At 42.9% G+C, this 144,179-nt stretch overlaps 1 protein-coding gene across 2 annotated transcripts; it reads left to right on the top strand.

Moving 5' to 3' along the window:
• The first annotated feature begins 80,125 nt into the window (after nucleotides 1-80,125).
• On the top strand, nucleotides 80,126-143,156 carry FHL2 (four and a half LIM domains 2). Of its 2 annotated transcripts, none has more exons than XM_004471267.5 (6): nucleotides 80,126-80,245; nucleotides 121,219-121,398; nucleotides 133,224-133,398; nucleotides 138,048-138,217; nucleotides 138,689-138,875; nucleotides 142,523-143,156. In XM_004471267.5, exons 2-6 carry the CDS (start codon nucleotides 121,243-121,245, stop codon nucleotides 142,672-142,674), a joined length of 840 nt encoding a protein of 279 aa, XP_004471324.2. In that variant the 5' UTR covers nucleotides 80,126-80,245; nucleotides 121,219-121,242; the 3' UTR covers nucleotides 142,675-143,156. The 2 variants fall into 2 exon arrangements, with proteins under 2 accessions (XP_004471324.2, XP_023448283.2); XM_023592515.3 differs by lacking the exon at nucleotides 80,126-80,245 and adding an exon at nucleotides 112,113-112,186.
• The last annotated feature ends 1,023 nt before the right edge of the window (nucleotides 143,157-144,179 follow it).

Here is a 144,179-nt window from a genome sequence, read left to right as displayed (position 1 = left end):
TTTTCCTTCTGGAACTCCAGTATGACATATGCTTAAAAACTTTCACCATGTCCTATATATGTCTTAAGTTACTTTCCCTATTTTCATTCTTTTATCTCTCAGAGCTTCAATCTGGCTATTTTCAAATGATCTATGCTCCAGTTAACTAAACATCATTTCTGCTCTTAAGCTCTGCTACTTAGGTCTTGTAGCAGTTTGATATAGTTATGAATTCCAAAAATAGATATTGGATTAGGTTTGTAATCTGTTCTATTACAGGGCATGATTGAGTTATGATTAGGGTTTTAATTGGGACACGTCATTAGGGTGTTGAGTCCCCACCCACCAAGGGGACAGATAAAAAGCAAGGCAAAGAACAGAGTTGAGGGGTTTTGATGTTGGAGTTTTGATGCTGGAGTTTGACGCTGAGGCCTTAAGCTGGAGTCCTAGAAAGTAAGCTCACAGAGGAAAGAGAAGCCAGCCCCAGGAAGAGAGGACCCTGAGGCCAGGAAGAAGCAAGCCCTAGAAAGAAAGGAACCTTGACCCCAGAGAGAAGCAAGATCTTGGAAGGGAGGAACCAGGAAGCCTGAACCCTCGCAGACATCGACAACCATCTTGTTCCAGTCACTTATGCCTTATGGCCTGGTATCTGTAAGCTCCTACCCCAAATAAATAGCCTTTATAAAAACCAACCAATTTCTGGTATTTTGCATCAGCACTCCTTTGGCTGACTGATACAGGTCTTAATTTCATTTTATTGTTTTCAGTTCTAGAATTTCCATTTGAATCTTTTTTATAGTTTCCAGTTTTCTGATTTATTTCTCTAACTTGTCACTAAATTTATTGAACTTATCAATCACAGTTCTTTTAAAGTTCGTATCTCATAATGCCAGTATCTGGATTTAGAATGAATCTGTTTCAATTATCTGTATTTTTTTTCTTGATTTTAGGTCCACTGTTTTCTTTTTTGCATACCTGGTTGTTTTTATTTGAATGCTAGACATTGTATAAGAAAACTTGTGGAGCTAATTTGAAGATATAGATGATGTCATTTTCAACCGGAGAGAATTCACCTTTGCTTCTGGCAGGTGCTTTGGATAGGATGTTATTGCTTCAACCCTTGGTAATTGATTTGGTTCATCTGGGCTTCAAATCTGAAACTTAGATTTAGTTCAGGTTCATACTTTTTTCCAAGGGTGCATTTATTGGGTTCTCTCCTTGGACCATGAACTCTGGTTTTGGTCCACTAAACCTTCTGAGACTTTCATGAGTTCTGCATAACTTCTCAGCCTCCACATTGGGATGAGTGGATGTTTTGAAGGGAGAAAGTAGAGCCAAATATTAGTCTTATCTTTCTGGACTTCTCTTCTGCCTGAGATATTGCCTTTCTTGTTGCCTGAGTAGCTCCGTATTTTTTTTCTCTGCTCCCTCACCCTTCCCACACCATTGTTGTTTGCTGTCTGCATCCATTCACTGTGTGATCTCCGTGTCTGTTTCTTTTTGTCTTCCCTTACTGTTTTCTCCTCTAGGCTTCACCAGAATTTGATCCCAGGGACCTCTGATGTGGAAGAGAGGTACTCTGTCACTTGCACCACTTCAGTTCCTGGTTTCCATTGTGTCTCGCCTTGACTCTCCCCTGAGTCTCTCTTTTGTTGCAACATCATCGTGCTGTGTCACTCGCCTCATGGGCCTGGCTCGCCATGGGCTCGCCTTTACCTGGAGGCATGGGGGATCAAACCTGGGTCTTCCCATATGGTAGACGGGAACCCAATTGCTTGAGCCACATGTGCTTCCCTCCATATTGTTTTCAAACTTATTTTTGTTAAACCAGCTTGTCTAGTTTTCTAGAACTACAAGTTCTAGTAAGAGGATCATCTGTAAAAATTATCAAAAATGGGATTTTCCAAAAGTTTGCATATTAGAATATTATTTTCAAAATTATATGAAAAGAAATATATATTTCTTAAGAAAAACTGTACTTAATGTGTTCCATTCAAAAAAAGAGTTAACATTTTTCTGACAAGAGAGTGAAGGTTTCATTAAATCTGAAGAACTATTACTGTTTACCTGTAAGTTGATGCTATTTACTAATGCTGGGATAAATGTATAATTTGTCATTCAAATTGAGATAATTTTGAGAGTGAATGGAGCATTAAGTGTTCATGATGCCAGGATGACAGTTGTCAAGCAGGATTGCCCTGAAAAGACTGGAATGTGTGTTCACCCTACCTGTACTAATGGCAGGAAAATGTCCCTTAAAGAAAACATGAATGATAAAACAAACAAAATAAAACAAAACACCAAATGTAATGTGCTTGAAGAATTAATCCTGTTTAATGGTTCACAAGCAATTATTAAGAAGAAAAGAAGAACTGATTTCTCATTCTCTTTAAATGGAGTGTATATTTTTAATGGAAAATATTTGGGAAAAAACATTCTGCATTAAATTCAACACATTATCATTAGAAGGTTTCATACAATGATAAAAGAGATTTTAAAGAAACTTCAAAAAGTGTATAAAATGAAATTAACTTTAGAGGTTGGGTGGGTAAGATGAGCAAAAACATGTTTGTTTCACAGAAATTAGATACATTTGTAAGTGGGCACTGCAAAGTCTCCTCAACTGGGTATTTTTGTCATGCAGAAAAGCTCTTAATACCTGAATTTATTTCCTTGATTACTATCTTCTGATTTCACAAATTTATCCTTAATAGTAAAATTTAACTGTTATGTTTCTTTTGAGGGAGAAAATCCAAGTTTTTCTCAGTTTATTTAAAACAATATTTCCTAAACAGTGTTACCCACAACTCTAAATATTAATAAACTTCTTAAGAAATGGGTTCTATATGAATAAACCAAATGAGCGTAAAAAGTGCACATCATTTACTTGCTGCAGAGCCATTATTTGCTCAACAGAGTCCTTTAGTAAACAATGTTGGAATGTAAGAGTTTAGAAATTTAATCATGTGGGTTCCCCATGAGTGGAGTTCCTCCAACCAGGACCTTTGTACCAACCAAATCAAGATCATTGGTGGGTTTTTCCGAAAAAAGAAGATTTGGAGCCTCCATTCCAGACTTAAAAATCCATCATCCTGGGAAAGCCCGGCTGGGAGTCTGTATATTTAAACTGTTCCATAAAAGCAAACTGGAGCCATGGTCAAGAAAGCTGCAGAATTTCTTCTAGACTATCTGACTTAGTCTATGGTGCAGTTCTTTGTCTCACTTATTTATTCATTTGGTGACGCATGCGAGTTCCCTGCTGACTTGACCTGTTGGACTTTCTGTTCTATTTTCTCGGTTTTCCTCTAGACCTTGAGACAACCTGTTTCCAGGTAAGCCCAATTCTTCAGGTTTCTGCAAGCAGGCTTCTGGTCACCCCAGCTCTACCTGCCAGGCTAGTTTCTACAGCTGGGCCATGAAACTACACAGTGTAATTATTCCAATACTATGGGATACAAACTAAGAAGGTACAATCCAGGGGCCAGTTAGTGTAGGAGCAAATCTTATTTAACCCTAGGATTATCTGTGCATTACAGAGAAGGTGACATAATAAGTACTTATAATGACCATGCTGGGTCATCAAAGAAAGATGCCATTGGGTCCATCATACTGCATTTATAAGGTATAAAAAGTTAAAAATTTTTTAGAAATATTTTCATCAACAATTTTTAAAATATGTAACAAGTTTCAGTTACCTGGGGAAAAAAAACAGTCACCCAGAATATCACCATATCATGATGATCCTTGATAAAAGGAAGGAAAACCAGACGAGCTGTTTAAAGAAAAAAGATGTTGCAATGATCTGTTTTTACACCAGATGGCAGAGTTGGTTTTCCTTTGGCTTTTTTTTTTTTTTTAAGCAGACTTTCCAAAATAAGCCCCTGCCCAATTTATTTTTTATTTTTTAAATTTTTTTATTTTTTATTGACTTTGTAATAATATTACATTAAAAATATATATGTGAGGTCCCATTCAACCCCATCCCCCCACCCCCCCTCTCCCCCCCCCAACAACACTCGTTCCCATCATCATGACACATCCATTGGATTTTGTAAGTACATCTTTGGGCACCTCTGCACCTCATATACATTGGTTCACATCATAGCCCATACTCTCCTCCATTCCATCCAGTGGGCCCTGTGAGGATTTACAATGTCCGGTGATTGCCTCTGAAGTACCATCCAGGGCAGCTCCATGTCCCAAAGACGCCTCCACCTCTCATCTCTTCCTGCCTTTCCCCATACTCTTCGTCCACTATGTCCACTTTTCCCATTCCAATGCCACCTCTTCTATGTGGACATTGGATTGGTTGTGTCCATTGCACCTCTATGTCAAGAGGAGGGTCAGATTCCACCTGGATGCTGGATGCAATCCTCCCATTTTCAGTTGTAATCACTCTAGGCTCCATGGTGTGGTGGTTGTCCTTCTTCAACTCCATCTTAGCTGAGTGTGGTAAGTCCAATAAATCAGATTGTAGGTGCTGGAGTCTGTTGAGGCTCAGGATCTGGCTATCACATTGTCAGTCCAGAGATTCAAATCCCCTAAATATATCTTAAACCCCAACATTAACTGCACCTCCAGCACATTGGCATGAAAGTCTTATGAAGGGAGATCCCATCTGAGTCCAGATTCATCACACATAAACACCATTTCCAAAGAGGGGCCATCTGCCCTGGTAGTTAACCCCATCGGCCATGACCATAACTCCCGTGGGTCTCTTTAGCCCTCAAAGGAACCAATATCTGGGGGTTGTGTCTGCTTTATCTGTCTCTCTGACTCTGCTCAGTTGTGCATGGGGGCAAACCTTCTGCCAGCCTCCAGACTCTTTTTTAGAAACTCGTAGCCATATAAACTCATTTCTCCTTTCCATTTCCCCCTTACTTTAGGTCAAACAGCATTTTAAAGTCATGGTATTTTATGTAGACATGGATATTCTGCTGATCCGCATTGAACCTTCCGTATAAGGTCATTTTCCAGTTGCATCATCAGTTGGTAGTTGATAGTGGTCCCTCGTTGCCAGGGAGGCTCATCCCCGGGTGTCATGTCCCACGCTGGGGGGAAGGCATTGCATTTACATGCTGAGTTTGGCTTCGAGACTGGCCACATTTGAGTAACATGAAGGCTGACAGGAGGAAATTCCCAGGCACAAAGTTGTTCTAGGCCTTGTTCTTATTTTGGGTTTATCAGCTCACAAGCATAGTCATTAGCATCAGGGGCTCACTGTTGAACCCTCACTCCCTCCCGGTCCCCGCCACTGTACCTGGGAGACTGTCGCTGCTCCCCTAGGGACCACGACAGAGCACCACTGGCCAGGAACCCAGTACCCCCCCTACTGTGGTTTTTAATTGTTGCCACTATGAGTATATCCAAACATTACCATGCACCCTGGACATATGTTCTGTACAGCTCCCTGTCAGCCATATATCACCTGTCATTGGTACCCCATACCAGTATCCCTCCATTGCCATTGTTGAAACACTCTGTGATCCAGAACTCCCCGAAATTTGAAGCCCAATATAATTTCATGGTCCCTTACTAGGGAATGGCATATAGCGATGAGCTTAAAGGATAGATAAAGAACTTGGATAAAGTTAGATAAAGAACTTAGATAAAGAATGTTGACTTGAAAAAATTCCACATCCTATCTTTTTCTTTCCCCCCCCCCCCTAATTATTCAGCTTTTCTTCACAGGAGTCCTAGACCACAGCAATGTATATATATAATATACAGCACTCCCACACATCCACCAGAAAACCTTTTCCCTTCCACAGTGATACTCTTACGCCCTATTCATATCATATTTACTTAAAGTGATGTACAGAGTCTGAGACATTAGCTTTCTAACAAGGTGACATCTGTGCTTACATTGTGGTGCATACTTTAGGATACACAGTTCTTTACATTTTTAGTTATCCTATGTTTTACATTATGGTTTACATTATCAGTCTGTCATCTCCTATATGTTATAGTGTAATATTACATGTTTTATATCCATCCTTGTGTACTCTCAAGAAACTCCTCTCTTACCCCCCATTTACTTTGGTTCCACACATTTAACGTCCATTTTCCCTTCCACCTTGGTGTCCTCAGTGATAGCCAACCTCCGTTTCCTGAGGAGCCACTTCCAGAGATAGATGGAATAGTGTTCAGGTCCTAACTTACTCAACTGCCCCAATGCCCTGGGAGCCACCCTTTCTCTCGAGGGATACAGTTCCCTCTATTTGATGGCATTAGTCCTCCCCAGGATGTGGGTCCACCCCCACTCTCACTACTTGGGTTTCTACCCCATGGTGTCACCCACTCTGGCAGAATGAGCATTTAGACATTCCCCAGGAGTCCGTCCTGCATCAGACCCTCCCCTCCGAGCATTCTAAACAGGTAACCCTCTTTATTATATTTTGATATGATTTTCTCGGCATTTTACTTTCCACCAACACCTGACCCTCTCCTGGTTCGTATGCTACCCCTCCCTCCCCCCACTTTTGGGCAACGTTACCCATCCGTCCCTCCCCAGCCACCCTCAAACCCGCAAAGCCCCAAGCAAAGGCAACCCCTTGCCCCCCTTTTATCTCTTCTTTGTGTTCATACTTACCACCATCTCGTCTTAAATTCAACCCCTGCAGACATCGGCTCATATCCTTCCTCCACCCTCCGATTTCCTGTAAGCCTATCGTTCAGTCTCTTGCTATCTAGCCCCTGCCCATTTTAAATACAACATCTTACCAAAGGATTCACATTAGGTCAACATAATTTGCATAATAGCTTTTCAAAAAAGGACATTCACCAGACTAAAATCACTTTACCTTAAGCCTTTTCCTGGTTACATAAAATAACAGGGACTCTGAAAAGTGTGACTTGGCTAGTTACTACATGTTTTGTCAAAGGAATGAGCATGTTTAAATGACACCTGTGGTTGCTTCCAAATTAACACAATTTCTCCTATGGTTTTTAAAAATAATTTATAAACAATTATATAATCTATTGGTCTATCATTCCAATAATTTATAAAACTTCAACTATACCATTCCTCAAATGCATTTTTTCAAATAAATATCTTCTACTCCTAACAATTTGGCCTTCTTTTGTGTGTTATCTTGTGTTCACTTTATTTTCTTCTCTTTTAAATGTGAAAAGCAAAAATTAAAGAAATTCCTTTACAACAAGTAGTGTAATAAGCATTAAGTATGCCCACAATAATAAAACAGACCTTTCTAGTTTTAGCAGCAAAGTAGTATTTAGCAGACACAAATATCTATATATGTTATGCCACCACACAATTGCAGAACTAAATCCTACATTTCAAAAGTGTAATCATCACCAAAATTTTGGACTATGAAATGTCATATTTCATATATCGCATGTTGTCACCGATCGTATTTGTGAACTTGTCTTAGCACTATTCTCAGTGGATAAACTGCTTGGAACATAGAGGCAATCTCCCAACGTGCCCAGCTGTGTGTTATGACATAGGTTCCAACACCGCTTGTGGCATGAATGGATGCATGAACAGATGAGCAAGAGAATGGGGCCACAGGTTTGTTGCATTACAAATTCGTGAATTACTTACTTTTTCCCTCAGCCCAAATTTGCTGCTCACTAAGCTTTCTGCACTCTCATCTCTTCATCTACAATTCCTACATCCACTCTTCCAATCTTATTCCTTCTGGCATTTGCCAGGAGACTAACAGAATACTTCTGTCCACTATACAAATTGGAGAACACGGAAGGAGGCTGTCTTCACTCATTAGCTAAATAAGTGATTTATCAAACTTGCTCATGTTTTAGAACACCTGGAAATTTTAGTTCAATCTAGATCACCAAGTTCTCTCAGTGGACAAAGAATGATTTCACACGAGCACACACGTCCACAGTGGTGGTCGAAGCAGAGGAGCTATTGAACAATTGGCTGTCTGAGTTTTCCTGAACTATTTGCTAACTCTGTCTATGAAACTAATATCTGTTTGCTAAGTCTTCATTACTTTCTTTTCCTTATGCTAAAACTTTTTGTAGTATCAGCAGTGGCAGATGCCAAAGTTTGAATTCATTCAGTCATTTACTCTAGAGCATAAGTGTGTATAAGAATGAAAGGAGAGTCTAGGAGTTAACAGTCAAAGAGAGAGATGGATTTGTAAACAGAAAATTTCAATACAGTGTGGTGACACTGTGAAGCAGGAATTCTCAAGATGCTATGAAGTCAGCCTATAGGGACATATAACCATGTCTGAGGTACAGAGGGGCCATCAGTGAAGACATCTCAGGGAAAGCAATACATGAGCAGAGTTTTGAAGGATGTATAAAAGTTGGCCATTGGGGAAGAGAAAGGGTTGGCATGGGGAGTGATATGGAAAGATGCGAGCATTTCAAGCTAATTAACAGCAGTACAAAAGGAAGGAGTTGTGGGAGAGAATGTTCTGGGACTGTCTGACATTTAGCACAGCTGGATCATGGCAGGCATGCCAGGAAGCAGCAAGAGATGGGACGGAAGAAGCAGGCCATGTAATACAGAGTGTTGTGGGCCATGGTAGGTGGTTGGAATGTGAACCTGAAATTGGTGGAGAACTCTTGAAGACTTTTTTTTTTTTTTTTTTTTTTACATTAAACAGGAGAGCTATATTTTAAGTCAACAGGAAATACAAACTAACCACATAACACCAATGTGGCCTATCCAAATGAGTAAAAAATACAAAGTGAGAACTGTTTCAAAAAATTCAGCATATGTTCTAAGGAATATATATATATATATATATAATATATATACATATATATTTTTTTTAATTTTTTAATTGATTTTGTAAAAATATTACATTACAAAAAAATATATGAGGACCCCTTCAACCCCACCACCCCCACCCCACCACTCCCCTCCCCCAGCAACACTCATTCCCATCATCATGACACATCCATTGCATTTGGTAAGTACGTCTCTGGGCACCTCTGCACCTCATGGTCAATGGTCCACATCATGGCCCATACTCTCCCCCATTCCATCCAGTGGGCCCTGTGAGGATTTATAATGTCCGGTGATTGCCCCTGAAGCACCAACCAGGGCAGCTCCAAGTCCCTAAGACACCTCCACATACCGTCTCTTCCTGCCATTCCCCATACCCATTAGCCACCATGTCCACTTTTCCCACTCCAATGCCACCTTTTCTCTGTGGACATTGGATTGGTTGTGTCCATTGCACCTCTATGTCAAGAGGAGGCTCAGATTCCTCATGGATACTGGATGCAATCCTCTCGCTTTCAGTTGTAGGCACTCTAGGCTCCGTGGTGTGGTGGTTGTCCTTCTTCAACTCCATCTTAGCTGAGTGAGGTGAGTCCAATAAATCAGATTGTAGGTGCTGGAGTCTGTTGAGGCTCAGGGCCTGGCTGGTCTTGAAGACTTTTAAGCAGCGAAGTGACATGGCTGAGGTTAATGCTTAATTAGAAGAATTGCTGACCGTGCAATACTCAACTTTCATGGTACATATTTAGCAGTATCGTTCTCGTTTAGAAAAGACCCTTCATCATGGTTCTAACCTCAGCTCCTGGCTGAGATCACGGAAGCAAGTCCAGAGCACCGGGCCTGGAGCACAAGCGGAGCCCAACAAATGCTGATGCCCTCTAGCCTGCTATTTTCCTAGCCTATGAACAGAGAGCACTTGAGAGAGCTCAGGCCCAAGGATATAAAATAAATGATCTAGCAATGTTTTTCTACATTGCCGAAAAATGAATGAAAACACACCTCACCAAAACTGAAACTAAGTTGTTTAGATCAAACCCAAAATGTACTCAAGGGCCCACGCCCACTGACCCTGCACCAGCATCAAGCGTGCTGTTTGTTCCCATGCGAGTTTTTCATTATCAGTCAAGAAATAAAGAGTTGAGAAACTAAAATTGAGTGATGGCATATGGTTTGAGTGCTAAATAGCTTTCAGTAAGTAATGGCACCTGACTTAGCATCCGGTATTTTTCCTGCATGTTCTTGGCAGTCAGTAAATTTTGAATCACTTTGGGCAGAAAATTTTTAATAAATATGGAAGTAGGGTAACCAAAGGTCTGTGAAGGACAAAAGGTTAAATTTGGCTCCTCTTCATTCTATTTTCATTTATTCATTTAACATTTACTGAGAGTATAATATTAATAATAACCCATCTTTACTGAGCTCTTACTGAGAGCCAAGCATTAGTTTAACTATTTGACCTATATTAACTCACTTCATCTTTATTAAAACCCTATGAGGGAAACGGACTTGGCCCAGTGGTTAGGGCGTCCGTCTACCACATGGGAGGTTCGCGGTTCAAACCCCGGGCCTCCTTGACCCGTGTGCAGCTGGCCCATGCGCAGTGCTGATGCGCACAAGGAGTGCCCTGCCACGCAGGGGTGTCCCCCGCGTAGGGGAGCCCCTCGTGCAAGGAGTGCGCCCGCAAGGAGAGCTGCCCAGCGTGGAAGAAAGTGCAGCCTGCCCAGGAATGGCGCCGCACACACTTCCCGTGCCGCTGACGACAACAGAAGCGGACAAAGAAACAAGACGCAGCGAATAGACACAGAGAACAGACAACCGGGGGAGGGGAGGATTAAATAAATAAATCTTTAAAAAAAAAAACCCTATGAGCAGGAAGTGGATGTGGCTAAAGCGACTGAGCTCCCGCCTACCACATAGGAGGTCTGTGGTTTGGTTCCCAGTGCCCTGTAAAGAAGACAGCGAGCTGGTGCAATGGGCAGGCAATCTTGTAGAGCAAGTGGTGGTTTTAACAGGGAAGTTAACATGATGATACAACCAGAGACACAAGAAAAAAAAACATAATGAGAGACACAGCAAAGCTGGGAGCAGAGGTTCCCAGTGCCTCCTAAAGAAGACGAGCAAGACAGCAAGCTGACATGATGGGCAGGCATGGCAAGCTGATGCAACAAGGTGATGCAACAAGAGACAGAAGAAGAAAAACATAAAGAGAGACAACAAAGCAGGGAACAGAGGTGGCTTCAGCAATTAGGTGCTTCCCTCCCACATTGGAGGTCCTGGGTTCAGTTCCTGGAACAGACATAGCAAGTGCAAACAACGAGGAGGTGGAGGGAAAATGAATAAAATAAAAATAAATCTTTAAAACAACCCTATGAGCAAGATACAATTTTTGGTCCATTGTGCAAACGAGGAAACAGCACAGAGAGCATCACAGCGCTTCCCCAAGGTCACACAGCTAGCAGGTGGCTGCGGTGGCCCCCGCCTTGGTGGACACAGCACTGTTCGGTCCCTAGGCTTAATCCAGTGTGAGTGGCACACAGTAAGAGTCTAATAAATCTTGGCTGAGCTGAATTGTCTCTAATAGCTCACAGTGTACACAAGCAAACTGATCAAGTATAACAGATCAAGCGAGTGCTCTGAGAGAAGGAAGAAAACGCAACGGACCCGGGGCGAGGAGGCAGTGGATTCTGACCGGGGGAGTGAGGCGAGCTGCATCAGAGGTTAAAGTGACCCTGCGCATTTCAAGGAGGACAGAGCAGGGCAAAGGTGGAAAGACAGAGAGCTGGCTGGCTGGGAACCAGCGAGGGGTCAAGTGCGAGTTGTGGAGGGAGGTACTGTGCGCAGGAGCTGGAGAGAGGGGAGGAGCCAGAGGGCTTCCTCCTGGGCCAGGCCAAGGGCGCAGGATCAGGCTGGTGGAGCAAGAGGTGGTTTTAACAGGGCAGTGACTTAGCCGGACTTGGGCTCTGCGTGACAAAGCGCAGCTGCGTGGGAAATAAGCGAACGCTGGGGGAGCGTGGGCTCCTTGAGATGTCCTAGGGGAGCTGGGATGAGGAGAGGAGAGGCCTAGGCTTGAGTCGGTTATCCACTGGGATCTCTGAAGTTTGAACATTCCACGTTGCTGGGAGAATTGGAAGGGCATAACGCTTGCGCAGCGCCTTGCGTAAAGAGACGCTTGGCCCGTGTTGGGGCCCCAGCCTCCTCCACCTCCCACCCCCATGCCCTCTTCCCAGGACAATAGTAATCCTGACACGCCCAAGCTCTCCTCCCATTCCCCCAACACCCATGAGCTGTGACAGTTATTTTCTCCATCTTGCACACGAGGGCTCAGGCTTGGGGAGGCCCAGTCACATGCTCCCGACACACAGCTAGTCATGGGGGGAGGGGCTGGGATTCGAACCCGGGTCTAACTTGTGCGTGCTGCGCCAGCACGCGTGAGGCTTTCCGAGAGTCCGTCATTGCAGAAGGGTTCTGAATCCGCCTTCCCCACTTGCCTGTTGGGCATTGTGGGCACTGAAGGGCAAGAGGTCCCGCGTGGAGCAGGCACCCCCAGCTCTCGCGCCGCCCCTCCTGACGAATGGCGCGATGGGCGCGCCGACGGGCAGAGCCACTGCAGCCGGGTCTGTGCCGGCTGGTTGCAAGCAGAGTAGTAGCACGTCCCCTGGGACGGTCTTCCAGTCCGCACAGCATTCCGCAGGAGGCAGGGGTCAGTTTTAAGAGGCAGCACGGCAAGTGCCCAAAGCCTGGCTGCAAGCCCGGGCACACGACGCACGTGCTCCTGGTACTCGGGCCAGCCAAGCCCCTGGCGCCTGCCAGAGCTCTGCAGGAGAAGCAGGGAGCCCAGGCTCGCCGATCGAAGGGAACTTCAAGCTCTTAGAGCGGAAAAATATCTACATCAACTCGAAGATTCTGAAAACAGAAAACACCTCTGTTTGCAAATAGGACAATTATGGCATTGCTACATAACAATTTGGAAATCAAGCCAAGAGATATTTTCAGCATGGCCCTAGAGAATATATATGTGTATGTTTTATAAAAAAACAGAAATACGCATTCCAACCAGCATTAAGTTTGTGTCTGATTGCCACAAAAAGCTCCATCTGGACAGGGTCTGGTTAAACCACTCCTTCCTCCCCAGTAGCTCAGGGTAAATTGTCTCATATGAGACTTAAGTTTCTTTACAGAACCCCTTCTCCTTAATTTTGATTTGGGTACCCCAAATGCAGAGCAATTGACCCACCTCCTCATTCACAAAATGTACTTGTCCCATCCAAATGTGTCCACCTGTTCCCACTTGACCAGTGCCCCAGGATTTGCTGGCTTATTAGACAAACTGATTCATACTAAGGTGAAAACGAATTAGTTGTGGCATAATATCTCTCTCCAAGACATTCTGATGTATCTTACTTTATCTGATTTTAACTATTAGAGTCTTGAATACCTAAAGCCAGGGGATAGCCTGGTTTGTGGGAGTCTGGGCTACGTGACACCTTGATGTGGGAACGAGTGAGTCGTTACAACCTTCATGTTGTTACAACCCACAGAGGCAGGGCCACTGGCTTCACGCCCGCTGGGAGCTGCTCTCTCGGCCTCTTCCTGAGCCTGGCCCATCTCTGCCATTTAAGCATGATTAGTTACTGATGACCCCCACCCCCACTCCCATGAAATTCTGTTCCAAATTCCATTTTACCTCAAGGTCTGCTCCTCACACGGAGATAACAACGTCGAGCCCAGTGGGTAGGACTCTCACAGAAATCGGTTCAAAGTGTTTGCAGGATGCAGTACCCACCTCAGAGAGAATTCTCTTGAATTGAGTCTTGAAAAACAAATAGTAGCTTGTTCAGGTGGGAAAAGAATTTTCTGTGTGTGTGTGCACACACTGGGGGATATAATAAATAAGTAATTAATATTTAATTTGTAAAGGCTAACAAGAGATGACCCCGCAAGGCAGTGGCACATGAGAGAAGCATTCATTTTTCACTCCCAGGTCCCAAGTTCAGCTGGGGCTTTGAGGGCCTCAGCTGGGCTTGGCTCCAGACTGTAGACTAAATTCAGAACTGCTCCACATGTCTCCTGATTAGGGGGCCAGCAGATATTCAGAGCATGTTCTTATGGCAGAGGAGAGAAGCACAGAAGTGTGAGCAGAAATACACAATGACTCGGAAGGTCTCCGCCCTTGGCCAAAGCAAGTTGTCCAGCCAGGTCCAACATCAGTGGGCAGCACATATACCTCGTCCATGTACGGTGACCCTGGCAAGGGCAGGGAGGGAAGGAAGGATGGTGAACAAAGACACAAAGGAGCGTGGAGTGTGCTTGCGGTGGCATTTGGAGGTAGGGAAGGGTGATGAGGTGGTAAGTTTGGAGAAAAGGTCTGGGACTGTCAGTGAAGGGCCCGGCTTCCTTGCTAAGGAGGTTGGCTACAAGCCAGCTCAGAGTAGCGCTGGACTTGCCTGGCCTGCAGCTCCCTCCGCCCCAGCTGCTGTTCCCGCTGCCCGCCACCCAGGAACATGCGGGCGCTGAATGGAAACTGCTGCCTGCTGCCAGGGACACAGCAGTAGAGTTTGGGGACAGGTCCAGGGCTTGGTGCCCATGTCACCCTGAACACGGTGGGTCAACATGTACACTGAGCTCTGAGTGACCAGGTTTGCAAAGGGCAATTGAGTGCCACTCTGAAAGCCTTGGGGTGACTAAAGGGCAAGGCTTAAAGAACAGAACTCAGGCCATGAAAATGAATGGTCATTTAGAAAGGAATTGAGGAAAGAAATGTAAATGATTAGTTTCAAATCCAGTGCCGCTCATTACTAGTATATTGCTTACCCCAAGGCTCAATTACCTGATCTGTTAAATGGTTCTATTAATTTCCGTGCTTCTCAGAGTCTGTAAGATTCAAATGAAGCAACACATGAAAATCGCTAAAGCATTATACAAATAGAAACTACTATATCCCCACAGGAGCTGAAGCAAAGAGAGTAGCAACGCATTTTATGCCCTGGACAGGTTATTTCCTGAGAGGAACCCTGGTGCTCCCGGGACTTGGGTGGAGCACAAGCAAACATCTTGCTCCGACTGTTTGCTGGGGAGAAAGAGAAAAGCAGCAAGGCCAGTGTCCAACAGAGCAGATGCCGGGCAAATGGCGTCAGGATGGAAAGCATCCAAAGACATGGTAAAAAATGGACAAAATGCAGCTCCAGCCACTGCCACACCCTTCCAACAGGCAGGAAGCACTGCCGAGCACTTACGCCTGGATGCCTGCTTTGGAACCAACTGAAGCATCATATTTACTCTTCCAGGCACATGAGAAATTAGTGACATAGAAGACTTAAACTGATTTGGCAGATAATCCAGAAAAAGGAAAACGGAGATAAGTAGAAAGAAGTGACAAGTGATGAATTAGTGCCTTGGAAATGTAAAATAAATTAATTAATTAAAAAATAGGGGAGGTATTTATTTCAACTAAAAATAGCCCTTGGAAATAGGATGTCCTGAAGTGGGATTTGTTTGTATATTTCATATCTGACAACAGTCAAATCCCCAGGGGCAGAGGGAATGGACACGGCTGGGAGATTATTTGATTCTGGATCTGCTAGTGTGAGAATGGCTTCATTCTGATGCCAGACACAGGCTGGAGGCCAACTTTGTAAATGGAAACCAATAAAAGTCAGCTGGATTTTATTGCCAGGTTTTGTGCACTATTCATGAGGTCCGACTGATCACACAGGAGTGGCGGCACAAAGGGCTGACTTATAAAAGCTGCTCTGGAAGATCAACCCATCATCTAAAGGATGCCAGGCTTGAAGAAGTTCTGACTTATTCTTGGCCAGGAAAATATGTAAGACATGGATTGCTGGGATTATCTGAACAAAAGGGGGAAAATGGATTTCCAGCATTCGTATATTGATGGCTTAATGGGACTCATTAAGGGAGTAAATACACTCTAAACAAGGGCAATGACTAATTTTCCCTTACATAATCAGCAAATAGGAAGTATGCTAAATATGTGAGGTTCTTTATATTTAGCAGAGACTGGACAGTACACAATTACCATGCTACATTGGCTTGCTTTTTATAAGGCCCAAGGGAATATTTATCTGACAGATTTCCACAAAGACAAGGTGGCATGAGAAATTAATTTACGTATCCATGTTTGATAAAATGAGATATGTGTAAAAAGCAAGAAAATGGGGGAAAGTTGCGAAGGTTTACATTTAGTTGAGGTACAACCTCTACAGAGCAACATTCAGTAGCATTTGCTTCAAATTTTGCATGTCATAATGTATGTGTGAAATAAACAGCAAGACACAGTTATTCAGTAGAAGATGACTGACCCAGACAAGCCATGCTCTAGAGAAGACTATTACAAGACTGGGATTCTGGGAAACTGCAAGGAAACCACAGAATTTCTTTCCCTAGAGGGGACAGCTTCTTCGCATAAGCCATTGTACATAAATGTATCCCTCTTGGAAAATGCCCTAGAACCAGAGTTGTTAGAAGCAGAGGAGAGGAGTGTGTGCCACAGAATCTGGAAGAGGAAGGGATGCATCCAGAAGCAAGAATTTAAAGACAACAGAAAATAGATCACTTTGCAGGCTTGCATGGCCAAGAGAAGGTTCTTTGACTTGGGCAATGGGAAAACTTGAGAAAGCGACTCTTGGTGACCATCTGTTTCTTCTTTTTCATTTTTAAAATTTCTCTTCACTCTCCTTATGCTGCTCTCCCAATCAGTATTTTGTTTATTCTTGTACCAAATAAATTCCAATTATACAAAAAAAGTTGTTGATAGTATTGCTATCATCATATAAAAATGATTTATGGCAATATTACTAAAATAGCCCAGGGTATTTAGTTTTTTTCTTCTCTTACCTACACGATAAAGCTGGAAAAATTTCTTCCTTATCTCAAATGTCCTCTTCTAAGGGATCTTGATATGTCTATAAAATCCTATAATATGTGGAGATATCTCCCAAATGCAAACATGGGAGGAGTAACATTATTCTTAGCCTGTCCAGACATGTTCCCTTAGTTACTGAATAAGATAAATCTTATATGATAACCTCCATGGTCTCTCCCATCTTTGTGGCTCATCTTAAAGCTCTGACTGTAGGTAACAGGAAGAGGCTCATGAGGATCTACTACAGCAGGGCTAGGATGGCTGTAGTGGACAATGGCAGCGCCTGAAGATCAAGGAGCAACATATGGACACTGGGTAACTTAGAGGGGAGGTAGTGCTTTTAATAGAGGAAATCAGAGCATGGGTATAATGATGGAGACTAGGTACCTATTTCCATTTTTACCATTTCAAAGTTTTGGGTTAGCATAAAGAAATTTTAAAAATAATGATGGATGAAACTATTAACAACAGACTTAAAAATGCAAAAATAATGCAGAAAAGATGAGACAAAGAAACAGGGAGACACAGACCAGGAATGCTTTAAAATAAGTCTACAGGTGTTTATTGAGATGTAAGATGTCATGCCTTATCAACTTTCCAGAAACATTTTCAGTCTGGAATGTATGCTTCCCATAACGCCAGACCAAACAATTTGGACCAATCTTTTTTTCTGAGGACAGGCTAGAAAAATGGTGCAAAATATGAAAAAAACACATCTGTTTGAAGGCATTGAAGAACTAACAAGATATGAAAGAATTATAGGGCCAAGATCTGAGGAATGAAGGGAACTCAAGAGGGAAAGTCTGGCCCTGGGGGTTTCTTCTACCCTAGCATTATATGTCCTTCAGGGGAAAGCTAAGAGGTTGATTGGGGATTTTGACAACAATTCCAAGTTAGAGAGATAGATATTGGGGTATAGGGCTTGCCAGGATGTGTGAATTGGGGGAGGGGCATTGCTGCTGGTGAACTCCTCTCAATTTAGATTGCATAATTCTTATAGCTTCAAATTATCTCAGACCTGAAAATGGATAAATAATCCTAGATTTCTAAATGCCTGGCAGAAGGAAATATAAAATCCTTTCTGGAGAAAGATCACATCCTAACGGGCCTCAAGTTATTTGTACAAACAATTTTACAGAGAAAATTCTGGCACACAACCACAAATAGCCAGGTACATGAGAAACAAGACAACAGGAACCAATGGAAACTATAGAAATGTGTATTTCTATTATAAATCTGAAAGTTTTCTAGATTTGGGCTATTAGACACAGACTTTAAAATAATCATGTTTACAATGTTTGTGGATGACAACAAGATTTAGAATTTCAGAAGAGAACTAGAAGCTATACAAAAATGTAAATCCAACAACAGGAAAGTATAATAACCAAGCTCAATAATTAGAAATTAATGGCTGAATTTAACAGCCCAATGGATATAGCTGAGGAGAGAAAAGTGAAATGGAAGGTAGGTCAGAAGAAATACACATAATTAAGCATTGAAGGAAAAAAAAGATGGGAAATTCAGAAGAAAACATAATATAAAAGATATGGGATAAAGTCAGAAAGTATAACGTACATGGAATTGCAGTGCCAGAGGAGAGGATGAAGAATTATAAAGAAGTAATATTTAAAATGATAATGGCTAAGAATTTTCAAAAGGGACAAAAGACTAAGTCACAAATTCAAAAAATCCTATGAAGTTGATTTAATTTACTTTTCCCTTAATATCCAGCTAGGTTGTGTGTGTGACAGAAGAGGGAACAAGGTTATGGGTAAAAGATGTATTAATAGAATGGGCAAGACACTGTACAGGTTCAGGTTCCTGACAAGCAGGGCCTGAGATGGGGATTCTAATGCAAGTGACTTGTTGAGGGAAGCCTGAGAGGGCAGGTGAAAGCACTCAGGAAAGGTATAGGTTCTGTTGAGACTTACCAAAGCTTGATCCCATGGCGAGCTCTGGAGGATGAATGGCATCACAGAATGGTCACTTCTTATGGTGAAAGGTCCAGACTTTTGTACCCAGTATCAGTCAATCACCATCTGAATGTCCTCCCAGGTGTTTCAGGACTAAGCAGCTTCACTGCTTGTCAAGAGAAGGGGGAGCACCCCTAGCAGCTCCCCAGCTGGATGTAGCAGGCTGTAAAGGGGATGTGCAGCACACACGGCACCTACCTCAAATGACAAAAATATCTCAACCTTTCCCTATTTGCAAATGTCACTTAGGGTAAATCTTGGACAAAGAGAAGGAAACTATTTTCCCTCATCCCTTTTTCTGCCCTCTTTCTACCATGATTCAGTCCACAAACTAGCCCCATAATTCAGTGCTGTCAGGGGGTAAGTGTAGCAGTTTGATATAGTTATGAATTGCAAAACTAGATATTGGATTACATTTGTAAAATGGTGTGTACCTGAATGCGATTAAATTATGATTAGGGCTTTAACTGGGCCGCATCAGTAGGGCGTTGAGTCCCCACTCCTTGGTGGGTGGGAACTCACAGATAAAAGGCATGGCAAAGGACAGAGTTGAGCTTTTGATGCAAGCGTTTTTGATGTTGGAGTTTGATCCTGAAGCCTTAATCTGGAGCCCTGGGAAGTAAGCTCACAAGTAAAAGAAGCCAGACCCTGGGGTAAAAAACAAACAAACAAGAAAGCATGAACCCTCGCAGGCACTGGCACCCATCTTGCTCCAACACTTGAAAATAAACTTTGGTGAAGGAAGTGACTTATGCTTTATGGCCTGGTATCTGTAAGCTCCTACCCCAAATAAATAGCCTTTATAAAAACCAACCAATTTCTGGTATTTTGCATCAGCACTCCTTTGGCTGACTAATACAGTAAGGTAGGATTTTGTTGACTATTTCAACAACCTTTCCAGTTATAGGATGTCATCAAAGAGAAATTTTAATAATTTATTGAGACAACTGGGCTGAATTTTTGTAATTGGGTTATTGTCAGAATATCTAGAACATGTGGTCACCCTATATGGAGTTTACTAATGGAGTTAAAATTACAAAAACCTTAAGTCAATATGCATATAGTGCTACATAATTGTAACTCTGCCACATAAAATATAGACATAAGAAGTAAAGAGTTTATACAAATAAAATTGACATTATTTTCATGAAGCTAAATAAAAATTTTTGTTTGGTTCTTACTTTGTTCTTCAATATCTATAAGCAATGTCAAAGTTAATACATTTTCCTACTGTTCTGAACCACCTCAACATCATCACTACTTTCACATAGGAAAGTACCAACGATCCGAATTTACTTTTGCATTTCCCATGCCTCTCTTTGGTCCTTACCTCACCAGGATCACATTTACACCACTCCCATTACTTTGGAGTCATTGCTGAGCTGGTATTAAGATTCCAGATGAGAAGATAAACATAAACATTATAGAAATTTTCGGATATCATATGTAAAAGAAAAATAAGCATTCCTTTCTTTTGGGCAGTTCTTTAAAATTCTTCCTTTCTCCAGCTTATGAAAAGATAAAAAATATCTGGGAAGTGCAATTTCTTTTGGAAATTAAGGAATTAAGTTATTTTATATCAGAATTATTTTAAAGGACATCATTAAAGGCTAAATGCATATAAGGCACAATAGGATTGAGCATGAAAGTTTCTTGCAGAAGGGGAAGATCTCAAATGCACTGGAGCGAGATGGATTTGGATGGCTTTTGTTTTGTTAGGGCAGGTGCCATGTTCTCATCATCTAAATTTTAAAATTGGTTCAGTTTTTATGCTTTAAGATGGTGTTATTCAACACTCAGGCAAATAAAATTATTTATAATTTTACTTTTTCGTTTTCCAGACAAAGTATCTGTGTAATTATGGTTTTCCCTCATTGTTCTACTCTCCATCTCTGAGCTCTAATTCAGTATCAGGAAGTCTGGTAAGATGTTTTTGCCAGTAAACTCACCAACTTGCTCAAGCAGAATTGAAGTTTGACAGAAGAAGAAAATGCCTAAAGAAAATTCTAAAATATTATTCTATGGAGAACAGAAAGATGACAGACAAATACTCTACTGGTAGGAAGGACAATTCCCAGGAGCAACTACTGGGGAAGAGGAATAGGCATAATTTTTTTACTTTGCTTATGCATTTATCAATGCTAACAATGTGATTAATACATGTAGACATAAAATTTGTATTTGAAATAAATACAATGTCAAAGATACCATAACAACATTGAAACTATATAATCATTAGTGTCAATTAAGAGAGGAAAATGGAGGCATTTAAGAAAACTAATGTTAACAGCACAATGAAATCTCAAATAAGATTATATTTAAAATGTTATAAAATAAGTGAGTACAAATAGAAAATTATCATAGACCCACACGTGTAAATAGGCTAAAGCCCAGTCTTGTGGATTGAATCATGTTCCCCACAAAGACATGTTCAAGTCCTAATCCCTGTGGAAGGGAACTCATTCATAAATAGGATCTTCAAAGATGATATCAGTGAAGGTGAGGCCAAACTGAATCATAGTGTACCCTAATCTTATAGGATTGGAGTACTTAGAAACAGCAGAAATTTGGATGCAGACTCAGTAGGAGACAGGAGACACACCACCATGTCATGGAGGCAGAGATTGATTTATGGGTTGCTAAGAAATTGCTACACACTTCAGAGAAAGAACAACCTGCTGATATCTTGGTTTCAGACTTCTAGCCTGAAACAATAAATCCATGATTAAGCCAATAAATCCATGATTAAGCCAACCAGTCTGCAGGTATTTGTTATAGCAGGCCTGGCAAACTAAGACACATAATATTAAATGACCATGAAAAACTTTTGAGAGCAGTAGAAAATACTGCTTGATGTTGTTCTGTTTTTAGATTTGCATGGTAATCACTTACTTAACTTTTACTGTGCCTCAGGTTCCTCATTTAAAAATCACAATACTAATAGGACCCATCTCTTGTGGTTGCAAGGAGGAGAAAATGAATTACATATTCATGCACAACACTCAGAACGATGCCTGCTCAATCATGATGGGCTAACATTGGCACACTGCTAGTGATGTCCATACAGTTTGTTGCTGCTCTATTTTTCACTTACCTTCTATAATAAATAATTTTCTTCATTGGCTTGCAGATTGTTTCAGATGAACTTTAACAATTTTCTTCAACATTTAAGATTCTATAAATTGTTTCATTGAATCTGTCTCTGAATTCTGTCTCTCAGCCTAGTTTATTTGCTCAACAACACTATCAATCAATAGGTTCTAATTGGCGTTTTTTTCCCTCAAGACTTACTCTTTGGCCCACGGATTATGTCGAAATATGTTGTTTAGTTCCTAAGTTTTGGTGATTTTCCTATTACCTTTCGACAACTGATTTCTAGCTGGAGTCTACTGTGGTCAGAAAACATACTCTGTATGATTTTAATTCTTCTAAATGTGTTAGTTTTGTTTTGTGGCCAAGGAAATGCCCTATCTTGGCATGTATTCTGTGGGCCCTTAAAAAATGTGTTCACTGCTGCTGTTGGGTTGAGTGTTGTAGAAATGTCAATTAGAACCTGTTAGTTGATTGTCTTAATGAATTCTACTATGTCCTTACTGATTTTCTGTCTAATTTATCAATGAATTGTTGAGAGAGCAGTGCTGAAGCTTCCACTTATAATTGTACATTTGTCTATTTCTCCTTTCAGTTCCTTCACATATTTTACAGCACTATTGTTGGATGCATGCACAGTTAAGACTACTAGGTATTCTTGATGGCGTGATCTTTTTATCATGATGTAATGTTCCTTGTCTGTTAATTTTCTTTGCTCTGAGGTCTACATTATCTGATTTTAATATAGCCACTCCTGCCTTTTAATGCATTACACATCTTTTCCCATCCTTTTACTTTGTTAGGCTGGGACATTTTAGTCTGTACCCAGTGGTACCTCTGCCCAGGTTTGCCAGCATGTACTCTGGAATATGTGAAACAAAAAGAAAACCCAAGGAATGCACGACTGTGTCATTCCTCAAGACCTACGTCCCCAGGAGGAGTTGAGGTAAGTTTGAGACATCCAGGGACTTCATCAAGCTCTGCCATAGGAACAGACCATAAGTTATACCTTTACAAAAGAAACCATCGTGACCCACCTACAGAGCATGCAACAATCAGGTGGACAGGAACCGGAGGGCAGAGAGAGCACTGGAGACCCCAAACCCCTGGCTTCCCCTAATACCTTGAGGTGGATGCACAAACCATTTTCTATTCTTGCCCCTATCAAGAAGCAGAAGAGGAAGGGTGCACCCTGAGAGGACATAAATTTTATGAAGAGAGATTGAAGACTTTCGAAATGGAATGATTAAAATATTGACTCAGACTAAGCTTTTAGCTCAATCTGATGTTTAAATAACTGGGTCTCACTAAGTGTGAGTGGGAATGCAGAAGAAAGCCAGATTCTTTACAGGCAAATTAAAGATACTGATTTTTTGATGCATCCCAGATATTTCATGGGTCAAACATCACAACCCCAATGTATAAACACAGAACCATACTTTAAGGTGAGTGTGAGAACCTACATGGTGCTGTGACTTCTGTATTCTGTACTTTCTGTGATAAAATAAATAGTTTTCTATTTTAATTTTCAATTGACTTTTTCATGGGTTGTTCCCATTTTGTCATCATCCTTTTAAAAAAAATCCTAAACTCTCAGATTCTTCACAATCTTCCCTAATTCCCTATAACTCTGGGAGTATGGAGATGGCATCTTGTGATGTTTCAAATATTAACTCACAGGATCCCTTATATTATGAAAATGTCTCTCATTTCCTCACAAAGTGGACTCATAAAATTTCCAGTGTTTCTGCTGCTTCAAGGAGTAGAGGCAGCTGTTATTCAGATTGAATTTTGATTCAATAGGTCTAGAAGAATCTACTTACTATGTGGCAGGCACCAGACCAAATGCTTACAACATTAGCTCATCTCTGTATGGTGACAGCCTCATAACAGCTGCACTAAAAAGCCAACTTTCAGATGAAGAAACTGAGAGGTGAATGGACATGCTCAGGTCTCTCCAGCTAGTGTGTGGCAAAGCTGAACACCACATGAATCTAGGACTCTTCTAACCTCTAAACAATCTTCTTTGGTAACGCAGAAAAAGAGTTTCACTGTGTTCCCAGATACACATCCTCTCCTTCTGTTTCCATTATAGAACACTCAGGAGCACAGAATTGACAAGAAAAGTGCCTCTCCAGGATGGAAGCCAACAGCTATTCTCACTGTTGTTCTATGGAAAGGCCGACATTGGCAAGAGTGTTCACATGCTCCTATCTTCCTGTGCTGGAGAAATAATGAAGGACACTGCCTTTGGGATCCTCAATAACCCCTGAAATCAGTTTTTTCCTATGTGTTCTTCATGTGATACTTTTACACCTCTTTTTCTATATAAAAACCATTTTTCTATGCAAAAAAACCCTATTTTCTATTAAAAGCACATTCATAATTTAAGAGATCTTGAATTATTTCATTTTACCATCTCACCATAGATTTTACTTCAAATTATTACTAGCATGTCTGGGTTTTTTTTTCCTTCCTTTCTCATGTATCTTACATCTCAATAAAGAAATAGAATTACTCCACAATTGTGATCCCTGTGATTACAATGGGACATTAAACTACCCCAGCTGGATTTGAGGATATATATCACTTGGTTGGGGAGAGTGTGGGCAAAATCATTGAACCACAATTAGGATATAGAATTTCAAAATATGTTTGAATTTTTGAGATAAGAGTCTGGGGTGTGTGTGTGTGTGTGTATTATTGAAAACAGGGGATTAGAAGGGAGCCCTAGAGGATATTGCAACAACATTAAATTTCCAATGGTCTACCATTTTAGCTTTCAAAAATAGCAATTTTATATCATACAACAAAATGGCAATCATAGCAAAATGGGTGGGAAGGATGTAAAAGGAGATTTGGGTAGTAGAAGGAGGGAAAACCAAGGTTTAAGATGTTATATTTTGAACAATGGTACCAAGGTCACACAATAGAGACAGAATAGTTTCTTCAACAAATGGTGGTGCTGAGAAAACTAGGTATCCACATGTAAAAGAAGGATAATGGACCCCTACTTCACTCCAAATACAAAAATTAACTGAAAATGAATCAATCATCCAAATATTAGAGCTATAACTATGATACTCTTAGAAGAAAACATAGGGGAAAATATTCATGACCTTGTATTTGGCAATGGATTCTTAGGTATGACACCAAAAACATGAGCAGAAAAAAGAAAAAAGAAATTAAATGCACATCAAAGGTCATTATCAAGAAAGTGAAAAGACAACCTACACAATATGAGAAAATACTTACAAATCATATGTGTTTATATTGAAATATATAAGAATATATAAAGAACACTTAGAATGCAACAACAACAAGACAAACAACCCAATTACAACATGGGCAAAGGACTTGAATAGACATGTATCCAAAACAAAGAAGATATACAAATGGTCAATTAGCACAGGAAAAGATGTTCAACATCATTAGTCATTAGGGAAATGCAACACAAAACGGCAATGAGATACTACCTCATACCCACTAGAATGGCTATTACATTTTTTAAAAAATGGACAATAACAAGTGTTGATGAGGATGTGGAAAAATTGGAATCCTTTTACATTGTTAGTGGGAATATAAAATGATCCAGCACTGTGAAAACTGTCTGGTGGTTCCTCAAAAAGTTAAACAGAATTACCATATGGCTTGGCAATTCTAGTAAGCATATATTCCAAAGAATTGAAAACAGGGACCTATACAGATATTTTTACACCAATGTACATAGCATCATTACTCACACTAGCCAAAATGTGGAAACAACCCAAGTGTTCATCACAGATAAATGGATATATGTATAATGGAATATTATTCAACCATAAAATGGAATGAAGTTCATGCAACAACATGGATTGGACTTGAATATATCATGCTGTATGAAATAAGCCAGAAACAAAAGGGCAAATATTGTATGATTCTACTTAGATGAAATACCTAGAATAAGAAAATTCATAGGGACAGAATATAGATTAGAGGTTACCAGGGACTGGGAAAGGTAGAATGGGGAGTTATTGCTTAATGTGTACAGAGTTCCTGTTTTGGGTGATGAAAAAGTTTGGTAATGGATGATGGTAATGGTGGCACAACAATGTGGATGCAATTAATGCTACTGCATTACACACTTACTCATAGTTAAACTGACAAATTTCATGGTGCATATATGTTACCACAATAAAAAATTAATTTGAAAAAATGCATAAGTACTATGGTCACTTCCATAAATGGGCTGGCCAGGGGATTATGTACCCATAGTAGGGATGAAATCAGTTCAGAATTTTCTAGGGAAAAGTTCCAAAAAATTTCAAAGGAATGAAAATGCACATGAGTTCAGGAGATTCATTTATTCCTGAAGTTAAAGGGTAGAAAAGTTCTCTATATATTCCATGATTTTTGATGCTGAGAGAAATATCTCAACTTGACTTCAGAGGTAGAGATAGGATAATGGCAGAACGCCATCTCCAAGAACCTAAGGTAGACACTGAAGATAAACAGTACCTTCCAGTTCGAGACAAACAAAGCAAAACAAAATCAAATGGCTTAGTTATCATGTAACTGGGACCATGTAATTTACCCAATATATAAACTATCTCAAGATTCCCTGTCACTCCAGTGAAATAACTCACTGTGTGTGCTGGGTGTCAGTGAACAAGGTAGTCCGAAAACAAAAAGGCAAGTGAAATGTGACAGAGTCTCAATCCAGGAGTGTCCCTTTCTAATCACCCCGGTAGGCATGATGGCAGCAGAGAATGACATGCCTGAGCCATGTCCCCATGACCCCAAATTCAGCTCTACACCTGATTCGAAATCTGATGATGCTATAGTTATTGATCAAAACTGCCAGTTGGATCCTAACTTGTCACTCCTGAGAGTTAAACTCGAGAGTACTTCAAACTGAGGGCACAAAGAGTACAGACAGACTGCCTCAGACTTGCTTGAAATATCTTCCCCAGGGTCCCTCATTAGGTAGCAGAGTGCCTTTCCAAGAATGTGTTTATCAAAAAGGCAACTGGAAACTTTGCTTTCCCTAGAACTCTGTTAACATGCAACTTGAGATAGGCACACATGCCTCTGTTTGGAGAAGTGGAAAATGACTATTTATAATAATAACTGCTGGGGACAATGCCTCCCCCCCCCCCCCAAGCCTGCCCTGTCAGCAAGGTCAGGATGCATTTGTTTGCCCATCCATGCTAGCGTGAGGGTTCTTTGCTGCACAAGCTGCGGAGGAGAAGACTGCAGATTCTAACTGCAAACTACTTTCTGAAAGTGTGGAATTGGTTGTTGAGATTTTCATGAGCAGAAATTAAATTTCTAAGGAAAAACAGTCTAATGAGTCCCTGAGAGGCAACAATTGTATTCTACCAGGGAATCCAATCGTGCACGCCCAGGATGCTTTCAAGATCTTTCCACCCCTAGAGAAACAGTAGGGTTTTCCACTGGAAAATCAGTGGCCGATTTTCCACTGCAGATGCTGGCAGAGCTCAAGAAGACAATAAAGTTGATTCTGTATTGGAATTTAAGAAACTTCAAAATAAGATTTCAGTTGTGTATTTACATTTTCTAGAAAAGGAATATTGCAGTCATTGAAAACAAAAGGGATGAGATATCATCTCTCTGTTGATCACATGCCACTTAGGATTTAGAAATTTTGACCTCAGTTCAATGTGAGTTAATTGTCAAGCCTGAGTTTGTGAACAGGTACAAGAGAAAATAATAGAACATGATACTTCAAAAAATAGCAACTGAAACTGCTGAAGGTTTGTTTTTCTCCTTCTGGCATTGTTAAAAAGGCAACCACTGCACTTAAAGTGGGTTTTCATTTTCCTACTTCAATTCTTTAAGGAGAGATTGAAAGCCTTGAAAAGTTTTTAACCTCTGCACACATGTCCTTGTGCATATGCCCTCTTGGGACAATGGCCTGGAGGAGGCCTTCACCCACAGCTCATCACCTCTGAAGACCTGTCAGCAAATCAACCAACTGAGGATTCCCAGATTCCAGTTCCCTTTGAAAGTTCCGAAGAGTGTGGATTTGTGAAAGCAACAGCACAGATAGCAGGCAATAGAGAGCTGCTGCCTGACTTAGAAGAAAGTTTAAGCATAATTATAACTAAAACTGTGTCTTAAAATAGAAGAGCATGGTGTTTCAGTAGACTTCAGCAAAAGCTGGTATTGCCTGATTGGGGCCAAAATTCTAAAAGTAAGATGCATGAAAGCACAGTTTTCTGAGTAAGGAGGCATACTTAAAACTGTTGCTCTATTTACAGCTCTTCTTTCTGAAATCACCTGTATAGAAGTCCATTTTTATCATCCAGGAAGAGAGGCTAGAATCCAGTCTAGAGGCTCAGTCATGTTCAAGGGCATGAGCTTAGGAGTCAGGTAAAACTAGGCTTGAATTCCAATTCTTTCCCTTTCTATTCCCTATGTAAAATTGCAGTTTCCTTCACCTCCCTGAGCCTCAGTTTTCTCATGTGCAAAAACGGAAAACATGTCATAAAATTGTAAAGATTAAAGAAGGTAATCCAGTGCCAGCACATAGTGCTCCCTCATTACCCCCTCTTCTACATGGGCACAAGCCTTCCAATCCAAACATGCCATTTCACTCTCCCTCATTTCTAAAGCTAGTTTCTAGGCCTCTTCCTCACCCCAGTCTTACTCTCCTGTCCCCTATTTCCTACTTTACACTTCCTCTCCACCACAGCAGACAATATCAGGCTTTCTTGTAAGATGATCACTGGCAATAGAGACTAAAATATTACACAAAGTTCAACCGAGAGTATTTAGTTTTAAGAAGATTTTAGAGTCTTGTCCTAGAAATATGTACTTCAGAGTTCTTAGGAAAGGAAGTTATGATTCTTAAAATAATTTTTAAATGTAGTAATAGGAATTTAATACTCAACTAAAATAGGAATTTATAATGAATCAAAATGGAATTTGACTTTCTTTTCCAAAGGCAATTTTGGCTTACATAAAATGAGTAGCAGTTGTTTGTGCTATGAGAAATAAAGATTTTTTAAAAGTCTTTAACATGAAAGGCAGGACTTTAAAGGTCAGAATTTAAAAATCCTAGAAATATCCTAAAAAGCAGAATTAAAAAGACAAAAGTAAAGAAAATTCGTGTTAAAAAACACATTTTTTTTAAAATTAGAGGATCCACTGAGGATAATGGGAATTCAGAAAGTGCTAACAGAGAAAAACAGGAATGAGAAAATCATCAAAAAGTACAAGAACATTTCTCAAAGGTGAAAAGAGACACATATGAAGAACAAAAGAATCCCAAATGATCCAAAGCAATACTCATCATTGTAAATTTTCAGAACCCTAGAGACAAGGGAAATCCTAAAAGCTTCCAGAAAAAGAAAAGTAAAATCAACCAGCCATATTCTATGGATGCAAGTGAGAATGGCATTGAATATCTCAACAGAAAATGAACTTAGAGAGGACAATGGAAAAATACCTTCAAAATCCTGAGGCAAAGTTATTTCCATCTTAGAATTTTATACCCAGCAAAATAATAGTTACATGGGTAAGTGGAATAAAGTATTCAGGAAGTCAAAGACTCAAGATTTTAGTGTCCACATCCTCTTTCTCAAGAAAGTATGTGATATGCTCTGGCAAAATGTGTAATTAGTCCAAGAAAGAGGGAGGACATGGGATCCAAGGATCAAGGGATCCAGCCCAGGAGAGAGGGTAAGGAAATCTCAAGATGAAGGGGAAGGGAAATTCTTCTGCAAGCAGGCTTGAAAACATCATTTCAGATGGGAGCAGGGTGATTGTATAATAATTACACAGCAGTAGTGATTGTCACCAAACAATGGTGTAACAAATTTTGTGTAAATCTATAATGAGAGGATGGGAGGAGGAGAGTGTTGCAGAGATAGAGGTTTAAATGAATTGATCCCTTATCTTTCACAGGAACAAAACAATAGGTAATATGTAAAAACTGAAAAAGCAAAAGGCCAAGAAGTTGCAATGTCAATAGCTATTTAATAATGTGAACCCAGACGACAGAAGAACCAGATAAAAGAGTTAGAAGTTTTTGTCCCTGGAAAGTGGGACTGAGGAGGGGAGAAGCAATGGATTGCCCTTTTTCATTTAAGCCTTATAAAATTATTTAACTTCTAAGATTCATAGTACCTTCTTGAAAAGAAAAAAAACTGAATTGATTTAATTTAAAAATAAAGGGAATAAATAGCAAACTAAACAAATAACAGTTTTCTCCTTCCAACAGTTAGGACAGGGCTGTTACATGCACTGGATATATTACTTCCAGGGGACAATGAGCTTACAGCTCAGATGTGAAAGTCTCCATGATAAGAGATCCTGCCAGACCCTGAGAAGAAAGATGCAAAAGTAATGAAAAGAAGGGGCCAAGCTCTAAGGCCTACGGCACCTAGAGCCCTCCCTGGGAAGCACTGATGCTGGCAAGGCAGACGGAGGGCCTGTATGCAGTGGAAAGTGCCAAGCAGAGGGAGGGGAGGTAAACGGGTACTTCTAAAGTGGTTCTAATGTGAAAAGTAGGTAGAGTCATTGAGTTGGCAGCCATTCATCCACAAAAGATTTTGGCAGGAAGGGGTCGGGTTTTGACCAAACAATGCCCTCTAAAATACAAGAACGTCCTCTTTTGCCACGTTATCAGAACATCAGAGTCATAGGAAACAATGGTTCCCTGGGTGCTGCCCTAGTGGGATCTCATAGGAATACCGTGCTCAGTCTGGGGCATAACACTGAAGGAGGGAAACACTGGTGCCATGACTTTTTCAATCATGGACATGACTGAAAGTAGTAGGCATGTAAAACTCAGAGACAAGATGACTGAGTTGGGATACAATCGTCATATTTTAAAAATCATAGAGCTATCACATAGGTAAAGAGTAATTTTTAATGGGGTTGTCTAGAAAACAAAATGTTGAAAACCCAATTCAGGTACCTCCAGAACTCTAGACTGAGGCAGAGGCTTTGCTTCTGTGGACTGGGAGTACTTGGCCTCTCTGTGTTCTTGTGTTTATCCCTTTATATAATGGTCATCAGCAGTGACCATTTAGGAGTCAGAGTATGTGTCTCACTCATCATCGTGTCCCCAGCTCCCACATCTAGCCTTACACATGGTAGGTGCTTGATGTTGGGAGCACTATGATGTTCAAAGAAAATCAAACAACCAGCGATTCACTATTGACTGATCATGAAATGGACTATCTTGCGTGGTGATGAGTTTGCAGTGCCTAGAGTAATCAAGAGGAGCTGGAGTCCTTCGCTGAGTGAAGGTTTGTAATAGATGACCTCTAAGAGCCTTTCCAATTTGAAGAGCATTCAAATAATGTTCCTTTCAGCTCTGCTGTCACTGAAATCTCAGGCTGTCTCTCTTGACAGCAGTGCCTCCACTTTCCTATCTTTCTCTGATAGACACAAGGGGCCCTGATCAGGAAGAACATGTGGCTTAACTGAGAAGTCAGCTTTGCCAGAAGTCTCTAGTAAATTCAGATATCACAGAACAAGATCAATTATCTCTTAGATCAACTAGAGGGAAGGCAGGGAAATCATGTGAGCAACAAACACAACTTGAGATAGGGCGGGAGGAAGGAAAAAGAAAACTCCTGCCTGTATGGACTTCCCATATCTTGAAGTCCTTACCTTTCCTACCTAATAAATCACCATTTTAGGATCTCTGAAACCAGAAGTATTGGAGAGACGAGAACAATAAAATGGTGGGCAGTAGGGCTGCCCCAATGCACAACCACAGGGCGCGTCATTCATCCCATAGTCCAAGTGATTGGTGCCCTCTGGACTCAAGAAAGTGCACAATCTGCGTGGCGGGTGAGATGGGAAGGCCAGGTAAGAGTTCCTTTTATGCTTACTCAAAAAGGAGCTGGGAGAGATCCGTATCACTTTTCCAGAAAAATGACAGCAATAAAAAAGCAGCCAGCCACCTCAAAACTTGGTCAAATTGAAGGGCTCCCTACTTGCTAGACTCTTCTAAGTTATATTTTACTGTCCTAAACTTGGAGCTCAGCCTAAACACACCCATGTAATTTTTCTAAATAATAAATGTCTAACTTGCCATGCCATGCTCCCCCAATGCTGGACACTGGGAGAACCTGATGGTGGAGAGTGCCTCCCCAGGACTCATTTGGCGATTCTGCTACGAGGAGGGGAGCGAGTGGGAGCTGAGATGGAGGCAGATAAGAGGGTGTAGGTGGAAGAGCAGAGAACAGAGGTGCTGACAGCGGGGAGGAGGTGGTGAGCATCCGTCAGGGGCAAGTGCAGCCTACGCACACGAGGCTATTTTTGTGTGAGCTCTCTTAGCTGCTTGTGTCATTGAACTTTGAGATCACTGGTACCCAAGCCTTACTTTAAGAGACTTTAGTTCAATGACCGACACCAACAACAGGCAAATGCTGCCAGATGATTTCACAGCAGCTTTCCTTATTCGAACACCAAAAATACTGCAAGTGCGTAGACTTCACGGGGAACTAGTGAGAGGATCATCAAAGAGCAAGGGGAACCCCTCTCCACTTGCCCCAACACGGATTAGGCATCTGTTATTTTTATTTTCCTGTTACTCTGTAAGGCTTCCTTTACATGTGCTCTCCTTTTCCGACCACGGCTTTAGGTCGGTTTGCAAGAGAAAGTAAAGCTGGAGCAAAGAACTTTGCCTTTCAGCATAGCTGTTTTCCAGAAGGTTGTTGACAGGAGGGAGACGAGCTGATGAGTTCTGACGACTCCGATGGTTTGGGGGGATCTGCTCAGCATAATTAAGAGGATGCCGATGAACTCCCTGGAACAGGCCACACACCAAAGTGTCCTCTTGCTCATTAAGTTTCTAATGTCCCATGCACTTCTAATCACAAAATTGAGCTTTCCCAGGTCACTTTAGGCTCAGAAAGAGGATGCACTTTGTATCTTAGCATACACAAAGGGCTTGTCCAAGCAACTGCCCGCAGATGAGGATGTCTTCTGAGGCCCAGTAAACATGGAGGGCGTGAGGGGTGAGTCGTGACCAACACTGGAGAAAACCCAGCGGAGCCGGAACAGTGCTGGCTTCTTTCTTCTAGTCCTCCACATCCCCGGCAGGGCCTTGGGCTAAAGTGAGGGACACTGCTGAGCCCTGGACCTGGGATGGACCTCTTGGCATGTCTGTGGCCTTCAGATCAAAACAGAGGAAACGAGTCCTCACCCCAAACGGCTTTGCTGTCCCCCCAAAGCCCAAGTGTCTCAACGCGGATACTTGGAAAAGAAAGGGGAAAACGAAACAAGATTTGGATAATTGTGGTTAGAAAAATAATTTCAGGATCACTTGGCCTGACTATTTAGGAGACTCACAGGGCCTGAAGAATGTAGTGAATTACGGGAAGATGGAAATAAACACACATTCCTTTAGAAGGCCCAGTTATCAAATTTTCATTTGTTTTCTTGGATCCAGTAAAGTCTTAAGAGGTCATCCTCTCCAAGGCTGGAGAGCAGAGAAGCACCCTAAGGTCACAGTCAGATGAGACAAACAAGGCCACCGAGGAGCACGCAACGTTCATGAGGCTGTTGTTTCTCACAAACCCTAACTCTAATTCTAAACCAGCAAGAGGCAGGAAATAAAGGCACTCTTGCTAGGCACCCATTAGGAATGGCAGGTAGTAGAAATAAGTAGAGCTGACCAGGGGATGAACAGGGAGTGCTGGGGACCAGGGGAGGGTGGGGGGAGTGGCCAGTGGACCTACATTTTGATGTAAAATTGCATAGCGGTGGCAGTGTTTTTCAAGATTACAACTATTCCAGGGTTTAAGAAGAGCACACATCTACTGGCTGGGATTTTGTCCAGGGACATCCACTTTACTATTTCTGACCTATAAAAATAATCTAAATTATTACTTTATAAGAGAAGCTAGATAACCAAGAAATAAGATGCAAACCATATAATTACAGCCTTTGGGGAGTAGCAGAGAATTTAGAAATCAATTCAGTCTGTTTGAGGATACAAAACTGGCCCCAAGAGAGGGGCACATGTCTTGTGACCAGGCAGACTCAAAGGAAAGAAGACTAGCAGCTCTGCTCCGGGCCTGCAGGCCAGGGCTCCTGCCACCGCCCGCAGACACACACGCTGGGAAACCTCAGCGCCCCTTGCCCTTCGCCCAAATCAGCCTGAGACTGAATCACACTTTATCCTTCACGCTTTGATTGTCATTACCAGAGGAAATGGACAGGGATTGTACTAATTCATTAGAGAGTGAAAAAGTAGACCGAGGAGGAGGCTGGGAGCCTGGTCTCCAGCCTCTTACATCCCGCATTCAATTCACGGCCATGAATTCACTGCAGGGCACTGCCTCCTCGGCAAAAGCCTTCTGACCTCCCAGCTGACTTCCATCTTCTAAGACCTGCCAGAGGTTTTGTCAACTCATCCGGCACCACCTCTCCCACTAGATCAGTGGTTCTTGGCTGAGCACTAGAATCACCTGGGAGAATGAAAATCCACTGCCTCGGCTTCATACCCATCCAACTAACTCAGAACTATATCACTCAGACCCAGGTATCAACTTTTTTAAAAACTTCCCAGATTATTCTAATGTGCAGCCAAGGTTAAGAACCTCTGCACACATATCTAAACCATTTGAAAATGAAAATGCCTAAGATCAGGAGCAGTACACATTTGCAGGGTACAGTGCAAAGTGAAATTGCAAGACCCTGTTTTAAAAAATTATGAAGAATTTCAAGACGGTGATGTCAGAACATTTAACCCTTTTAAGCCTGGGGCCTGTAGGACTGCACAGGTCACACGCTTATGCCTGAGGGGTCTTGAAAACATGACAGATGGCTTGTGGATTGGTTGTGGGAAGGAGGAATGTGGTTGATCTAACACTTAACGGGAATAAAACCAAGCCAAAGAACATAGGAAAAAGCTTGAGAATCAGGGTCAAAAGGAAAATTTGGATAAAGGGTGAGGGTGATCATTTCAGGGATGAAGTCGATTTTAAAACACTTTTTTTAAATTGGGATGTAACATGGATGCAGTAAAGGCACAAATTTTAAGTGTACACGTTGACAAAATTTCACAGGTGTATCCACTTGTGTAACCTACCCAGATAAAGATATGGAATATCTCCAGCCTCTTAAAACAACAAAATCGAATTTATCCAAACATAACAACTATTCGGAATTCTCTCACCTTATAATTAAATTTACCTGTTCTTAACTTCATGTAAAAGTATATACAGTATATATTCTTGCACTCAGAGTATGTTCATGAGATTCATACATGTTTTTGCCTGTAGCTGTAATTTGTTCTTTTTCATGGCTCCACAGCATTTCATGCTACAGCGTATCCATTCTACTACTGACAAATTTGGGGTGGTTGATAATTTGGGGCTACTGTGCATAAAGCTGCAGTTTGGTGGATTGTTGTGGGAAAACAGTAAGGAACATGGTTTGAAGTCGAAACGTTTCCATAATGCTGACAAAAAGCACGGGCTTAGGAACACCGAGCCTTGACTAGATGGAACACCATCTGGTCATCATGAAAAAACGTTCGTGTGAGGAGGCATTTGAACTTCATATGACCTGTACCTTATTATTGTAAATGTTGCACCTGTCCCTTATTATCATAAATAACAAACAGCTGCTTGTTAGTTCTTAAATAAATATGATGTGGAAACTAGGGTTGAGGCTCTCAGTTTGAAAAGTTGTGAGTCGCCTGATCCCATCTTTATTTCTTCTCTTGTGTCTTTCTTTCTGTCTTTTTATTTCTTCAGTTCTGCATCGCCTTCACTTCATGCAAACCTATTGCAGAGCTGGTCTCGGCAGTGGATGTCTTTTAATGAAAACATGTACACATTTCTGTTAGTTTTTACCTCTGGTTGGAATTGCTGAACCATAGGATAGAGGTAAAATTTGTTTTAATATATAAGTAGTTATACTTCTTCTCAATGTAGCTCACTAACCTGCGACTATTTATTGGAAAGACTTTTCTTTCCCAGCATCATTTCGGTAGCATCTTTATCGTAAACCAGCTGGCTGTTTTGTGTGGATGTGCTTCTGAAGTCTTTTATTCCTTTGGTTTTGTCTATCCTTGTGCCAATAACATGCTATTGTAGCTTTATAAGAAATCTCGATAGCTGGGGGAGCCAGACTTCAGCTTCATTCTCCCTCAGCCCCCCAGATCACCACCAAATTTTCTTGACTCTTCTCAGGCCTTTGCAGTTCTGTATAAAATTTAAAATCACCTTGTCAGTTTACACAAAGAATCTGTTAACATTTTGTATTGGATTGCATTAAATTTATGGATAAATTTTGTGAGAACTGTCATCTAAATAAGATTGCATCCCCTAATCTAACAGCACTTTTTAGGTCTTCTCAGCAATGTTTTGTAAATTTCTGCATGGAGGAGCTGCACATTTTAAATTATAATTGTTAATAGGCTTTTGAAATTTGTAAATGGCATTGTGGTGGGGTTTTTTGGATTTTTTTTTTTTTTAAGGATGTCCAAGAGATTGAACCGGCACCTTGTACATGGGAAGTAGGAGCTTAACCACTGAGGTACATCTGCTTTCCATAAATGGCATTGTTTTATATTTCATTTTCTAATTATTTATTGCTTGTATAAAATAGATTTGTGTATATTGATCTCATACTCAGCACCTTGATAAACACATATACATTCTAATATTTTACCTCTGGATATTTTGGATTTCCTACATATACAATCATATCTAAGAGTAGTGACAGTTTCATTTCTTCTTCCCAGTATTTAAAACTAATTTCAAAGAAAAAAATTTTTTTAATTAATTAATTAAAAAACTGAAAAAAAAACTAATTTCACTGTCTTGTCTTATGGCTTCAGCTAGGCCTTCTAGTTCAATGCTGACTAGAAGCAAAGTTAGTGAACGTTCTTCTTTTATGCTGCAGTTCAGGAGTAGAGCATTCAATATTTCACCATTACGTACAATTTTTTCTGTATATAGATATAGATGTTTTTCATACCAGGGAAATCCCCTTCTTTTGCTGAATGTTTTTCTCATGATCAGGTGATGGGTTTTACAAATGCATTTCATGGAATCACTGGAGACGATCATATAGTTTTTATTTTTTATTCAGTTAATATGGTGAATTATACTGATTCACTTTTTAATACATTTTCGAAATTTTACATTCCTGGCATCCCAATTGGTCATGCTGGATCTTTTTTTAGTATATCAATGTGTTAAATTTGCTAATTTTTTTTCAGATTTTTGTGTCCACATTTATGAGCAATATTTGTCTATAATTTTCCTTTTTTGTAACATCCACATCAGGGTGTGTTATCAGGGTTGTGCTGATCTCATAAAATAAGTTGATAAGAGTTCCCTTCTCTTAGAGTTTCTGAAAAGTTTTGTGTAAGATTGGTATTAGTTCTTCCTTAAATGCTTGGAAGAATTTACCAGTAAAACCATTTGGGCTTCATTTTCTATTAATTGTAGATTCAGTTTCTCTATAGGGATTGTTCAGATTTCCTATTTATTCTTCTGTCAGTTTTTGTAAATTGTGTCATTTATGAAATTTGCCCATTTTATTAAATTGTAAAATTCAGTGGCATTAAGTTGTTCATAGCATTCTTCACCTTTTTTAACATCTGTAGACTCTATGATGATGTTCTCTGACATTGGCAATGTGTTTTTACTAATTTTTAAAATAAATCTTGTCAAGTGTTTACTAACTTTATAAGTCTTTCCAAGATATCAATTTTACTTTTGTTGATTTTCTTTATTGTGTGGTTTTTTTTTCATTTCATCGACTTATGCTCTTATTTTATAATTTCCTATCTTCTATTTAGAGCATTGATTTTTCAACATCTCTGCTTTTATAATATATGCACTTAAACCCAGACATTTTTGGTTTGTCTAATGTTTATTTACTATCTTCTTGAGACAGAAGCAAAAATTGTTAATTTTCAACCTTTCTGCTTTTCTAATACATGCAGTTAAAGCTATACATTTTCCTCTAAAAATTGATTTAGCTGCAACCCATAAGATTTGATATGTTGTGTTTTCATTATGAATTCAAAATATTTCTAATTTCTTTTCTAGTTTTTATGTCTCCTGGTTGCTTAGAAATGTGTTTATTTTCCAAACATGAATAAATCTTCATTTTAATTTTTAGTTTAATTTCAAGTTTAATTCCACTGAGGTCAGAGAACATACTAAGTATGACTGCAGTCTTTTGAAAATTTTTGAAACTTGCAGTATGGCCCCAAATATGGTGTATTTTGGTACATTTTCTTGTGGTCTTAAAAAAATTTGTATTCTTCAGCTGTTTTTTACAGTATTTTATATATGTCAAATAGATCAAGTTGATGTTTTGTGTTGTTAAAATATTTTACATCTTTTCTGATTTTTGTCTGTTCATAACAATTCCTAAAAGAGATATGTTAAAATATCCAACTCTAATTTTATTTCTCCTTTTAGTTGTGTCATCTTTTCTTGATGTACATTTTTTTTAAAAAATGTTTTTCCAGGTTTTTTAAAGATTTATTTTATTTATTTCTCCCCTCCTCGTTGTTCATGCTCACTGTCTGTTCTCTGTGTCTCTTGTCTGCTCTCAGTGTCTGCTCATCTTCCTTTTTTTAGGAGGCACTGGGAACCAAATCAGGGATCTCCCATGTGGGAGGGAGATGCACAATTGCTTGAGCCATATCTGCTTCCTGTTTGGTGTGTCTCTCATTGTGTCTCCTCGTTGTATCTCCTCATTGCATCACCTTGTTGCGTCAGGTCACCAAGCCAGTCCATTGCGTCAGCTCACTTCCTTGCTTGTCTTCTTTAGGAGGCACTGGGAACCAAACCTGGGACCTCCCTTGTGGTAGGCAGGGGCCAACTGCTTAAGCCACTGCTTCCCTTTACATTTGTAAGCAATGTTATTAGGTACACAAAAATTTAGGATTGGTATGTCTTTTTTACTGAAGTGATGTTTTTTATTATTATAAATTACCTCTTTTACTAAAAATTGTTTTTACCTGAAACTTCTTTTTTTTTCCCCTGTTGATAATTTACCTGATATTCTTCATAATTTTTGAACAGGGTTTGTTTTACTTTGCTAAAGGCTGCCAATGTAGTACACCAGAAATGGGTTGGCTCTTAAAATGGAGATTTATTGGGTTAAAAGCTTACAGCTCTGAGGTCTTGTAAGTGTCCAAATCAAGACATCATCAGGTGATAGTTTCTACATGAGTTGTAGCTGTGGGCACTCAGGCACTTGGGGCATCTACATGTCTCTCCCCGTTCCTCCAAGCCTCTTGCTTTCAGCTTTAGGCTATTTCATCTGTAGCTTTTCTCTCTCCTGGGTTCAGTGATTTCAGCTTCTGGAGGCTTCTCCCTGTCTCTGTGGCTTTTTTCTGTGCCTGTGACTTTTTATTCTTCTATCTGTAAAGAACTCCAGCAAGAGGATTAAGTCCCACCCTGGGTCACACAAGCTAATCCAAGGCCCTTCACTGAAGTAATGTAATCAAAAGTTCCCACCTACAAGAGACTTAAATGCATGTGGGCTAGCTTTAAGAACAGGATTGTTCTGTTGTCCACAAAGGCTTCTAACTGTGACAGGGATCCTGCCTTTTCATTTTGCACGGTACCCTGAAAATTACGTAGCTGCTCCTGATCTTAGGGATTTTCATTTTCAAATGGTTTGTAGATTAGGTCACAGGTTCTTAACCTTGGCTGCATGTTAAAATAACCTGGGAAGTTCTTTTTAAAAAATTGATACCTGAGTCCCAGAGATTCTGAGTTAGTTGAATGGGGGTAAAACGTAGGCAATGGATTTTTTTTTAAATTTCCCAGATGATTCTAATGCTCAGCCAACATTGGGAACCACTGATCTTATGGGAGAAGTGGTGCCAGATGAGTTGACAAAACATCTGGAAGGCTCAGAGGATGGAAGTCAGCTGGGGTCAGAAGGCTTTGCAGAGCCAAACCCATGAGGTGAGTTTATGGATGTGAATCACATGTGGCATGTAAGAGGCTAGAAATGAGGCTCCCAGCCTCCTCCTTCCTTGCCCTATGTTTTTATTCTATAATCGGTCAGTACAATCCCTCTTTTACAAGTCAATTTCCTCTTGTAAAAGAGTGTGGAGGCTAAAATAATATGAGTTAGCTACAGGCTGATTTGGAGAGAAGGGCAGGGTTTTCAAGTGTGGGTGCCTGTGGGTGTGGAAGGAGCACTGGAATAGAAACCCAAAGAGAGAGTTTCTAATCCTCATTTCTCCCTTACACATTTCTTATTATTATTCTAGTGGTTAACCATGTGATTAAAATTCACCTTTGACTTGGTACAGTCTACTTTAATTTTGTACTTTTACCACTTTGTGCACAGAAAGAAATTTAGGACAGCTTAACTTCCTTTGCACTCCTCCTGGGGTTTTGTGCTATTGTCATATACTCACCTATATTTTAAAGCTCATAAATTATTAATTTTTATTTATCCTTTCTGGTACTCTCCATTCTTTTTGCCTTTTACCTTTTTTTTTTTTTTTTTGAGATCATTTTCCTTCCATCTGAAAAATTCCCTTTTTTAGTGAAGATGTTCTGTTTGCCTGAAAAATTTTTCTCTTTATCTTCACTTTCAGCCATTTGACTATGATGTGACCAGAGGTGGTTGCCTGCATATGTATCCACTGACTTTCCTCCAAATTCTTCTATCTATGGGTTTATGTCTTTCATTAGTTCTGTAGTCATTATTTTTAAGGCAGTTGTTTGTTTGTTTTTTAAAGTATTTCTTCTGTCCCATTTTCTATCTCCTATTCTTTAGGGAATCTGATTATCCATATGTTAGACCTCTCCATCAAATCCCACTGTCTTTTGTGTTCTGTGTTATATTCATCATTTTTCTCTTCTATGCTTTAATCTGGGTTATTTTTCAATTGTCCTATCTATAGTTCATTAATACTTCTGCTGTGTCTAATCTTTTATTAAACCCATTCATTTAATTATTAATTTTACTTAGAATATTTTTTTCAGTTATAGATTAAGCATTTGACTTTCTCTTATATATCACAAATATCAGGTAGAATTCTCCATCTTTCACTGTTTCCTTGAGCATCTTAATCATGGCTATATTAAAAATATCTGAGAGTTCCAGGAAGATAGCATCAGAGCAGACAGGCAGGGCTCAACTCTGTCACAGAACCAACTGAGAAAGGGACAAAAGCTGTCCAAGAGACCTGTTTTGGGGACCAGCAGACCAGAAAAGTGCTGTGAAACCCCCAGGAGGACAAGGGACAGAGAGACAAAGACCCAAAACAACAAGTGTGAGTTATTAAACCCCCGCAGCAGCCAGGAAGGAACCCATCCCCCACCTTCAAGACAATAAGCCTGGATAAAACTCCCGACTCACTGCAACCGACTGAGAGGGGACAGGCATCTTCCGTCCTGTCAGCTGTTACTAAAGAAGAGGGAGGGGACATTGGAGGGCAGAGAATGGTTTCTCTTCAGCGAATTTGGCCAGCAGAGCCTGCTTTGAATCTCAGCTCTGGCCAGACCAGAAACACAGGAAAGCGGAGGTTGAGAGAAACAACTCCCTGGAAAGGTTTGCTGATTAGCACCATCTGCTGGCCAACCAGGAAACTGCAAGGAGGAAAACTACTTTTAGGTCTCTCTTCAGTCTCAATTCCTGGGAGAAAAAGTGTGCCCCATTGAATGAGTCCCTGGTCCAATTTTGATCACTTAAACTGGGCAATTTTAAAGACTCAGAATAGGGAAACGGACTTTGGCCCAGTGGTTAGGGCATCCGTCTACCACATGGGAGGTCTGCGGTTCAAACCCCGGGCCTCCTTGACCCGTGTGGAGCTGGCCCATGCAAAGTGCTGATGCATGCAAGGAGTGCCGTGCCACAGAGGGGTGTCCCCCACGTAGGGGAGCCCCACGTGCAAGGAGTGCACCAGTAAGGAGAGCCACCCAGCGCGAAAGAAAGTGCAGCCTGCCGAGGAATGCCGCCGCCCACACTTCCTGTGCCGCTGACAACAACAGAAGCGGACAAAGAAACAAGACGCAGCAAAAAGACACAGAAAACAGACAACCAGGGGAGGGGAGGGAATTAAATAAATAAATAATAAAAAAATCTTTTAAAAAATAAATAAATAAAGACTCAGAATAAGTTGAACTGAAAATCAAAGAAGAGCTGTGGGGGGGGGGGGGGGGGGAAACACTAGGCAAGAGAGAGAAATTGACCATCAGAGTAAATTCATCAATATATTCAGATGCCTAGACATCAGCAAAAACTTACAAGCCATACTAGGAAACAGGAAGAGATGGCCCAGAAAAAGGAACAAAAAAATATATCCTGACAAGATACAGTATTTAAGATAACTAATCAGTGATAATCACACAAATTTCATAAATCAATTCAAAGAATTGAAGGAAAATATGACTAAAGAGGTAAAGGATATTAAGAAGACACTGGGTAAGCATAAAGAACTATTTGAAAGCCTGCAAAGTAAAGTAACAGAGCTTATGGGAATGAAAGACATGATAGATGAAATTAAATATACATTAGAGACTCAGAACAGCAGATCTGAATTGCTTGAAGACAAAATTAGTGATTTCAAGGTCAGAACATCTGAACTGGAAAAAGGAGAACAGAAAGAGAAAAGAATGGGAAAAAATGGAACAGGGTCTCAGGAAATTGAATGTCAGCATGCATTTTGGTGTCCCAGAAGAAAAACAGAATGGAGAAGGGGCAGAAAGAATATTTGAGGAAATAATTACCAAAAACTTCCCAACCCTATGGAAGATATAAATATCATTATTTAAGAAAGATAACACAACCCAAACAAAATAAATCCAAATAGGCCTACCCTGGGATGCCTACTATTCAGAATGACATATTTCAGAGATAAAGAGAGGATTCTAGAAAGCAGCAAGAGAAAAGCAAGCACCACAAACAAGGGAACCTCAATTAGACTAAGTGCCAACCTCTCATCAGAAACCATGGAGGCAAGCAGAAAGTGGTATGAAGTATTTAAGGTACTGAAAGAGAAAAACTACCAACCAAGAATTCTGTATCTGGCAAAACTGTCCTTCAAAACCGAGGGTGAGTTTAAAGTCTTCACAGACGAACAAAACCTGAGATAGTGTGTTAACAAAACACGAGAATTACAAGAGATACTAAAGGGAGCTCTGTAGACTCAAAGGAAAAAACAAGAGTGAGAGACTTCGAGAAGAAGGTAAAAATGAAGATTATTAAGAAGGGTAAATTAAAGGGTAAAAAGACAGACAGTAGTAAGATATGACAATGAAAACAAAGTATAAAATGGACGAAGTAAGTAAAACCTTTTCAGTAATAACAATGAATGTTAATGGCTTGAACTCCCCAATCAAAAAACATAGAATGATAGAATGGATTAAAAAAAAAAGTCATCTGTATGCTATCTACAAGAGACTCACCTCAGACATAGAGATACAACAGGTTGAAAGTGAAAGGTTGGAAAATGATATTCCAATACTGACATTGGAAAGAATAGATTTTAAATGCAAAACTGTTATAAGGATGAAAAAAGTCATTGTATATTAACAAAAGGGGCAATTCACCAAGAAAAAATAACTTTAATAAATATTTATGCACCTAACCTGGGTACCCCAAGATACATGAGGCACACCTTGGGTAAACTAGAAATAGATACCTGTACTATAAGAGTTGGAGACTTTAATATACCACCGTCAGTATTGGATAGAACATCTGGAAAGAGGATAAAAAGAAACAGAGAACTTGAATAATATGATAAATGAACTAGACCTGACATTTATAGAGCATTACCCCCCAAAACAGCAGGATATACATTCTTCTCAAGCACTCATAGACCCTTATCCAGTATAGACCATACATTAGGTCACACAAAAGACAGGTCTCTATAAATTTTAAAAGATTGAAATTATACAAAACACTTTCTCTAATCATAATGGAATGAAGCTAGAAATCAACAATGGATGGAAAAGGGAAAATTCATAAATATATGGAGATTAAACAAAATACTCTTAAATAACCAGTGGGTCAAAGAAGAAATTGCAAGAGAATTCATAAATATCTTGAGATAAATGAAAATGAGAACACAATATTTCAAAACTTATAGTACCCCACAAAGGCAGTGCTGAGAGGGAAATTTATACCCCATTGCTTACATTAAAAAAGAATAAACAGCTAAAATTGAAGGTCTAACTACACACATGAAGGAACTAGAAAAAAGAACAACAAACTATCCCAAACCAAACCAAAGGAAAGAAATGGTAAAAATCAGAGAAGAAATAAAAGAAATCAAGAACAAAAAAAGCAATAGAGAAAATCAACAAACCCAAAAGTTGGCTCTTTGAAAAGAGCAACAAAATCAACAAACCCCTAACTAGACCGACAAGGAAAAGAAAGAGAAACGATGCAAATAAATAAAATCAGAAATGAGAGGTGGGGCATTACTACTGACCCTGCAGAAACAAGAGAGACCATAAGAGGATACTATGAACAACTGTATGCTAAATACTAGACAATGTAGAGGAGATGGACAATTCCTAGAAACACACAATCTACACTCACCCTAGAAGAAATAGAAGACCTCAACAAACCAATCACAAGAGATTGAAACAGTCATCAAAAAACCCCCAAAGAGGAAAAGCCCAGGGCCAGATGGCTTCACAGGGGATTTCTATCAATCATTCAAAGATGACCTAATACCCGTTTTGCTCAAGCTCTTCCAAAAAATTGAACAAGAAAGAGTGCTACCAAACACATTCAATGAAGCCAACATCACCCTAATACCAAAACCAGATTGAGATTTTTATGAAAGGGGAGTGGATATGGCCCAAGAGGTTGAGTGCCTGCTTCCCTCATGGGAGATCTCAGATTTGGTTCCTGGTGCCTCCTAGAAAAACAACAGCAACAACAACAACAAAGCAAATGAAAAAATCAACATGGGGGAGCCGATGTGGCTCAGGGTTTGAGTGCCATCTTCCCATATATGAGGTCCCAGCGCCTAGTACCTCAATAAATAAATAAATAAAGATACTATTTAAAAAGAAAATTACAGACCAATTACCTCTAATGAATACAGAAGCAAAAGTCCTCAACAAAATACTTGCAAACCAAATTCAAAAGCACGTTAAATGAATTACGTAGCAAGCATGATCAAATGGGTTTTATCCCAGGTATGTAAGGATGGTTCAACACAAGAAAGTCCATTAGTATATTGAAGAAGAAAAATCACATGATCCTTTGAATTGATGCAGAAAAATCACATGATCCTCTGAATTTATGCAGAAAAAGGCATTTGACAAAATATAGAATCCTTTCTTGATAAAAACGACTCCAAAAAATAAGAACAGAAAAGGAAGCTTTCTCAATATTGTAAAGTGCATATATGAAAAACCTACAGCTAGCATGGTGCTCAACAGTGAAGGATTGAAAGCGCTCCTGCTGAGATCAGGAACAAGACAATGATGCCCCTGTCACCACTGTTATTCAATATTGTGCTAGAAGTTCTAGCTAGAGTGATTAGGCTAGATAAAGATAAAGAAATAAAAGGAACCCAAATAGGAAAAGAAGAAATAAAACTTTCTCTATTCACTAACCATAAGATCCTATATATAGAATACACTGAAAAATCCACAACAAAGTTACTAGAACTAATAGATGAGTTCAGCAAAGTGGCAGGACACAAGATTAATTTTTAAAAATCTAAAGTGTTTCTATACATTAATGATGAGCAATCTGAGGAGGAAATTTTTTTTTAATTCCATTTATAAAAGCAACTAAAAGCATCAAATATTTAGGAATAAATTTAACCAAGGACATAAAGGACCTGTATTCATAGAACTACAAAACATTGCTAAAAGAAACTGAAGGAGATGTAAGTAAATGGACGGACATTCCATATTCATGGACTAGAAGGCTAAATATCGTTAAGATGTCAATTCTACACAAATCGATTTACAGATTCAACTAAATTCCAATACATATTCCAATAGTCTTTTTTTTCCTGCAGAAATGGAAAAGCCAATTGTCAAATTTATTTGGAAGGGTAAGGGGCCCCAAATAGCCAAAAATGTCTTTAAAAGAAGAACAAAGTAGAAGGACTCTAACTTCCTGACTTTAGCTACAGTGGTAAAAATAAATAAATAAAAATAAAAAACGGCATGGTACTGGCATGAAGCCAGACAGATTGGCCAATGGAAACAAATTGAGAACTCAGAGATAGACCCTCCCGTCTATGGTCTAGTGATTTTTGCCAAGCCCTCCCAGCTAGAACAGAACAGTCTATACAACAAATGGTGCTGGGAGAACTGGATAGCCATATCCAAAAGAAAGAGGGCCCCTATCTCACACCTTATATAAAAATTAACTGAAAAAAAAAAAAAAAACCTCGAAATGGAACAAGACCCTAAATATAAAATCAACAACCATAAAACTCCTAGAAGAAAATATAGGAAAACATCTTCAATATCTTGTGGTAGGCAATAGTTTCTTAAACTTTACACCAAAAGCACAGGCAACAAAAGAAAAAATAGATAAATGGAACCTCTACAAAATCAAACACTTTTGCACCTCAAAGGACTGTGTCAAAAGGATAAAAAGGCAGTTGATTCAATGGGAGAAAATACTTGGAAATCACATTTCTGAAGAGGGTTTAACATCCATGATATAAAAGGAGATACTAAACTCAACAATAAAAAGACCACCTGATTGAAAAACGGGCAAAAGGCCAGCGATGGGGCCAGGAGGCTATGGGGCACACCCGCTCGGGGAGCCTCTGTGTAGCCCCTCCTTGGAGAGTGAAGTCCGCAGCGGGCCTGGGCCTCGGCCTCTGCTGCTGGTCACAGGGTGACCTCCTACAGGGACAGCACTCTGCCTGCACGTTGGTTCCCCAATTGAGGAATGGGAGGACGGGGCACCGGCGAGGGTCAGCTAGAGCCAGCACAGAAGATAATACTAGTCCCAAGTTTGGCATCGATAGGCTGGTCTCATTTCTGAAACAAGAAAATGTAAAAGACATTTGTGTGATCAAGATTCCTCCAGAGGGAAGAAGACTTGGCCCAATGGATAGGGCGTCTGCCTACCACCTGGGAGGTCCACGGTCTACGGTTCAGATCCCGGGCCTCCTTGACCCATGTGCAGCTGGCCCATTCACAGTGCTGATGCGCCCAAGGAGTGCCGTGCCACGCAGGGGTGTCCCCCGTGTAGGGGAGCCCCCACGCGCAAGGAGTGTGCTCCGTAAGGAGAGCTGCCCAGCACGAAAGAAAGTGCAGCCTGCCCAGGAATGGTGCCGCACACACGGAAAGCTGACGCAACAAGATGACGCAACAAAAAGAGACACAGAGTCCCATGCTGCTGATAAGGATAGAAGCGGTCACAGAAGAACACACAGTGAATGGACACAAGAGAGCAGACAACTAGGGGGGGGGGAGGAGAGAAATAAATAAAAAATAAATCTTAAAAAAAAAGATTCCTCCAGAGATGAAATAACAGGTTACTTTGTGATTGGGAGTGGAACCTCCACCGACAGCTCCGTGCCGTGGCCCGCTGCATTGTGAAAATGTACAAGTACCCGAAATGTAAAAATGAGCCTCATGTCAAGATTGAAGGGCAGGACACCAATGACTGGCTTTGTGTGGACTTTGGTCAGTGTAATGTGAGGATGTGGTCATCTTGTGAATCAAACCACAGAAACAATTCCCACAGAGCTCATGGCCACGGAGACCACCCACCGCCAACCAACTGCCCACACCAGGCTTTGCCCTCAGATGAAGGCCTGGGCAAATAAGGTTCAGCAAGGCCACATGTTTCATCAGTCGTTCAAATGCATTCCAAAAGTTGTTTTCCTGTATTCCCTACCCTTTGACTTACTTTCAAACCACTGAGTGCAGAGTATACAGAAATGTAGTTTGATTTAATATAGTATATCTTAGGTGGCCTTTCGTTTTTCTTGACTTAGCATTGTGTAAAAATCTTCCCAATAGCTTAGTAAGGCCACAAGTGGATGGAAAACCTATTGTTGCCTCTAAAAACCTTGTCACGCCAGCTTTGACTGCCCCTGTGGTTTTCATAAAGGATTTACGTTGGGCCCTAATCATAAGGTATAGACTAGTTGGCTGAAGTGTACTGGCAAATGAAGCATCCTATAAGACAAGCTGAAGCTTTCTTTTTGCCAGTTGAAAATCCACAGGGGCTGCATCTCTTTCTCAAAGTTTTTTTTTTTAAGATTTATTTATTTCTCTCCCCTCCCCCCCCCACCCCATTGTCTGTTCTCTGTGTCTATTTGCTGTGTGTTCTTCTTTGTCCGCTTCTGTTGTCGTCAGCGGCATGAAAATCTGTGTCTCTTTTTGCTGTGTCATCTTGCTGCGTCAGCTCTTTGTGTGTGCGGCACCATTCCCGGGCAGGCTGCACTTTCTTTCGCACTGGGCGGTTCTCCTTACGGGGCGCACTCCTTGCGCGTAGGGCTCCCCTACGCGGGGGACACCCCTGCGTGGCACAGCACTCCCTGCGCTCATCAGCACTGCACATGGGCCAGCTCCACACGGGTCAGGGAGGCCCGGGGTTTGAACCGCAGACTTCCCATGTGGTAGATGGACACCCTAACACCTGGGCCAAGTCCGCCTCCCACAATGTTCTATCTTTAGGTAGTGATAGTCAAAAAGCACAAAGTATTAATGCATTCAGCCACATAGTCAAACAAAAATAATCAAGTGTCCTGAAGCCATTTGAACTAGCCATTCCAAAACCTCCTGCGTGACTCTAGTCTGTTAGTACCATCAAAAACCTACCATAGGGAAATGGGTGTGGCTCAAGTGGTTGAGTGCCTGCTTCCACATTGGGCAGTCCCAAGTTCAGTCCCTGGTGCCTCCTAAAAATGAAACAAAACAAACACAAGCAAACAAACGAGGGTGCCAACTCAGGAGCCAACACATTGGTGTGGCTCAGTGGTTGAGCTCCACCTTCCCTCACACAAGATCCTGGGTTCAATCCCAAGCCCCAGTGCCTCAAAAAAAAAAAAAAACCTACCATAAATGAAAAATAAGTGGTATTGCTGCTCTCCAAATAGAGGCACTGCTCCATATCTTTGAACATTTATTGGATTTTCCAACTAATAACTGTGTCAAAAGCCTCAAAAAAACCTGAAATTATTTTTCCATATTTATTGTCACTAGTCAGGAGTAAAATTCTTTCCTCATTTATTTGTCTGTTAGCTGGCAAGTGATTAATTTTTTAAAACAAAGATTGAACTTTTTTTCTTTATAAAGTACATAAAATTTTCCCAGGGGTGGGGGGCAAAAGAATTGAATAGAAATTTGTCCAAAGAAGAAATACAAATGGCAAAAAAAAAAAAAAAACACTTGAAAAATATTCAACATCATTAGCAATTAGGGAAATGCAAATCAAAACTACAGTGAGAATCATTTCACACCTATCAGAATGGCCACTATTAAAAAGTCAGAAAACTACAAGTGTTGGAGAGGATGTGGAGAGACAGGAATGCTTACTCACTGTTGGTAGGAACATAGAACGGTACAACCACTGTAGAGGACTGCTTGGCAGTTCCTAAGGAAGTTGAATGTAGATTTGCCACATGACCTGGCAATACCACTATTAGATATATATCCAGAAGAACTGAGAGTAGTGGCATAAACAGACATCTGCATACCAATGTTCATAGCAGTGTTTTTCACAATTGCATAAAAATAGAAACAACTTGTGTCCATCAACTGCTGAATGGATAAACAAATTGTAGTGTATATACACGATGGAATATTATGCAGCTATAAGAAGAAATGAAGTCTTGAAGCATATGACAACATGGATGAACCTGGAGGACATTAGGTTTAGTGAAGCAAGCCAGATGGAAAAGGAGAAATACTGTATGATTGTGCTATTATGAACTAAATATATTGTGTAAACTCATGGAGTTAGTAATTAGCATATAGGTCACCAGAAAATAGAATGAGGGTAGAGAATGGAAAGCTGAGGATTAATCTGTGCAGAACTGGTAAAAAGGCTATTTGTAAATCTTGGTAAATGAATAGAAATGGTGAGAACACATCCAAGTATTTGTAACTAGCAGAGCTATTATATGGGTATGACAGTGGTTGAAAGGGAAAGTCTAAGGACATGTACATTACTAGAAGGAAAGCTAAAAATTGTAACATGGGACTGTATAAATAGTGAAACTGCATATGAAATACAAATTTGGATAATACTGCATATAGAAGACTGTTTTTTACAAAATAGAAATACAAATAAACTAGAGAGAAGGAAACAGAATAGCAGCTCTCAGTGGAAGCAGAGAGACTGAGATGTGATGAGGGTTTTTTTGTTTTTTTGTTTATTATTGTCATAGGAATAATGAAAATGCACTAATAATGATTGAAATGATGAATGCGCAACTATGTCATTATATCAGATCATTGATTATACACTTTGGATGGATTTGTACTTTATTAATATGTATCAATAAAATCGATTTGTTAAAAAAAAAATCTCTGACCAATAGGTCTGTATGTAAATAACCTGAGAGTTTTTATTTCCATTTTTCCTCTTAGTTTTCAGTCACTTGCCCTCATTCTTAGTATGGTTTACAATTCATTTGGAATTCTGGACATTGCATATGAGAAATCATAGTGCCTCTGGAAGATGTTGGTGTCCTACAAGCTGAGTGAATTTTCCATCTGCCAGGCAGACAGCATGCCTCATGGTGAGCCGGTCATGGCTTAACTTCACGCTGCTGACGTTTGTCTCTTTCAGTTTTGCCCTTGCCCTCTGGGTGTAATTCTGGGAGCTCAACAGAGACCCACTCATTGACCAATGCCTCTCCTTTCTCGTGGACCTGATATCTTTCCTCTGTCTCCCAAGCATTCCTGTTCATCTCTGTAACCTCCAGCTGTAGCTTTCTGCTGGATTTCTTAGGGCTTGCCCGACATATGCCAGCTTAGGAGAAGGCAAACGTTACAAGGGTAAGTGTGTGTAGAAGGTCTGACTCATTTTTCTGGTGTTCTCTCCTTGATGTGATTTTGCCCCTCACACCCCACCACTTTGGCAGCCTTGAGCACCAACCTCTGCTCCACTGAGTGCGGTAACCCTGTTTACCCACGCAGAGAACTAGTAAAAGCTGCCAGTGATTAGCAAAATGACTGCAACTCACGCTGACTGCTTCCTTTCTCTCAAGCTTTGCACCACCTCAAGTCCTGTATGTATTTATTAACCAGGCTTTATTGTTTTTGGCAAGAAGGTTAGTCCAAAAATAGCTACTCTATCATGGTTGGAAAGGGTGTTCTCTCCTCCATCCCAAACCTCCCTAACACTTCTATTTTTGTAGATGTTTATCATCAGTTGTACTAATCATTCCCTTTCTTCTAGAGCACTTTAGCGGCAGGTTTACACAGAGAATAAAGGTAGTATTTTCTTACAGACGAGTTCTGACTTTTTAATTGATAATTATTTAATTTAAGGAAACCTTCAAAAATGCTTCGCCACAGTTTACATCCCAGGAAGCACTAATGCCTGTATATTAGTGTGTAATGCTATATTCTCCAGCCATCGTGGACCAGCGTATTTCAGACACAGTCTTCTTCCTCTGAAAACACCAGAAAAGCTGGACAAAATATAAGAAAGTATGTCTGAAGACTTCAGAGAGCTGCCGGGATGATGAGGACTCAAAGAGCCAAATTCTCAGGGGAGGGAAGCTCAGAGCAGTCAGTCTGACATTTGCCAATTTCTAAGGGGAGCAGAGAGGGTTCAGCGGTTGATCATGCATAATTATTATGGGGTAAAAAAAAAACCAAAAAACTTAAAGTACCAGACCCAGGGACCCAAACTCATGCCTTAAACATTCACCAGAAATCCAGAGCCCAAGGATTCATTCCAGCATGTTCTTAAGTTACTTGGAAATATTTGCATGAGCAAGCGCTTGTGGCGAGCCTGGGCCTCACCCAACAATCCTCATTAAGAAGTCCAGCCGGGGTGGGGGGAAGGAAACTTCAGCATTGCAACGTGATCTGACCACAGATTTCTGCTGGTGGCAATCAAAGCAGTGGTCCCAGCAGCTGTCATTTACCGAGTGCCTACCAGCAAAGCATCAGACCCCAACCTTTCAAAGTGAGGGTTCCCGGCCAGCCTCACCCAGTAGCTGGTTAGACAAGGAGAATCTCAGCCCCTACCCTACCCATTAGTCAGAATCTGCTTTTTAACAAGATCTCTATGTGATTTGTGTGCGAATTAGTTTGAGAAACAGTGGGGTGGCAGGATACTATAATGAGCTCCCTTTCATAGATGTGAAAACTACCTCTCGATTTCCGTCTCTTTGAAAACCTCTTCATCTCCATGCAGCTGTAGGTTATGGGGCCCAGCCTTGGACTCAGGCCTCTCTGACCCCGGTGCTGACACTCATAGACATGACCTTGCACGTCCCACTGGCTCCTTGGGCTCTCAGTGTCTGGCCGATGTACACCATGAAGGTCTGTTGTCATTCCCCAATTTTTACTAAAATTTCCTTGCAAAAATATTTTAATTGACATTTATTTCATGATGCAGGCCTACTGGTCTATTTTAATTTGCATAGGTGGTTTAGAGCTAATGATCCATTATAGACAAACTCCAAGTGAAGTTCTACGTCACGCTGCCCATAGTTCTGTATCCAGAAATGGATACACATTTACTAAAAAAATAGTTTAGTCAAATCTCAATACCTGCTGTAGCAAAGGGGAACATCCAAATTACCTGACAGTCAAAAGGTATCTTTTGATTGCGTTACATGCCAAGTCCAGTGCGTTTTTATCTGATTTAGCTTCCTGGTTTTGCTGTGTGTCATCTGGATTTAAACAGAAAGGGCAGACCCTGAACTCACATAAGGACAGGCAGGGAAAAAATGTGACTGTGATGAGTAGTGGCACAAAGATACTAAAGGCTTTAAACCCAGCCTGTGCCTGTTGACTCTTTTTTAAACACAGGAGTTTCTTTTATTTAGAGTCAAGCTGTAAGGCTCTAGGAACAGCCTGGCACATGCGTAGCCAAAAAAGAACAAGAAGAGAAGACAGGGGATTTCTCCCAAAATGCTAATTACTTGAAGGAAGAATTCAAGACTAAGAATTTCTCACCCTCCTATCTAGCCTTCCAAGGGAAAAGGGGCAGTGGTCAAGTTTTCTAAACAATTTTAATAATGCCTTTGCCAGTTCATCACTAAACTCATTCTTTCATCTTTTTAAAAATTTTTTATTGTGGTTATTTATATATATATATATATATATATATGATATAAAATATCCAATTTTAACCACTTTCGAGTCTACAATTCAGTGGTCTTATGTAACTTCATGATGTTGTGCCAACATCAGCCCCATCTAATACCAAAACCATTTCACCTTTTCATACAAGAACTCTGACCCAACAAAGCATTAACTCATTTCTCCCAGCCTCACCCCTGATAACCTGTAATCTATTTTCTGTCTGTCTGAATTTTCCTATTCTAGCTGTTTCATGCAAGTATAATCATACAATATATTCCTATATATTCCTTTTGTGTCTGGCTTATTTCATTCAACTTGATATTTTCAAGGTTCCTCCATGTTTTAGCGTGTTTCAGAACTTCATTCCTTTTTATAGCTGAATACTCCATTGTATAGCTGCACCACATTTTGTTTATTTATTCATTTGTGGTTGCTTCCACCTTTTGGCTACTGTGAATAATGATGCTATGAACATGAGTGTACCAGTATCTGTTTGACTCCATGGCTTCAATTAATTGCGTATATACCTAAAAGAGGAATTGCCAGGCCATATGGTAAGTTTATACTTAACTTTCTGAGGACTCACCAAACTGTTTTCTACAGTAGCTGTACTATTTTACTTTCCCACCAGCAATGCACCACCTATGTCTCCACATCCCCTCCAACACTTGTGTTTTTGTCTTTCTGTTTTTCAATAATAGCCATTTTAATGAGTGTGAGGTAGTATCCCATTGTGGTTTTGACTTGCATTTTCCTAATGGCCAGTGATGCTGAACATCTTATCACATACTTTCGGACCATTTTAAAATCTTCTGGGAAGCAGATATGGCTCGAGAAGTTGGGTGCCTGCCTACCCCACAAGAGGTCCTGGGTTCAGTTCCCAGTGCCTCCTAAAGAAGATGAGCAAGACAGTGAGCTGACATGACAGTCTGGCATGGCAAACTGATGCAACAAGATGACGCAACAAGGAGATACAATGAGGAAACACATTGAAAGAAATGAAAAGCAGGGAGTGGATGTGGGTCAAGTGATTGGGCACCCCCCTCCCATATGAGAAGTCCTGGGTTCAGTTCCTGGTGCCTCCTAAAAAGAAGAAACAGAAAGCACACAATGAACAGACATAGCAGACAGTGAGAGCAAAACAAGGGGAGGGAGGAGAAATAAATAAAATAAATCTTTAAAAATAACTTCTTTGGAGCAATGTCTATTCAAGTCTTTCCTCATTTTTTAATTGGGCTGTCTTTTTTGTTTTTGAGTTGTAGGAGTTCTTTATATATTATAGATATAAACCCTTACCATATCGATTATTTCCAACTGTTTTTTTCCCACTTTGTAGGTTGCCTTTTCACTTTTTTGATGATGTCTTTGGACACACAAAGTTTTTAATTTTAATGAAGACCAATTTATTTATTTTTTCTTACTCATACTCTTGGTATAAAGTCTAAGAATCCATTGTCTAACACAAGGTCCTACAGATAATTCCCTAAGTTTTCTTCTAAGAGTTTTATAAGTGTAGCTCTTATATTTAGGTTGTTATCCATTTTGAGTCAATTTTAGATATGGTGTGAGGGAGGGATCCACTTCCCTTCTCTGGTCTGTGACTCATTCCCTCATCTTTGTAAGGAGGTATGGTGTGGTCCCTGCTCTGTGGGCACCTCCTCTGAATTATACTCACCACCCACAGTATCTGGGTTTCAGAAGGTCTACTTGACCCAACTGCTGGGAATAGACCAAATCTTGATCCAAGACCCACAGCACACAGGCCACAGGGAGAGAGTCCAGAATCACAACAGTCTGGATCACAGAGAACAGGGCAAAGAGGACTGGAGTCAAGCTTGCTCTTCCTGAATCCCCAGAGTGCCTGTGTGATTGGATGGCACAGTGAGTTTCTCCCCTCCAGCAGAAGACAAGGTGACCTTCTTTCTCACCCTCCTTTGTAGACAGGCATCAGGGAGGCAGAACTGTCATCAGAACCTTTCTGATTATCCCACCCACAAGCAGTTCTCCACCAGCAGTGTGCTAAAAAAAAGAAAGTATGTTCCATTATCTCAGGAAGCTTACAACAGCTGAAGAAGCTGAAAGTTAAATACCTTAATTAAATTTTTTTAAAGAAAAGAAAAAAAGAAAAAGAAAAAAATAAAAATGGCCACCATGGATTCCTAGAGGAGTCTTGTAGGTAGAGGCAAAAGGGTTGCTGGATTTCTCAACAGGTACATGGCATGGATTTGATGAAGTAAGAATTGGCTTTGCATATTTATTTGAAACTAGCTGAACAGTGCTAGTTCTTTAAACTTCGGGGGATCATGTTGAATAGTCTTGATACATTCAAACAAGGAAGTGCCCTGTGTTATTTTCTGATTTAGAGATATTGTGTTTCCAGACCTAGTGAGGTAAGGAGTTGAGTTGGCTCCAGGGGTTGTGTGCTTCCCCGGTAGTGCCACCAGGACAAAACTCAGCCCCCTTATGCTGTTCTGGTTCACCTCAAGCTTCCTTACCTCTCTGAGCCTCAGTTCCCTCATCTTAAAATGAGACGGATGTACCACTTCTCATGATTGGTAGTGCTGGGGAGAGGAGGGTGGATGCTCACTGGTGCACAGTCTCTTTGTTTTTAGGAAGCCGGGAGGAACCAGCTCTAGAAAGAAAGGCTGTGGGTTCAGAAACTATGCCAGGGTTCTGTAAATTCCTGGTCCTTTTGTAATTGGTATACTGCAATTCCTACAGTGCAATAAAAGAGTTGTTGGTCCTCTAATTGACAGGCCAGGTGCAATATTGCTAATGGGTCTCTCGGGAGTGGATCCCATTTCCAAGGCCATTCCTGCAAGAAAGAGCACCCATTAAATCTTCTTGGGAAGTGGCAACCAATAAACCAAACTCTATCCCAAAACTGCCTGATGTCTGGGCTACCTGCAACATCCCTCTTAAAGCAGTACTGATGCAGGTGCATAAATTGCAGTTAAGCCACTTCTGGGTCAAAGTATGTGTTTTTAAAATTTCTCTTCCTATTGTTTTTATGTCTTCTATTTTTTTGTCTATTCATTGAAATTTAGCTTCCATTTTTGTTTTTATTATAAAATATGTTCATAAAGTTCCATGATGAGGTAGAAAATCCTTCAAAGTCCAGGTAAAACTGCCACCCTGTCTGAGCACATCTGGAATTGTGCTTCCTTTAAAAGGCACGGGGAAGCAGATGTGGTTAAGGCGCCTGAGCTCCTGCCTACCACATGAGAGGTCCAAGTTTGGTTCCGGGTGCTTCCAAAAAAAAGGCAAGCAAGACAGCTAGCTGACATGATGGGCTGACGCAGGGAACTGATGCAACAAGATGACACAGCGAGATGACACAACCAAAAGACACAGCGTGCAAACACAATGAGAGATGCAACAAAGTAGGGAGCAGAGGTGGCTCAGGTGATTAGGCCCCTGTCTCCTACGTGGGAGGTCCAAGATTTGGTTCCTGGTGCCTCCTAAAAAAAAGAGAAGACCAGCACACAACAAACAGACACAGCAAATGCAAACAATGAGGGGATGGGAAGAAATAAGTAAATAAGATAAGTCTTTTTAAAAAGTTCATAAAAGACATGAATGGAAAATGGGCTAGGGAGCTTTGCCCACACTGCAGCAACTGTTTGATTGATTCAAACTCCAGGTGCAATTGGAGCATATGGGGCATTTTTCTGGACCTTACAGGTGATTCATGAGTGCAGACAGACACTGCAAATGTATCTATTTTTTTTTAATTTAATTTTATTTATTCATTTTTTTAAAAATATTACATTCAAAAAATATGAGGTCCCCATTCACCCCCACCGTCCCCACCCCACTACTCCCCCCACAGTAACACTCTCCCCCATCATCATGACACATCCATTGCATCTGGTGAGTACATCTCTGGGCATCGCTGCACCCCATGGCCTGTGGTCCACACCATAGCCCACACTCTCCCACGTTCCAACCAGTGGGCCATGGGAGGACATACCATGTTCAGAAATTGTCCCTGCAGCACCACTCAGGACAACTCCAAGTCCCAAAAATGTCTCCACATCTCATCTCTTCCTCCCATTCCCCGTACCCAGCAGCCACCATGGACACTTTTTCCACACCAATGCCACATTTTCTCGATTATTAGCCACAATAGTTCATGAATAGAATATCATTAAGTCCACTCTAATCCTTACTGTATTCCTCCTTCCTGTGGACCTTGGCTTGGTTGTGTCCATTCCACATCTATGTCAAGAGGGGGCTTAGATTCCACATGGATACTGGATGCAATCCTCCTGCTTTCAGCTGTAGGCACTCTAGGCTCCATGGTGTGGTGGTTGACATTCTTCAACTCCATGTTAGCTGAGTGGGGTAAGTCCAATAAACCAGAGTGTAGGAGCTGAAGTCTGTTGAGGCTCAGGGCCTGGTTATCATATTGTCAGTCCAGAGATTCAAATCCCCTAGACATATCTTAAACCCCAGCACCAACTACAATTCCAGTAAAGTAGCATGAAAGGCTTGTGAAAAGAGATCACATTTGAGTCCAACTCCATCACACAGAAACACCAGCTCCAAAGAAGGGCCAACTGATGCAAATGTATCTAATGGATACATTTGGATGTATCCAATGGATACATATATCTAATGGATACATAATAAGTATTTGTCTAAACGTGAAGAAAACTGGGACATTTTTTTTTCTTCCGGTTATTAAAAATAGTGTCCTGAGCCCAGACTTAGGTTCTGATAGCTCTGTTTACTTTCCTTACTTTCTGGGGGAAACGAATGAAGAGTTTTGCTTACATTTCCATGTTTTCTGAGTTTGAGGAATGTGATTGATGATGGCCAGAATTTAAATTGCCAACAAGTTCTTAGAAAAGACATGTTTTGATATGACACACCACCATCCAAAGCGCTTTTCCTCAGACCCTCTCTGTTTTCCAAATTTAACAATCTTTTCAGAGGTCTTCTAGGGCATCACATGTTAGCTTTGCAGAGACCTTCGGCCCAAGGTCAAGATCTCTAACCTTCCACTTTTTAATGTCAAAGAAAAATGAGAATGAGTGGACCAAAGCATGCTCTTTTCATAAAACTTAAAACCTCGGGAACACCTCGATGAACTGGCAGTCAGCCTTTCCATCCCCAGGCTTTGGAAAAAGTATTTAGCGACCAAATATTTTATGCGGTTTTGTGGTCCAAATCTTGCCCACACATCCTAAGAGCTATTTCAACCTCATTTCATTGATCCAAGCCTCAGTGCTGAAAGGCAATCACGTGAGTGTACGCTGTCAGGGTAGCTCCTCTAAGCACGGAAATGTCCTCTGGCTGCCTGGCCAAAATGCATGGTTAGCAGAATTTTTCAGGCACTCTCTTCTCTGTTCAGTTCTAAACTTGGGAGTTCACAAAGCTCCTATCCGAACTAAAGCAGGGGGCCAAGCCTGAAGAAGAGGGCCTGGCTCCAGGCAGGAGGTGTTAACGGGCTCTCAGGTTTCAGACGGGCTCTTCCGAGCGCAGCGGGCTGGACGAGGGGCACGCGGCCACCAGCTCCCTGGGAGGAAGCTGGCGTGTGCCCAGGACTGATCCATGAGACGCCTCATTCCCCTCACAAGTGTAGGCATTAATTCAGAGTTTCTTGATTTCATTAAAATAGCCTGAGAATGCATCGAGCCACCCTCCACACAGAACGGCCAAGACGCCGAGAACGCTGGCTTTGGAGGCCACAGCCTTGGGTTCCAACCTCAGCCCTTTGTCACTGTGTGACTATTAGCAAGTCACTTGGTTTTTCCAGTTTCATGATGGATAAATGGCAATCAGGATACCCCCCCGGCTCATGGGATGTTTGGAAGGATTAAACGAGGCTGTGCATGGAAACACTCAGTGCACGGCTGGAGCGCGGGTCCCATTTGGGCCGTGCACAGATGCCCTGTTTGAGCATCAGCTGGGGGCTTCCGAGCAGCATCTATGACACCCCCAGCACTCTGTGAGGTGCTGAGACACCAACACGTAGACGGGTTAGCTAGGGGGCTCCAGGCTAACTAATGGAGGAAAGAATAATATATTGAAAAATGGGACCCGAGTTGTATCAGTGTTGGGAGCAGAGGCCGACGAAGGATTTGAGCTGCACCTTGGAGAGCGTGTATTACGCAGGGTCGTTTTTCTAAACCAGGCTGGTCCTACCTGTCCTCACAGCCCCCATCCAGGCATCTCAGGGCAGCTTTGACAGCAGGACAGAGAGGGTCATTTCTCGGGTGAAATGCCAGATTAGGAAGTGAGGCCCGTGAGGGCCTGAGGAACACATGCTCTTGGCCTGAAATGGGGCTACCCGGATGGGCATGGACGTGGGGAGGGAGATGGTTTGGTAGTTGGTCCGTTTCTGTTTGTTTGTTTGTTTGTTTATTCCATTCCCCCCTTTGCATCTCGCTTGCTGTCTGCTCTCTGTGTCCATTCGCTGTGCATTCTTTTGTGTCTGTATTTTATTTTATTACTTTATTTTTTATTTTGCGCCCTCCCCCCTTGCAGCTTGCTTGTTATCTGTTCTCTATGAGTTAGTCCGTTTTTGACTCTTTAATTTGCTGCCAAAGAAACGATTCTCAAAAAAGAAATTATACTCCAAAAAAGTGCTCGTATTTCTTTCTAGTCCATTGTTGCCTGGTTGTTCAGAACGAAATTGAACTCAGGTTGAATCACAATCTTCACTCACTGAGTAAGACTCTTTTCTTTTTTTTTTCTATCTCCCTTCTGGTGTGATTTTTTTTTCATTTACACCATTCAGTTTTACCTGTGTGGAATGGCTTTGCCCCTCTGCAGAACCTGTGTGTCGATCTGCTTGAATCGGCCTGCAGAGAACCAGATGGGGAGGTTTGGGGGATGGGTACAAAATTCCCTGCACCTTCAGGGTCTAGACAGGAAGCAGGTGGTACTCTTAAAGAGGGTAACTGGTGGCAAGTTTAATAAAGGGACTATTTTAAAAGGGATATCAACAGGAGATGGGGAAGTGCCAGTGGGCCAGGAGCAAGGGAAAAACTTTAGCGCCCCAAGACTTGAAGGGACAGGGGGAGGAAATGATTACCAACCCCGGAAAGAGAGGGCCACCTGGCAAAGAGATAGAGGCCGAATACGAGCCGCCTGGCAGGCAGGGAGCGGGGGCACCGAGCACGCTGGAGAACGGGGCAGAGGAGACGGGAAAGGCAACTGGAAAATGCTCAGCACAGAAAGCGTTGACAGTTTCTTCATTCCACTAACACGACAGGCTTTCCTTTTTTTGCTCACACTAAAAACTTGCTTCAAGCGGTATTTACTATGGAATAGAATTCAGTGCATCATGGGCCCGTGTTTTACTCACAGTAAAGAACAAATGCTCTTGGAATTTTTTAATTATTCCCATTGATCGACTTTCTTGAAAATGTATATAATAAAAATAAATATACATACTTTAAAACAAAGCTCTATTATATAAATAATAGATATTTGTTGTCCAAAAAAAACAGGAAACTAGAGAAAAGTGTACAATCCAGTGGCATTTGTACATTCACCAACCTGTGCAACCGCCACCTCTGTCTAGTTCCAAGACATTTTCATCACCCCAAAAGGAACACTGAGCCTACCAAGCAGTCCACTCCCCATTGTTTATCCATTTTCATATCAGCTTTTTTTCCACTTAATATGACTAGTTAGTATTTTCTTGAATTGTTGGCTTCATGGACACCAAACTTACCGATGATTCCTCACTTATTTTGATATCTCCTATTATTGGACATTCAAGTTGTTTCCAACTTTGTTTTACTATTATAATTACACCCCAGTGAGAGCATGTACACACTTGAAAAAGATTTCTGATTTCTTGCACTCGGTGCCTAAACTCTCTCAAGTAGAGAAAGGTGTAGGTTTTTAACTCCATCTTCAGGGAAGTGGACTTGGCCCAGTGGTTAGGGCATCCGTCTACCACATGGGAGGTCCGCGGTTCAAACCCCGGGCCTCCTTGACCCATGTGGAGCTGGCCCATGCGCAGTGCTGATGCGCGCAAGGAGTGCAGCCCCACGCAGGGGTGTCCCCCACGTAGGGGAGCCCCGTAAGGAGCACAGGAAGTGTTGACCTCGTAAGGAGAGCCGCCCAGCGTGAAAGAAAGTGCAGCCTGCCCAGGAATGACGCCGCACACACAGAGAGCTGACACAACAAGATGATGCAATAGAAAGAAACACAGATTCCCGTGCCACTGACAACAGAAGTGGACAAAGAAGAAGACGCAGCAAATAGACACAGAGAACAGACAACCAGGGCGGGAGGGGGGAAGGGGAGAGAAATAAACAAACAAATAAATAAATAAATAAATAAATAAAATCCATCTTCAAGGAGAACCAATAAACAAGTACAAACATTTGCCGCTTATTCATGGATTATGGGCACACTATTCTCATATGCAGATTTAAATGGGTGTTAGCACAAAACTGTTATAAAAATCTTGTAAAGCCCAGTGGTTGGCTGGCATTCAGCAGAAGATCCCTGGAGACCCTTGGGGGAAGGATGGCCTGGTTTGTCCTGTTTCGTCCCTCACTGCAGGAGCAAGTTCCCACCGAGTGGAGAGGGCCCTGGGGCAGAGCAGGGTTCATGGTGGACCAAGGACTCTTGGGGCCGTGAAGGTTTTGGAGGCATCAAGCCCTACACGTCCATTCCCCTTGGGGGTTAAGCCATCACACTGCTTTTAAAAGTAGGGCTGCTGGAACAGGGCCCTTTGAGCCATTTGACTTTCTCCTTCCCCATGCTGTGGCTCCCCCACTCCAGCCATGGTTCATCAGTCTCTCTGCTTGTTTAATGGAGGTTGACCTCTTGGCAAAGATTTAAACAAAAATGTATGTCACGGGAGGAGAGGAGTGGACTCAAAAACAAAATAAAATTAGCACACAAATGGGATTTCTTTGCTGAATTTTTTCTGGCATAGGGTTATCTGGAATCCATCTACTCCCAGAGGAATTGTAGAAATACTCATTTTTTAAGAAAGAGGTAGGCTGAGGAGTCTAGCAGGTCCAGTAGAAGGAAGAGAGTCTATAGTGCTATTAAAAGACCATAAGAGAAGAGCAATTTAAAAAATTAATTGGTCCACTGACAGAGAAAAGGAGAACCACATGTGCCCTATCCGTACAGTGGAATGTCCTTCAGCCTTGAACGGGGTTCTCACACACGTGACAATGCAGATGAGCCTTGGCAGCCTCGTGTTGAGTGAAATAAGCAGATATAAGAGGACAAATGTTGTATGATTCCACTTGTATGAAATACCTAGAATGATGCAAATTCATAGGACAGAAAGTGGATTATAGGTTACCGGGGGTTGGGGATCGAGGGAATGGGGAGTAAATACTTAATGGGTAGAGAGCTTCTGTTTAGGGTGGTGGAAACGTTTTGGGAAAAGATGGTGGTGATGTGAGCACAACATTGGGAATATAATAATATCACGCAATTGTACACTTGAAAATGGCTATAATGGGAAATTTTATATTGTATACATGTTAGGACAATTAAAAACTTTAAAAAAAGAAATAGAATTTTAAGTATATTGTTGGAAGTTATAAAAGTAGAATAAAATAACTAAAATTATTCTCACCTACACAATGGAAAGTTAATAGACTTCAGTTAATTATCTAAATGTGATAAATTACAAAATTCAGATATAAATATGCAATTTAAAATGGCTTTAGAACAATAACAAATAGAAACGGTTTAAAATGGCTCTTTCTGGGAAGTGCTGCTGGGTGTATGGGAGGTTCAAGTTGAAGCAAAATATCTTTCCTTTTTTTTGATAGCATTCTGTGCTATTTAATTTATTTTCTATTAATCAACTTTATTGCTTTCAAAATAAGTTTTCTAAGAAGAAAATGCTCACCAAATTTTAAATGTAAAGAATAATATCCAAAGCAAAATATACAGTAAGATTCCAATTTAATTTAAAAGTCCAGTTCTAATATATGTTAGCTAAAAAAGGATGGATGGAAGTAAACCAAATTAACAACGGCTAACTCTGGATGGTGAGAAAATGGGCCTTTTTATTTCTGAAATGCATAGGCGGAACTTTTACAAGCAGAAAAATATGTATGTCTTAAGATCTGGTGCCAGAATTTTCCTTAGGAAAAGAATTAAATTTTCAGTAGATGAAGTTTCAGAAAATACCTTCCCGTCCTTGAGGGATAGGCGATAGCCACAGGCATGGACCAAGCTCAGAGAGAGGAAAGTGCTCCAGAAACCCTGTCTAAGCCACAGAGACAAGCCTAATTCCAAAGCTTTTCATTGCTTTTCTGTAAACTGTTTCTACCAAATTTTCAGTATGGCTTCTACTCTGATCTTCAAATCTCTGTAAAAGTCCAGAGTAGCCCCAAGGCCCAAAGGATGGATTTCTTCTTGTTCTTGTGTTCAAATACACCTGGGATAGAAGTCCTCCCTCAGCCACAATGGGAGACTCCTAACAGGCCTAGCAGTTGCCTGAGTAGCTGGGGCAGGTAGGACTGGAGGTGCTGGTTCTAGTTCAGTGCCCTGATGATCTGTGTGGCCACTTACTTCAAGTGGCCTCACAGAGCAGATACGTTCTCTCGTACCTGGAGATGAGTGGGCTAGGCATGGTCCACTGGAGTCAACCTGTGTGGTTGTCCAACCTAGAAACGCCATGACTGCAAAACTAAGGCTGTGTGCACAAGAAAGCCTGCCCAGGAGGTGTCAAGGAAATGACAGGGTGTTTTTGGAGGCTGGAAGCTTCCCTTCCCTGTTTTTGTGTCCCTTTGGAACTTGCCCAAGATGAGTCCACGACTAAGTCTACACACCTTTAAAGAGGATACAGGGGTTTCAAACCCACGTGCCTACAGCAGCCAGGCCAGCGGCATGAGTGTGCAATGCGCACTGCTTGAGGCAATGGGCATGAATGTACAATGCACACTGAGGCAATAGAGCATGTTGGGGAAACACTGAACCAGACAAACAAAAACCAAATGAAACTGATATGCAGCTGAAGTTGGCCCTCCAGCTGCCAGGTGGGTGGCCCTGGAGAAGAACCCAAGGCCAGTGAGATCCATTCAGATCCTAGTGCCCCTGGAAACTCATGCCAAGATCGGGAGGCCTTGGCCCCAGCAGTGCCGGCCTTGGTTTCCAGGCGAAACCTTAAGGGGAAGACTACCTCCACCGAATCACATTGTTCTTAAAGTTTTTTTGCTAAATTGTTTTCTCCACTTTTTCCCCCTTTCCCCCCTCTCTCCTACATTTTTCTTCTCAATTTAAGCTAAACAGACCTTGAGTTTCTTGCTTCTGGAATGTTACTGAAAACAGCTTACTCAGAACAGCTTGCTTTCCATAAATATACTGATTTATAAATGAGAAACCATGATAACTGGGAAGCTGAAGACATTCCTAATTGGTTTTGGTTCATTTGTGTAACTCTCTCAGGTACTCAGTCGCCAATGCACACATTCTTTTCAGATCTGCACAGTAGATCTGGAGCCTTGACCAAAATTCCCTAAGCCCAAGGAGTTTAGAGTCAATGATGCTTCAAGAGTCATTAAAAGAGGAAGAGGTGCAATTATTATCCATATAGAGAAATGGAGTTAGTGACATTCAGGGGTGAAAACCTCCCAAAACAATAGATTAAAGCAGGAAAAATTCTTTCACTAGATACCCTCACCCAACCACCCGTGACAGGCCAGCCAAGGCCAGGCACAGAGAGATACTGAACGCTTCTAGAATAAAGAAATAATTGAAAACCATGCTCTTCAATTTAAAGACTGTAATTTGGTACCAAATACCTAAAGTATTGTGTTGCTTCTGAATTAGCTGGCTTTTCCATACTGGATTTCAGAGTACTTGGTAGTGATCCTTGAATCTTTGGGGCTCAAATGCCCACCTACCCTTTTTTGGGGAAAAGGTTGATTTTTGAAAGAAAGAAATAGGGTTTTTGTTTTGTTGCTTTTTTGTTTTTAACATCTGACCTTTTTCTCCTTTCTGCCTACCTTAGGGTCTGCCTACCTTAAAGTCAGTGAATAACTTCACAATAAAATATGAATTTTGACACCTTCCTTAAAAACTTTCTCTGATTCCTGCTCAAAAACAAAACAGAATAATAACTGGGGGGGGGAGGGGGGGCTTTTTCTTTTTTTTTTTTTAAATGACAAAAATATATGTTTATGGAACAACAAGGCAAATGTGCATTTTAATAATGTATGTATCCTAGCAGATAGCTCTTGCCCATCAAATCGCTGCCATTTTTTGAGACAGTACAAAACCTGTATGAAAGGAAATAAGTACTCATGGAGAAAAGGCCTTTAGTTAGATCCTCACCATCTGCTTACAAAGGTTAACTTGATCCTTATGACTTACTCTTTGAAGAACAGCCCAATCTTCTTGCCAAGGTAATGGCTGGGTCTAGGAGCATTTCCAAAATGATTTAATTTCCTGGATATCTTCTAAACCAGAAAGAGATAGCGCTGGTCCTGCTTCCTTTAGTTGCTCATCTTCTGTTTTTCTTATCACCTCCAGCTCTCTCTCTCCTCTCCCACTCCCCCTTCCTGCCTTCTCCTTCTTCCTTTCTGTGCGCTCTAATCCAGAGCCCTCCCTCAGGCTGAACCAAGCCTGCTGATGGAAGCTAAGGCTGAAATCACTGACTCCCTTCACCACCCTTCTACCTCCGGGGACTCAGTGTCAGTTCTTGGTGCCTCTGTTAAAATGTGCTCACGGGGTAACACTGAAACGTCAAAGAATCAGTGAATGCCAAGGTCACTTCCCAGGTGTCTGGAGAGTTTTACTGGTGAGTCTGCACTGTCTTAAAAACCTCCCAGGTAGAAATGAGTTAGAGGATAAGGTCTCTTGTTTCAGGCAGGTTAGAGTTCATTCCAAGGGGAAGTTGCAAATATGGTAACATCTTGGTTCTGTCAAGTGTCACCAGTTATTTTTCAACTATTTTGGGTTCAGCAAAAATAAATCTCTCCCTTCCTGGACTTTTCTAACTTCACTGTGACTGTTGAGTTTCATGTGTACTTTCGGTGAAATATAATCCCTGTTTCTACTAGCACTTAATTCAGCCAACTATTGTTTTCTTAAAATCCAAGAACACTTATAGAGATTTTATTAAACCCCCTTTAAAAGGTTTTCTTCCTGTCTGGTCCCCAAACAGGAAATTGTGTTTCACTAAGGATAAATGAGGTTTACCATTTCCTAAGTTCAAGTGTGGCTTCTCGCCAAGCACCCAGCCTGGTTGAAGAGGCTCCTTTCAACAAAATGCATCCTTCTCCCTCCGGTTTAGAAATGTGCACACGTGAAAGTCTCAAATAAGTTGATAACCACCTAGATATGCAAACATATATGCACAAATACATAATAAATACACAAATATAAACTATACAAATGCATTATATATCTCCATCTGTCTCCAACTTAATGTTTTCATTCCCATTCTGACACTAAGGCCTGTGAGGGGTCATCTGATCTGCATTCAAAATCATAATCAATAAAGAGGGGAAAAAATCTAAATCAAATTTAAAAATTTAATGAAACCTTCAGGGTTTGGGTGTTTGGTTCTTGGCAGAGTTCCACATTTCAGTCAGAACATGCCTAACTCGGGTTGTCCCAAGGCCTCTAGAACCTATGGCCATCCAGCCTCTGAGGTTCTCTGTCCTGCACACTTCCATCCAAATACCCTCCTGGGATTTTTTTTAGATATAGCTAATTGCTTTCTATGATTAACTAAATGGGTTTCATTCCCTGAATGCTTTGCAGTTGAAATATGCCAGCCACCCTCTTGAAAATGGTAAATACTATTACTTTTCCTCCAAGCCAGCTGCACTCCTAGCAGAATGTGAGCCCCCATGTGTGCCTGTTTCGTGGGGACTACTCCCTTAGGTCCAAAATCTGTGAAACATGTTAAAAGCCAGACCCAGGGACTTAACGAAAATCAGATTAACTATTTATCATGTGCAGATACATGGATTTTTGGTAAAAAAGAATTTTAACCCTCCCCATTTTCCCATTTCATGGTGTCTCTGAAGACTATAAAGGCATACTAGAAAGAAGTTCTATAATCAGATACAGGGACCTTTAGAACATCCCTAAAGCATTCCAGAGTCTAAAGCTATCTCTGGAAGTTTCTCTGTACCTTAAAAGTGTGTTTAAATTGGAACTTCTCTGTGCCTTGACTCCAAGTTGAGATGGTGTTACCAGGTGCTTGAAAGCTGACTCCAGCCTGCCCCCTTTTTAATGAGCCACAGCTTGCCTCTGAACAGACAGGATAAGGTGTCTTGATAAGCACAGCCTGAAGATTCAGAGAACGCGCCAGCAATATACTTTCCTGCCAGGAGCATTTAGCTGCCAGGTGTGTGGAGAGTGCTTCTGGTCAAAATGTTCCATTTTACATGTGCCCAAAAGACACTTAGCAAAGGGTTCACAGTTCATTCCTGAGCATGCTTTGGTACTCAGCAAGCTTGTACGCTTAGACACACACACAGTAACACACACACGTAGGGGAGCACAAGGAACTTTCTCTCTTCCTTCCCATATACCCCTGAACCCAACAGGTCGTTCACTCCATCCCAAGAAAGGACTCAAAGCTGACTTTAAAGTAATCAACTTTCAGCACAATTACTGGAATCTTAAGAAAGAGGAATTCCTCCATGGGACCTGGGGCCCAGGAGTACACCTGGGTGGTTTGGGGATAGGAGAAAGAAAATGAAGTTTAAAAGGAAGTGAGGGAAGCGGACGTGGCTCAACTGATAGAGCGTCCGTCTACCATATGGAGGGTCCAGAGTTCGATCCCCAGGGCCTTCTGACCCATGTGGTGAGCTGGCCCACACACAGTGCTGCCGTGCACAAGGAGTACTGTGCGCCACACAGGGGCACCCCCATGTAGGAGTGCCCCACACACAAGGAGTGTGCCCCGTAAGGAGAGCTGCCCCATGTTAAAAAAGTGCAGCCTGCCCAGGAGTGGTACTGCACACACGGAGAGCTGACACAGCAAGATGACGCAACAAAAAAAGAGACGCAACTTCCCAGTACCGCCGGATAATGCAAGCGGACGCAGAACACACAACGAATGGACACAGAGAGCAGACAACGGAGAGGAAGGGGAGAGAAATAAATAAAAAATAAATCTTAAAAAATAATAATAATAAGTAAAAGGAAATGAATGGAGCGCATGTAGTTTAGTGGTTGAGTGCCAGCTTCCCATGTACGAGGTCCTGAGTTCAATTCCCAGTACCTCCTAAAAAGAAAAAAAGGAAGTGAATGAAGCAGGAAACTATGATGTGGGATATGGGGTTAGCAAATTAAGCAAGATATTTTTTAATAGAAATTGCTTTTATGTAATCCATGATGCTGGGGGTTGTTGGAGGTCAGATGACACATCATTCCAGGGTTGTGGGATCATGGATTCATTTTCTTTAAAAGATTTGCCTCTTTCGGCCATCTTTCTGTGCCGCCACAGTGGTGTGCATTAATGTCCTGGCTGATGCTCTCAAGAGCATCAACAATGCTGAGAAGAGAGGCCAATGCCAGGTTCTTACCAGGCCATGCTCCAAAGTCAGTGTCAGGTTTCTCGCTGTGATGATGAAGCATGGTTACATTGGTGAATTTGAAATCAATGACAATCACAGAGCTGAGGAAATTGTTGTGAACCTCAAAGGAGGTTAAACAAGTGTGGAGTGATTAGTCCTAGATTTGATGTGCAACTCAAAGATCTAGAAAAATGGCAGAATCATCAGCTCCCATCCCATTGGTTTGGTTTCATATACTGACAACTCGGCTGTCATCATGGACCATGAGAAAACAAGGTGAAAACACACAGGAGAAGTCCTGGGATTCTTTTACTAGGGGTATAAAACATTCATGAAAATAAAATGCCTCCATGGGAAAAAAAAAAAAAAAAGACTTACCTGCTCATGGTCTGACTTCTTTCAGTCCCAGCCTAATTTCTTTCAGCTTATAGGTCATTGTGCTGATGCTTGAAGATTTTGTGTTTTATATTTAGATCGGTGACTAAAATTAGAGGAAGAGGTTTGAGTCTAGAATTAATGATTCATGGGAAGCGGATTTGGCCCAATGGATAGGGCATCCACCTACCACATGGGAGGTCCGCGGTTTAAACCCTGGGCCTCCTTGACCCATGTGGAGCTGGCCCAGGCACAGTGCTGATGCGCGCAAGGAGTGCCGTGCCATGCAGGGGTGTCCCCGCGTAGGGGAGCCCCACACACAAGGAGTGCACCCCATAAGGAGAGCCGCCCAGAGTGGAAGAAAGTGCAGCCTGCCCAGGAATGGCACTGCACACACGGAGAGCTGACGCAGCAAGATGACGCAACAACAACAACAACAACAAAAAAGAAACACAGATTCCCATGCCACTGACAACAACAGAAGAGGACAAAAAAGAAGAACACGCAGCAAACAGACACAGAAAACAAACAACTGAGGCGGGGGTGGGGGGAAGGGGAGAGAAATAACAAAAATAAATCTTAAAAAAAAAATAGAATTAATGATTCAAGTTGCTGGAGCCATTTGAACCAGACTCTCCAAAGTGGCCCAAACACTGGTTCTACTTTTCCAGTGTATCAATCAGGGGTCTCCAAAGAAACGGAAACAAATGTATATGCATATATGAAAAGATATTTATGGTAAGGAGTTGTCTCATATGCCCATGGGGGCTGGCAAGTCTGAACTCCACCGGGCAGGCTGTATGCTGGAAACTCTGATTAAGGTGACGTCAAAGTCCTTGGTCCAAATTCCCCAGGGGGAGCTGGCTGGCTGGAAATTCCTACAAGAGCAAATGTTGAAAATGAGGCAGAAATTCTTCTGACCTCTGAAACCCTCACTTTTGCTTTTAAGCCTTCCAACTGATTGGATGAGGAAACTACCTACACGCTGAGGGCAATCGCCTTTGTTGGTTGTAGATGCAATCAAATGGTTGTATACACAAATCAACTAATTACAGATGCAATTCCCATCTATGAAATACCCTCCTAGTGACAAGCAGACCAATGTTAGACCAAACAACTGAACAGGAATTTCCTAACTTTTGGATAGTATCTCCTGGATGGCAGCTCCCCAAAAGATGCCCGACTGAAGCTAACCAAGTAGGAGAAGAAACCTCACCAAGCTTATTAAAGTTAAAAACGATATAGACATGTGTCCGGAATGTGGTCTCCTGAAACTGAAGCATGTCCTTTGTGGCTACTGCTGTGAGAAGGTGTGCGAGGAGACTGCAGAAATCAGAAGACCGTCAGGGCAGCAGGACGGGCCTTCAAGGCTCCTGAAGGGGAGACAGTGTGCTGTGAGGGGGTCACCAGCAGACCAGGGAGAGGGCAAGGGGACACCGGCAAGACAGGTTGAGACTGTCCTGGCCCACCCAGAATGAACACCTCAATGTTTAAAGAAGATGACATCCCAGTAACAGTTCCTCCAGGGAGAGGGCGAATACTCTTTGTTTTATGTTATTATTGTACTTAATTGTTTTAAAATCAGCAATATAGTTGAAACCATTCTGTCTAAGCAGTAAGTTTTGGGTGGGATAATTTGAAGAATATTCCATGAATAAACTCTGAAAATTTGTTCAGAGGCCAAATGAACTTAATGGTTTGTTTGTATTACACAGTGAGGTTTGAAGTAAATGAACTTCCAGAACAAACACTTTAAAATTCATAGGAGAGAGAGAGAGAGAATGGAGAAATTCTCCATGAAGTGATGGAGGTGACTCAGGTACCTTCTTATTATATTTTCCACCGTGAAAGTCCCAGGAGTTTCTAATGGAGTGTCCTCTATCTCCCACAGACAGAACCTAAGATTTTTGATTGCTGATGGGAGCTAAAGCAATGGCACGACAAGGTGGGGAAAAGAGTGGACAGAAAACCCAGGAAGCCAAGTTCTAGTTCTACCTTGGATGTTGAACTTCTGTGAAAATCTATTATTTTATTGTAAATAACTTTCCTTTTTTCTCATTAAAAATTACAGATATTTATTGTGAAAACAATAATCCAGGAAAGTGTAAAGCACAAAATAAAAACTACCCTAAGTTCCACCACCCCCAGATGATCCACTGGGTAAAATGTTAACATTCCACTGAACATATTTATGTACAATTCTCTCTACAGAAAATATGAGACTTTATATAAATGGAATCACACTATGCATGCTGTTTTCTAACATCTGTTTTTATCCAATATATATTGTAGCTATTTTACTTCATTGCTAAATATAGATGCATCTCAATGATTGAAAGGTGTTAGATGATTTTGACATACAGTGATATATTTAAGTAAAACTTTATATAGATGAACGTTTAAATTGTTTCCATTTTACTACCAGAAATAAGTCTGTGTGAAAATTACATCTTTTCACACTTAACAAACATCTCCTTAGAACAGTGTACTAGAAATAGAGTTTCTGGCTCAAATTGGACGTTCATTTTAAATTTTAACGAACACTGTCAAACTCGCCTCCAGAAACTTGAATTGCTTTGTACCCCATAAGCAGTCCATGCATTGCTGGTTGCCACCAGTCACCAAAATTGTATACTGCCAACTTTTTAATCTCTACCAATATGAAAATATTGTTTTTATTTGCTTTTCTTTTATTATTAGTGAGGTAGGACACATCTAATACGGTTATCCATACTTTTGTTGTTGCTTGAAAAATTGCCTGCTTTTTTGTACTTAATCTTCTTTTTTATCAGAGTGTTTACCTTTGTCATATTCACTTATAAAAATTCTTTCTACATTGGGGATATTAATGCCTTGTCATGAATATTATAAATATTTTCTCCACATGTGTTTGCCTTTTAACCCTGCTTATAGTAATTTCTGTCACTTAATTTTTATGTGGTCCGCTTCAATGTCAGGTTTCCAACAATGATATCATAAGGCATGCAAAGAAACAGGAAAAGATGGCCCCTTCAAAAAACAAATGACTGACAGAAACCATCCCTGAAGAAGCCCAGATGTTGGACTTACTTGGCAAAGGCTTTAAAACAACTATATGAGACCCCACCCAATAAAATGGTGGAGCAAGGTGCTTCGGGGGGGAAATTTGAATTACCAGCAAGAACTGTCAGAAGCATTTTTCTCTAAGCTCCAGAAAAACAATGAAAGGACTGCAGTAACAGGATGAGCAAGAAATAAGTAAAAAAGAAAGGCCCCTCCTCTGCCCCTGAGGCTCAGGGCAGAATGAATGAATGAGCGAAACTCTCAAAACATATTATTGGCTAAAGTAAAGCTTAAATACTCTTCTCGTGGTTGTGATAAAGGAATACAAGAGAAATTTGGATCTCTGGTTTCTCTATCTCCCATTGAGAAAGGATCATGCGAAATGCCATTTAGAGTCTTTCTCTGATGGGGAGATGGGAATTAGAGGCAGGAATTCAGGAAAATCAGCTGAGTAACTTTCAGAACTAAATATGCCTCTCCCTTCCTCTAGATTTATGGTCTGAGTGGTCTCCACCTCCCTGTTCTCCAGCTCACTTGGCATATCTACCCTTTGGAGAAATCTCTTTATAACCTATTTACAACCCAGGACATTTTCAAGAGCGCTCCCCCTCTGTCCATTATGCAAATCCCTCCCAATTTCCCCACAGACCTTCTCCAGGGCTGGAACTAGCCACAGCATCTGTGCTTCACCTCCTATTAACATCAACCCCATCTGCACAGGGATCATCTTGTGAAATAACAGGGCGGAGCAACAGAAAACGCCCAGAGCCTGTGAGCTGCGGGTGGGGAGGTGGGACGGCGGAGCAGTGGAGGCAGGGGTGGGGGAGGCACGGATCCCAGGACTGGCCCAGGCCCAGGGCACAGACACTAGTCACTAGTCACGGGGAGCTGCTGTGCTGCAAGAGCTCCCTGAGGGTTGGAGGGGGCGTCCCCCGGTCTCCCACTGCACTCATAAAGTAATTGTCTCAACTCCTCCTTACATTTTGCCTGCTTAGGCCTTGTGTTAGAGATAATGCCCTCACCTTGCATCTTTACACAACGGTTTAGTTCCCCAAATCGTGTTGGAGGCTTAAAGGTAGGAAAGCCTCATGAGACACCCACACTTCTGACCTTTCTCCTATCTGAGCCACAGGGGCCAAATTTTTCTGATTCTGAAATTATACTTACAGGTATAGATTCTAAAGAGTATGAGATGACTTAATGAAGAAAGAGAATATTTACCTTGTGGCTTTCTTTTTGAACTTGGATCCCTAAGTCTTGGCATTTAGAACATTTTAAAATAAATTTTGCAATTGTAATATGAGTCAATGTGCTTTGGTGACTCATAAAACCTCTTTGCTTCACAATCAGTTGGATACTTCGGTCTTTGGAAATAAGGTGACTGTTAAACTGAAGACCTGTTTGGGTTAGTCCAAGATTGGGATGGCTGCTTGAGTTTCAGTTCAGACAGGTTCGGTTCAGTTCTGTCTCTTTCGCTGATGACAATCAGATCAGCCTTCTGTAAGCACTTTAATCACCTGGGAAAGGAATGAGGAACCCATCTTATCTGTCTAGATAATGCAGAAGAGAGAAGACTGGTGATAATGTTATTTTCTTACTTTGTCCTCTTTGGTTTAATTCTTATGCATATGGAAGAAAGGAGACCTGATATCTAGACTTGCGGAGCCACGGGGAAAGAGGTTGACTACTGAAAAGCAAGACGGCTGCTGTGTGCTTGTCTCTCCCATCCAGTTCTCTGTCTTTTGACTGTGGAATGGCACCTCCTTGAAGACAGTAATTGACACTCAAAGTGCTTGCCGACTGGCTAACCTTCTGCTCTTGGAAAGCCTCATTGTCTCTGAGGGATAAACTGGATTTGCTTTCACTCTGACTCTTGGAGTTTAGTGTCTCAAATCTGTTCTCCTTACCTCCACTTCTGAAGGACGAGTAAACATATGAAGGGTAGAGTAAAAATATAACACCATCAAACATTAACAAGGCACTATTATTCAAAGGGGTGGGCAAGATTTAGGGAAACCATCCAGGGAGAATGCAGAAGCCAAGGACTAGCAACAGCAGGGAGACATTACCTGCCCCCCAAGGCCTCAAGGTCAAGGGGAGAGGGGACACCGATCCGAGCTGGAGCCTTCCCTAGAGGGGTGCAGCCAACCTGCCACAACCCTGCAGGGGGTCCGGAAAATAAACCTCCTGACCTCGTTCTCCTCCTGCATTCTCATTTCCACCTGGTTCCCCCGTTGGCTAAACCCAACCCAAAGCCAGAGAGCAGAGGAGCTCTTTGATAAGGGCCATTCCTGTCAAGCCTCAGAGTGGGAGCAGACCTGGGGGAAGGGGAGAGAAGCCAGTGGGTCCTTCCCCTCCAGGAATCCCAGCATAACCTCTAGTGGGTTAGTGCTTCTTTAAGCCACCTTCTGCCTGCCAATGAGCCTACCATAGGACGACTGTAAATGACTCTACAATTTTAGTCTTTTTTTTTTTTAAGATTTATGTATTTTATTTCTTTCCCCTTCCCCTCCCACCCCAGTTGTCTGTTCTCTGTGTCTATTTGTTGTGTCTTCTTTGTCCACTTCTGTTGTTGTCAGCCGCACGGGAATCTGTGTTTCTTTTTGTTGCGTCATCTTCATCTTGTTGTGTCAGCTCTCTGTGTGTGCAGCACCATTCCAGGGCAGGCTGCACTTTCTCTCCCGCTGGGCGGCTCTCCTTGCGGGACACACTCCTTGAGCATGGGGCTCCCCTACATGGGGGACACCCCTACGTGCCATGGCACTCCTTGAGTGCATCAGCACTGTGTGTGGGCCAGCTCCACACGGGTCAAGGAGGCCCGGGGTTTGAACCGCAGACCTCCCATGTGGTAGACGGACGCCCTAACCACTGGGCCAAGTCCACCGCCTACAATTTTAGTCTTCAAAGACCTGATTACAATGCATTATGTGCAGCAATGAGCTGGGCACAGCAAGGAGTGGCTTTGTGTATAATTCAAAGGGCAGAAGTCACTCAGTCACTTCTGAAGCTTGATGTGACGCTGCTTAAAGTTTCATACCTTTGAAAACTCTGGTCCTTACCAGAATACCAACAATTTAAGCTGAGAATTACCAAGCTGTTCTCAACAATGTGAAATGGTGTGAATGGAAACTCTAACGGTGGATGAGATAGGGAATGGGGGGAGAGGAAAGCAGGGCCCACAGTATTTGGAGGGCAGGGGAGGACTGGGACACTAGGGCCCATTGGGTTGCATCTGGTTTTGTTGGGTTTGGGCTTGTGATATGAAGCAGAATGATGTCCTGAGTCCCTGACTCTTCGAAAAGCTTAGCACGGTCCTCTGCCCACAGCACTCAAGGGCTTTTTCCTGAAAGTGTGGTAACTTCCCGCTCTCGTGAGGCTCCAGTCACGACTGGGTTAGTTCCCTAACTTGGTAACTTGTTTCCTTTCCACACCCAAATTAGTTCAACATGAACCACGTTCAAGGAGCTGGGTACCTGGGTTCTGTCACAGCGGCGCTCCGTGGTCCAGTTTTTCAGGGTGAAACGTTCCAGAGCTGTCCGTAGATATATTTAAACCGGTGGACGTCCACGCGGCCGTTCCCGCCTGTTTACTCTTCTGGGAAGTGCGGAAGGAATGTTTATGTAGCGATTTCAGTAAAAGCAAATGGAGAGGCTAGGCCATGAAAGGTATTTATTGGAGAGCGAGTTAACGGCGGCAAGCGCCAGGCCTACCTTCCAGGCTCTGGGGACGATGACGGATGATCAGCGGGCCACTCGCCGCACAGGCCATTGGCCCTCTGCTCGCCGCACACGCACCCGCGGGCTGCGTGGCTGAGGGTGTCTCAGAATAAAAGAAAGGGCTTTCCCTAGTCCCCACCCTCCTTAGCCAACAGCAGACAATATGAAACGCCTCCCTTTCCCGGAACTCTGTTCTCCGCGGGTTCTGGCCCCCCGCTCGTAGCCTCTTCCCCCAGTTCTCTGCTCGTCCTCCTCTGGTTCTTTGCCTCAGAATCTCCTAATCCAGCCAGGGAAAATCTGCCTTGGGTAGAAAGACCCAGCTCCCTCCCCCCAGGCTTCCCCAGCGCAGGCAGGGAGAGGAGGAGAAGGCAGCGGCAGTCAGGCCAGGGGGGCGAGCGATGGGGAGCACCCAGTCCCTGGCCAGCCCAGCCGTGGGGTGCCCGGCGCCATGGGGCCCCTGCCCGCTTGCCCAGCTCAGCTCAGGTCGCAGGCTGCTGGGCAGAACCAGGCTCACAGCAGGAGTCCAGAGGGCCCCCCCGGCCAGGAAGAATGGTGATCCCACAGAGAGGCGACCCTGGCGGCAGTAACCAGTGGCACCTACCTTGACCAGGAGAGGAGGCTGCCTCAGGCTCCAGCGGAGAGGGTCCGCACGACCACCGCAGGCCGCAGATCCCAGGCTCCGGGCGTGAGGGAGCGTCTCTCTCTTCAGCGCGGAGGCTGTGCCTGGAGAAGGTGCAAAAATATTCATGGAAACAAGCGAATGAACAGGACTGAGGAATAGACCAGATTCCTGACCCCTCCGGGACACGCCACGTGCGCGGGCCTGCGGGATCTGGCAGGGGGTGGGCGCTGCCTGCCCGGCCGCAGCTCCTGGGCCAGCCGGGGTCTCGGCACCTCCCCATCCCCGGGCACCAGAGTTTCTGGCTCCCAGCAGGGGCTCGCTCTGTATTTGCTGAATCAAATCAAAATGTTTGTTCTTCGGTTTTGGTCTCATCATTTTGGAAACAAGGCCACGGAGGACAGGACACCTCACCCCCGCCGCGCGGTGGACGGGAAGCGCGTGGCCGGGCCTGGTCCTCTCCGCGCCTGCGCCGTAGCCCAGCCGGCGGCCTGCGCCCCAGAAGCCTCCAGAAGCCGCGCCGCCCCCCCAGGGCCTGGGGGACTCGGCGTCACGCGGGCCCAGGCCCCTGAGGTTCACAGCGCAGCCCCTGCCCCTCTGGACTGCGGAAGCCGCACCGACCCTGGAGGGACGGGAGAATCCACGGCGCCCGGAGGAGGGGAGAAAGGAAAATGGGGAGCGTCACGGCCCCAGGCCGCCTCGTGCTTCCCAGTCAGGTGGCCCCAGGCCCCAGGGGGTCGCCCAGCACCCAGCTCCCGCCAGCGGCCCTTCCTCCAGCCCTGGGCTCCTCCTTGCAGACTCCCCTCCCACCACAGCCAGTGACCGTGACGGGAGGCTCGAAGTCCGCCCTCCTCGCCACCAGGACGCTGGCTGTTACCTGAGGGCGGCAGGTTGGGGACGCCAGGGGGGCTTTCCAGGTCGACAAGGGCTTGCGTGTTCAAGAGCACAGTCCAGGGCGCCCCTCAGCCTGGACCCCCCGGGTCTGCCCCGGGCCCCCGCCTGCGACAGAGCTGCCCCCTGTAGCAGCTTGTCAGCTGCTCAGGGCAAAACTTTGAAACAGTCCCTGTCTATGCGGGAAACCCAGACCAGTCTCCAAGCAGAAGGTGGGCGGGAAGAGGATTCATCACTCTGTACTGCGATTCCCTGGAGCCAGGTGTGGGGAGAGAGGGCTCCCCTTCCAGTTACACACGATATACCAATTAAAAGGGAAGCGGACTTGGCTCAATGGTTAGGGCGTCCATCTACCACATGGGAGGTCCGCGGTTCAAACCCCGGGCCTCCTTGACCCGTGTGGAGCTGGCCCATGCGCAGTGCTGATGCGCGCAAGGGGTGCTGAGCCTCGCAGGGATGTCCCCCATGCGGGGGTGTCCCTCGTGTAGGGGACCCCCACGTGCAAGGACTGTGCCCCGTAAGGAGAGCCGCCCAGCGCGAAAAAAGCGCAGCCTGCCCAGGAGTGGCACCGCACACACAGAGAGCTGACACAGCAAGATGATGCAACAAGAGACAGTTTCCCAGTGCCGCTGACAGGACACAGAAGAACACACAGTGAATAGACACAGAGAGCAGACAACGAGGGGGGGTGGAGAGGGGAAAGAAATAAATGAAAAATAAATCTTAAAAAAAAAAAGGCATTCTAAGTAAACAGTCCAATTTGGAGGTCATTATTCAAGTGAGAACAATAAAAAAGGAAATCATTATCAAAACATGCATATCCTTACAATAAAAGGCACATAAATACCTGTGTAATCTCCAAGTGAGAGAATTACCTGGGATGTGTTAGAGCAGGTGAAAGTAACATGCGGGTAATAAAGATAACCAGATTTTTTCTATAACCCCAATGGCATAACTTTATTTTTTCCTTCCTATTTCTCCTACTCTCCCCAGACCCCCTGCTTAATTTACTTTTGTCTTAGGTTAAGGACATCCTGATGGGCATCGGGAGAGTCTAAAGGCAGGGCTACATCATATCCGTGGTCCCATCACTCAAAAAAAGATGCTGACCCCACAAAAGTCTTTTCAAAGACTGGAAGGCCCCAAGAAATTCTGAAATCCTAAAACAAATTTGGGCTCCTTAGTGCCAAAACACAGAACAATCTCTGATTCACAGAAACTTAGACTTGAAATGAAACTCTTTTCTGATTATAAAAGTAATACAAGATCATTGTAAACAATTCAGAGATTTCATATAAGCCAAAGAAGAAAATAAAATGAGCCATAATACTTTTACCCAGCCATATTTTCATGTTGGCCCATATCCTTTCCGGGTATATGTATGGGTATCGTGGGTAGGAACTGAATATCCATATACTATCTTACCCTCAAAGTGACCCTGCTTTTTGATTACTAATATATCATTTCTATGTAATTAAATATTCTTCTACATTTTAAAAGGTTGCATAGTGTTTCACAATTACTTATCTCACCAATACCTTGTTGTTAGCCATTTTAGGTTGTTTCCCAATTATAAAAAGAGATGCAAGTAATATTCTTGTAACTGTATCTTTCTTTCCCTTTTTTTTTTTTGGAATGTTGCTCTGTGCGGTGACTTGGAGTTGTACACCCTGGTAAAACATGTCCTTAAACTTCACCCTCCCTGTGGGTACAACCCATTTCAGATAGGACCTTTGAGGGAGGTGCGGCCCAGCTCTGTCGGGATGGGTCTTTATCTTACCTCTGGAGGCTTACAGAGAAGGCCACAGAAGGAGGAGTCCCGGGAGCATCCAAAAGCCTGAAGTTAACAGAACCCAGGGAGATGCCCAACACGCGCCCGGTGAGGGAGAAGCCAGGGAACGCAAAGATTGCCCGCAGATACCACCCCAAGGAAGCAGACCTCGAGGCCTCTGAATCCACCAACCAGCAGCCCCTGTCGTTGAGCCAGCCTATTGGACGGTATTTGTGTTAGCAGCTGGGAAAATGAAACACTCCATTTCTTTCATCAGCTGGTTTCTGAGGGCACACAAGTTCAGCATTAGGCCTCTGGTTTCACATAGCAAAAAAAAAACAACACTGACACAGACATGTCATTTGCCTTCCAGGAATTGAAGGCAAAATTGAAGCTCATTTTTACATAAATCTCATCTGTTTAAAAGTATCCTTTGTAACCATGTCTGTGCCCACATCCATGCATCTTCCCTTAGGATAAATTCCCAGACATGGAATTGCTGTGTCAATGCATGTGGCTGTTACCAAATCATCCTCCAGAGAGGCTGGTCTCATTGGCAGTTGCCCACCCTACTGCCAGCGGTGGATGGAACGATTTTTCAGCATGCTGATAAATAGGAATTGAAGGCTGAATCAGGAACCACCAATTCCCGCCCCCCTCCGCCCCAATTAGTCTTCTCTGTCTTCTTCCAGCATCTGGTTAAAACAAGGCTCTATCAAGAGCTCTCTGTTCTAGTTCATGGAGAAAATGATTCGTGGCTCAAGAAACCCTTATAATCATGCATGGGCGGGGGCCAGGGGAAGGAGAGAACTTTCCTTCAATGTAGTCCACTCTGTAGCTTCACATGTGCCCAGCAGGGCTTATCCGGATCCCTTGGCCTTCACTACAATCTTTTTCTCCAGAGCCAGGGAGAGGTGGCCAGGCTGCTCTTTTAACGAGCAGTGCTGAAAAATCCTCCCGGTGAGATCATCCAAGGCACATCCAGAGATGCCACACGGCCCAAGGGAGGGTATGTCCACTCCTGGGCCGTCAAATGCCAGGCAGCTCCAGCCTTTTCATTTTAGACGTGGCCTTTGCCCTTCAAACCAGCTAATCTGACGGACACGCGCAGCAATCGCGCCCGCCTGCCAGCCTGCTGCCCGCTCTGCCACCCGTCTGATAACACGAGAGCCCTTCCTGGTAAAGGCTGCTTCCCCCTTCCAGCGCTGCTCTGGGGATTGCCGGAATCCGTGTGGGGGCTGGGACGTCCTTGAGCTGGCAGACCAAACGGGGAACGCGCAGCCCCTTTCCATCTGGGGACCGAGGCTCCTTTAACTGGATACCTTAAAAGGGCTGAGTTCTTATCTCCTGGGCACGGCTGGCTCTCTGGAGATACCTTATTTATAGCCCCGCTGGCAGGAGCAGGCCCAGCTGGCCAGCAGACCTAGGGGGCTGGGGTAATCCAACCAGGCGCTTGGCCCTGCGCGGTCTGGACAGAAGGGCAGAAGACGGGGCCTCGCGGCAGCAGGTAAGAACCACAGATTCCATCCTCGCCCTTTTCTTTCTCGTGCCCTTCTTCCCGGCCTGAGTGGGCAGCAAGGCTCAGACCCCAGCCAGGTGACCTGCGGGGCTTCCCCGCTGGGAGGAGGGTGGGCCCCGCGCCCGGGGGTGGCTCGCTGACTTGGGGGCTTTCCAGCCCAGAGCAGGGACCCAGGCAGGCATCCCTGGCAGCCGGGCTCCTGGGCCGTGCCCGCCCTGCCTTTGCAGGCCCTGGGCAAAGAGCAGGACCTGCCCCTCCCAGGCTGGCGGGCCCCGGCTTGACACAAAGCCCTCGGAGGGCCCCGGCCCTCTCACCTCACTCCGTCAGGCTCCGAGCCTCACTCTGAGCTTTGAACACTGGCAGACTTTGTAAAAGGGGAAAGCAAAAAAAGAATATAATAAGCATTAGAAAGGAAGGAAAGGAAGAAAAGAAAAGAACGCCACACGGCCACTGCACTTGAACTTTTTCTCCCAGACAGAATTTCCGGATGGCCTGGGTGAAAAGGCAAATTACCAATGAGTGGGATTACCTCCGGGAAAGTATGTTTACACAAAATGACTTGTTATGTCTTCTGGTTCCAAAGGAGAAATAGCAGTTGTGTGAATTTGAAAAGGAAAGGCATTAATATTTTACTAAATTCTAGAGCACGATGGACACTAATCTGCACAATCCTGAGTAATGCTTTGACCAGTTGCATTATAATGCCAATAGTGACAGAATGACAAGATATAATAATAGGTCTCATATATATAAACATCCTCCAGCCAGACTCCACACAAGGATTTTGTCAAGTCCACTGTATAAAGGAAGGAAAAATCATCAACCCAGTTTTTTTTGTTTTGTTTTCATCTTCAATAATTCTGAGGTCAAAAGATAACATTAACACCTGTGTTATAGGTGAATGCCATTTTAGCAGGTGTTTGCTGTAAGGTTTGTTGTTTTATTTGTTTCTTGAGGAGTATTATTGAAATTTTCTTTTATTACTAGGCTCATAACAATAAGATGTGCTGTAATAAATTCCACTATGTTTTTGAGATCCATCCTATCTTATAAACGTTTTGCTTTTAATTGAATAGTGAACTAATGAACTCATTTGATTACATTTTTACATTTGGAGGCTTTTCCTGATATTTAGGAAGTATTTTCATGTGTAACTCCATGAGAAGTTGTATCTTTTCCCATAAAGCATTCCCTGACTGCTCACCTGCTGCACTGCCTGTCTTGGAGGACATTTTGCACGTTCAGGTGTCATCATCCTGTTTAATGTTCCCAGAGTTCTCCATCGACTTCGGATCCCCAAGGCCAGGCCACCTTAGACCTTTCTCAACACTCCCAGAGTGCTGAGCGTGGGCACCTACAGACTTTTACTGGTCCCTAAAATCTTTGATATTTATGATACATGACCCAGAGGCACTGACGTTAAGTCATTACCTTCCCACCAAAGAAAGAGATTAAGTTATATTCACACTGTTTATATTTTATTTAGTTTTTTCTTACTCTACAAATAATATATGTTCACTCTAGAAAATGTAGTCCAGTGGAGAGAAGAAAATGGAAAATTACATATAGCCCTACCACACAGGATAACTACTCTTAGCACATTGTTGCATCTTAACTATTTGACTCTGACTTTCCCTTAATCGTAAAGCCACACATGAATTTAATAATAGTTTCTAAACAGAAAAAAAAAAAAATCTCACTACATTGTACTATAGATGTATTTTTAAGACAAATCCAAAAGCATTAAATTATGGGGGAAATGTAAAGATTATAATTAAGGAACTATTATACATAGTGTATATGAGTACATGTGTATGTGTGTATGTATATATGTGCGCATTTATATGTTATGTATATTTGTGTATCAGATTATTTGGTATTCTACTTTCTGTCCAGGCACTGTATTTTTACTGTCTGTTGAAAATTTGTTTTAAAATTGGTTATCTCTGTATGACATTATGACTTCTTTGGTTATCCAGAATATTAAAATAGTCATAATAGTTTGATAACTGGGAGTTTAAAAAAGCAGAAAGAAGATTTAGACAAGTCATTTTTATCAGAATATAATAACTTGTTTCAAAATATGAGCTGATGATTTCTACCCTATTAATGCTATGTGCTGAGGAGTGAAAAACTCTACCAACCTTGGGTCTTGATCTGTATGTACCCCTAACACTTGTTTTATGATCATTTTCATTACCATAATTTCTTAGCATTTCATCACTTAGTCTCCAATATACTAAAATACATATGAAAAAAATAAAGGAGCTAACCTAAGTCCTGAGTAATTGGATATTTACTAGACATTTTGATAAATGTCATCATATATTTTTAAAGCACAAACTTGTAAAGATAAAATGAATTTTAACTGCGAGGGGATTTTTACAATCTGGGCTTCATTTCAATTTAAAATATAAATTTTAGATGGGGAGAAGAACAAAAATTCATTTTAACAGAAGACCTTTGCTAGAGTTAAAAAATATTAAATGGAAGTAAAACCGTATCTAGCCAGCAACACCTAAAATATGCTCATGTGTGTTTTATTAAAAAGGAGTGTATTTTTGGGTATTAAGAAACCAGTACAAGAATTTATTTTTGGTGTGTAAGAGGTGAGCCTTCTTCAGTTGTCTGGGACCCCTGACTCAGCCTAAAGAAGGATGGTGGTCTCTAAAGGAGCTGTGGATCACCAGCTGTTCTCACGTCAAGTGAACGTCACCCTAGCCGCTTTTTCCTGAGCCCAGTTTTGTGCTGATACGTATCTAGAATAATGTCAAAATATCAGTCCAAGATTAAGTATGAACACAAAATAGAAAAATATGTGATGTTCATGATCTACTCCTCTCCAAGTCATAGCCTCTATAAAAGGATAATATTGATAGTAAGGAGGCACAAAGGGTTACTTAACAATATTACATGTAATAATTAAAACAGAAACAATGCAATTGTTCAAAATAGCGAATGGTTAAATAAATTGTAATGTAGTGCTAGCGTGGACTATTGTGCAATGATCAAAAGTAGTCTGTTAGAATTTTTATTTTTTAAAAATCAGGATACAGAACTATGTTCACAATATGGTCATATCTGTGCACAACACAAGTATAGCTATAGAAATCTACTGGAACACATAAGCCAAAATAAAATAAACTTATTGTTCCTGAGGGATAAGATTAGTATTGTTTCTCCTACCTTTTTCTACCTTTTAAATAGTTTATTAAATTTTCTACACTGAAACTAATCATGAACGTTTTTTTTCTTGTGAAATTCCATGCAAATAGCAAGCATACTAATTATTACTGCCAACTATAAAAACTATAAGTAACCAACCAGAATGGCCAGCCTCTTAATAAAAATAAGAGCTAAAGTGTGTTCATTGACGTCTAGGTGCAGGGACTAGGCATTAGCTCATTCAACACTCACAGCTGCCCACAGGTAGGCGCTACTAGTGTTGTTCCTGCTCCTGTTTGCAGATAAGGAACGCGAGGCTTGTCTTGTAGAAGGTAAACCAAAGTTAAAGATAAGGTTTCTCTTCCTTAAAGGCTTTATCATCTAGTTGGTGTTAGATTAGAGTTGCAAAAAAAAAAAAAAAAAAAAAAGCAGCTGTAAGGCCAGATGCAGTGGACTGTGTGGTGGGAATGGCATATATAAGTGCTATAGGAATTGGGGGTAAAGGAAGGAAATCTTTGGGAGAAAGTTTATGTAAAAGAGCTATTGAGCCCCTAAGGAACTTGGAATGAGAAAAGAGGACATTGCACTCTCTGGAAAACGTGAACAATACGGAGATGGGGATAGACTTGATTCAGTCTGCTGGGTCAAGGGTGTGTCCTAGGAGCCTAAGAAGATATGGGGGGCGGGGAGAGAATGACTTAGGGACCAGGCTACTTCCCTGCTGTTTGTTCTCTTTGGGACATTCCTAAAAGCCAGCACTCTGTAAGAGGCAATAAAGGGGTCTCTTGGATACCCTATCAAATTTTTTATCCACTCAGGACAAGTGAAGGGGAAAAAGTAAACAGCAAACAAAACAAATCGACTTCTCTGTAAAGAATCTGAACTGGGACTAATCAGAATTTCAAATGTAAAATACAGTGAAGCTCCGGTGAGAGAGGAGAGGAGAGCCATAGCTGGAGTCTGGGGCCTTGCCCCCCGCCGGTTCCTCTCTCACTTGGTCCCCATGGCAGCTCGGAGTTCCAGTGAGGACCCCGGGAGCACTGAGAAGCCAGGGAGCATGGAGCTGGCAGGTGGGGAGGCCGGGACTTGGGCCCAGCAGAACAGAGCCAGCACTGAAAGGGAACACCAGAAACCGCTGGGAAGGTCTCCAATATGGAGAAAGCACCTCACTTTAAAAATTAGGGCGGACTTCCCGGTTATCATCTTTTTTTTTTTTTTTTTTAATCTCCCTTTAGTTCCAGTATCTTCTCAAGAGTTTGGGGAGGATGCTAATCTTCTTAGTCACACCCCTGATAGCAAGCAGCTGCCTGATAAATATTTGCCGAACTAAACTGTTGGATAGAGGCATTTAATTCCGGCAGGAGAGGTTTAGAGGTGCTCAAATCCAAGGCAAGGAGGCAGAAGTTTTCCTGGTTAACTAGTACTTTTCCTTTTTGCAATATTGTCTTGGAAAAAACCTTGATGTTTGCCCCCTCCCCCTTGATACACAGCACAAGAAATAGTCAATAATGACTAATCATGACCATGTTTTTCAAACAGAATTTTTATTGGGCAATAAATACTAATATTTGTTGATAAGGAATCCCTAGAGAATAGATTCTCTAACTTGGAAGTTTACAAGCACCACAGCCTGTGTGTGTGTGTGTGTGTGTGTGTGTGTGTGGTGGGGGTGAGAGAAGAAGATGCTGATACCGAGCAAAGTCCAAAAGAAAGGACCTTCTGAACACTGTAAACTTCTTTTTTTTGAAAAGTTCTTTATTTTTTTCCAATTCTTTTCGTTAGTTTATTAGAAAACATTTTCCTTTTTAAACCATGTTTTTAAAAACATAATTTAGGAAACAAAAAAAAGCAAGTGAGAGACATTAGTCTCCTTAGTTCAAACACCAACTTTAAGTAGATTGAAATGCAGACCAATGGCCAAAGTTTCGATCTTTCCAATCCCTAAATCGAAAGACAAAGGTCAACAAAACTTTCAGGTCATTTAAGTTCAGTGAAAAGAAAAAAAAAAGTATCATGTATTACATAAACAAAGCTAATATTTTTGCAAGTGCATGAGACAAACTTTTTCAGCACTTTGTTTCCTTCAAATAGAAAATGCGAAAATCCTTTGAGCAGGTGCAAATTTGATGGCACTCAAATTAGCCAGTATCGGCAGTCATCTAGTGAGGGAAGATATATTCCCAACGACAATTCCATGTCTACATATAATTCAGATGAAGGAGCTCTGCAAGTAGCAAGAGAGGATGGGGTGAGAATCTTCTCATTAAAACTTGGTTCTCAAGAAGTCCGAATGTTTGGAAATACACAGCGGCAAGTTCGACATCGTTTAAATAATGAAGTCTGAACAGAAGAATTGATAAACCCTGCAGCTACTATTATTAAGCAGCCGCACATTCTCTAGGCTGGCTGCTGATCAGCTCTGGCAGGATCCTGGCAGTGGGCCCTGGGCTGTTTCTACTTTTGAACGCAACACTTCCTTCTTCCTGAGAAGTGCCAGCACACCTCTGCCAGCCTCGGGCAGGAGCAGCCAGGGAGCTCCAGAGGCCAATGTGAGCTCAACTCAATCAAACGTCTCTTTTTAGAATTTATCATATTTGTAATGTAAATTAGACATTTCCCTACTCAAAACTCCAATGCCTTCCCCAATCAAATTAGAATGGTCTCACCATACCCTGCAGAGCCCTACAGGACCTGGACCCCAGGTATGGGACCCCAAGGCCTCCTTTTCTCTCCCTCCATCTATGGGCCCTAGTAGAATGGACTCTGCCATTCCCCAACAGAGCCAAGCCTTGCCCCATGGTCTTGCACTTGCCAGTGTCTTCCTTCATCCTACAGGCTGCCCCAGGCCTCACTCCCTCCTTCACTTTTCACATTTGAAAGCCACCCTGACCACCGCATCTCTCTCTAGGTCCTTGCCATGATTTTCTTTTCTTCAAACACTTTTTTCTCTCACATTTGCATGCACACGTGCAAATTTACAGAGATCTCTGTTTTTGTTTCTCTAAAATGTCTAGAGAAATGTCAGCTCCAATTAGAGCACAGATTTTCTCTTTTGTTCACTGAGATATCCCCAGTAATTACAACAGTGAGCGACACGTAGTAGGTGCTTCACCGATAGTTGAATGAGGGAGGCACGACTCATCCATTTCCATATATCCAGTTTGAATTCTTAGGGACTTTTTCACTGTAATCCATACATCATCCCAAAGTGTTCATATTAAGGTCCAAGTCGATGCTCCCCTGTCCATAACTGAACTCTCACTTCAAATGCTTCCACTACAATTGCATCTCATCCAGCAAGGAAGGTGGAAGGTGGTGGAGCCAAGCTGCCCGAGCTCAGATCCTAGCTCTGCCATATTCAACGTGCCCAGGAAAACTTTTGTTTTCACTTCTCAGAGCTTCATTTTCGACATAGGGCTTAGGCCTCTTGGGAGAAATCCACAAGGCAGTGAGAGTTAATATTTATTAAGTGTGTACATGCTTGAAAGCATACTGTGCATATCACTTGAATCACACTGAACAGGTTTCACAAGGACTTTAGGACGTAAGTGCTATGTTTATTCCTAGATTACAGATGAGGATACTGAAATCCAGAAAAGCATCTTAACTTAGAAGATAGACTTACTGTACTAGTTTCCTACTGCTGCAAACTTAGTGTCTTAAAACCATGCAAATTTATTACCTTATAGTTGGGGAAAACAGAGGCCTGGAATTATTCTCATTGTCTTAAAACCAAGGTGTCAGCAGGGCTTCATTCCTTCTGGCCTTTTCCATTTTTGGGAGGCCACCTGCATTCCTCAGCTTGTGGGCTCTTCCACTACCTACAAAGCCAGCAGAGTAGCATCTTCCAATCTCTCTTTGACTCTGATCTGCTGCCTCCTCTTTTAAAGACCCCGTGATCATATTAAGCCCCCACCCCAGGAAATCCTGGCCAATCTCCCCATCTCAAAGTACATCACTTGGTCATATCCACAAAGTCCTTTTTGCCCACAGGTTCCAGGGCTGGGATGCAGACATCTTTGGGGAGCTCTTATTTTGCCCATCACAGTTTCCAACAGGCTTGAGCCCCACTGCTGTCTTGGTCACTATACTACTGTACTATGCAGTAAAGCACGTGGTGTTCAGTAAATCCTTTTTTTTCCACCTTTATTGTAAAGAAGAGAGGATGGAAAGATCTGGATCTCCAATTTAGGTGTAGTATGTGACCTCCGACAGGACAGTTCATTCCCTTCTGCCTGTTCATGTGCATTATAGGATGCAAGAATTCACACGTAACTTTAAAAGTAGTTTTATTCTATCAAGGTACATTTTAAAATAATGGGTCTCACCCCCATCACAAAACATATTTACTTGCAAGAAACTGCAACATTCTGTAGAATAGGCTGCAAAATGGAAATGAAAGCCCTGCTTGGAGACAGGCCATGCCATGCCTCTCATCTGGAGAGAGGTTCACAGACAGAGAGTACAGGGCAGGGCAGATTTGCAAAAGGCCATTAACACCTGAGAGGTGCCAGGGCCAGCAAGGGTGACCTGGGTCAGGGGAGCTCCAATGGGCACAGGGGACCAGCATCCCAGGTGACAGGAAGGGGCAGAAGCCCAGGTCAGGGCAGAGGCTGGGGAGGTGACCAAGCTCTAAGAGCCAGCCCAGCCACGTGGCAGAGCGGCCTGATGCACCAGGCGCAGAGGGACAGGTCAGGCTAGTTCTTGTGTCAACCCTTGGTGGCCTGACGGCAGGAGGTGGCAACGGGTGGGCTCAAAGTCAGGCTGGAGGCCTATGATGATTCCAATTTCCCAGGGGCTGGAAAGAGCCTACCGCCAATTCCAAGAAATGTCCAGCAAATGCGACACTGCAGAAGTGTGTCCTAAGCATGAGGGAGGCAAGGAAACAAGACCGAAGCCTTACGTGGCATACAGAAGAAGCTGGGTTGGGGGGAGAGCAGAGGTAGGGACGGGCTGGTGCTCTGGAAGATGGGATGCCCATAGCTCAGCAAGGTCCCTGGCTCCCAGAGCTGTGGCAGGTGAACTGTGTCCAGAGGTCTCATTCGAGAGGCAGGGGACTACTCGGGCACACACACATATGCACACACGCACACACCCCTCTGCCCACTCTGGGATGGCTCAGGAGCTTCCAGGGCTGAAATGATCTGAAAGGGCCTCATTTTCTCCAGATGGGAGGTATGGGGAGAAAGCCCTAAGCAAGCCCCCAGACAAGAGGGAGTCCTGAGCAGGGGCTTTAAGACAGGAGGCCTTACCTGGCACCTCGTTGGTAACTTGGCCCTTTCCTTGGTGTGTGCATCACAGTGTTAGAAATCAGAGGTGACCAAACACACGAGCTCTATGTTTGTATGTATCACAAAGCTGTAATACTGAAGTAGTTGTGTGCTATAGACATGCTTTCCTCCATGACCCATACTTAGAGTGAACAGAGAATTTATGTTCCAGGCTGGGGCACTACTGAGAGTGAAAGAGAGAGATTTATAAGTGCACTGGGTCAGGAGATGTAAACTCTGACGCCATGGCACCCCTGCTGGAGGGACATCCAATCTCTTGGCCCAAAACCCCATGAGCCAAGACCCCTGGGGGGAGGTACTGTAGCTGTAAACATGGCGGCTTAGAAGGAATTCTTCAATCCCCATAAGCTTGCCTGCAACCCCAAGCATTTGTATTCCTTTTCCTGGAAGAGAAGAAACACTGAAGGAAAAGTCCTTATAAGGCAGATGTGTAAGGTGATTCCCTTACACAGGCTCCATTTTACAGTTGGAGGCGTGTTTCTCCAATAGACTAGTAATACTAGTAACTTGCTCTTCTTATGTGACATTTTCCTAAATTTAGGATTCTCTTCTTTGCCACACTCCCTCGTGGTTCACAAGAAATTCTCCCCTGCCTAAATGTCCCCTAAGCCACAGTTTTTCAACTGTGGGCCAAGATCTATTAGTGAGTTTCAAAATCAGTTTAGTGGGTTGAGACCAGAATAGTTTAATAATAAAAATGAAATAGGCCACAACATTGTGTGCATAATTAACAGCATTGGCATATATATATATGAATGTGATTAAAAGGGGAAATGTTAGATTGTATCTATGGTAACAATTTTTTTTTAATCCATGAAACTACACTATCAAATAGTGAGCCCTAAGTTAAATCATAAACTATAGCTAATAGGACAATTATAAAAATATATTATCAATTTTAACAAATATTCCACACCAATGCTAGGTGCTAACAGGATGGTTTAAGGAATCCTGTGTTTTATGCATGATTGCTCTGTAAACCCATAACTTCTCTAATAAAGTAAAATTTTTAAAAAGAAATAGAACAAGAATAAAAAAAGTAGAATAAAAAGTAACAGAATGTATCACACATAGTAAGGATAAGAATTAGTTCACGAAAATATTTTTCCAGCTTTACAAGTAGGCATGTATAAAAGGGCTCTGAAGTAAAAATGTGTTTCCTAATGCAGGCTGCTGTCAGAAAAAACTTGAGATTCACTGCTGTAAACCATATTTTCAGGCTTCCTTTTTCCTTTTGCCTGGTTCCTTGCAAGGGGGCTCCCTAACTCCTGCACCCCCTTCTCTGATCTCTTTTGCTGCCCTCTTGATGCCTTAGCTTGATCTTTAGGCTATAGCCCGTAAAAATGGCTTCCTGATTGATCAATTCTACAAACTTACTCAAAAAAGTCTTCCTGAATGAAGCAGAGAGTGAAAGGGTCGCTCGAGTCAAGGCTACTGAGACGCTTAAAAGCAGCTTTGCTAGCTCTCCAGAGCACCACGTCTTCTCTGCGGGTCTGCGAGCCCAGCACTGCTGTGCCTGAGTGTGGAAGTACAGAGCGCCTGCCTGCCGGGTTCTAGTGCACCTGCCTTCTGGGCCCCCCTCCAGTGACAAGCTGGGCTGCCCAGGGCCTGGCCACGCTCCACTGTCTCAGGGCCTCTGCAGCTCCTCAGTGGTTTCCAGCTTCTTCCTGGCATTTGACAGAAGGTAGTCCCTGGAAGGGGGCGGGAAACTGGCCTCCCCCACATCCACGGCCATCTCGACTGCTGGGGAGGGGGGCGACCCTCGGCAGGATATCCGGAGGGAGAGAGAGAGCAAATTGCAAAGGGATTTTCCCTGAGACATGCTGTTTCCGTTCTTCACCGTGTGGTTTTCACATGTTTTTTGGTTACTTTGGGCTTAAATTGTGGAGCTCTGTCTCTTGATTAGGGTAACTTAGATGCAGATACTTTTATACAGCAAAAATGAACACTGCCTTGTCTCAGATGGGGCCGAGATGAAGATGGGAGGCGTCCAGGACAGAAAGCACATTGCTTGCAGAAAGCTGAACGTTTGCTCTCTTCCCTCTTCCTTACTTAAGCAGAGAACCTATTTTTCCAAGAGCCCAGAGTACTTTGACAAATGCAGATGGTAAAACATGGCATCAGCTCTGATGATGTAAAATGGTGTGGCCATTAGACTGCAGAAGAGGAAGCAAACACCTTTTAACCAAAAGGGCAAGACTGAAAGAGAAAGATTCTTCCTACCACGGAAATGTGGGGGATTCATCAGTGACGGTGGCCTATAAAAACAGCAAATGCTTTCTCTTTAGTAGCTAAAAATACTGTTAGGTAACAGTAAGCTTCTGACATTGGCAGAAGTTTCATTGAGGTCCAAAGCAAGAAACTCCTCTCTTTGCACCTCAGTCTCCTCTCTAAAATGCAGATGATCATACTTGTAAAGGCATGTGAGAGTCTGTGAAATATGCTTTTGAAATCAAGTCACTTCCAAAGAACTGCAAGGTGAACGGCAGTTTCCAGTCGTGCCCAAGACTGCTCTTTGACTTTATTGGAGACTTCGCTCTGCTGGAAGTTCCTAATGTCTGAGTATCAGCGACTGCCTCTGCCCTGGGGTAAAATGCAAAAGAATCTTCATTCCTCCGGGGCAAAGCTCCCAGAGTAGAAGGGAGAAGCTGGACCAGGGCCCTGGCGCTCGATACCCCTCCTGAGTCAGACCCCATAAAACACCCTCAACTTGTTCTGGACTTTAATCTTCCCACCAGTGAGCCTACGGTGTCCCATGGCATCTGGGCTGCCGGGAAAGGCAACAAGCAGGAGAGAAAATTAGTGTCGCCATTGACTGAAGCCTGCCCTCAGGCTTCCTATCTACCCAAGGGACCCAATGTTACATGAAAAATAGTCGTTCTGAAATGATTTTGGAACCGTAGTATAACTGATCTGGATCTTTCTCCGTCAACCAATCAATAAAATAAAGACACAACCTGAAGATGGGATTTTGCGGCAGCTAGCATTTAATTCCATTGAGATTTCTTTCATCTGGGGCACTTTTGCTTTCAAAGATAAGTCACATCTGTCAGGCCAAAAGATTAGCAGAACACTTGTTTTAATTGTTGTTGTAGATCGAATCGTGGCTCCCACGAGGACGTGTTCAAGTCCTGCGGTCATGAACACAGGACTTAATTGGATCGTCTAAGATCCAATTAAGATGAGGCCAAACTGAACGGGAAGGGGGGCCTTAATCTTACATGACTTCAGTCCTTATAAGTGAAGAAAATGTGGGCACAGAAGTCGAAGCCACAGGAGGAGACCAAAGGAGACAGGGGCACGTGACGGAGGCAGAGTCCCCACCAGAACCCTACGGGATGCAGAAAGGGCACGGCCCGTCACTACCTTGACTCTGAAAAACTAAGACAATCCCTTCTCGTTGTTTAAGCCAGCCAGCCTGGGGCAGTTGTTAGAGCAGGCCTGGCAAACTGAGACAATAGTCCTGATATTTCTAAGTGGCCCATGGTTGGTTTGTAGATATTATCTTATGAAGTGCTTTAATCCTGAACCGAAAAAGTAGATAAAAACATAAGGAAAACAGACCTCAAAAAAAGAAAATGCTCGCTCCTGCATGTGACCCCATTACGCCCCTGACAATTTTGCTTCCTTGGTGGTTTTATCTTCGCTGGGGCGCACCAAATTGTCTGGGCTTCTGGGCCCCTGTCATCCTGCGCCTGGGCCTGAGCCTGGCGGGCGTCTCCATGCCCATCTTCTGGTCCACTTGGGGGTTGTGTATAGTTCACATGATCAGGGCTCCTTGCCCGTCTCACCAAGGACACCAGCATCTTAAAAACCCAAAGCAAACGAGTTACAGATATGAACAGATACTTTTCACGATCCGTCTTCCTTTCTGATCTGCAACACAGCCAGATCGTGGCTAGGCAAACCTGTATGTTGGAGGACTTGGAACCGTGCAGAGAGGAGCTACCCTCCACCATCATTCTTCACCAAGGCGATTTCTCTGGGCTGACACTGCTCTCAGCTGCTGCTGCAGACAACTACAGGAACCCACGAAAGACAAAATGTTGATGAAACAAAATCAACGGAATGAAGACAATATTAAACTCTGGTATAAATACAAAAATTGCCTGGTGAGAAAAGAGAAATATCTTTTCTGTGGAACTGAAGAAACAAGTCTAGAGAACTAAATCCTAGAATGTAAACCTGGTAGCTATGCCTCAACTTGACAGCCCAGTACCCCCTGGAAAACTGGCAATACTGTAATGAGTTGGGGATACACGTGTCTTGCCACTCACAAGAACTGAGTTTATTTTCTTCACCTCAGGCCTTGGGTTTTCTATATGGTCTCCTTACCCTCACCCTTCCATTTCCTCCTTAGCCATCCCTTTCTCTCTGCCCCAAATCTGTCAGATTCTTCCTCTTGTGAGTATTTGCATCGTTCTGAATAACTTCCCCCTCACCATTAGTAGCAAGGGTATCCTGTGGCTTCTCTCTCAGAGAACAGGGAATTGAGACCATTCAGTCAACTCTTGTCTTGAAGCCTTGGCAAGTGAATGCCCTGCCACATGCTAGTGGCATTTCCCCCTCCTCCTTGTGTGTGTCCAGGAAGGCTGGACTGTGTGGGCTTCTACAGAGCTGTGGGTCTGCCTTTCTGAATATAGGAGAACATACTTTATAGAGAGGTATATACTAAACAAAAGAAATGAAATACCCATATACATCTATACCAAGTAACTACATACAAAATATAATTTATAAGATAAGGCTTTAAAGAAGAAACAACATTATCTGTCTACACAAACTTCATCTGTAATTAAATCCATAAAAATGTCAAATGCAGAAGTGAAACTGCTCATTGGATAGTCTTGACTCAAATATTTAGGTAATGGTACCTGGCTTTATAGACCCAATTCTTTTGATACCTGCAACTATGACCTACTCGTGAGATTAAATTGTTCTTTTGGTTTGTTGTTGTTTAACCCCATGGGTCTCTAAAGCTAATTTAAAACTAGAAGCCGGAAGTGGTTTCTACTGAGAGGAGTGTACTCCTGGGGTCCAGGTGGCTTATTCGGGCGCGCACTGGTCTGGCAAACACACTTGCGAACCTTCAAGGCCAAGGAATCAGCTTGAGCAGTCCAACGACATCTCCACGCTGAGCTGTTAGCAGCCTTCCATAGCCACTGTGGAATATAAGACACTAGCTGCGCATACTGCAGAAATCTGAGTCATGCACCACTATGATGTGGTGCATAATTCAACCTACCACACCTCCACTACAACAAAATATACTCCCCCCCAATTTATGTATGGTTCGATTTGGTGATTCTCAAAATGGGGTCCATGTGTCCCTGGAATCCCTAAATCCCATTCTAGGGGTTCATGAGGTCAAAACTATTTTCTTAATAACAGTGCAGTGTTGTTTGCCTTTTTCACTGTGTTCATGTTTATTCTAGGCACAAAGCAGTGATGGGAAAAAACAGAAACAACAGAAAAAGAAAAAAAAGCAGTGGTGGGAAAAACTGCTTGTGCCATAGCCTGAATCAAAGCATGGCACCAGCTGTGCTGGTAGTCATCACATTCTCCACCAGCAAACACCAGCAAGAAAAGCAAAAAACCCAGTTTCACTAAGAATGACCTTGGCGAAGCAGTAAAAATCATTAATTGTATAAATCTGGACCCTTAAATACACAGCTTTTTAATATTTTGAGTAACCAAAGAGCAGACGCATAAAGCAATTCTGCTCATTTGAAAGTACCAAGGTTGACTTGAGGAAAAGTACACGTGTGAACCACAGACCATGCTGTCAACTATTGAACTAAACGCTTTCTCCATTTTAGCTGAAAGGACAATCAAAAAATATGGTTATCCAGATTTGGATGGCAGATATTTTCTCAGAAATGAACCGAGTGAGACTGTCATTTCAAGGAAAAGAGTTGCCAAAAATAAAATTTGAGCTTTCAGGTGAAATCTAGCATTTTGGAAAATTTACATCTGCCCCAGGGAACTTCCCAATATTTACAGGCTTTTCTGATAAGATGGGTGGAGATAGTAATGAACGCAATTTTTTTTTATTAGAGAAGTTGTAAGTTTACAGAAAAGCCATGCAGAAAATATGGCCTCCCTACAGGCCCCTCCCATGATTAACAATTTGCATTAGTATGATGAAAGGATGTTATTATTGTGCTAACTCTAGTCCATAGTTTATAGAGGCTTCACCGTTTGGGCTTACGGTCCTGTGATGATTTTAAAATAAAATGTATTCTAGTAACTTACATATAACCTAAAATTTCCCTTTTTCACCATATTTAAATATCTAATCCTGTGGTCTAATTACATTCACAATGTTCTGCTACCATCACCACCATCCATTACTACCACTTTTCCATCACCCCAAACAGAAATTCTGTATTATTATCTCCCTATTCCCTACCTTCCCCCCACCAATCCAGCCCATGATAACCTATTTTTTAGTTTCTGAATCTATGAATTTGCCTATTCTAATTATTTCATACCAGTGAGGTCATACTATATTTGTCCTTTTGTGTCTGGCTTATTTCACTCAACACAATATCTTCAAAGTTCATCCATATTGTCACATGATCAGAACTTCATTCCTTGTCATGGCTGAATAATATTCCATTATATGAATATAGTACATCTTGTTTATCCACTCATCTGTTGAGGGACACTTGGGTTGCCTTCCATCTTTTGATGACTGTGAATGACGTGCTATGAAGATCTGTGTGCAAACAAATTTTTTTAGTATATACCTAGAAATGGGATAGCCAGGTCACATGCTAATTCTATGCATAAGTTTCTGAGGAACCACCAGACTGTTTTCCACAGCAGCTATCTCATTTTATATTTCCACCAACATTAACAAGTGTTCCCATTTCTCCGCATCCCTTCCAACACCAGTATTTTCTGTTGTTGTTGTTGTTGTTTTTTAATAGTAGCCATTCTAGTAGGCATTAAATGGTATCTCATTGTGGTCTTGATTTGCATTTTCCTAATGGCCAATTATGTGGAACATCTTTTCCTATGCTTTTCGGCCATTTGTTTACCTTCCTGGGGGAAATATCTATTCAAAGTCTTATGCCCATTATTTAATTGGGTTGTTTGAATATTAGTTGTTGAGTTGGGTGATTTTTTTGACATTTTATAATTAAATGTGTCCACATTTAGAAGTACTTCACAATGAATATTTTCTAAATATTACAAAATAATATACAGATAAAAGATCAATTTACAGTTTAAGGTAGATCAAATATATTTTAATGTAATTGAATACAAAAAATATATTGATGTGGTTTCAGATTCCAAATTGCAACTGACCTTTAAAAAACTACTTGTCAAGTTTTGTTATAGCATTTTTTAAAAATCCACAGTTGTCTGAAGGAACCATGAAATACTCCTCTCTTTTCCAACTACATATTTGTGTAAGGCTGCGTTTCTTCACATGCTCCAACCAAAACTACATACCTGGACAGATTGAATGCAGAAGCAGAAATGAGAGCCCAGCTGCTTTCAATTGTGTCAGACCTTAAAGAGAGTTGCAAAAATGTTAAACAGTGCCACTCTTCTCTCAGTTGGTTTTGTTTTGGAAAATATGACTTTTCATGAAAATCTTTTATGTTAACATGTAATGGGTTTATTATTGTTATTTTAAATGAATTAAAACTTTTTCAGTTTCAGTTTCAGTTTAATACAGTAAACGTCAATAGATATAACCCACATAACCTAGAACTCTTTAACATTATTCCAGATAATGTTAAAAGGGTAAAGAGGTCCTCCTGATAACAGAAAGGTCGAGGTGAGCTGGTTCAGTTAAACTCAATATTGAATGAATGTTGTTCCACATGCAGTTTCACTTCTCCTTAGTGTTTCCCATCTATCCCCTTTGTATAAAATACTGAGTCAAAGATGAATTTTTTGGCTTATCTTGATAAACTGTATGTTCTCCAGTCAGAGCTTATCTGATTCTGATAACCCTGTTATTTAACTTGGGGTTAAGGCAACAGAAAAATATTTTAGAGAGAAATGAATCTCTTGTGCTTTTAGGGAATTTGCTTTGGCGTCCTATTCTGTTTTGGGTCCTGTTTCACAAACAGCTTTTCACTGGGCTCACTTTTTTCAACACAACGTAATGGTGGCTTTTTCAGGCACAGTTTTGTTCTTGCAAATTGTGTCTTAAATTATTCCACTGCCTTTTGTGAAATTGCTTTCAATCTCTGTTTTAAAGCATTATTAAATTTTATCATTTAAAGACATTTAAACTATCTTTACTGAGATAAAGGATACCAATTTTTTAAATTTAATTTTATTTATTATCTAAATAACACATGCATATAGCACAAAACTCAAAAGGTACAAAAGGAGAAATAGTGAAAAGTAGTTCTTCCCCCTGCTTTCATTCTCCAGTCTCCTCCCCAGAAATGTTCCTCATGCATACTTCTAGAACTTTTCCAGACTTACAGAATAAGCACACATTCTTTTCTTAGACATGAACAGTAACATACTCTCCAGAATGATTTGCACCTTGCTCCTTCATTTAACACTGTATCTTGGAAATTGTTCCGTGTGTGTGTGTGTGTGTGTGTGTGTGTGTGTGTGTGTGTCTAGAGAGCAAGAGAGAGCGAGATGCTTCCTCATAGTTTAAGAACTGTGTATTATTCCATTATACGAATGAGTGCTGTATTTAACCATTCCCCTACCTATGAGCATTTAGATTGTTTTCCATCTTTTGCTACCATAAACAATACTTTAATATCTTTACACATTTGTCTTTTTTTTTTTACATAATATACCAGTTACACATTTGTCTTTGTGTGTAATAAATATTTACAAATATAAGATGTTAAGAATATGGTGATACATGGGAAAAATACAACTGATGTAATTTATAGACTATAGTTAACAGCAATATTGTATTATTTTTGTAGCAAAGGCAAAGAAGATAGTATATCAATGCTTCAGGTGAAAAAAATAATATGGGGTTTAGTTTTATGAGATATGAATATGAGTAAGCAATTTTTTTCATTTTCTTCATTAACAAGGAGACCTTGGTCATGTCATTTAACTAATCTGTGCTCATCTGTATATCTTTCCGAACAGTGGAGAAAAAATTGAGTTTGTTTTTAGGATTAGATGAGATAAATGTGCCTGGACAGAATTTTTTTGAAGTGATGCTTCCGTAATTTGTTAAACTGCCTTTTTCTGTTATTTTATTTTTTGAATTTGAAATAAAGTTTTCTCATTTTAAATATATATATATACAAGTATAAATTTCTATATCTAAGGATATACAAATACAACATCCCTTAGACTACAGTTGTATGAGAGAAAATTCTAAGTCATAAGCCACTGAGGAGTCGTTAAGAAGCAGTGTAGGATGCAGCACTTAGCTTAGTTGCTAACTGCTAGAACAACTCTAGGGAGAGGTGGAGTTCCTCTTTTCTTTAAAAGACAGGGCGAAGTTTCCGTCTGATTAGAGAAAATCAGATTTTGTGGTTCTTGCTCTTGGAAAATGTTCTGCCCATTTTTGTAGAGAGCGTGTAAGCAAGGAAGAACCCAGAGAGGAGCTGGACGTGGAGAGATTTTGTTTTTCACCTTTGACAGTTTATTTGTTGTGCTGGTCAAATGAAACTGTAAAGGTAGATGGTGGGTGTTCAGAAAATGATGACAGTCAAAAGACTTGCTGGGGAGGCAGCAGGTAGAAGGGCGAAAACCAGGAACCCAAGCAGGCTTAGGAGTCAGACTTTCTCCTGGATTTGAATCTTTCTACACCATTAACTGTGACTTCCAGCACGTTGATCAGCCTCACCAAGCCCCAGTGTCCTTCTCCCTGAAATTCACCTGTCTTGCTTCCTTCTTATACTTCTTACATTACCCTCTCCACATCCTCAATTGCCATTTACCTTTAACCTACTGCGGTTTGGCTTCTGTATCCATCATGCCACTGAAACATGTTGCAGACGTCCCCAATAACCTCCATATTGTCACATCCAATGGACTCCTAATGTGGCAGCCCCCACCTTCACTCAACACTGTGGGCCACTGCTCCCAGAGGGGCTGGCCATTGGCTTCACCACCCTCCCTCCTGCACCTCCTCACGCCTCCCTGAAAGTTCTTCCTCAGTCAGCTTTGTGGCACTTCCTTTTCTACTTGCCTTTTATTTTTTTATTATTTTTTGGTTTATTTTTTGTTGTTCATTTGTTTTAGGAGGTATCCAGCACTGAGCCCAAGTCCTCGTATATGTGAAGCAGGTGTTCAACCACTGAGCTACACCCGCTCTGGCTCTACTTGTCTTTGAAATGTCAGCGCCTCCTAGAATTTGATTTTGACCAACTCTTCACAGCCCACTTACTCTCTTTGGGTGAACTTACTCTTGTGGTTTTTAATTACCATTTGGTTAATGACCCGTAGGTCTGTATCACCAGCTCTAACCTTCCCCTAGAATCACACATTCATATAAATTCTGGGGAAATTTTCTATTTGGGTGGCTCCTCCCAAAGCCCTTCAGTTTCAACCTGCCAAAGCTGAACTTACACTCCACCACAGACAACTTGTTTCTATTTTCCTCACCTCAGTCATGCTACTGCCTGGTTTTCCAAGACAGAAGGCTGGAACCAACTCAAAAACTCTTCCTGGGTACCCAATCATCTATCAAAGATTCCTACAGATTTTACCTCTTTAAAGTCTTGAGCGAGACATCCCCTCTCCGCGCCTCCTTCTGCCTTCAGCCATCTCTCAGCTTTTAACAGAACCAGTGCAGTCGCCTCCTGTCCAAGGCTAGAGCACCAGAGGCCGAGTTTAAGAAAGCACCCCTAGTAGGGAAATGGAGGACACGGGACTGGGAAGGGGAGGAAGCTACGGGTGTGTGTCAGGTGAAGTCCCAGCCTCAGCCTGCTTCCACAGGGGAACTCGAGTGCGGACCGTGCCTCAGGCCTGCCCTGACTTGAAGAAGCTACGGACATCCCAGGAGAAGCGGCGGAGCAGCTCCCATCTCCCACGGGCAGTCCACACAGAAACCATAAAAGGGAACTCAGGAGGACTCAAGTGATTCGAGGCAGCTCACCGACAGCATCTCCTGCATGTCCTAAGGAAGAACCCATCTTTCTTGCCTCCCCCTTATTTTGTAATTTTTATACTTTGGCCAGCTTCATCTACCAAAATTAAGAATGGGTGACGTCAGTTTCCTACTTAAACACTTTCAATGACACACCAGGTCCCAAAATGCTCTGTGGAAACTGGCTTCCTTCCCAGCCTTAATAGGGGTTCAAATTATAGAGGGTGAGAGAGTCTGTATTCAAATGGGATATCCTCTCCTGAAGGTTCATGGTACATATTGGCATATTAAAGGTGCTGCAAAGTCCTTCGGAAAGAAATCTGCTAACTTTGTTTAACCAAGGATTTACCAGACCTATTCAATCTTAACCTAGAGGGAGGGTGTGTCTTGTGTGAGGCACCTCTTACAAGCTGACATCTCCAGACCTGATTGGAAACTGGTGACCTGAAGTATAAAAGTCAAACTCTTCAGTGTGGTACATAACGATCTGCTTGACTGGTGCCCGCCTCCCACTCTAGCCTCAGCTCTTGAACTGTGCGCCCAGCCCTTTCACAGACCTTAGCATCTGTCAGGGCTCAGGTCAGATGACTTTTCCTTCCTAGGGGAGCCTTTCTAGGACTGCCAGGCTGTGCTAAGTGCTTTTCTCGAAGTTCCCATCACTTTCTACACTTGCACTGTCCATACCTTAACCCTTACCAGATCTTACTGGACTCTCATCTTTACCCAGCTAGCTCCCAGCCTTCCCATGGCCCTGGACTTAAAGCTTTGGAAGGGATGGACTGAGCTTTATTCACCTTGGTGGCATTTGGAGGTGTTAGTAAAATACAAATTACTGGCAAATATCAAATTCCTGCTCAATAGATATTAGTTTCCTCCTCCCCACTCCACTGAATCCAATCACTAGGAGAAGGATGTCACAAGAGCTTTTGGTGGCAAAAGAGCTGTATGTTCCTGATCATTCACAAATTCTTAGCTCAAAGCTTAGAATTCTGGATGAATTGGACAAAAGTTTGTATTAAAACCAGAAACAAGAGGCAAGATTTATTAAGCTGTGCTTGAAAAGAATGAATGAGAAAGAAATGTTGTCTGTACTTTTTTTCTTTAAAAGTTTGTTCCAAATGGGATATCCTTGCTCTTTCTAAAGTTTTCATGTGTTTTTATTTTTTAGCTACATTTTAAAAACTTAAAGATAATGAATAGAAAATTATGCTAATTTCTTTTCATTTACAGTTCAGGATAGAGTGGGAGTCAGGCTGCCTTAATTTTTCTGTTTTTAAAATTTCTCTCCCCTCCCCCTCCCAGTTGTCTGCTCTCTGTGTCCATTCACTGTGAGTACTTCTGTGTCCGCTTGCATTCCTGTCAGCGGCACCGGGAATCTGTGCCTCTTTCTGTGCATCATCTTGCTGCATCAGCTCTCCGTGTTTGCAGTGCCACTCCTGGGCAGGCTGCACGTTTTTCACACAGGCTTTCTATACAGGGCACACTCCTTGTCCATGGGGTTCCCCTATGTGGGGGACACCCCTGCATGGCACAGCACTCCGTGCACACCATCAGCACTGCACGTGGGCCAGCGCATCACACGGGTCAGGAGGCCCTGGGTTTGAACCCTGGACCTCCCGTGTGGTAGGCGGATGCTGTATCCATTGAGCCAAATCTACTTCCCTAGGCTGCCTTAATTTTGGATTCCATTTTTGGGTTTGTTTTTTTCTTCACTGAAATGAGAATGAATGAGTCTAAGTATCAAAAGCGATGATGGTTATGTGCGCACTGGGCCCCAGAGTCTCACTCGGAATCCTTTTATGTTGTTTCCCAGTCAATTTCAGAAGGGTTCAATAAGCAATCCCAAAAGGGCCTAAATGTTGGACGTGAGAAGTAAACAATGAAATGAAACTTGAGAATCTTAAAGAACTTCTACGTACTGGTCCCATTACCTCTTACCTTTTTTGCCCACACAAAAAAATTTTATGAAGAGGTCTTAAAATGTCCCCGAAGACCAAGGTGGAAGGCACAGTGACACCTGAGTTCCATTGGCCGCGCAGCTCCTAAAATAACGAAGCCTGCTTCAGCGGGTCCTTCTCAGACGTGCACCGCCGTACCTGCCGCCTCCTGGGCTTGGCTTTGCAGCCCTAATTTCCTTCCCAAAGGCTTACTCACTTCACAGCTTGGCCCTTCAGTCTTCCAGCAGTTTCTCCCACCTGGGTGGACCGGGTCCCCTTGCCGGCACAATAGAAACACAAGCCGATGCAGGAAGGCGAGCATACACCGGCTTCCCTCGGGTCGCCCGAGCCAAGAAAGCCTTGTGTGAGGAAGATGGTTCTGCCGTGTTGACCTGGGACCCCACCGTCGGCGAGGAGCCTAATATATGACATGTTTCCCAGAGATTACCGGTCAAAATAAACTTCAGAAGGTGTGACCCTAATCAATCTGCTAGCAGGTAGCCGACCCTCTCTCAGGGCTCAATGGGAATGGCTGTGGCTCCTGACCCAGATGCACGTGGACAAACCCTCCCCGCTCTGTCTGCCAGGAGCCCTGCTGGACTCCCCAAAAACAGAGAAGAAAAAGCAACCCACTCAGGAGCTATTTGTCATCGTGTGCACGGTGCCCTGTTATTGTCGGGACCATGAAAGGGGACAGGCAGGCAAGGCTTCTCGAAGGTGTAGGAGGTGCTGGTAAAACCATCTGGGCCTTCAGACTTCCCAGGTGTTAGGGTCCTAAGACTTCCCAGGCCAGCTGCCTCTCTGGCCTCACCCCAATTCTGGTCAGGAGACAAGCTCTCAAGCTGTCCCTGCTCCTGCTCTGAATCGGGCTCTGGCTTTAGCAAACTGCCCTCCTGCGTCCTGACCTTGGGGCGACCACAGAAGCCTGAAGTCCTGTCTCCCAGGCCTCAGGCTCTGCTGCCAGCTCTGCCTTAGGGCAGATGGTCACCGCCGGCCCCACCCCCGCCCCCCTGGCCCGGTACTTGGCTGAGACTCTTGGGATTCCTGCTCCCCTGGAATGTCCCTTCATTCTGATGAACTTGGCCACAGGCCCGGGTGGTAGGAACCCGCACGCTCCGGCTTGTTCTTCTGGGCAGCTCCACTGGGGAAAGCTCCCAGGCACAGCCTGTAGCTTTGTTACTGGTGTTCATGGAAAAGTCCAGCCATGTGCTCTTCTGATGATTCACGGAGGGCAGTTGTGAGACGGGGAGCAGTGGGTTGGGGATGGGGAGTTATCAGGAAGGGAGGAATGGGCCTTAGGCGGCCCCAGGGTGACTTTATCTAACTACTCTGCCTCTGCTTTCTGGTACAAAGAGCCTAGATAGGTATGTGGATAATATCCCTTTATTTCTGACACATCATAAACAGGACTCATAAGAATAAACAAAGTGGTCGCTTTTATTGGCCCTAAGCACACACGGATATTTAAACTGGCCCCAAATGACACCAACAACTCTATTGAGCAAAACTTTTAAATTGAACATCCAGTCGGGAGCTGATGTAAGGAGCTGGTAAACCCCTCTGACCTTCTGTATTTTGCTGTCTTGCTGGGATTATAAATGTCGTGGCCTCACTAGGAGTGGCTGAGGGTGAATGGGGTTCGTGTGAGAGCTCCAGGGAAACTTAAGCCTTCCTCAGAAACTGGTTGCAACTTCCAGTAACTGACAGAGGAGGTGGACCCAGCTGCCTGGTTTGTGTTGGGAAATTTTTTTTTTTTTTGTATTCACAAATTTATTCTCCACGATCCTGGTAAGAGTTTGTCCTTTGGACATTCCCGTGTGGGACAGGAGTGTTTTCATTATAAACCCACTGAAACACTATCCACTCTTAAAGATTTTGGATGCCCCCATCTACTTTGGATCAGGGCACTTCTGCCATTGAACTTCAGGTCGTCTAGGCCATCTTTTGGTCCAGGCTGCAGCCATATCTTAGAGCCACAGCTAACCCTCAAGCCACAGCATTGCGTCCAAATTTGCATAGTGGGCCCATATCAATAACTTTAGCCTGACCCAACTTTATAACCCTTCCACCTTTATCTCCAACCCTTAGCAGTCATACCCACAATTATTCCCTTGATTTCTGTCTATAGAAATTTATTTTTTTACACTTCTTAAAATTAAAGTTAATAGATCACAAAGAATGTTACATTAAAAAACATCAGCAGTTCCCATATAACCCACTCCCCACTCCCCCACCCCCATCATTTTTGTAAATTGTATTTTTTTTTTGAAGATACAAACATCTCAAAAAAATGTTACATTAAAAAGCACAGGAGGTTCCCTTTACCCCCACCTTCCCACCCCACTCCTCCCACACCAACAACCTCCTCTCAGTTTGAGAAATTTGCTAACCACATGCAGATGCCTCACGTTTCCCAGATGAAATGGCCTTTTCCTTGCTCTCATCATATTCCCCCGCTTCTTGCCCTCGCTTTCCCATTTTCCCCCAGAATAGTCTCCTCTTCTCCTCTTTGGAGCCATTGTTTCCGACAGGCCTCCCAGCCCCTTTCCCGTCTCAAGCCTTTTCACCTGGGGATGTTCTCCTCCTCGGGGTCCAAGGCCCTTCCCAGCCCTCCCTGCGCCCAGCTGCTCGCTTGCATCATCGGGTGGCACTCCTGGTGGCTGCCCCCTGCGCCTCTGGCCAGTCAGCCCCTCAGCCACCGATCTGCCACCCCTGCACCATGCTGACCACAGGGCTTCTCCAAAACTGCTTCTCCTCCTACGGTTTAACCGCGAGTGGGGGAGAATTTTATCTCCCTGGACTCTAAATCTAAATCCACTCCCATCTCACCTTCCTATACTAAAATGCTGCCATATCAGCAGCCAAAAAAAAAAAAAAAAAAAAGATGAAACCAATGGCGATAATAGTGATCACCAATGACTGTTCCTCAAAACTCAGGGTTGAGAATCAGGGGCATTGGGTTTACCTTTACTGATTATCAGCTTGATGAGTTCTGCTCCAGCAAGAGCCTGTTTCCTCTCTACTGAGGCATGCCACTTGCAAATAAGCAAGAGGCCTGTCCAAAATAAACCCATTTCCACTGCAGACCCAAGTGGCTGTGTAAAGGTGTAAGTGCTTATAAATGAAGGCTGTGATTGTGCAAGTGCAGGGGCTGCTGGTTCGAATCTTGGTTGGAAAGTGTTCCAGGGTAGTCTGCCGATGTGTAAGCCAAAATTAGAATTACATGACTCAGAAATCACCGCAGTCATTTCTGTGGGTGCAGGAGGGAGACCGTCAAGGAAGGTGCAAGTTTATGAATCTGGTCTACCTTTGGGAATGTTTACAAATCAACAATATGAATGAATGAAATAGATCAGTTTTCTTTCTACGGCACTCCTCCTTAAAACAGGCTGACGGGAGATGAGACTTGAGCTTCTATCTAGGGCCTGTCCATAAAAAGCACACTCCAAGGGTGGAGGGGAGCCTTCACGAAGCTAGACCAGGGTTACTCTTTCTAAAGAGACAAATGCAGATAGACCTGCTCCCACAAGTGAACGAGAGAGAGAGACAGACAGAGAGACAGACAGAGAGAGAGAGAGGAAGTCCATTTGAATTTAAGGATAGCTAAATGAACTTTTCACCTCTGACAGTAATTTGTCACCAGAGCCCTTTCCATCCCTGGGCAGGCAAATGCCTGATCATGTACTTTTGTGGAGTAATTATTCAGCATCTCTTAACTGTGCAGACGTTTCCAAAAGTATTTGTACAGTTAGGATGGCCCAGAATCTTTAAGATTTTTGTTTTTAATGTTTGGCAGATGGTACTGACAGAATATGCTAAAGGTCTGGCATTTTAGAACACCTTTTCCCTGGTACTTCAACAGTCGGCTACCACTGCAATGATACAGAAAGAAGCTGGCTGTTCCAGAAAGGTCTGTCTTGACCCTGAGTTCTATTTTAAAGCACCTTCTGGAACATGTGAAAGATATTCCTAAATCTAGAACAACATAAAGGGACACTAAAAAGTTTTCATCACACAAACATTCATTACCATGGCACAGAATTATCCACATGAAACATTTCATTTTTCAACTGTTGATCAGCCATAAAAATGATTTGACGAGAAACTAGATAATTTGAAATAACTGTTTAAGGTAATAGAGATCCTACTTCTTTTGTTTCACAGGTGAGGAAAAGACACACAAAAGTTATGTTACCCGGAGCCACACATACACCTTGTAGGAGAGAGCTGGGCTGGCAGCCAGCACCCCCCCCCCCCCCCCGGCCCCCACCCGGCCGCAGCCGACCTTCTACCGTGCTCGCTTCCTTTCTTCTTTCTTTCTCTCTCTCTTTCCCTCTCCCTCTCCCTCTCTCTCTTTTCTTCTTTGAATAAATGTCACTTTCTAAGTCAAAAGAAGGAACTGTGAACATTTTAGACACCTAGACACCTGTGGCTCTTTTTAATGAGACAACTTGGGTTTTCTGTTAAAAACCCTGAGCAAAGTGGCAACAGTATAATAGAACGTCGGTGACAGTGGAGCGAGAGCTGGGTTTTTTTTTTAACATTGCAGTGCTGACGCATTAAGTTAATTCACAAAGAATAACTTGAGGTTTCAGAGTGATTTAAAGTAAGCATTCTGAGAAACAACTGGGGCATAAGACTCTCAGGTTTCAGGAAAGCTGGTAGAAACTGTCAGAGGCCACACTAAAAGTGTTTCAGGTATTTTAGGGAAGCAAAATGGGATTTTGTCAGGTTTGCATAGACTCGAGTCATTCATACTTCCTTTAAATGGATTTAGTATCCCTGACTGAGAAAAAAGAAAGTAAAACTATTGTGAAGCCAGAGGAGTGAAAAGATTACTGGAAAAAAAAAAAAAAAACGGACTGAAATCAGAGACAAAGAGATCTCAAATAAGAAACAAGAATCAGATTTCTCAGGGTCCACATTAGACATTGTATTCATCTGAAAGAGTCCAGCCCGCACCGCCCGCTGCACAAGGAAGCCCTGTGCCTGCCTGAAATGCAACATGGTTGATTTTTTTTTCTTTCTTTTTGTTGGTCATTAAATAGCCAAATAGAAGCCTTTTTAAAATGAGCTATCAAAGCCACAATGGAAACTTGTATCAAATGCTCCAAATAAGCTTTCATCCAAAGATGGCAAATTCAGAATCAGGGAATTGTTTGTGGATTTGGCTCAAAGTCAGACATGTTTTGAGGCCTTGAACATCGACTCTTTGCACCCATTAAATCAGTTTTTAAACAGCGAGAGAAGAAACCGGGTCTGGAAAGTTTGCATCTTAAAAAGGAGCCAAAGGATTTTCCTCCTAGCCAGTACATGGCACAAGCCGGAGCTGAAGGAAAGGCCGTTGCCTTTTGTGGAGGCCTGAGCTTTCCCTGAAACTCAAACAGGCAAAGGAAAGTCTGGGCCCTGCAAGGAACAGGACTGTGTAATGGGAAAAATATTCTCCCGTCTGCCTGGAGCAGGAAGACCCTTCCTGGAGCGTCTTCCAGGCAGGGGCAGGGGGGTGTCCTGCCTCCAGGGGCCTCTTCAAAAGCCACCTTCCTGCTTGATCCAGGCAGCGTGCTTTTAGGAAAAGCCGGGGTGCAGCTTTCGGCACCACCAAACCGGGGGCCTCAAACCGTGGTGGGAGGCTTGTCCGCATCTGCCCGGTGACCCCAAGCCCTGGAGAGGAGCAAGGCGAGAACCTGCCTGCTGGTTACCATCTCGCGGGTCCTCTCGAGCCGGCTTTTGTGACTTTAGGCATTTACTCACCCTCCAACTATCCAAGGCAATTAAGCAGGATTACCTCTGAGTCAAGGGCGAATGATCTACCAGTTTCCTGCTCAGGGCTTGAGTAGGAGGAACTGCTCAAGAAATCCTGTTGCTAAAAAATCTTCATTGAAATGGTCACTCCGGGTAATTTAATGCAGGACGGGGTCTGCACCCCAGCGTGCTTTCCACTTGTTCCCCTCCTTCCCTGGTCCTCGTCCCGCAGGGGTGGTCACAGTTGGCAGGAGGCATGAGTGCCTCGCCCACTTCCAGCCTTGACCAGCAGGGGCGGGTGTGGCCCACAGGCCTGCCCCCCCACTCCTCGGTGTGTGCCCCAGGCAGGCAGAGGTGCGCTCGTGGAAGCTCCACCTTCTCGAGCATCCTGGAGAGGATTAAGTTGCAGCATCTCCATCACTGAGACAGACACAGGCACAGGCACTTTTTTTCCTTGTAACTTCTTCTCCTTTGTGTTTCCCTCTGATGAGGAAACAGAATAACTGCAAATGGGATTTAGAACTCCTGAGCCTGAGTCAGGTTTGGTCTCTCTCCCACTCTCGCTTCTTCCTCCACCCTCCCAGCCAGCCCTGCAGGGCAGGTTCCTGGCAAACAGCTGAGCCCAGCGTTGGCTGCCCTGGGGAGTGCCTTGCCTCAGTGTGCTGGCAGGTATCAGAATCACCTGGATGGTGGTAAGATGGCAGAGCAGGCCAGAGAATTTCATTTTTAAGAGGTTTCTAGGCAATTCTGCTGCTGCTGGGCCAAAATACGCTGTGAGAACCACTGCCTTGGCCTCTAAATTCTTCCCCTTTCTTAGCCCTACCTCTCCTCCAGAACCAAAGCAGCAGAGAGGAACGGAATTTACAGGCAGTGTTGGCTGGTGGAAGAATTACAGAATTGAAATAAGCAGAACTTGAATGACTTATCACCGTTGTCCCTTGATCCCTTTTCCAGCTCGACCACATTATTCGTTATTTCTTCACATTTTTTCCCCTTTTATCTATGGCAGAGAGTTATTTGCTTAAGAAGACAATCCTTTATCTTAGAGCCTTAGCTAAGCTTAATTCTTCCTTCTAATGTGATGGAGTCCATTTCCTTCTGATTCTGGATTCATCTCCCCTTTACCTTCTGTCTCATTATTTTGAATAGGAGCTAAAATTACTGGGGGCTACTATGCACCTCATACTGTTGATATGTGATTTCTAGGTATCATCTTAGAGGCATCACCTCATACAATTTTACGAAGTATACATGGTTAACCCGTGTTGCACATAAGGAAAGTGATGGCTGGAAAGGTTTTGTGGTTGTCCAAGGTTGCAAAACTAGTCCATAGTAGGACTGGGATTCCAACCCAGGCCTGGCTCCACAGACTATGCTATGCTGCTAGAGATAGTGTTATCTTTTCTATAATGTTTTCTCAAATACAAAATGAAAGGTTTGTCACAAATTAAACAATTTTTCTCTAAGCCATGTATTCTCTCTGTTAAATATATTTGTTAAACACTGTAACTATGTTAGGTCCTGAGAATACCATGGTGTGCAATATAGAACTTTTCAAAATATAAAATTGTTCAGGTGAGTACATATGTCAGGCCTAGAAATTCCATTCCCCCTTCCTCCTTTTGTCCTTTTGTTTCCAGAAAATTTCCAGCATATCTCCTTCGAGTTTCCATAAATCTCAGTTTAACAAAGTTGTTTCACTATCTTTTCTTAAAGAAGGAGTATGTATTACTTTTATTTTAAAAGCAGTTATATTCATTTTTTGAATGGATAATCCGTTCGTATAACTTAAAATTCAAAGAAACAGAAGAACATACAGGAAAAATTCATCTTCCTCCCCCTGAACTCTCAGCCACCCATTTCTCCCCAGAAGCAACCATTTATATATATACATTGTCTTCTTCCCTTCCTTTCTTTGTTCATTAACACAATGGCTGGTTTCTATATACGTAGTGTTCTCTATTTTTCTCTCAGTTGATATATCTTGGAAATCATTCCAAGTAAATAAATATACCTACCTCATTTTTTCACAGCTGCACATATAAACCATTCTAAAATTACCATATATCATGGTCCAATATTTTGCTGTTAGAAACAATTGGGACTCAAACTTTGAATAAGAGCTAAAATTACTGGGGGCCTACTATGCACCTCGTACTGCTGTTATATGGTTTACATGTATATCACTTTATACATGAGCAGGGATATGTGTAAGGTAATTTCCTGTAAGGGGAAATGTTGGGTTAAGGGCAAATGGCATGTGCATTTGTAATTAAACTTTTTTTAAATTACAGAATCATTCAAACATTAAAGAAGAAAAAAGATTAGTATAGTGAACCCCCACATTCCATCACTCAGCTTCAGTGATTACCAAAAAACCATGGCTGATACTATTTTTATAAATTGGTCCCACCACAAATCACTTTGAAACTAATCCCACCATCAATTACGTTATTTCATTGGTAAATATTTGGCCCTATTTCTGAAAAAAGGTTTAAGTATATATATACACACACACACATACATACACACACATGTATATATGTAATCTCATTATCATATGTAGAATAAATAATTTATATATCAAAAATACTGTCAGCATTACATTTTCTGATTGTCTCAGGAAATTTATTTTTTAATTGTTCTTTGAATCAGAATCCAAATAAGGTCCATACGTTGCAGTTGGTTGATAAGGCTTTTTAAATGCATTTTTTCCCTTTGCATCTCTGTCCCTTTCTTTTCTTTGCTTCCCTCCTTCGTGTGTGTGGAGGGGCGAGGGGGGTGGCAGGATGTAGTAGAAACTGAGTAAGTTTACTTTCAGAGTCTGGATTTTGCTGACTGCATCCGCATATCATTTAATATGTTCTTCTCTCCCTTCCATCAAAAGAGAAGTACAAAATTAAATTGCAGACTTTCTTAAAATAGCAATAAAGAAAACAGAACATAAAAGAATCTGTGTGAGGCAGCTAAAGCTATTGTAAGACATTTTATAGAACAAAATTACTATATCAAGGAAAAAGAAAAATGAAAATAAATGTATTAAACGCCTGACTCAGAAAGCTAAAAGAATAAAGTAAGCCAAAAGAAAGAAGCTAAAATCAGAAAATAATGGGTTTCCTTATTTTCCAAACTTGGTTTTACAAAACGAAGCTTTAGACTAATCATTTGAGAACTAGGGGATCATTTTTTATTTACAACCACCCAGAAATCTAGATAAATTGTCAGCGGGAAGACGCCAGACTTTACTCTGATCTTCACGACACTGGTCTGCCTCAACCATCGGTGGCAATTAAGGTCGAGAGAAGGATTCTCTGGCTCTTGGTGGGAAGCTGCGTGTTCCTCGGGAGGAAACCCTGGGAGAGAAGGCCGAGTTCTCCGCGCAGTTCCAGCTCAGCTGCAGAGCTGAGGGCCCGCTGCAGCCCCTCGGGGAGGCACTGAGTAGACGAGGAGGCCTGGCTTGTGGATAGACCCCGGTTCCAATCTCAGCTCTCAGGGTTATTGTATGTAGCCTTGAGCGAACTGCTCTGAGCTACAATTTCTTCCCGGTAAAACGGGGATCATAAGCCCTCCCGTGGAGCGCGCGGATCCAAGGAGAGGTGCGGAGTAGGTGGTCCCCTCTGACCCTCTGGCCCACCAGTGCCAGGCCAGCGAGTAGTTCTTCCTTCTCCCTTGGAGAAAGTACTGCCCTGCAGTCCGCGGGCTGGGAGAGGGCGCTCGCCTGCCCAGAAGGGCGCGCGTCGCCTCGAGCAGAGCCCCCGGCGGTGCCCCCGCCGTCGGGTCCCGGAGCTCCTTTCCCAGCCACGCTGCACTTCCCAGGCTGGGACGCTGGCACCCGCCCAAGCCCATTCTTGTCTCCCGCGTGCCGCTTTCCTTCTCCCCTCCCGCCGCGCTGGAGGTGCCGTAGCACCCTCCCGCAGTCACCGTTCACGCCCTCGCCTGCGGCCTTCCCCGCCCGCGGGGACCACAGACCCGCCCCAGGTCCCCTCGGCCCCGGGGTGGTGGACGCGGGGTCTCCACCTAGGACCCCCCCCCCGGGTGGAACCAAGCGCGGACGTTAGCGGTTCCCTCCGGTGGTCTGCGGGCCCCCCGGGAGGGGGGGGGGAGGCGGAAAAAAGCCCACCCGGCAGGGACCTCCCGAACACGTGCTGCCGCCGTCACCAGACCCGGGACGCCGCCGCGTCGCGCGCGCCCCGGCCGCCGCGCACCCTCCCCGGGGGGCCCGGGCCGAGAGCCGCGGGGCGGGCAGATCCCTGCAGCCCCGACCCGCCGGGGTCCCGGCGGGGTGACGGGCGGCCCCGCAGAGCTCGCCCGCAACTCAGCCCGCACTCTTCCCCGCGTAAACTGCCCCCCGGGGCCCAGAGTTCCCCGGAGCCCCGCGGGGCCGCAGAAGCCCCAGAGCGAACAAAGGGTGGCGGCCGCGCCCGGCGGGGCCCCGCTCCCGCCCGCCGGCCCCCCGCTGCCGCCCGCCGGCCCCCCGCTGCCGCCCGCCGGCCCGGGGGCGCCCCCGCTCGCCCCGCGCCGCGCAGGGTGCCGCGCCGAGCGCCCGAGCGCGCCGCCCGTCTCCTTATATGGTCAGATGGCGGGGCGGGGGCGCCGCGGGGGCCGCGCCGGGCTCCACACCAGCCCCGCAGCCGCGGCGAGACGGCAGCCCCCGCCAGCCGCGCCGCCCCCGCCGCGCCCGCCGCGCCCGCCGCGCCCCTCGCCGCCAGCCCCGGCCCGCGCAGACCCCGGCCCGCCGCGCGCCGTGAGTACCCGCGCCGCGCCCCCGCGCGCCGAGAGGGAGCACAAAGGGGCTGGAGTAACAAAGGCTCGGGGAGAGGGGACCCGACGGGGGGATGGGGGGCGACCCCAGGGAGCCGCAGGGGCGCTGGGAGGCCGGAGGGGACCCACCCTCCGAGGGAGGACCTCAGTCCGGGTGGCCGAGAGGCGGGTCACGCACCGGGGGGCGAGCGGGGGCCGGCCGCTCCGGCAGCGAACCCGGGTCCCCCGGCCTCCCCGCGGCTCCTCGCCCGCGGGCTTTGCCGCGGTGGCTTTGCGCGGGGATGTCAGAGGCACGTTCCCGCGACAGAAAGCAGGGCTCGCAGTGTGGACCCGCGCCCTGACCATTTGAAAACCGAGCGGCCAGTTTAAAAAAAAAATTTTTTTTTTCTTTATTTTAAACGAGAAAAAAAAAACCACCCTGATTTTTCCTTCACTGCACTCGTGTGGTAGATGGCATACCTGAACCTGCGGGAAGGAAAAGTGGAATGTTTCCGCTTTTTAATGAGATATGTCTTTCATAGGATATTTACTTTCAAACCTCCAGTTGGGTTTCAGCTCTGTCTCAGCCGCCTAGCCCATGTTGGATGGAAGGTACCAGCTGCTTTCCCCGGCGAGGACTCCTTTGCGCTTCTTTTGGGAGGGAATAGACGCGGTTTGGGATATAATCCGAAAAACAGTGTGCAAAACCCAAAGCCAGCTAGGTCTCACGTCTTTGGTGCTGACCACGCTTCTGTGTGTTTCCTAATAAGATGTTAGAGGAGAAGGTTTGGGGGGAGCGTGGAGGGGATTCAGCCAGATACATTTGAGGCCAGTCTCAGAAGTACAGGAATTCCTTCCTAGTCTGATGATTAAACTTCCATAAAACCAAATTCAAGGCAGAAAATTTCATTGAGCACATATAAAAAACATCTTTCATGTGTGTTTCAGATTTACCTCAACCTGAATTTGAAGTGTTATCAGCATATAGAATTCAGTTTCCATAGGGTTTGTTGATTCTCTTGTGCTTTAAAATGCTCTTTCAGAGCAGCATAAAACGAAGGGCTGGTGCTGAGCTTACTGTGTAAAGGCACTGCTCTAGCCGCTTCTGTTCACAAGCTCAGGTAAGCCTCACCTGCACTCCCTAAGTCAGGTATGATAGGGAGACCTGAGCCGGCATCTCAGGTCCATCAACCGCATGCTGTGTGACCTTGGCCGAGTCACCTCATCTCTTGGTGCCTCAGTTTCCTTATCTGGAAAACAGGGAAAACAGTGGCATCTTCCTCCAGGGTTGTTATAAAACTGCACGTCACGGGCACTGCATGTGTATTTGATACTATCCTCATGTTTACAGATAAAGAAATCAGAGTCCACAGAAATTAAAGTTAACTTTCTTAAGGTGACCCAGGCCCATGTGGAAATGGTGGCGTCGAGAACTGACCCCAGACAGCGAACTCCGGAGCCTGAGTTCTTAACTGCTAAGTTCTACTAGGGGCACGATTCTATTGCAGTGATGCTTTATGCTGCATAGCTTGACCCAAGATTGCTTGTTAAACCACCTCCAAGAATGAAAGAAGTCAAGAGAAATTGCAGGCACAAGACCCTCAGTAGGATAGTGACAAATACTGCACTTGGCACAGGGACACCTGCCTCCTACTCCTGCCCTGCCACTGATGGCCATTTACCCAGCCTCTGCGGCTTGGGTGCCTTATCTGTCAGTGAGGGGGATGGAGTGGGTCAACTTCTCTCTAACTCAGATGCCGCAAAGTTTCTTAAACTTGGGTCAACAAAAACAACAAAAAATGAGATGTTGGAGATTTCCAGTGTTGCTTTATTTGGAGAATTTTATCGAAGCCACATATATCAGAGCCCCATTTCACATGGCATTTTACCGAGAGGCCACTTCCTCCAGATTACTATCTTGAACAAAATGCACGCTCTTTTTCTGTGCATTTCTCTAATGATTGAGAACAGAGTCATCCAGGAAACCCAGCTAGTGTTGTGACTTTGGGGTGAGTCAGATGAATTTCCTCTGCTGGTCCTATATTATGGATGTCACCTTTAGCTCCCCAGGAACATTTGCTTAAAACTCTCCACCAGCTCCCCTGCTCCCTGTTTTAGAATTCCACCCCTACGTGGCTATGGTGGGTTTGGCTTTCCTGTTCCTATAAAATATGGAGCCTGCCTTATAGATCTAATGCTTCATCTGGGGCAGCTTCGGGTAGTGTGCACACCTGGCTGACCCCTGACCTCCCGTGTCATCCCGCTGGCCCTTAGCCTTCCTGCCTCCCTGATTTAGTCTGTGACTTTCAGATCTCCTTTAGGCACATAGTACCAAGTGAGGACAGCGATGCCCATGGTGCTAAAAGAAGCAGCTGCACTGTCTTTATGGGCAAATAGAATTAAAGTCAAGGCACATCCTTGAAATCTGTGACTGCTTAGTTTGGCAGTCAAAAAGAAAATGGATCTGTCTGTGTTTGATGCTACAGTTTTTAGAGCAAATAAAAATGAGCCCTTCAATGAATGAAGCTAGAAGGAAATCCAAATCCTGATTCAGGGTACTAAAAAAACACAGAAAAATCACCATGAAAAAGTGGGGCTGAGATGAGAATGAAGAGGCCAATCTTTTCATGGAAAATGGTGGTCACTGAAGGAAAAGGCTGGTCCAGGGGACACGGGAGATGGAAGGCTGGGCCAACAGTGTAAACAACAAATTGCCTTTTGAAGATCAGAGGAGGTGGTTGAAAGAGAGCAGTTTTAGTTTTGTAGGTGCAGAAGGAAAAAGCCTAAGGAGCTTGCTCCCACATGTCTGGGTTCCTGGGAAGGCAGTGGGAGAGCTACAGAGTGGATTCTCCCAGCTCCCTCCCTGGTATGAGTCATGAACCCCGGGCATCCTACCCCTCTAACCTGCATAATCATGGCTGTCTTGCATCGACTCAGCTGACATGTTTTGAGATTAAATTACAAGATAGTATCTTAAAGGGGATTTAAATTCTTTGGAGATAGAACTAAACTGTAACTTCATGATAAACTGTGTATTTTATCTCAGTATTTCAGTACGTGGGAAGTAATGGTTACTCAATGAATCTCATGGAATGGATTAAAATGTCCAAAGGACATCAAAACAAGTATTACTATTCTATTATTTATGGCCTTTGGGTCAGAAATTCAGCATTTATTTTCCCATTCCTTTTCATTAGGTATTTAATATTCAAAACGTAATTAGGAAGACAGCGGGTTTGCCGATTCAAGCATTGCTGGCACAAAACGTTTCTTAAAACTATTGGAAACCAAAATTTGTGATGTTTTTGAAGTTCCCTGTTAATGATAGTATATGCTACATCACTGTTCCCTATACATTGATGTATTCAATAAGTGCTCATTAAATTAATCCTGAAATATATTACACAATGTGGGTATAGTTGATTATACCTTACCAACAATTTTAAAAAATCATTTTCAAATCTATTCTAAATATGTGAATTTTTTAAAGCAACATCCCTTAAAACAACCACCCTCTCCCCTTTCCCCAGAATTTCAATTTCTAAAAGAAATAGTTCAGCTAGAGTAATGGAACAAGTGTTGGGGGTCAGACATGTTTGTCACAATTTCCATCCGTAGGGAAACAAACTGGTGCAGAGTATTCTCCAGTGACATTTCTGGGTATGAGAGTTCTATGATTTTGGGTAGAAGAAGATCCTGTGTCTTCTACCCAAAGGCACGCCAAGTGTCTGTTGGACATCTGGGACCTTTTGTTGATGTCTGGAGCATATATCAGGGGAACTGCACGTTCTTCCCAGAGATGGTTGGGAGAGACCCTTGGCTGGCTTTTTGTTTCTTGACCTGGCCAAGCCCTACCCTGGACTATGCAGCTGTGTATTTATATGGGTTTACAATCCAAACACAATAAGAAAAGTTGCTACCCGCTGCGGAAGCAGCAGTTTAACTAGGAGGGGGAAAGAGGGCAGTCATGGAGGAGAAAGAATTAAGCTCAGGATCCGTTATGTTAGCAATTTTAGTGGCACCAGATGCCAAACCAAATTACATTTTGAGTTTGCTATGCACATAAAACACTCTTCATTTTTATCCTCCATTTTTTTGCCCACATGCTTGTATTTTGGGGATATTTGTGTTTACCCAGCCACCCATTCCTTTGTCCAATCGTTCGACAAGTATTTGTGAAGCCTCTGACACTGTATTACCTGCTGACAAGGCAGCAGTGACACACGGTCCCGGCTTTTGCAGAGCTTACAATTTGGTGGGAGGCACAGGCAATCACTGTGTGATGTGGTATCATGAAAGCATTGCACTGTAAAGATATTCTTTAAAAAAAAAAGACCCCACATGCAAAAACCCAGTTTCCCTAGTATTCTTTAAAACTTTTGGTTGATTGTTGATACGCATTGCAGGGCCTTCCCAATGGGGTCCTTGGTAGCTTTTAGTGATAGTCATAGCTTTATCAAGGGACAGATTTGCTGGAGCTGCTTCTGCATGTGTTGCCAGAAGGGCTTGGGGATGGTCACATAATTTCTTTGGGAAATGACTATGATCGAGTAGTCTCATAAAACAAAGCTGACGTAGAGAAACACTTTGGAGTTTGGAGGTGGAGGGAAAAAATGACATTTTAGGGGTCAGATCAAAGTGAGTAGTCAAATAAAGTGAGCATTGAAAAGGATGCTGAAGGGAGGTTTTTGCAGACTCAACCTGGCCTTGATAGGGCTTGCATGTCCCATCAGGTCTCCCATTCGGGAAGGATGGGCCGGGCTCCTGGCACCTCCCAGGGCTGGGCCAGGATGCCAGGTAGAGGCTGTCTGCCATGCCAGTTCCTCCCTTGATGCTCAGGAAATCTTGCCTGTGCTTCCTGGCTCTAAATGTGCTCACCTCTTTTATATCTTGCTTACTCTCCTTTCCCCTTCTCTCTCTTAATACCATCGCTCTCTTCTTCCTTTACTCTTTTTTCCTTTTCCTTCCCCACCCCCCCCTTTTTTTTTCATGTTTTTCATCTCTTTTCCCTTCCCCAACACTTCCCTCCCCCCCGAACTCTATTTTAAGGGTTTTAAACCTGAAAAGATGACTAAACCACGTTTCTAAGCCTGTGGACTTGGGCAGCCCCTGCTCCATGGCTCCCTCAGCCTTTACTCTTCCATATGACTCAACACCAGGCTGATGCAAGGCAGGAGATCAAAGGCTTTCCATCATGCTCGGATTGGGAAGTGCAACTGGTTCTTGCCTCAGCCGGTGCAGTTAGCCTGGCCTGGTGCCAAGCCCTTACGGTAAGATCCAGGCTGGAAGAAAAGACCAACTTTTTCAAGTGCCCTGGTTGTTCCAGCCGAAGGGGGAATGACATCAGAGAGTGATTTAACCTGGAAAGGGATCAGCGCTCCAGGGCCCTGTAATTTGGATCTGAGTCAGCGGTCACGCCTGATGTTCCAGTGTCTCCTGGAGTGGAGTTGCCTAATCCTTTCAGCATTCCTATGGCCCAGGTAATGGACAGGAATTCCATATATCCTGTCACGACGGAGTCTCGGGTTGAGGGAGGGTAAGCAGATTGTATGGTTGAAAAAACAGCAAGCCTTGCCGAACCGAGATGTCCTAGCTTTATTTGAAGAAATGATTCAGAAGTGCAGCCTTAAAATAATTGGATTCGTTGCCCTTGGGTTTGTGTCCCCCAGCCTTCCCGGGCCCGCATGCAGTGAACATTGCCTGGGGCTTCCTCTCTCCGCGCAGCACGGTGCAGGCAGTAGGGGATAACGTGCCCGCATCTTTCAGCCCCCCACTGCCTACAGGATAAGTCCAGATTCATGAAGAAGGCTCACACGAGGTCCTCCTTGCCTTGGCCCTTGACTTGTTTTTGCTATTCCTGCCAATTTGACCCTTCAGTCATGCTCATCTCCTTGCGTTGTCTTCTCGCCCCATGCTGTTTGCCGTTTCTTTGTCTTGGTTCACTCTTGCCCTTTGATCTGCACTATTGCCTGGCTAACCCTCAGCAGAGGTGACATCTCTTCCTTGCCCTCTCCAGGAGACATGGCCTGCACCCCTTCCGCAGCACAGAGCTTTCTCTTTCTGATGCTATGTGTGTTTTCCTCACTGGACGACAAGCTCTTTATAATTCTGGGGATTTATATGTTTTCCCCCTTGGAAAACAAGCTCTTTGTGGGGGTGCACATTGCTCATCTTTGTATGGCCGCCACGTGCAGTTTTGCAGAGCTTCTGGCACATAGTTCCAGTTCAGTGTTTCTTGAATGACTGAGCAGGTGTTTTACAGGATTAAGTTACAGAGGGCTGTTAACGTAGGACTCTATATATATTTCCCATGATAAAGAGGCTTCAGATTGGTAGTGTAACTTTAAACACCAAAATTATTTATTTGTAAAAAAAAAAAAAAAACACTATTGTATTTGGTAGCATTTTAGTTCAGGGACAAATTGTAGACCAAGACTTAGTTTTTCTCATTAGCTTAGGGGCTGCTTACTTTAGCCCTTAGGGACTGTGCTTAGTTCCGTTCTTGGGAAATCTTTAAGAGAACCTTCTCAGATAAAATGTATTCCCGATTGTTGATGGTAGTGTTAATCCTCATTTCATACCCTTTCCAGTTGGTTTAAGTAGAAAATCAGTAAAGTTGTAATGAGAGAAGATAAGGAACCAGATACGGAGAGAGATGCCCCATCATCAGAAACAGTGTTGTAGAAGGGGAGCCGTACCCCGGGTCAAGGGCTCCTCCCAGTTGCACCCCTGCACTCTTCCCGCTGGGGTGGTGTCTTGGGTGATGGCCTTTCTCGTGGGGTAGCCTCAGTCATGGTTTGCACATACCTGGAGCCCTGCTTGTTCTCAGAGTTCCTGTATTCCCCTGAATGTTTTTCTCTGTCCTGGTCTTGTGAAATTGGAGGATGTGGAAAACACATACCAGGTGTATGAGCCCTTGATCATGACCTCAGAGGGAAAGAAAAGTTCACCCCTGAAGAATCTACCTGGCTTGAGAGCCTAGAAATGGGGCTGGGTAGAACGGGATGCTGTCCGCAGGCTGCTGCCCGGCCCCAGTGGGGCTGGCGCTGGTTGGAACCTGCAGGGAACCACCTCTGCCTTTCGATCTAGATTGGGAGTTCACTTTACCTAAGTTAGATGGCTATTTGGGAACACTTAACGTGACTCCTCTTTTTTTCATCGGTTTTCCTGGGCTTCAGTTTTTCCATCCATAAAATGAAGTAGTATCATAGATCATCTTGCAGGACATTTCCAGTGTTTAAAATTCTGTAATTTATAGTCTATTCCCTTTCATTGTTCTTACTTCGTATTCTCAAATCATTATTCTTATGTTGTGCCAACAGAATAGGCAATAAGCCTCTGGCTTCCACAGCCAAATGGCAGCTTTTATTGGAAAAATATATATGTTGGAAGGACAGCTCTCAATTGTGATAAAATAAATCACAGACATTCTCAAGGCCAATAACAGGAATTCTAGGGAAGTATTAAATCTTCTGCCAATTTATCTGCTGCAACCCGAGATGGAATCAGTACAGAAGATATTTATACATTGGATTTCAGAATAATAATTCAAATGCTCAAGAGGCTCATCTTATGATGTTATCACAAGAATGTCCAGACAATGTTTTCTTTAACTCCAGGAAGAGTGATTTAGAAGGCTAGATTCTACCACATGTGTCCAGCTGCATGTTTAATATTCTTGGAAGAAAATTGTTCTATAAACACAGAAATAACCAAGTATAAATGCTTGAAAGATGGTCATTTCTGTGCTTATAGTTGTCAAGACTTTGTATACTGAAGAGTACAAAATTAATAAACATGATCGGATATGCTGTGATCATCACCCAGGCAAAAATATTTTACGTACACCATATGGCATAGTTCTGGTATTTCATTCTTAAATGGTTTAAATGACTGGAAATTGAACAAAGTTTAATTGGAGTTTGTGAAACATTGCTCAGAGTTACATAGCAAAGCAGTCTCCCTATTTAACAAATCATCAAAACTTTTCCCTTTCAGCAAATTAAATATTGTCACTTAAGGAGTAAATATTCTGTGTTTTTAGTGCCCTCGAGGCATTTCTCCACCCCAAGTATTCTCATTACAGACGTTCTTTCTGGTATAATTCTAACCGTTCTGTATAGGAATGGTTCTCTGAGGATGAGAAGTGTGAAACATCCTCTTCTCCCCACCTCCCACTCTGGCCCTTTTTGCTCATGTGCACTATATTCTCTTCCCAGAAGTAAAAAGTGCATCCTGACTGCGATACTTCCATGGCATGGGGACGCATTCGTGTTCCTCTTTGAAAGGCACTGAGTGTTGCCTGGAGATGCCGTTGATTAAAGTCACTCCGTTTCCTACTGTGTGACCATCCTGGTTTTCCGATGCGCTCCCTTTCTCCTGCTCTCTTGGAACTGGGCAGCTGAAGGATGATCTTTTAATCTGGGAGAAACGACCAGCCCTGAGAGACCTTTGGCAGTTTTTCTTGTGCAGGAGCAGATTGTGCTCCCAGTGCAAGCTCAAGGTCAAGAATACTGTTCTTGGCATCTAATCTCAGATTTACCAGCTCCGATATCCCTCCCTTTTGCCACTGTGGTTTCTTACTATTCAAACTGATGAATCATAAACGGAAAAAATCCTTTTATAGAAACGGACATATTGTTTCTAGTCCCTGTCTTTGTATCTTAGAGGCAGGGAGAAAGGGAAGATGTGAGACCTGTCACCCTTTGGAGCACCCTACAAAGCCCGAAAGGATAAGAGCTCGGATGTGAACGCTTATGTGTCTAAAATTGAGACAGCTTTATTCGATACAGCCAACAATAACTGGGGCTTTAAAGGAAGTAGAATGTGTTTAAACACACAATGCTCCCAAATAATTATAATAAAAAACAGATCACTAACCATGACCACTGTTTTCAGAGTGAGTTCAAATTATTCACCCAGAGGAAGTAGCTACCCTTGGCTAAGGTGACACTAGCAGCAGAAACAGGTGATGTGTTAGGTGCGTGTTCCTGGGAATGTGCTAACGGGAGCTGTGTTTTCCCTCTTTCTTGATAGGCTGTTGAAAAGCCGGGTGTCAGAATGACTGAGCGCTTTGACTGCCACCACTGTAGTGAATCTCTCTTTGGCAAGAAGTATATCTTGAGGGAGGAGAGTCCCCACTGCGTCGAGTGCTTCGAGACCCTCTACGCCAACACCTGCGAGGAGTGCGCCAAGCCCATCGGCTGTGACTGCAAGGTACCTGCCTTGTGTCTCCTTCGGGGCCTCGTCTGGGAAACTGAACTGGGCAGCCCTCCGGGGTAACTCTGCTGGACCCATCCGGGGCCCTCAGGACCAGGGGCTTCTTTGCATGGCTTCCACAGACCTCCCGACTCCATCGCCTGTTGAAATTCTGGCATTCAACACCCGCTCCCCCACAACCCACCCCAGATGGCCTGAACCCTTGAAAAGGCCTTTTCCCAGCCTCTCCCTGCAAGCTGCTTTGATCTCTCCCCTTTCCTAATTTGATAACCTTGGTTAGACATTTGTGTTTAGTATCCTAAATACCCCTTTATCGTAGTTATTGCCACGGATGTCCTCCTCTAACTACGCTATCCTATTCCTCAGTACTTGAAGTTTCTCAAGGACAAGGTTCTCATACTCTTGTCTGTTTGCCTGGTGGTGACTAATGCTTAGCAGGTGCTGCTCAGTAAATATTTGATGAATGAATGTGTAAGTAAGTGAACAGAAGTTGACTTCTAGATAAATGGGCACATAAAAACACTGAATTCCTTGGCATATCATGGGCTCGTTTCTTTTTAGTGTGTGTGGGGGGAGAAAAACCCAGGGCTTTTATTGTTTCCTTTTAATGGGAAAGGCTCATGCATAAGGAATGAACAGTTTTTCTTGGATGGCAAAGCCTCGTGGGGTGTGGGGAAGCCTGGCCTGTACTTCTCAGCACATTTTGGGTCAAACCTGAACCACTGAAGGACACCCTGGGGGCCCATTTATGTCTCTAAGATCTTCGATATCTTTACCTGCCCAATAGCAACGAAAACCCTTTGGACAATCATTTCAAGTGACTGTCATCCCGAGAGTCAAAGAAATGGTTCCAAAACGGGGCCACTTTGGGATCTTGAAGAGCATTTCAAGCTTAATGGATTCCAAGCCAATTCATTTGAGTGCCTCTTTTCGGCTGTCATTGCTTTGTATTCTTTAAGTATATGTGTCCCTCTTCTCTGTTTATAAAAATCAATGCATAATTATTGGCTGACTGAGTTAGGCTATGTCAGCAATTGGGTAACTAGCATAGCAATGCACGTTGCTTGTATTTCTGTCTTCTCTCACACAGTTCCTAGGAATGGCAATACTCAGGAGGCTGCACCATCAATTTCTGTTGCTAGATATTAGTGACAATTGAGGGACAGTTTCCATCTTGTGCAGAAGGGGGCCTTTGCCTGAGCAGAGGTGAAGGATGTAGACCACGGGCTCTTTGAAACCAAGCCGAAGCAGTGTGTCTTTTGGCTTCTGAACAGGGGTGGCTTGCCAGGTAGATAGGAAATTCAACTCAACAGCAGTAGTGTGTGAACTTTAAAATAGTTCACGGGTTTGGCCATTGTGAGCAAAATTAGCTGATCTTGCTAGTCTAAAGGTTGAATATTTTCCTTATCTCCAACTTTGCCTGAGATATTTCTCCTTGTACCTAATGGGCATTCTTAATCCCCTTTTCATTTATTCAATAAGCTAAACATATGAACTCAGACACCAAATGGCATGGTTCAAAACCTGACTCTTGGGAGTGGGTGTGGTTCAAGTGGTTGAGCGCCTGCTTCCCACATGGGAGGTCCTGGGTTCGGTTCCCAGTACCTCCTAGAAACAAACAAACAAAAAACAATCAAACAAATGAAAAAACCAACTCAGGGGAACCAACGTCACTCAGTGTTTGAGCAGGTTCAATCCCCAGCCCTGGTACCTCAAAAAACAAAACAAAACAAAAACCAGGCTCTTTGTCTTACTGCCTGTGTGAGCTTGACAGTTCCTCAACCTTTTTGTGCCCATCTCCAGATCTATCAAATGGAGACAATAAAGATGCCTACTGCAGAGGAGTATTATATTTAGCTACAAAGCCCTTAGAACTCTAAATAGCAGCTGATATTATAAACTCCAAACTTCCACTTTTCTCCTGAATACTAACCACCCCATGCTTTCTGCAGCGCATTTCCTCTACCCACCTCTCAGAAGCCTTCCTCTCTATCAGTTTAAATTATGGAAACATCCATTAAAATGTCTGGTTTTAAGGAAAACTCATGGGCAGAGAAAAACATAATTATTGTATAGAAGTTTGCCTGGGGAAAAGATAAGTAGGTGAGAAGTTCAGATGTTATTCTGACAAATGACAACTCTTACTTAAAGAAGAGATTTTAGATGTTTGGGGCTGGTCATTCTTTACCAGTGACTGAAGTAGAAACCAAACAAAAATCCCTTGCCATTTCTCCAAAATGATTTAGTAGAAAAGACCTTTGCCGGATACTTTATGAGCAAATAAACAAGAATCCCCCAAATTGGGCCAAAATCAACAAAGCTGCAGCAAAGTCAGGAGTTAATCATGCTGAACTTTTCAACCCAGATTAACGGTTTATGATATGTGGGGTGATGTCCGTGATTTCCTACATTTTAAAACAAAAAGGGATGTTGAGTTGCAGTTAGACTTTGCCTTTTGGGCCTTTTGAATATTTGGGATGGTTTTCTTGACTTTCAAAAATAAATAGTTAGTTGGCTTAGTAGAGAAAGCAATGATAGAAAAAATGTTCCTATTATTTCAGGAAGTGAAGCAAAAAGTCCTGGCAGGCAGGGAGCTTGGTAGAGCAACTGAGCCAGCAAATCTGGTTGCCATTCTCTTTTCTTAAAATAGCACAGCCGAACCTCACTTAACTTTCTCTTTGAAGGATATGAATGGAGGCATAATTTTAAAATATTGACAAACCTGTGAGCATTAGGCAAATTTTGTTGGGTACTGACTAAGTTTGCGGGGGGAGGGGGGTTGGGGAGAAATTTTATGTGAATAACTTCTCAAAAAAATATACTGTGGTTATATAAAACATATGATTTGCCATCTTTACGAATTTTAAGTGTACAGTTCAATGGCGTTAGTTACATTCATTGGCATAGACCTTTAAATGAGACAGACAAGATTCCAGAACCTGATTTCTTAGTTAGCTTCCTTATATTTTAATATTTTTTCTATGAAGTCACTCAGTTATAGTCTTAATTTCTGTTAACTTAAACTGAGAAAATTCTATAATCACAAAAGGCAAAAATCATTAATTTTTATGGCCCGTGGAATAATTGAGAAAAGGCAATATGTAAAATTTTATGATCCTTTGATGTTATGCTATTCCGAGAATTTTTCTTGGACACCTGTTGATACTAGCAAAATATTTTTTTAGCCTGATTACAGATGCTTATTGAATGGAGCTGTCTAGATTCTGGGTTTCAAAACTTCAGGAAACTCAAGAAACGATAGGTTGACCAATAACCCCAGAAATGCTGCTAGGACTAAACCCTTAACAAAGCAGTGCCTTTACCAAGCCCCGGGCCATAGGCTTGGCTCCAGCTTTTCATGTTCTATGGCTCTGTGGGCAATGCCATGAAGTCTGACAGGCTCCCCAGCCCCTGCTGTGGGCACCAGGGGTTGTGCACAGAGAAGGAAAGCGTCATGAAACAAAAGCCATTTGCAGACCTAAAGGTAGCTTTCATGGGTGAGCTTCCCATAGGAGTCGGAAGTTGCCACATACTGGTGCTTGGTCCCAGGTACCGCCTAAAGGCCTACTTGCATGTTCTAAATTCCTCATGACACCCTAGAGGTAGGAACTTCCACCATTCTATTTTATGGAAGAAGCTGCTGAGGCTTAGAGAGGTTGACGGTCTTGCCCAGGCTTCCAGGGGTAGAAAGGAGTAGAGGGAGAATTTGAACCCAGATGGGGTGTTCTCCAGGCTTGTGCTGCTAGCTGGCGTGCTGGACCGCCTGCCTGCTTGCAGCCTCTGGCCTCCAGGACGGTCAGGCCGGCCGTGGCTCTGTTTAGCCGACAGTCCTATGAGTAAGGGGTGTCTTCCTGACCTCGATTAATATATAATAAAAGGCTCTTCATCCTTTGGAGACACACAGAGCCCGACGGGATAAGAACTCCTGGACCCCTTCAGATAGCAAGGACTGTCTCGCAGAAATGATGCTGAATTTGTCTCGATAACACTCCTGCCAGCTTCCTTAGGAATTAAATGGGAGACATTGATGACCAGACTGGCCCAGGCCCATCCAATAAACTTAAAACGCTTCTCAGTGAAGGAGTAGAAAGTTCTTAAGGAGCAGGACAAAAACTTTAGGGGTTTTTTGACCAAAAGCAACCAGGGGACTCAGAAATATGAGGCTACATTTTTTAGCCATCCAGGTTAAATTTCAACATCCCTGATTTTCTTTTTATTTTGTTGCTGACCAACAATTAAAAATATAAAACAAGGCTATTTAGGGAGTGTAAGGTCAGATTAGAAAAACCCATTCTTCCTTCCCTTAAGCAGGCTGCATGCCTCTCTCCTGACTAGGATCCATTCTTTTGCTAAGAGCTCATTCTCTTGTCCATGCCCACGCACACAATCCAATTTGCCAGCCCAGCACTCTTTATTTGTTGGGTTGATTTTTCAGTTCTTCATGAGTGAGTCACTTTTTGAGATTTTCCCTGCAGAATTTACCACCACGTTTGTAATGAGCATTGAAAAGACATATATTTATTTAGATATTCTTTGATAAGAGAAAAACTTGTTTCTGGAGGGAATTTAATAAAGCAGCACTTTTCCAAATTGGAAACCAAGATGACTCAATGAGAATGTGAGAAGGCTTTCTCAGCCCAAGGAAATCAAAAGTAAGGCACAGCAACAAAGATGCGAAACCTTCAGCCCAGATGCCACATGTGCAGGGGGCGCTCTGGAGCCCTACTGCCTGGCTCCACTTTCAGGGGGCTGAGTGCCCGTGGCTTGCACATCTGTAAAGTGGGGTGACCTGCCCCACAGAACTGTTGGCAGGATGAAATGAGGTAGCCTAGGGGGGGACCCCGGGAACAGAGCCTGACACAGAGCAAGCGCTAGTGTTTCTGCCATTGTCCATTCTTCCGGAAGTTTGCTTTTAAGCATTCGAGAGAATATACTGTTGGGAACATAACATTGTGATAACAAAGCATAGAACATCTTTACAAAATGCTGAGTGTGAACGGCAGTGCAAAGCCACTTAGGGAGGGAAGTCCCGTGGGGTCGGGGAGTGCCTGGTTTGGGAAATTGGCAGTGGAAGGGCGTGTAGAGGAGATGTGCTCCCCCCCGCGACATCCTCGGGCTGGGGTGACCTTGCCACCCGTCACCCTCAGCTCCTGAGAGGCGGAAGGGTCCCTCCAGCCTCCCAGGCAGCCTCGTGGCTCAGCTGAGTCCTTGGAATCTCAACAAGGGACACATTTAGAGGTGGGCGATACACTCTTCCCATGGTAGGATTGTTTCTGAAAAGGAAAAATAGAAAATCTGAAAGGAAGTGTTTGGACCTAACGTTCCATGCTTATCAACATTTTCCTGCAATTTATGACATTTCTGTGAGTACAAGATTAGTCTTGATATCTTTTCTGGAATGTGTGAAGTGTCTCTTTCTTCCTTCATTCTCTTCTCCCTCCTTCCTTTTTTCTCCCCTTCCTCCCTCGCTTCCTCCTTCCTTCCTTTTCTTTCTTTTTCAGTCTTTCTCTGAGAAGGACTTTAAAACCAGAATATTTACAGGACAACTTATAGTTTTTGAAAAACTGTCAGTGGGAGACCTTCTCTTGCCTAAAATTCTCTGCAAGTCAATGCTATCTCTGTTAAATAAATAAAATAAGCTAGACAAGGTAGCAGAGTACTAATAATCAAAACTAAAAATCTATTTCGAGCTGTGACCAGGAGAGATTAAAAGGGTCTTTTGCAAATAGATATTCAGAACATGATATCAAGCTCAGGTTCCGGCACATGAGTTTAATCAAGTACAATCTAGCTTCTTGGCCTTTTTGTGGTGTTCTCTGATATACTTAAAATACATGTGCTCCAGGGAGCCGTGTGGCTAAAGCTCTGCCTCACGCAGGGGCGCAGAGGAGAGGATCAGGTTTGCCAAGAGCTTAGTTTGCTGAAGGGAGCCAAGGTGGAACGGCAGTATTTAGTTACATTTCTCTTGCCACAAAGTCTTTTCTCACTTCCTCCTTATTGTGGATTTTCTTAAGAAGTGATTCCAGGAGGAAGCTGCTCACAAGCACTTAAGTAACTGAAGTCAGACTTTTAAAGACAGCACAAACTAGAGTCAAAGAAAAAGAATTAGAGAGAAACCTGATAGCATAATCATTGAGGTATGGGTTGGACAAATACTTTTTTTTTGTTTTTGAGGTACCAGGGATGGGGAACGTATACGGGACCTTGTAAGTAGGAAGCTGGTGCTCAACCACGGAGCCACATCAGCTCCCCTGAGTTGGTTTTCTTGTTTGTTTGCTTGTTGTTTGTTTCTTTTTAGGAGGCACTGGGAATGGAACCCGGGACCTCCCATGTGGGAAGTGGGCGCTCAACCGCTTGAGTCACCTCCGCTCCAAGACAAATACTTTTGATCTCGGCTCTCTATAGTGCTGTGCGAGCTTCAGGGAGTGGCACAGGACTGCCCCCTAACAAGCCTCGCTTGTGGCTGGGAGCTTCCCAGGGCAGGGGATACCTGAGCGGGGCCTGACCGCCCAGTGGGATTTTGCCTGTTGGAGAAGAGGGGGAAGGGCATCGCGAGCTGAAGGACTTCAGGGGCGAAGGCGTGGAGGTGTGAAAGAGGGGATGAGAATGGAAGGTGGGAGGAATGACAGAAAAAGAGGCCGAGAAAGCAGGTCAGGACCAACTTGTAAAGCCGTCGAAGTGCCATGTAAAGAATGTGAGCGCCATTTAGTTGTGCTGGATCATTGAAAGCTAAAGGCAGTGGGAATGTGGTGGGAAATGAAGTTCACTGGTTTTTAGCATCTTTATCTTAAAGTCACTCATCAATAAAATAGCTTTAATAAAGTTTTATTTCATAGGGTTACTGTATGATTCAAAATGGCTGTAAGAAAGGATTAGGAAAAATAATCCTAGATTTAAAAGGTCTTTGAGCAAATTAAAATACTATACACAGGTTATAGATTGGTGAAGCAGTGGGACTTTAAAGTACCAGAAATTCTGATTAATATTACTGTCTTCATGAGTAAATGTGATTTTAGTTAAGTGATGCTTTGAGGTAACTGTTTGCATGATCTGAAGAAATAACATTACTTGAGCAATTCCAATATACCATGGACTAATATTAATTCTTTATATGAATTAACTCATTCAGTCTTCAAAACCAACAGTAGGACTATTTTTCCAATTTTATAGGTAAGAAATCTGAGGCCCAGAGAGGTTACTAACTTGCCCACAGTCATATACATGGAAATGGCTTGGCAGGACTTGAATCTAGGTGATCTGGCTCTACAGCCCTTGAGTTTAACCACTGACTTTGACTGAGTATGTGCAGCATTTTAGTCATGTGCTCCTGGGATCCCAGAGAGGGACTAGACTCATCGTAGTACAAAAATGTGGTGTGTCTCCATACTGCCTCCAGGCCAGCAGTCTCTCAGATGACTTAGCCCAGCAAGTTCACCATTGTCTACAGCTGGAACGATGGGTGATGCAAACTTTTTAATTACATATTTTTATTTATTTTACTCCACAAAATGTAAGAATGTCATCTTGTTTGAGTGTTTCTCTTTAGGGAAAAATGTTTTCTGTCAAAAGATTTTGAGAACTAACAAATATCCTTGAATAAATCATTCAGGAGCTACTGATATTAAAAAAGAGAGAGCTCTCTCTGTGTGTATGTGTGAGTGTCTGTACAAGAGAGAAAAGGAGAGATAAAGAAAGGTCGAGAGAGAGAAATTGTGCAACTCAACCCCAGTCAACTGAAAAGATATCTTGAGGAAGGAACTCTGATTAGTTTCTTAGGCCAATACTGATCTCTGAATGGAGGGTTTGGATGAGAAGCATTTCTAGGCATCTGCTTTGTAGCATCCTGCAAGGCAAGTCAGCGGATCTGGCAGAAGCCAGGGTGAAATGGCTCTTAGGAACTTGGCACTTGGAGTACCCCCCTTGGTGGTAGTAAATTGGTCATTCCGAGAATGCAGCAAGCACCTTGGGGAAGGGAAATCCCCAAGTAGCCAAAGTTGCAGAAGTGAGAGAGTCAAAAAGGTGGAGATTATGGGCTGGGTCTTAAGGCCTAGAAGTTTTCCACTGATCCTCATGGTCTAGTAACAGCATGGGCATAGTACCTCAGTTTAGAGGAATGCTTTCAGGTGTCAACATTCTATGTCTTATACTGTAGTTCCTGCGTTTCCAGTACTGGAAATGTTAACCTTAGAAAAAATGGGCTTCTGCAATGCTTTTCAAAATTGTGTACATTTTCCTCTGTAAACTTGGGAGGAAGTGTCTTCTAAAGTCAGCTTTTCCATGACTGTCCAGTCATGCAAAGGCGTTGCTGTTCTTTCCTTCTTCTGGGGCTAACGAACCAGGAGAGGGGACTGTTAAATCCCAGTGGTTCCTCCATCAATCCCAAAAGGCAATTCCTGTGAATATGTATTTCTTTTCTTTTTCGTTTCACTTATACCCTTCTCTCGTGATGCTTACTCCTTGGACCGGGTAGCCAAAACATGTAAAAATAGGTCCTCTTCTCAGAAACAGGTCTCTTTCTTACTTCTCCTCCCACCTCTCCTTCTGGGTTTTTTGTCTTAGCCAGGCCATGATTCACTGAACATGGAAAAACTGTTGCAGCTTTTCCATAATAGCAGTCCTTTATGAGGTCCCTGCAAGAAGGAACCCAGCTAACTTCCTGAAGAAGTGTTTTCCACATGCCGTGTATTAATCCAAATTGATGTTTTAAATGCATTTATTCTGTACCCAGTGTTATAGCAGTGATAGTGTGATCAGAATCTCCAACTTCTTAAGTTAGACATTACCATTTTTGTTGGTGAGGGCTTTAAAATGGTTTGTTCAAATTCCTTATTCAAAATTTAAAGAAGGCAATGTTGAATTGCATTCATTGAGTACAAAACACAGTATTAAAAGTTGTTAGAGTTTGGTTGTTTCTAAATTTGTTTCATGGGTACACCCTGATTTCTTCAAGAGTATATTTTTTTAAAGCAAAGAGTAATACAGACTCTACCAGGAGTTTTGCCTGGTATAGCTCAATGGAAATAGTTTTTGGATGAGAAGGACTTCAGCTTGAACTTGGCTCTGCTTTGTACCAGTTGCATGACAGTGACAAGTTATTGAACTTCTTTGAGCGTCAGTAATAATATTTATTTTGCAGGATTGTACAGTGCCTGGAACTCAGAACATTGTAGTAATTATCATCACTTTTATCCCAGAAAGAGAACTATAATGACAGTTTTTTTGAGGATGGAAAGTATGCATAAAGAGAATTTAGGCTATAGCTAATCCTGAATGAGAACGATGGATATTTGCAAACTGTGGGTTTTGCCAATAATGAGTTTACCTTTGTAGGCAATAACTTAATTTTATTTAAAGTAACCCATAAAGCACAAGGTGATTTCCTCAAGTTTCTGAAAACACTTTAAAATAGAAATGCAAAAGACAGGTTAGTCTCCCATCCCCAGTAGATGCACCCTCAAATGTCTGGGCTCGCCAAGCATGGGAGGGACCAGCACCTCAGGCAGCTGCCTCTCGTACCGCCCTGGGCAGAGCCTACTTGGGAGCACCCCCTGATGTCCAGGGGTTGTGGGATTCAGGGGAGAATCAGCCTTGTTTAGTCATGCTTTAATAAATTCGTGGCTTGTTTCTCTTTCACTATTACCTTGCATCAGCTGTGATTCTACTTCCTGCTGTTGTACCAAGGAGGCTTCTAACAGGGATACCCTCAAGGGACCCAGCTTGAAACACACGTAAAATCATACACATGGCAGTGCCATGCTCACTCATTCTTTTCAACGCATTTTGACCGTTGTTTTTTTTTTTAATTCCTTAAACTAAAACAAAATGTGCAAAGAGATCACCAAATCAATTAACTTTTGTTTGGTTCAAGTTGCTGGGGTTAAAAAAAAAACACAAAAACCTAACACAGCAGTATGTCAGCAAAAGAGAACAGTTTGTTCTAGTTTGGGTTCCGCGTTTACTTGGTGTTTTAGTACTTTTTTTTTAAGATTTACTTATGTATTTTTATTTCTCTCCCCTCCCCCCACCCCAGTTGTCTGCTCTCTGTCCATTTGCTGTGTGTTCTTCTGTGTCCCCTTGTATTCTCGTCAGCTGCACTGGGAAACTTTATCTCTTTTTTGTTGTGTCATCTTGCTGCGTCAGCTCTCCGTGTGTGCGGCGCCACTCCTGGGCGGGCTGTGCTTTTTTCGCATGGGGCAGCTCTCCTTACAGGGGTGGGGGGCACTCCCTGCACGTGGGGCTCTACTACACGGGAGACACCCCTGCATGGCATAGCACTCCCTGTGTGCATCAGCACTGCGTGTGGGCCAGCTCACCACACAGGTCAAGAGGCCCCGGGTTCGAACCGTGGACCTCCCGTGTGGTAGGCAACACTCTATCCATTGAGCCAAATCCACTTCCTTGTAGTACTTTCTAATCAAGTCCAAGAGAAACGTGTTTTCACATTGTACACTCAGGGCAACTCCAGCTTCTCTTTGGGTTTTGGTAAGAGAAGTCCTGAGGAGGATATTCTCGAAGGCAGCCTGGGTGAGTGGCGCTGCTTGGCGGGCGCTCAGGCCACCAAAGAGCTGGAAACTGGCCCAGGGAACTGTGTGATGGCCTCAAATTCTGTTTCTGCCTCATTAATAAATGGATGATGGTTTCAGGTCAGAGCAGGGAATACAAAGAAAGACATTGAGACATAGCCTTTCTAAGATAAAGCTGCATATAAATTGGTTATTTTTCACTTGTGCATTAGCACTTCCGAAATGCTATTATGCCATTTAAAAAGGCAAATATGGTGGGGAGAAGTCCTATTATTCCTCAGGCAGGATCAAGGGTAGCGCACAGCCAAGTGCACTTTTCTCTTGGGCTCCTTCTCTTGCTCACCTTTCACTAAAAAGCGCGAGTTCTGTCTTCTCCACCCCCCTCACATCTGTTCCCTCCTTGCCGCTCCCACAGAGGCCTCTGATTCTTCTGCTGCTGCACATCCTGCAGCGCCTTCTCAGTGTTCTCCCTCCCTCCCCGCTAGCCTCCCCCACGCTCCCACTCCTTACCCGCTTTTTGCACAACCATCTTAGCATTTCACTCTTCTGGTTGGAATAAGGCAACAGCTCTCGATGGCCTTCAGGTCAATTTCAAGTTCTGCGCAGACCCGAAGGGCCCTCCAGCCCTCGTCCCCTGGCGCCCCTCGCCTCCTTGCCCCACAGTCTTCTTTCTCACATCTCCTTCCTGGCTTCTTCTCAGCCCCCAATTCCCGCTCCTACCCCACCTTCCTGACTCACCCCTATCTGTGGTTCCTGGGCACTGAGCCAGCACCTTAGTGAGAAGTCCTTCCCACCCACCCCCCTTTCCACCAGCTAATCAGACCCCCTCGTCGGGACTTCGCTGAATCCCCCTTGAACCCAGGGCAGCTCTTGTCACCTGGTGAGCACAGACTGCTGTCCCTGTTGGTTTGCTCAGCTCCCTCATTAGCCAAAGAACTCCGGCAGCCTGTTTTCCTCTGTTCATAGAATGAGAAGGATGAATGGATTTTCACATTTTCCGTTTCCCTTTCTTAGAGGCAGTACCTAAGGGAAATTTCTTTGTTTTTCAAAAGCATCACCCGTCCGCGCACATCCGTCTAAGCCGCTGCTCTAAAATACATAAGCGCGCAAGTGGCTTCACCTCATTTATTTCAGCAGTTAGGTGGTGATCCCCGAGCAGCCCTGAGCCCAGAGCCACCTTGTACTCACTGTTCCTGCCCCATGAGTGTGCACCACAAACCCTCTTCCACGGACTAGACATGGCGCTCCCAGTGTCCTCACTGCAGCCTGTATTCTCTTTTCTGGTTCGACTCCCGGCAGGACTTATCTTACAAGGACCGGCACTGGCACGAGACCTGCTTCCACTGCTCCCAGTGCAAGAACTCGCTGGTGGACAAGCCCTTCGCCGCCAAGGAGGACCAGCTGCTCTGTACGGAATGCTACTCCAACGAGTACTCGTCCAAGTGCCACGAGTGCAAGAAGACGATTATGCCAGGTCAGGACACACGGCCCGCGCCTTCGCGCCTCCACATCCGCGCACCCTGAGTTGCCCCTCGGTTTTTGCCTTGATGTGAAAGTACCCTTGATACACTGGTGGCATTGACGTTGTTCCAGACACACATGTTGATTCTCCACGTTTTGCCCCCTGAATTCAGAGAAGTGTGTAGAGCACTCACTGTGTGCTGGGGTTAGGCCGTTGGGAGGAAGCGCATCTTCACACCTGGGCTTTGTGCGGGGGGAGGTGGGAGACGTGGGGTCGAGGCTATGCAGCCCAATCATAACGTGTAAATATTGGGAATTCTCCCTAAAAGCACACCTCCCTCACCGGTTCCCACCTTTTCACAAACTACAAGCTTTCCCTTTTCTTCCCTTCTAATAGCTGGATTTATGCTCATAAAATTATTTCAGCACGTATGTATTGTGCCCTCCCGGCTGCCAGCCACTGTGCTAGGAGCTGGACTTGCAAAGAGTAGTGAGCTAAGGGAGGTGTGCTTTGAGGAGTCTACCTTGTAGACAGACATAATCAAAGAGGGCAGAGCTGTACTTGGGTCAAGGGCTAAGGATAGTAAGTCAACGACTTGTTCGTGGAAAGGGAGGACTGCTTGTCCCTTGTTTGGCTGGGGGTTCTTTTGGTTTAGTTTTGTGGGAGAGAGGAATCTTTCATTTTAAAAAATAGAGTGAGAAAAATAAACTGGGTTTCTTAGACATATATTTTTAAAAACCTATTCATACAGAAATGCAGGGAAGGGAGAGTAACCACTCAGATGACGCAAAGATTTTGCCCCTGGATGACTAACAGGAAGACAGAGGCATGGACTGTGCTAGCTGAGACCATGTAGGATCAGTGATGTCCTCACATAACCATACGGGGGTCACCAGGAGTAGCGGGGCCAGGTTTAGCAGATAAAAATACAGGACGCCCAGTTAAATTTGAATTTCAGATAAAGTAACTGATTCTTTTTTCATAAAAATCAACCCCATTTGAGACTTATTTTATCTGACAACCCTACTAGAGGTCATACAAAGCCAGGAAAGAATCTTTCTCCATTGAGAAAATTCTTTAGGAATTCTTTCCTTCACAGAAAGTAAGAATATAGAAAGCAGTGAATAGATCCTTGAATGAAGCAGGAAATTGATCACTTGAATCCACTTAGGTAAAAGTAGCAAACTGGTTGGGGAGACAGACTTCTGTGCAGAAGTATAGGATTTAGGGAAATGTAACTTAAAACTAGGACACGTCGGGGAGTGGATGTAGCTTAAGTGGTTGAGCACCTGCTTCCCACAAGGGCTGGGGCTCAATCCCAGACAAAAACTGGGGCATATGAACTCGGGGGTCTCCCATTTGTGGGCACTGACAGAGCTACTATAAAATCAGGCCCAGCTTGACAGGAGGGGGGCACAGGCAAGATTCCAGGCCAGGCCAGAGGCCTTCTGTAACACTTAAGCAGCCAAATCCATCTGAGTGGTCACCACTCAAATTACTTAGGAAGGTGGCCTCAGAACGGCTTCATCAGTAGGTCAACTTCGTTAATCTTAGGAAGGCTTAGAAGTAAGTGCAGATGTATTAAGAGACTCAAACCCATTTGTCATAATGTTGTGTTAAGTAGTTTGAGCCTAACTGGTAACATATTTGTGATGGTGAAAGAAAATTTGGTCTATTAGAGTAAATTAACTTCATAATTCCTATTTGAAAATGTGTAATTGAGTAAGTAATTAAGGCTTATGATTTTCAATGGAAATGTTCTTAATTGATAAGCCATTTTAACATTTAAGGTGTCTTAGGATGTACCATATTTGAACTGGAGGTTTGGTTTGTTAGCTGAAGTTCCTGACAGGGATGTAAACGAGGTTACATTTTAAAGTGTCGGTTTCAAGGAGTTCAGTTCCTTATGTTGGTAATGCCACCAAACCCAGGCAAGGAACTCGAGAGGTGGCAGAAATGGATTGGGCACCAAAGGCAGGGTGGGGTGCCGAGAAGAAGCAGGTTTATCTGAGAGTGGCAGACACTAGATCACAGTGCTCACTTGCCTTGGTTTGTTTTTTAATTACTGTAAGCAATTCAGGATGACTGGTGGTATAAAATATCAGTGTAGTTTTGCAGTGACTTTAGATACGTAGGACAAGAAGCATGTAAGTGAGTAAACAACTCACTCACTGGCCCCAGAGCCCCCACAAGTCAGTTTCCTGATGATCTAGTCAGGAAATTACAGTTACATCACAAACCACAATGCCTGGGTTTACCAGTTTTCATCGACCACACATTCAGGCCCTGTGTGCAGAGACTGCTCACTTTGCACCGCAGGCCTCCGAGCAGGGAGGCCATCATGAATCCTTCCCTGAAGTTTCTGCATTCTCACTTGCTAACCTGCATTATTGAAATTGGGAAAATATACCTCTTCCTTGTCCTTCCATCCGCTGGAAAACTGTAATTGCAAGTTTGTGCTAGAAGGAACTTTATCGCCCTCTGCTGGAAGTGTTGTAGAATAACCTTGCACGTCTCTGGCAATTCAGTGTAAATGGCGCCTACTTAGACAATGGGCCTTGGGCAGTGCCTCTGCTACCTCTGCAGAGTGTGCCAGAAGTGCCAAGTAGATTTGCCTACAGTTACAGTTCTCTGGGCAGTGATATTGATAGAAGACTATTTCAGAACATACCAAGAATGCACTACTTTAATCTTGCGTTGGGTCTTTAGTGAAAGTCATAATCGTCCTGTATTCATTGACAACATCCCTTGGGTTCTAGACTGTTTAAGTGAAGGTCAGGGATTAAAGAGCAAGTGGCAGAGGTATACCTGAGAAAATAAGCCCTGAAAGACCAAGGAAAATAATTCTAAAAATTACATCAAAATCCTTCCATCATTTTTACCTGAAATTCAGCAGCTTAGTGTAATTTTCCTCATTTCAGGATTTACCACCACCAAATCGACTCGCATAGATTTTATACCCTAGGTCTGAAGATCATTAGGTGCCACCACCCCAAATCCACTCTCACACTCTGTCCGCCTAACACCACCAATTTATCTAGTTTGGGAAATATCAGGAAGCTGAAAAAGTGATCAAAAATGATATCTGATAAAGTAATAATGTAATAATTCTGAGCACATATCCTAATTACTTGAGATAGTGATATCTCCACACCAACCTTCCAATCAGTTACAGTATACCTGTAGCTTTGTAGTTCAGGCTGCATTATTTTTGGCCTTGGGGCTAATGACTAGTTTCTAGACTCCTCCCTGTATCATCTCCACGTGCTTACACCTGGTTCTAGATCAAGCATCTTTGCCTCTGGCCTAATTCTCCCTCATTTCCTGACTTTGCCCATCATTCCACATTCTCCATCTGTTAACTGATCCCAGGATTTGGCAAACTTTTTCTTTAAAGAACCAGATATTTTGGGCTTTGCCAGCCATTATGTTCTGTTATAACTACTCAAGTTACCATTGCAATGCAAAAGCAGCCACAGACAATGGGAGTAAATGAATCGGCATGGCTGTGTTCCAATAAAACTTCATTTTAAAAAACAAGCAGGGAGCAGATTGGCTCAAGCAGTTGAGCTCCTGCTTCCCCCATGGGAGGTCCTGGGTTCAGTCCCCAGTGCCTCCTAAAAACAAACAAAACAAAACAAAACAAAACCACGAGCAAACAAATGAAAAACCCAACTCAGGGGAGCCTATGTGGCTCAGTGGTTGAGTGCTGGCTTCCCACATACGAAGTCCTGGGTTCAGTCCCCAGCCCCAGTACCTAGGATTAAAAAAAAAGAAAAAAGCAGTAGGCCAGATTTGGCCCACAGGCTGCAGTGTGCTGGCCCTTGAACTTGGAATACCTCTCTATTTCTTCATCCATTTACTTCTTTTCCCCAAATCCTTCTTTACTTTTTCATACAAAGGGTGCTGCCATATCTTTCTCTTTCTATAAACATATGTACTTCTTCTGTAAAGTAAGAGACAAATATCTATCAAATATTCAGCGTTTTCTGTAAACCAAATCTTAATCTACTGGGAGAAATGATGCAAACACATCAAATGATAAATAGCTATTCAAAAGGAAATGGATGTCACAGTTAAGAAAATTACTAAATGGGATGTACAGATAGCACATGTAGATTTTAATTACAGCACTTAACACAATGCATAAAACCACCACCATACACCATGACTTGGTTTGTACAACCAATGCAGAGAGTGATGTAGTGGTTCCTCACTGAAACAGGCTTCAGACTTTTGGTTCATTCACACACCCAACCATTTCCATCCCACTGAGAACCAGAAGAGAGGAAAGTGTAGCCCCTTTGCTCCAAAACTCACACTCCATAAAGGATTAGTCTCAGCTATTCCAGATCTCTATATTTTGCATAATTGAGAGACAAGAGCTACTTTTTTCCTATGATCTTAATAACTTTTCAACAAACTAATACTGGGTACCTATTAGCACAGATATTGTCCTAGGAAGTGGGTACATATCAACGAATCAAAAGACAAAGTCAACAAAATAGAAATTAGCCCCCATTTAGAGAAGAGCCTTCAAGAGCTTGCGTGACTTGCTGCGGTCAAAACTAGATGGTGGAGGCGCTGAGAGCAGATTGCTCAGACTTCAAGTCAGTCATTTTAACAATAGCTTGCTATTTTGTTTTTTACTCTGATAACAGGGACCCGCAAGATGGAGTATAAGGGCAGCAGCTGGCATGAGACTTGCTTCATCTGCCATCGCTGCCAACAGCCAATCGGAACCAAGAGTTTCATCCCTAAAGACAATCAGAATTTCTGTGTGCCCTGCTATGAGAAACAATACGCCATGCAGTGTGTTCAGTGCAAAAAGGTACAGTATCTCTTCCCCTCCTTTGGACCTTGCACGTTCTAGCGAGTTTGTCTCCGTGACCCTTGCCTCTCAGTCCTCCCTTTCCTGAAGAAGTTACACCTGTAAGACTTGAACGACCTAAAATTATGCCTGCCTTACTTTACATGCCGTCATTCTGATGCGCTTCTCTACATTTTGTTTGTAGAGGAAGCCGTGATGCACAACACCTATACTTTGCATTGCCCCAGCATCTCTGTGAGGAGGCTGAGTGCTAACTGCTAGCACCAGTTTCACAAATGGAAAAGCCAGGGTCTAGAGCAATGCAATGAAGGGATGTCTATAAAGCATGTAAAACAGGCTTCTTAGTAGCTTTTAAATATTTTTAGATATTTTCTGGAGACGAATCTTGACTCAGTGGCAGTAACAGGGCTTGAGGAAGTTTTCTAAGAACAGAGGGGACTCCCACCCCACCCCCCTTTTCCTCCTTGCCAGCCCATCACCACTGGAGGAGTCACTTACCGTGAACAGCCCTGGCACAAGGAGTGCTTCGTTTGCACTGCCTGCAAGAAGCAGCTGTCTGGGCAGCGTTTCACGTCCCGAGAGGAGTTTGCCTATTGCCTGAACTGCTTCTGTGACTTGTATGCCAAGAAGTGTGCTGGGTGCACCAATCCTATCAGTGGTAAGTATTTCGTTTGAACTTACACAGAATTCCCACTGAAAATGCTCAAACCATCTGCTCTTCTTCACATAGCAATCTGAAGGTAACAAGGTGTAATGTTTTAGCATGTGAACGTTTACACACCTGGAATCTCTAGGCCTTGCTAAGGTTCTGAACAGGTAACAGCTTTTTCTATCCTTGTTATATTAGGTACACTTCAGTGGGAAACTGTTTCACCTCTAGCTCTCCCGATCACTTAAAACCACTTGGTCTGTTCTCAGTAGGTTTATTATTTCTGCTTGGGTTGGATCATCTCTAAAACTGTCACCTGTGAGTATATGACACCCATATAAGCAAAATGAAAATGGCATTTTCAGGTTAGGCAACTGTGCTGAGTTCTTACAGGAGCTCCTTAGCATCTTAGTGATGCTTTTTGATTACAAGGCCATGGCTATGTGAAGGCGGAGGGTCTGCTCTATTTCTTTTGTATCCTTCAAATGGTTGGGCAAAGTGATAGGCCTCAAATCTGGTTAGCACTGGGCCAGGCCCCAAACTCAACTTGAAATATACTGAGAAAGTTAGTGTGGAGAATAGATGGCTGGTCATGCGAAAGTCCTGTACATTTTCACCAGGTGTAGCCACGCAAATCAGTGACTAGGTGGGGATAGAAAACTGTGAGTTTAATATAAAATGGCACAGAAAAAATTCAATTATGTGATATTTTCAATTCGTGTACATTCAGTTGGTGATTGAAGATGGCACGGGAGCGGACGTAGCTCAAGTGGCTGAGCACCTACTTCCCACGTACAAGGTCTGGGGTTTGATCCCTGGTACTTCCTCAAAACAAACATTAAAAAGCCAACTCTCATTGGGGAGCGGAGGTAGCTTAGTGGTTGAGCCCCTACTTCCCATGTACAAGGTCCTGGGTTCCTTTCCCAGTACCTCCTTTTAAAAAAAGCTGACAGACACATGTGCTATAAGCACAATGGGCTGGCCAAACATCTTTTTTATTTAGCTTTGCAGTATAATTGCACTTTTGCTTTCCTCAAGCCTGGAATCAAGTTCTCATAACTCATTTAACTCACTGGTAGGGATTGAAAGCCCCCGGTCACTAAAATCATCCTTTCTGTATAATTCAGAGTGAGTTGTATTTCCACATGAAATGAACACATCAAGAAAACATAACATCTCAATTTTTCTGTTAAGACAGCTGATTCCAGCCATTTATGTACAGATTTCCCTTTAAATCTGGGAGAAAAATGCAATAATTTTGCCCTATTTTTAATGCTGTTTTGATAGTAAATTGTTGAGGTAAATGTTTATAAAATTAAGCTTTATGAAGTAACCTACATAAAAGCACTTTGTAAATGTAAAGTATCAGATATATATGTGTTAATTGCAGATATCATTAAATAGAATTAAAAGCTTTCCTCCAAAAGAGAAGACTTAATTCTCTGAAAAGCAGAAACTAATGTTCAGGAACCTATAGAGGAATTCTGAAATTGTAGCTAAAATGGATTTATGACCATTTCCAAACTGTTGTGCAAGACTGAAAGTTTAGACTAAGTTTCTAACAGATTCTTATTACTTTTTCTCTAGCAAAATTTAAATGATTTTTGGAACCAAATTCTAAATTTATATATCCCAAGTTTCTATGTGGCATGATGCTTAACTTCCACATGTCTTCTTTCCTTTAGAAGGATGCATCCCTCTTGGGCTGTCTTTGGCTCTCATTTCTACCATTTGCCCATTTTGCTTGTGTTTCCAGGCAATAGCGGTGCTTCTAAAAGGAGGCTTTTGACTGGGACAGCTGCCCCGCAGAGCTCCTATTACTAACATCCCTTTAAAAAAAAAAAAAAAAAAACCCATGATATTCACACACCATACAGTCCATCCAAAGTGTAAAATCAGTGGCTCTCAGTATAATCACAGACTTCCAGCATCCTTCTTGATCCTTCCCCTTTGCCAGTGTCTCTCCTTGCTCCAGCTCTGCCATGTAACAGAACTTCCTGCAGGTGAAATAAAGGAGAAGCAAGGACTGGTAGAAATGCTGGGGCATCCTAGCAGCTGCTGCTTGGCTTCCCAGTTAACTCTGAGTAACAGATCTGCTGATGAGAAAAACGACCTTCCAAACCTCCTCCAGCCCCTGCCCTTATTTTGAGGTATAGTGTTACTGAAACCACTGATTTTCAAACTTGGCTGCATACCGGAAACACAGAGGCAGCTTTCAAAATGACTAACGCCTGGGTCATGATTTAATTGTGTGGGCTATGACCCAGGTACTGAAATTTTTAAAGCCACAGGAAAATTTGAGAACCGCTGGCCTTCAACCACCTTAGGTTCTGCCTCCAGGCCAGGGCACACGCTCTGCGGTTGATAGGCTCCACAGCCCAAATGTCTAGGATTGGTAAAGGCAATCAGTATTTTGGTTACATGGATTATCCAATGTAACTTTATTCTCTTAAAACTGTAAGATGTTTCAGAAAAGAGAGTTGGAAAGCTTTGCTAGTGCACATTCCATCTGTGGCAGAGGCAGTATGGTATTATTAGAAAGGGCACGAGAACCTGAGGTGCAAGACCTGGTTCAAGTTCAGTGTCACTAACTAGCTGAGGGGGATTAGCTCTAAGGTTCCTCCCCTGTTGAAAGGACTTAATGCCCCGCTGACAGCCTAGTCAATTAAGTTATAATAGGAAACTAACTGTTGAGTGAATTATAGACTTCTCATGCTTGTCAGATTTCAGACTGGAATAAATGGAATAGTTAGTGTAGCCACTTTACTTTAAGAATCACTTTCTCTTAAGAATTCTTTTTGTAATTGGAATTCATGACCTAAATTTTACCAGAATCAATTACAACTCTGAGATCAGTTCATGCATTTGATTCTGTTTTATTTCAGTGTGCTGATGGCATTACAAACCAACTATATCATCATAGGTGATGAATGTACCTTTGAGATAAGTCATCAAAGTCAAGCAATCACAGTGAAATCAGCTACATTTCTTTAAAAATATAACATGGTTTTCTCCACTGCTTGTAGATCATAATCTGCTTCCACCTATCTTAGTAGCCCCGTCTTCCACCGACTACTCCAGCCTCACTAAAGCGCTGACATTATTCAACTCTTTCACCTAAGTTGATATCTCACAAAATTCCCTCTGCAAGAATGTCCATGCTCTCGCCTGCCCCACTTAAATATCACTTCTTTCATGAGGCCTTTCCTGACTGTCACAAAGAAAATTAATCTTTTCCTCTTCTATGCTTCCTTTAGCACACATTAAAGGAATTAGAAAAACTGGTGCCCCATTGTCAGGGAGTTTCATTCTAGTGGAAAAGCATAACAATAAACAAGTAAACAAATACACAAAAGAAGTACATTATATGTTACAGCATTAATCACATAGTTTTGAAACCAATTTCTATTTCTATTTCTTTTGATACTTAAGAGCTCCTCAAGGCTGTGCATAGTGTCTGATTTCTATATGTAGTCACACTTTTCTATATGTAGCCATACCACCCTGTCACTAGAAACTTCTACCATCCATATTACACGATTGCAATTGTGACATATATCAAACCGGAATTACTTTTTCACTCCCAGTAGCCTGATTCTAACTGGTTAATGTCCTCTTTCTTTCTGCATGCAACATTGTTTTTTTTATTTTAATAGGACTTGGAGGCACCAAGTACATCTCTTTTGAGGAGCGGCAGTGGCATAACGATTGCTTTAATTGTAAGAAGTGCTCCCTTTCACTGGTGGGCCGAGGCTTTCTCACAGAAAGGGATGACATCCTGTGCCCTGATTGTGGAAAAGATATCTGAAGCCAAGACAAAGAAGTTACTGCTTGCACTATACACAGATTTATATATTTTCTTTCTCAACCAGGCAATGTTGTGTTCTGGTTTTTATCAGTCACATCAAGACTTTCCTCTTGTGCTTCTCAGTGATATTCACGTTTGTTTAAATCCTTTAATCCCTTTTACTAGTTCAGTCCAGAGAAGGAGAAAACTCTTACACAAACCCTATGTGGGAAGGTGGTTTTGAATTTTTGTAATCAATTTAGGCAGATTCAGGCATAAAAATCCTTTTGAGTGATGTCATTATAAATATATCTTTCTTTCACTGCATATTTAATTTTTAAGTGCAATTAACATACATGTCACAAACTTGAAAATTTCTTAACTATAGAAGGTAATGAAGATTGATATTTACAGCTGTATAACTTCCTGTTATGTAACACCTAAAAGCAAGATTATGTGACTTTTACAATAAAGTTATTCAGTACAAAATCTTTTGTCATGCACCGTGTGTGAAATAATCATTAATCTTTGAGGTTCTAAGTATAAATAATACTTTATTATATGGTCCAGTTGTCACTGAATGAAGTGCAAATTCTCATGGACTGTGTCAGTGTTAACTAAAATGGCATCACACCTTCTATTTTAAAAAGACACTCTTCAGTCAGCACTACCTATCTCTTCCAGGCTACCTTCTCTTTATTTTCCCCACCCTAAACTTCTTTTTTCATGGAATTTATTACTCTGGATTCAATGCAATAACATAAGCTCCAGAATATGAGCAGAATATGAAGTGAAGACAGTTTTGGGTCTACTTTCCATGATAGAGGTCAGCTCTTTCCATTTTCATGGATCTTTACGCTAACCTGTGTTTTCTTCAATAAAAGAAAGGATTGCAGAAGGACACATGTAACTTGAGGCCAGGGATGACATCTAGTTCATCTTTATATTTTGAACCTTAGCAATTTAGGATATACCAGAAGCTCTCAGCAACTATTTTTGGGGAAAAAAAGAATAAAAGAGAGAGAAGGAAACATTGCTGTAAAAATAATACTTTGAAAGTTCTTGAGTTGTTAGCACAATTTTTGTGGGTTTTTTTTGTTTGTTTTTTTGCTCTTGTTTTGGGTATAAGGCATTTCAGAAATTTTGTTACATTCCCTTTTTTTTAGGGAAGGATTAAAAAGTAACCTCTTCTTAGGTGGAATATTCTAATAAGCTACTTTTTGTAAGTGCCGTGTTTATGACCTAATCATTCAAGTTTTACATTGATGCCTGACAGCTTCTCCTTTCTTTCAAGGACAGTGGGTTTTTTTGTTTTTTTGTTTTAGTAAAATCACTGGTTTATACAAAGTTCTATATAGGGGGTAAAGTTAAGCTGCTAAAACTCCATGCGGCTGCTGCTCTTGAAATATTGTACTTTGGAAGTAAAAACAAAAGATGTTTTTTGTCTTAAAGAATTTTAAGAAAATGAGTCATGATGAGACTTATTTATCTTTCCAGGAAATAAGATTGGTCTTAAAGACTATATA

The sequence above is a fragment of the Dasypus novemcinctus genome, chromosome 17, assembly GCF_030445035.2.
Source record: "Dasypus novemcinctus isolate mDasNov1 chromosome 17, mDasNov1.1.hap2, whole genome shotgun sequence".
Taxonomy (NCBI): Eukaryota; Metazoa; Chordata; class Mammalia; order Cingulata; family Dasypodidae; genus Dasypus; species Dasypus novemcinctus.
The sequence above is the reverse complement of the archived record's forward strand: the minus strand, read 5'-3'. Positions and strand labels throughout refer to the sequence as shown.

Bases quoted from the DNA above. Each gene is read 5' to 3' on its own strand.
- FHL2 (XM_004471267.5), top strand. From the start codon at position 121,243: ATGACTGAGCGCTTTGACTGCCACCACTGTAGTGAATCTCTCTTTGGC. The intron at 133,399-138,047 runs GTCAGGACACAC...CTCTGATAACAG, and splicing joins CAAGAAGACGATTATGCCAG to GGACCCGCAAGATGGAGTAT. The intron at 138,218-138,688 runs GTACAGTATCTC...CCTCCTTGCCAG, and splicing joins AGTGTGTTCAGTGCAAAAAG to CCCATCACCACTGGAGGAGT.